General features: G+C 46.2%; 1 protein-coding gene across 2 annotated transcripts; it reads left to right on the top strand.

Moving 5' to 3' along the window:
- Positions 1-40,659: 40,659 nt before the first annotated feature.
- LOC146799577 (lysozyme g-like) lies at positions 40,660-91,783 on the top strand. 2 transcript variants are annotated; one of them, XM_085627156.1, is made up of 5 exons: positions 40,660-40,807; positions 41,211-41,282; positions 63,998-64,194; positions 70,783-70,921; positions 88,542-91,783. In XM_085627156.1, the coding sequence occupies exons 1-5, from the start codon at positions 40,726-40,728 to the stop codon at positions 88,670-88,672; spliced, it is 621 nt and encodes a 206-aa protein (XP_085483282.1). In that variant the 5' UTR covers positions 40,660-40,725; the 3' UTR covers positions 88,673-91,783. The 2 variants fall into 2 exon arrangements, with proteins under 2 accessions (XP_085483282.1, XP_085483283.1); XM_085627157.1 differs by having other exon boundaries at positions 40,732-40,914.
- Positions 91,784-144,179: the final 52,396 nt, after the last annotated feature.

Here is a 144,179-nt window from a genome sequence, read left to right as displayed (position 1 = left end):
CGAATACTTCTTACATAAAACAGCTTTCATGGAACTACCGGTGTTGACTTCCATATAATTTTAATTATTGTAACAACTGTTTATCTATTACGTGTGCCCAGGACTTGTTTTGTGATTTCAGTGTTTGGGCCTTTTGTCTCATAACTCATTCAGAGGTTAAGTGTTTTCCCCTGCCCTGGTTGCACCGTGAAGCACTAGTTCTTCATTCTCATTAAACACTATATCGGTCACCTGCCTGAGCGCCATTGTCCTGCTCCCTCTGAAACCCCTCGCAGAAACTTTATCACATTTAAAAAGTTGACTGCATGCATCTACTAAATTTTTTATTAGTAGTACATCCTTAATTGTAAATTACTGAAATGACCTCCTCATCTGACCCTTGTCACAGTCCTTACGTCATATGCGCCTTCCTGCAGCAATCACCAAGCAAACTAGAACATGTGGGCCACACCCCCTTGAAGCCACCTCCCACTTCCTGTCTTCTGCCAGAAAAGTCATTAATACTGACCTCACCTCCTGTATTCCCAAGCAAATGAAGCGGATAAAACAGAGAGGGAGGGATGGGAACCCATGACTAAGAGGGGGAGGTGGTAGACTCGGAGTAATAAAAATTACCGGTAAGTAACTTGACAGTATCCCCTCTTCCGACCTCCCAGTCACATCCTTACATCATGCGGTGATACCCAAGCATTGTTTATCGGCTTCATAAACGCACTCATTTCGCCTGATGCTTGAAAACCTTTACTTACACAACATGGGTCACAATTAACCACATTAATGACTCTCAAAAGCATCCAATGCTGACACTACAAAGTTAGGCAAAGCAGTTACCCTCACCAACAATGTCTAATGCAGCATGAATGTGTGAGGAGAAGCCCACATTGCGGCCCTGCAAATCTCTGACATGTTGCACCTTTAAATCCTGCCCATGGAGCAGCCACGTCTCTTGTGGACCGCCCTTGTAAAGAATCCAGCCTCATTTCATTGTTTGATGCATAGGCAGAAATAATAGCGCACTTCAACCATCTGCTTAATGTTGCAATAGAAGGTTTCAAACCTTGGCCTGCCAGACCACAAGTTACAAATAGAGCATCCACCTTCCTGGACACCATTGTTCTCTCAAAAAATATCTTTAACACACTCTTGACATCTAAGATATGCAGAAGATGTTGTTCTTATGACTGTGGCTCTGGACAAAAAACCAGCAACACCAACTCCTGACAGCAATGAAAAGCTGTTGGCACCTTTGGAATAAACCCAGGATGTGGTCTCAACACGACCTTATCAGATAAAAATGTCAAAAAAGGCTCTGAACATAGCAGTGCTCCCAATTCTCCTATATGCCCAACAGGCATGAGAGCAACTAGAAAGATTACCTTGACTGGAAAAAATGTCAGGGAAACCTGATCCGATGGCTCAAATTGCACCACCTGTATGGCCTGTAACACCAATGGTAAATCCCAAGAAGGCACCGAGGATTTAAACATTGTTTTCTTTATGAGCAAAAAGCGGCGACAAACCCTCACACTCTGGCTCTCGAAAGGCTATATTAGCTGCTCACTGTGCTCTCAACGTGAAAACTGCCAGATGCAATTCAAACCCTTGCTTGAGAAAAACCCAAATTTTGATCTTATCAATAGTCAAAGCCGACACCTTTCTCAGAACATCATTTCTGATAAAGACTGCCAATGCTTAGCATAGGATTTTAACGTTGCAGGCAGGCTGGACTTCTGAATCAATTAAGTCACTTCAGGAGAACAAACCCTTGCCTCCAGATTTAACCACTTAACAGCCAATCCCTCAATTAAAACCTGATCAGTCCTGCCCAGGACATCTGGGGGCATGACAATGGATAAGGATCCAGGGGAATTCTCAAATGTGGAAAAACCTTCATTTTTATAAACAAAGGAAAGCAGGGACAACAGCTCCAACTCGGGACCACCAATGCAACCTTTGCCATGTCCTGTTTTATTTTCAGAAGAACCCTCTGAAATAGAGCAATTGGGGGAGAAAAGCATACATCAGACCCTTCGAACAGCTGAAAGACATAGCATCCAGCTTCCAAACACTGGAAGAAGGAGTAATCGAGCCTCTGTAGGAATACGTTCTCCTCCGATGCAAACAGGTCTATCTGTAGAACCTCAAACCTGTCTATCAACCTTTGAAATACTTAGCTCATCAAAGACATGGATGACAATGTCAGAAATATCCTGCTCAGCTGATCTGCCTGTAAATTCTGTACCCCCGGCAAGTGAATTGACCTCAGAGATGATAGATTCAGCTCTGACACACAGGAAGTCTACTGAGGCAATAAATTCAGGGAGGGAACCCGCGAACTTCCCTGATGGTTCACATAACATACCACAACCTTGTTGTCCATCCGGACTTGCACTTCACGCTGAGAAACCTGTGGGAAAAAAATGCATCAATGCCAACTGTACCACCTTCAACTCCCTATAATTGGAGGACATCCAAGTTTCCTGCAGAAACCCAATCCCATGTGCCCAAAACAGCTCCGCAACCGTTTGCTGGCATCTGTTGACATCACAACACATGCCTGGAGGAAAAGGGGGACCCTAATCTCAGATTCTTCTCGGACAAACACCAAACCAGCTGTTGTGCATTTTCGTGCCCATTGGAAATATTTTCTCTAATTTTTCAGATGTTGGGCTCCAATTTGCCAGAACATAACTCACCAGAGTGTACTATGCAGCCTGGCCTAGAGAATAATCATGATTGTTGCAGCCATTAACTTCTGTACTTCTCACAGCAATCACCAAGCAAACTAAAACATGCAGGTCTCACCCCCACCCCCTTGAAGCCACCTCCCAGTTCCTGTCCTCTGCCATAAAAGGGATTAACACTGAGCACACCTACTGTGCTCTCAAGAAAAAATGAAGCAACAAAAAACAGGGAGGGAGAGATGGAACTACTTGACTGTGACAGGGCAATCGTAGTCTCAGAGTAATGAATATTACAAGTAATCAGACATTATGATGGATCACATTTAACAAAATGCAATGTAGATCTTTTGTGAGATGCCAGCAGTGTGCACCACCACACCCTGAACTGTTGTGTGTAGATTTAGATTCCGTATATAGGTTTCCTGATTTATGCCCTTAGATAGGTACAATTCATATTGCCCTCATTTAGGCATAGAAAATCCAGCCCTTATTTAGGCATTGTCCATGCTAAGCAAATACAGGCATGGTCTCCTACATCCGTCAATCCACGTCACAACGAGTTCTTGGAAAACCAGACTCTTAAGCCTTTAGGAATTTCCCTTGCTTGGATATTGATTTCTCCAAGAACTCATTATTATGCATGAACATCTATTCCTTAGGGGTTCATTCATGACGTTCCGATGCCCGACTTTTACGTCAATACAGGCATTCCTAAACACCTCCAAGGTATAAATATACCTGCACTTGCCCTGGAAAACCACGGTTCCTGGTACGGTCCAGATTGACTGCCTACTTGCGGTTCGCCACGGCAAGTTCGGAAGGAGATTGAGTTCCAGCCTGATGCACTGACCAGGCGCTGTCATCCTCCTTGCAGAGAATCAAGCTCCAGTGTTTCTGACTCCCCTTGCGGGGTGTTAGATATCGAGTCCTGGAAAGAGATTCCAACCTAGCACATTCTAAGGTATGGAGCAGACTAGAACTTGGCAACTCTTGGCAAAACTAAACCATAGCTAGCTATACTTTAGAAAACAGCACCTACTTCTTACCTCGTACTACACTTAGGTTAGGTACAGTGGGTTAGAACAATTTAGAAGCATCAGATGAGTATTCACATTTTAGCCTGTGTTATTTATGTATGTATTTTATGAATATATATCATAGCTACAAACCATGCTATTGCAGTATTATTTTATCCTACTGCTAACTCTGTACATATTATACTTCGCAGCCTGTCTTATGATTGTAGCAGTTCATATCGCTTGCATGAGAAATAAGACTGTTCAATAAACCCCCTTTTTATTGACACGCCCGTCTCTCTATTTCTGTGAAACTCTGTAGAAATGAAGCATGCACGATTGACTGAGTGAAACTGTTATCTATTGTTTTCACGGTTCTGAGATTGTTCCGATTCTAAGGGAAACAAAGTTGTCATGTTTATGCGGTTGTCAGAAACTAATCCCTTCTTGTATATTCGAGAAGTTTCTAGTGACCTCTGAGTTAGCTGGCACACACAAGTAATTCAGTTTAATGTACTCGATAGAGACATACTGACCTCAGTCCTATGTCAAATCTATAGTGTATATTATTCCAATGCGCAGAGCCTGTCAGGGATAAAGGAACTACACTACAGGGCGCCCAACGGTTTGGTAAGGCACTAATTTAATGCTAGATACTGAAGTAACTCAGTCGTGCTTTTTTCAGAGACCCCTACTCATAATACTCCATAAGACGTCTGTAGTGGGTAGGGATAATATCCGCCATAGCTGAGTAGGACGAAAATCCTATGTATTCGCTGTTTGGTTTGTTCAATGTTGAAGGATACAGTGTTCCAAAATATTGTGCACCTTATCTTTGTTATCTTGAAACTAGTTCTACATTTTTCATTAAATAAAATGTCTGATACAGAGCCTGCGGCTGACCAAGTCGTAGCAGGCTTTGATACTACAGGTTTTAATGAAACTGATGAGGGTGTTATAAACATCCATCCAAATTTAAGGAGAGCCATCACTCTAAAACTTATAAAACATGGCCTAACACCAAGAGGTGGTAGAGCAATTTTTGTGATAGAGGCACATGAATCTCACCAGACAGAGGTATTCTATTCATGGATAGTATTCCCAGAATCAAACCCAGTAACTAAAACGTTTCACTTCTACAAAGAAGATGAACCAACTGAGGAATATATTCCTTTCGAGGATATTGAAATTCCACGTACATATCAGGAGCATGATCTCTGGTTTAAAGGTGCCTTAAAACATTACAATCACATTACCAGGCTCGGTCCACTAGGTAGACCAGGAGCAACATGGCCGATTTTAGCCGGTTATACACCTCATCCTGACATTGAAGAAATGTCAGACGTAGAATTACTTGCTCAACTCAAGGAATTAATCAAAATCTACAAACAATTAGTTCAATATGTTATGCGGACTTTCACAGTCCCACCACCATTAACCATTCAAAATCCAGCCCCTCATCAGGGGAATACACTAAAAATCACTCCACAGACTTTACACGCAGTCATGGGTAAAATGGCCACAAAACATGAACAAATTCCATTCTGGATAGCTAAAAAAATTACTCAAATCGAAGCAGTATTTCCTAATACTAGCCCTTAGGAGAAACACAGAATTCTAGCAATCTGTTTACCAGTGGGGATCACACCACATCGGGAAGACTGCACCACTTGGGGCACAGTCTTTGCTGCAATCTACACAAAAACACATGGGGTTCCGTCTATGGCGGTAATACCTGATGTCCTGAAACAGATTCAAAACGAATACGTGGCAGAGCCTGCTCTGAATTTAGGTATGAAGTTACTTAAAAATTTCGACCAGGTTTCAACAATAATATTATCTAATTTTAAAGGAGAAGCAACATCAGTGACAATCCGCCAGACAATAAGGGAATTTGATGTAACAGAACAACCACAAGAACTAGCCAGAATAATTGAAAAATCCTATGAAGAATTAGGCAGAGACAGTTTGGGAGGGAAACCAGTTAAACCACAACTGTCTGAAAGTCCTGAAAAGGCCTTTACTAAAAACAATCCTACCTCTTCTAAAAAGAAGTGGGAAAATAACAAACAGCATTCAAAATAAAAAGATTCTCAATTCCAAGGTAGGTTTCCTCAAAAGGAGCCCTCTGAAAGGAGGTACAACCTCAGGAATAGGGATAATTTGAGAAAACCTGACAGATATCAAGATACTGATAGACGTTCCTCTCGTACCTTTCAGATATCATCACAGACATCCGAAAGAATAGGACGGTCAGGGAACAAAGAAAAACGAGTGAAGTCCAAAGACGATTAACACGTTCAGAAAAACAAACAAAAACCTAAATTCTCCAAAAAGAAAGTAGCAGGTCTGAAGATAAGACATGCAGAGGATTCTGAGAACACAACTCAAGAACGGAGAATGGGCTCAGACAATGTTGGACAGTGCAGCAGAAGTTACAGTAGCTCGCCAGAACCTGAAGGGGCTTCTGGAGACAGTGGGCTTGAATGAGGACATTCAAGTTGAAACTGCAGACACAAGGGTTAGTTCGCCGCATAGGTTATATGAAATAACACTCCGGATGGAGGGAGACATACCAAGAAAAGTGAAAGCACTCTTTTGGGAGAGACTTTCAAAGGGTTATGATATACTTCTAGCAGAACAAGACTGGCCACCAGAATTTGTCAGGGAGTACCCACATGGCAAAGACATCATTATGCCAGCCTTCTCCAACGATGTTCCAGTACACTTAAAATATACTTATGCCAGGAAATGGGCAGTGACGCAGGCCCCAGCATTATACAAGAATCATGTAGGATGGGATGAGGACTCACCTCACCACAAAATCCAGTTAAAAAATCAACCAGCTGCACAAAGGCAGTACCCAGTAGAGCAAGAAGCTAAAAAACAAGTCAGGGAGATCAAATTGAATACCAGGGGGTGATTGAAACATGCACCTCATCAATGAACAATCCTTTGTTTCATGTCTCCAAACCAGACAATACATATCGTCTAGTTTTGGATTACAGACATCTAAACTCTTGTTGTAAAACATTTGCAGTGCAAAATGCACACAGTACAGCATTAATGAATAACATTGTGCGTAAAAAGTACAAAACCACATTAGACTTTTCAAATGATTTCTTTTGTCAAAATATTGCACCTGAAAGTAGATATTTGACCGCTTTCTCAATAATGGGGACCCAGGGTCAATTTTGTCGAATCCCACAGGGGTTCAAAAACAGCCCGGGTTATTCTCAGCAAAGGTAGCAGAGTTACTACAAATTTATGATGTCGAGGCATTGTCATATGTCGATGATTTATATCTGACAGGCGATGACCTGGATAGGCACTTGAACAGGGTGAACACCATTATATTGGGCTTCGCCTCTGAGGGTTACAAATTCAACTTTAAAAAAAGTCCAGAATTGCCCATCTCAATGTCCTTTTCCTAGGATATGAACTATCAAGTGAAGGCAAAAGCCTGACAACCAACTTTTTAGAAAAGTGTGCGCTGCTCCAACCTCCAAAAACGCGGAAAAGCTTACAGTCGATTCTAGGATTACTGAATTTCAGAAGAACCTACATTCTAAACTACGCAGAGAGTGTTAAACCTCTCTACGAATTAATCAAACCTGATTTCAAAGCCACAACTTGGACACAAGAACACACCGAAATTCTGCGTTCACTTCAAACGGACATGTTAGCAACAAAACACTCGTAAACGTACGCAACTTAATCATCCGAATCATTCCGGGTCAATGCGGATTCACCTACTTAACTTTTTAACGAAGGTGAAAAAGTACCAATTGCATACAAATCACATTTGTATACACAATCAGAAATGAAATTCACTTCTACAGAAAAAATTCTGACAGCAGTTCAAACCGCTGTAGCAAAAGAAAGAGCCCTAGCACAGGGGAAACGCATTATGGTCGTGACTCCTGTACCAGCCTTAGAGGCAGTTACTAAAGCTAGTATTCGAATGCAAAAGCTTTACATCCAAGATGGAGACAATGGGTTAATTCTCTTGCTGCAACTGATGTTGAATATGTTTTCAATCCTTACTTGAAAACACAAGCATTCCTGCAATACTAACACGAATGTCGTCTGCCTACTGAAATTCTCCCTCTTGATCAGTACGAATTTATAATTTATACTGATGGATCTGCACAACCCGCTACGGAGAGTAAACAAACTTGCAGTGAAGTATGCGTGATCTTTAAAGGTCGTATGCGCGATGGCAAATTCAGACCAATGGTCACAAAAACGCAATCTCTAGGAGATTGAACAGTGAACTACAAGCATTCAAGATGGCACTTGAAAACACAGATCGCGAATTCCCCACACTCATAGTGTGTAACCCTGGGCATAGTTTGCGTAGTAGCGCTACGCGTAGCTACGCAAAGTGCACTTCACACTACGCGAGATACGCGTAGCACTGCGCGAACTGCGTAGTGCGCTGTTTGGGATGATTTCACAGTGCCAGATGCTTGCCCGCACTGTGCAATCATTGAAAACGGCATCTCCCACAGTGCGAGCTGTCGTTTTCTGCCGCTCAAGTAGATTTTTACTCGAGCGGCAGCTTTCTCAACGCGGACTGGTAGTTTCTCATCGTGAGCGGTCGCGAGCATACGCGACCACTCGCAATGAGAAACCTGACCTCCCCGCGTTAAGAATCTCGCCGGGAGGTTTATTTTCCACGCTCACGATCGCCAACTTGATGTTGCTGATCGCGAATGAGGAAAAAGTCTTGCCGGGATGCCATTTTGCTCGCTCGCGGTCGCCAACTTGACGTTGAGGACCGCGAGCGAACAAAAAATGCCAACTACGCTACGCTTTTTTGCACTGTGCTACGTATAATTTGCGTAGCGCGAAGTAGCACAAACTACGCAAACTACGAGAGCGTAGCGTAGTTGGCCGCCCAGGATTAATAGTGCGATTCTTTTTACTGTGTTCACTCTTACAATGAATATTTACAGAATTGGCTTCAAAATGGTTTCAAAGATGCAAAAGGTGGCACAATCAAGCATTAAATGCTTTGGGAACAAGTAGTTCAGTTGCAAAATGGACTACAAAACACTCACGTGATACACACACTGAGTCATCAACGTGATGGTGTTCACGTTGAAGGGAATTCATTGGCTGATGACGCCACGAAAGGGGCTGTGCAAACGGCTTCCGTAGCTGCAATCACTCGTTCAAAAATGAAAATAGACAGTGAAATAATGCTGGCTGGAAAAGCTTCAAGCAAAGGCAGTGGTGCAGCGTTACCTAAAACATTTCCACTCAATACTCATATATAATTGATGCGAATAATGTTCTGTTTGCTCGAATCCCTGGAGTGGGGGATAGGGCGATATCAAACATGGAACGAAGAGCAGCTTTGATTCACGAAGCGCATCTGGGAGAGGGTCTGACACATCAGGGGATCTCTAAAACAATTTTAGAACTAAAAGAGATGTACTGGTGGCCAGGAATTAATACACTGATTTATATCTTCATCAATAACTGCATAGACTGCAATAGAGATCGCAGTATACAGAACGCCACCAGATACTTGACTACAACATAGTCAGCCCAGTTCAGACACCATTATTAGACAGTATTAGACTATCTACGTGCAGGCGTCCTCTTGGACCAATGCAATCCCACAAACACTAAATCAAGGTTCCTTTGGATGTGGTCTCAGCGCTCGGCTGACGCTCGAACTGTTATAAAAGATTTGCGAGTCTTTATCGGCACATACGCAATTGGCACACTACATTCTGACCAGGGTCCTGCGTTTAGCTCTCGAGTTTACAAAGAATCCATAGCCAGTTTGGGGCGTAGCATTGCGGTATTCTTCTCCATTCCATCCTGGGGGAAATTCTGTTGTGGAAAGAAAAAAACGGGACATAAAGCAGTCTATAACAGCTAGGGTATTAGGTTCGGGTGATGGGTGGGTCAAACACCTTTATGGGGTCCAGCGCGCACTTAATAACTTGCCAAGAAGTTCTCCAGGGGGTGTCACTCCATATGAAGTTCTATTTGGAACTAGAATGTTGGTACCGGACCTTGATATGCAAGGCACAGTGATGGAAAATAAGAAATTTAATATCAAAGATCGTTTGGCTGTTTTACAGGACTTAAATGAACTAAGAACGAAACAAAGCAACGTGCTCCTGAAGCCAACCATCACTGGGGAAAAACTGTCCGTCCCAGCAAGGCCTGTCTGGATCCCAAAGCTTGGTGATCTAGACATAGAAAAGATTGCCGACAAGAAGGAATTTGGGCATTCTTACAGACAACCAGTACCTGTCCTAGCAATCCACAGATCAAGAACAGTACTACTGCCGCCCCTTGCTGGTAAAAAGGAGAAAAGATTTGTGTCCATCGACCTGATCAAACCACACTATGTGGCCGATACTAAGCAGTAGGCCAAGTGGACTCCACCAATGTAGCAGATGCACTCCTCTAGCTACAATTCAAGAGGTTCAAACCGAGAGACTCATCACCTTTGAAGATTCTACAGTGAGAAATAAAGGACTAAGCAACAAAGCTATGGAACTTGTCCCTCTTGAAACCCAAATAACAGTTCATCCTGATACACATGTCTACAACGAAGTAACAAGTGATCAACTGGTTCCAGCGAATTCAACAAATCCTGATGCAATTCCAACCATTGCCAGAACTGCCTCTGGCTATTTCATGAACTTTGATACGTTTTCTGAGGATCCCAGCGAACCTGAAACGACCCCAGCACAAAGAACTTTCAAAGAACAAGCAACAGACTTTTTTCATCTCCTGAAAAAGACTTATCTGGTTTCACCCAATATATCCAGGCTATCTACAAAACCCCAAGATCCGTAAAGGTTTACTCACCACCACATCGCACTATTTCGCAGAAAACGAGTCATCGGTGTCATCACCACTGATACTTTGGGAAGCATATAAACCGGTTTTAAGAGGACAAGCCATATCCGTGATGTCATGTCACAAGAAAGACCAAAAGAAAGTGGTAGAGACCCTAGAGCGGGAAGTGCACTATTTAGAATCACTGCATGCTCAAGACCCATCTGATAGTAACACACACAGGCTACGCACGAAGCAGCAGGAATACAAAGAATATCTATGGGTAGACGCCAAAACCTGACTTACTGCAGTTCGACACAAGGTCTATGAGACTGGGGACAAGGCAGGCAAGCTTCTCGCCTGGCTAGACGAATGAGCACGGGCAGACAGATCGGACCGACAAGAAATAGTGGAAGTATTAGCGACACACTTTGAGCACGCCTACACTCCTATGACTACGATAGGGCTGCAAGACAGACTGGCATTTTTAAAAGACATACACTTGCCAACACTCACAGAGGAGGAGGCCCAGGCACTAGACGCAGACTTGACAGCGGATGAATTAATGATAGCTATAAACAGGATACATCAGGGAAAGCTCTGGGTCCAAACGGTATCCCAATAGAACTGTATAAACGAGCGGCCACTTACTTGGCCCCCATCTATTAAAAATGTATGAGAAGAGCTTAGATCAGGGGGAACTCCCCATAGACCAGCGTACAGCCACCATAGTAGCCATCCATAAACCAGGCAAACCCCCTTTTGAAAGAGCCTCCTACCGACCCATCTCTTTGCTTAACGCTGAAGCCAAGATACTGGTCAAGACTTTGGCTCTCCAGTTGACTCCTCATCTTTCCAAGCGAATACACCCGGATCAATCAGGGTTTATGCTGTGAAAAAACACAGCCCTAAATCTTAGATGTTTACATAATATCTTAAGCTGAAAACATACCATACAGGAAGAAGCCGCAATATTACCCCTTGACACAAGGATGGCTTTCGACTCAGTCGAATGGCCGTTCCTATTTGAAGTCCTTCACCATTTGGGCTTTGGACCCAAATTCTGCTCCTGGGTCCGCTTATTATACACTAACCCACTCGCACATGTTGTAGCTAACGGGCATATCTCACAGGAATGCTCTTTCAAACGCGGAACGCGGCAGTGCTGCCCTTTATCGCCACTCCTTTTCGCATTGGTCCTCGAACTATTGGCAGCATGGATAAGAAATTACCCAATTATCCGTGGACTTTGCTGGGTGGAGGGGTGGGAAGACCGCATAGCCCTCTATGCGGACGACATTTTAGTATACATAGCATCCCCCAAACGTTCCCTCCATAGACTCCTAAACATATGCGAGGTATATGGAACAGTTTCCGGATACACTATTAACTGGGGCAAATCCGTGTTATATATCCTACATGGGCCTCCCCCTTCATTGCCAAGGGGATGTACAGTGAATGTGGTCACGGACAGCTTCAAATACTTAGGGATCTATATCACATCCGACCCAGACGACTTCATGATGAAAAACCTTCAGGAACCATTGCAGAGACTGAGACGTGACGCCAAACACTGAAAATCATTGCCGCTTACCCTCCTGGGAAAGGCAGTGCTTTTTAAGATGATGGTGCTCCCCACGTTTCTCTATGCCCTCTATAACACTCCTGTTAGGGTTCCCGCGTCCTACTTAAGAGCAATAGACTCAGAGGTCAACAGTCTTCTATGGGATGGGAAACCTGCCAGGATAGCAATGTCAAAACTGGTCAGAAGCTGGTATGATGGCAGTATCGCACTTCTAAATGTCCAGACATACTATTGGGCCGCTCAATTAGCAGTGATCAATCAATGGGTCCATTCGCCTCATACCGACACCGCGCACCGACTTGATAGGCATACCCTGGGTCCGGGAAAGTTCAATCGGGTGCTCTATAACAAAAAGCATAAAGTAAATTTACTGGGGCCAGCTGGGCACACTGTCTATGTTTGGCACGTAGTAACACGATCCCTGGGATGGGCAGACAAATTAACGCAACAAACGCCGACTGGGCACTCTGGGCAAGAGTAAGGGATTTCAAAAATGGGATGCAATAGGGATTTCCCGGTTCAGCGACCTCTGGAAAAGGGGGAAAAGTAGTCACCTTTGCTCACTTACAAGCAAAATACAAAATGGCCTCCACTGAGTTTTTTCGCTACCTACAGATCAAACACGCACTGGAGGCAGCCATTCTGTTAGACACGATCCTCCCTGAAGCCGCTTCATTAGAGGACAGACTCCTGACAGAGTGCATGGACAAAACAGCGATCTCCCTGACGCACCGAAAGATCGTCAACAATCAGCCAGACCCGTTGGAAAAGCTAAGGGCACAATAGCAGATGGATGTGGGCGATCTGTACGATGTAGATTGGCAAGAGGCGATAGAATCACCAAGGGTAGTTGCGGTTTCCTCTAGGCTAAGCCTCATACAGTTGAAAGTGCTGCACAGGACCTACTTTACTAAAGTGACATTAAACAGGATAGGTAAAACATCTAATCAGTACTGCCTGCGCAAGTGCGGTGACGTAGGCACCTTTTACCACATGCTGTGGGACTGCCCAGTAATCAAACAATACTGGACGGCAGAAATGAACACCATTACCGAGGTTAGCACTAGTCCTGTTCTTCCTGAACCAAGACGTTGTCTCCTGAACATCTGGGAGCCCACAGACCAGAATCACACTGCCCAAGCCTGGGCAATACTCTGTATGACAATAGAAAAATGAAATGTGGCCAAGCATTGGTGGGTGGCTGGGACTCCACTCCTCAAAGAGTGGTGCATGGATATGGATATGGTCATGGCGGCCGAAAAAAACACGTATGTTCACAGAGGGTGCCCTAAAAAATGGGAAAGAATGTGGGGTCGGTGGAAAAACTTCAGGGGAGGTATCTGCGCCCCTCCGATAGCAGGTCCGGTGTCAGACAATGAGGAGTGATGGAGGAGTGGGTTATTTAACACAAACTGTATAATGCGTGCCAGATGTATGCTATACTTAAATTGTTGTCAAGCACGATGGAAACAGTGCTTGTATGGAGGTAAAAACCAACCAATGTCAATGTTGCAAGTCTTATTCAATAAAAATGTTTTAAAAATATATATATATATATATTTAAGACTTCAATTGGCCAGAGCACAGAGTTTCTTTGGTATTGTGAATAAGAATCACTGGAAAACCTTCTTGCTGTTGCCCCATGGCCCATTTTAACATAGTATATAGCGATCTTTTTCAAATTTTTCACTTTTTCACTTTGTGATCTCTTATGAGTGCAACATGAACAAATAAAACTACAATTTTGCGATTAAAGTTGGTTTGTTTATGCTTTTTGAACCACATTGTTTTATTGCCAATTACAGAATCAAATAATTTTATATATGAATTAAATGAGTATACAGTGATCCACTGTTTATACATATAGCAATACATTTACCTTGAATCTGCTCACTACTACATCAGGAAAATTGGTTGCTACAGAATGTTTTGAACAGTTTGATTGGCTAGAATGTGTTAACCAGCATGAACTATTTTTGGTTTGTTACAGACTTTAAAAATCCTGCTTGGAACTCAACGGGTGGTTGTAGTAGACTGGGTCTACTCTCTGCATGTCTTACTGGACAATGGAGGAGTGCTCACCTCAATCTTAGGCCTAATATAATAAATGGGTGTTAGAAATGGAGGTCTCTAGTTGGCAGAGGTAGGTACCTTTGTCCGAATAGGGACCCTTGCTTCTAGTCAGGGTAAGGGGGATACACACTTTAGATAACCCCTGCTCACCCCCTCGGTAGCTTGGCACAATCAGACAGGCTTATCCCAAGGGCAATGTGTAAAGTATTTGTACCAACACACACAGTAACACAGTGAAAACCCCACAAAAGGACACCACACCAGTCTAGAAAAATAAAGTATTTCTATCTAAACTAAACAAGACCAAAATGACAAAAACCCAACATACAAAGTTAAAAATATGAGTTTCAAAAGGTTTCAAGAACTTGGTCCATAGAAAGCTATGGATGCATGATTTTTACATAAAGTACCTGAAGATGCGTCAAAATTCATAAGGCCAAACAGCCGCAGAGATGGGAAGCGTTGAAACAAAGTGATGCGTCTGTTCCTGAGACCTTGGGGAGGCGATGCGACAGTTCTGCTGCACGCAGGAGAAGTGATGCGTCGAATCCGGTCTGTAGGGGAAGTGATGCATCGATTCCGAGATGATTCTGGTCCGCGGGTGATGCGTCGGAAAGACTTGCTGCACAGGTGCGAAGCGTGGAAATCCGGGATGCATCAGTGATCGATACGGCAGCGTCGAGCGGTGCTGCGTCGGTTTCTTCAGTCGCAATCCCTCGATGCGTCGATTCTTGCAGTGGCGACAGTCTGTTTCGGCAGCGACGCAGCAATGCGTGGAAATTTCTCTCGAGGTGCGAGGTTGCATCGGATAAACAGCCGCAAGAACAGCGATGCGTCGATTTCTTGATTTCTTCTTTTCTTTCAGCTCCCAACAGCAGCAACAACCTCCAGAGGCCCAAAACTGAAACAGGCGCCTCCGGGCAGGTCAGAATTCACAGCAGCAGAGTTCAGGGGAGCTGGGGGTGAAGTCTTTGTGTCCCTGAGACTTCAGAACAGGAGGCAAGCTCTACTTCAAGCCTTTGGAGATCTTCTTCAAGCAGAGGACACAGGACACAGCACACAGAAAAGTCCTTGTCCTTTCCTTGGCAGAAACAGCAACTGCAGGCCAACCCCACACAGCATACAGCAAAGGGACAGTACTCCTCCTTACAGCTCTCCAGCTCTTCCCCTTGGCAAAAGATCCTCTTGAATTCCAGGAATGATCTAAAGTCTGGGGTTTTGGGTCTGATACCTATACCCCAAAATGTCTTTGTTCTCTTTGTGCAAGAGGCTCTGAGCCCAGTTCAAACCAGTTCTGCCTTCACTGGTGCAGCATGACCACAGGAGGTGGAGAGAGCATTGTGCAAGGGAGACAGGCTCCATTCGGGTGTAAGGTAAATCTCCTCCCACCACTCTATATGCAGCCAGGGTCTATTCAACTATTAAAAAAAAAAAAAATCTATTCAACTTAGGGCTGAGTCATCCAGGAAGGGCCAGGCACACCTCAATCCCCATAGAGGCTGTATACAGGGAATGCACATCCTCTGTCTCTGTCATACTGAGATCAAACAGTTAATCCACAAACAGACAGAGGCACACAGGATAGTTGAACAAGAAAATAGCCTCTTTCTAAAAGTGGTATTTTCAAACACAAAATTTAAAAAACATCTTTACTAAAAGATGTGTTATTAAATTCTGAGTTCAGGGATACCAAACTCCATTTTTCTATCATATCCCTATGGGAAGATAAGCGCGTACAATATTACAAAGCATTCCCCATTCTGTCCTCCAGGGCAAGATAGCCTTTCAATAGTGAAAAAACGAAATTGGCAGTATTTCACGATCAGGACATGTTACACACATCAGTACATGTCCTACCTTTCACATACACTGCACCCTGCCGAGGGGGGTATCTTGGTCCTACCATAGGAGTGTCCTATATGCACGAAAGGGAAGGTTAGGGCCTGGCAAGTGGGTACACTTGCCAAGTCGACATGGCAGTTAACAAACTGCACACAGGCACTGCAGTGGCAGGCCTGAGACATCTTTTCAGGGCTACTCATGTGGGTGGCACAATCAGTGCTGCAAGCCCACTAGTAGTATTTGATTTACCAGCCCTGGCACACTTAGTGCACTTTACTAGGGACCTACTAGTAAATCAAATATGCCAGTCAGGGAGAACCAATCACAATAACAATTTACACAGGGAGCACTTGCACTTTGACACTGATCAGCAGTGGCAAAGTGCCCAAAGAAACTAAGCCAGCAAAAACTAAATCAAGCACAGCATCAAAAACACAGGAGGTAGAGTCAAAAAGTCAGGGGTAACCACACTAAGGATGCCAGGTCTAACACGTGTCCCCTCCAGCTGAAAAGTGGGGGGAACTACCCACCCTCTTGGGATTTCTCATCTCATCACTAAGGCGGAAGAATCTGGACAGACCATCAGCATTGACGTGTTCCGTACCAGGGCGGTGTTCCGCCGTAAAGTTCATTCCCTGTAGGGATATGGACCATCTCAACAGTTTTGGATTCTCACCCCTCATCTGCATCAACTATCTAAGGGGCCTTTGTTCTGTCTGAACCCGTAAGTGAGTCCCAAACAAGTAGGGTCTTAGCTTCTTCAGTGCCCAGACCACAGCAAAATCTTCCTTTTCAATTGCACTCCACCTCTTTTCCCTGGGAAGTAGCCTCCTACTGATGAAAACTGTAGGCTGGTACAAGCTCTTGTCGTACAACTGTGAGAGTACTGCTCCCACACCATGCTCTGACACATCTGTCTGCAACAAAGTCTTTGGAGAAGTCAGGTGGCTTAAGCACGGGCGTCGAGTACATGGCAGATTTCAGGGCATCAAAAGCGGTCTGGCAGGCATCAGTCCAGATCACCTTCTTGGGCTGCTTCCTTGAAGTCAGCTCCGTTAAAGGGGCAACAATGGTGCCATACCACTTAACAAACCATCTGTATTACCTGGTGAGACCTAAAAAGCCTCTCACCTCTGTCTGGGTCTTGGGGGTTCCCAAGCCAGAATGGTGTCAATTTTTGGTTGTAGGCCCCTCCCCATCTGGTGCCCTAAGTACACCACAGACCCCTGCCCTATTTGGCGCTTACTGACCTTTATAGTGAGGCCTGCCTTTTGCAGTGCCTTCAACAATTCACAAAGGTGTTGCAAATGTTCCTCCCAACTGGAGCTGAACACAGCAATGTCATCCAGGTAAGCGGCGCTAAATTCCTCCAGCCCGTATAGTACCCGGTTGACCAGTCTCTGGAACGTGGCAGGGGCATTCTTCAAACCAAAGGGCATAACCCGGAACTGCTAATGCCCCTCTGGCGTTGAGAACGTCAAACTCTCTTTTGCCCCATCGGTTCAGGTAATCTGCCAGTTCCCAGATGTTAATTCAAATGTACTGAGGTACCGGGCAGCTCCCAACCGATCAATGAGCTCATCAGCTCTGGGGATGGGGTGCACGTAAGTCTTGGTGACCGCATTGAGCCCACAGTAGTCCACACAGAACCGGAGTTCTGGAGTGGCGCTGGGTGCAGAAGCCTGTGGCATGAAGACCATTGGGCTAGCCCAGGGGCTGCTTGAGGGCTCTAGCACCCCTAATGCCAACATTTGGGAAACATCTACCTTGATGCTAGCCATGACTTTATCAGCTACCCTGTAAAATGTTTGCTTTACAGGTAGACTGTCCCTAATGTCCACATCATGGACACACCAAGTGGTGATTCCTAGAGTCAGGGAGATTAGGGACGCGAACTGTCCCAGCACCTGCCGACAGTCCCTCTGCTGTTCTGGGGTCAGGGTAGGAGAGAGGTTAACCCCATCCACTGACCCATCATGTTCCTTGGCTGACAGGAGGTCAGGAAGAGGCGCACTCTCCTCCTCCATTCCATCATCTGTCACAAGGAGCATAGTACCTCATACTTCTCAAAGTGAGGTTTGAGGCGGTTCACGTGCAGGACCCTCAAAGGGTCCCTAGGAGTCTGCAAGTCAACCAAGTAAGTCACCTCACTCTTGCGCTCCACCACCCCATATGGACCAGTCTGATTAACTTGGAGCGCACAGGTCTCCACTGGTGTCATCGCCCACACTTTTTGGCCATGCTGAAATTCGACCAGAGTGGCTTTCTGGTCACATCATCTTTTCATTTCTTCCTGGCTGGCTTCCAGGTTTGCCTGAGCAAGTTTCCTGAAGCGTTGAGTCTGGTTTCTGAAGGCCAGCACACAGCTGAACCCATATTGGGGGGTCTTACCAGGAGTTTTCTCCCAGCCCTCCTTCATCAGACTCAGAGGTCCTCTCACAGGGTGCCCATACAGCAATTCAAAGGGACTAAACCCCAAGGATTTCTGCGGTAACTCCCTGTATGCAAACAACTAACATGGTAGAATGATGTCCCACATCCGTCTCATTGGTTCTGCAAGACCCTTTAGCATACCCTTAAGGGTTCGGTTGAATCTCTCAACGAACCCATTCCCTTGGTAAGGAGTGGTGAACTTGTATGTCACACCACACTCCTCCCACAGGGATGTCATGTACGTCGAAATTAAGTTTGTATCACGGTCAGAGACCACCTCTCTGGGGAACCCCACATGGGAAAAGATCCCCATCAATGCACGGCTCACCACGGGGGCTGCAATTGTCCTGAGATGGACAGCTTCCGGGTACTGGGTGGAATGGTCCACCAAGACCAAGATGAACTTGTTGCCTAAGGCTGTCTTGGGTTCCAGTGGCCCCAAAATATCAATGCCCAGCCACTCAAAAGGGGTGCTTACCACAGGAAAGGGTTGGAGGGAAGCCTTACACTTCCCTCCACTCTTGCCTCTTGCCTCTTGCCACTTTCCTGGCAAGTCTGAAAAGACCTACAGTATGTACCAACATGCCTTCTCATTTGGGGCCAGTAGAAGTAGGTGACAAGCCTCTGATAGGACTTGTTACACCCCAAATGTCCTGCTACAGGCACGTCATGAGCAGACCCAGTAGGAAGGTCCTGAAGCACTCGGGTACTACCAGCACTTGGGCTGCACCGGCCTCAGCGACTTTAGGCTCACCATACAACAATCCATTTTTCCAATAAATCAGATGTGATCCGGACTGATCACCTGCTGCCTGGTCTGCACCCTGTTGCCGCAAATCATGAAGAGTGGGGTATTCCATCTGCGCCTTGCAGAAATCCTCCCTGGAGGGACCCTCTTCCTTCTGCCAATGGGTCAACTCCGGTAAGTCTCCCAGTTTGGCTACCTGCTCCCCTGTGGGCTCCAGGGCATCCCCTTCAGGGTCTGCTCCTTCCTGGACCTCTGGAACTTCTGGGGTTGATTTCACACGCCCCCTGCCCTTCCTCTTCCTGGCAGGCATCTGGGCCACTATTTCAGTCTCCAGGTACTCTTGATGGCCCCTACTGGCTGCCATTGACTGAGTGGTCACACAGACCCATTCAGGCAGATCCAACATCTCCAAATGAGCCTGGCGTTCCACCTCCTTCATGGGGAACTCTCCAGGTCATTGCCAAGCAGACAGTCAACAGGCATGCATGGACTAACAATGACCTTCAAGGAACCTGAGACCCCCCCACTCAAAGGGAACCTGTGCCAACTTACACAGGTGCTCAGAGTTGTCTGCAGCAACTACAGGGTGAAGCACATTGGGATTAACCTGCTCTTCAGACACCCATCAACACCTGACAGATGTCACATTGGCTCCTGTGTCTCTCAGAGCCTCCTCCCATTGATGGTCACCCACCCACTGCCTGTATTTTTTAGTGTTCTCAGGCAGATAGGGCCCCTGGACCACCTCTCTGTCTCCTAATGAGACACGGGTCATAACTGCTGGCTCCCTATACTCACTAGGAGCCAACTCCTCCCCTAGCACTACACTCACTAACCCTGGTGATGGTGCACCAGTGGGTGCTGGTGGTGCCTTGGGGCACTTGGGATCACGGGCTATGTGGCCCTCTTGACCACATGAATAACACTGGCAGGGACCTTGGTTGTCCTGCCTGCCCTTATGGGGCCATGGCATCTTAGAACTTGGGGGCTGGGACTCCGTACCCTGGGAATTGTTTTGGGGCCCTTTAGAGAACTCCTTTTGGGTACCCTTGTCCCCCCCACTCTTCTGCAGCGGTCCCCGGCCACCCTTGGCTGGGTTATCCACAATCCCCTTGTGGATTCTGGTACTAGTCCCGCGGTCCACCTCCTGAGAAAGCTTCCTGGGGTCAGTCACCTTGCTATCCATTAGATGCTGGCACAGCTCTGGAACACAAAGACTATTCAAGAGCTCCCATGCAATTAAGTCATACAGCCCCTTGTAGTCAGTTACCTTGCTGCTCTTTATCCAACCATCCAGTGCTCTGCAATAAAGGTTCACACACTCCATCCATGTATTGGACTCAAGCTTCTTGAAGTTCATAAACTTCTCCCTGGGGATAGGTCAGATTACCTGCCTCCTCCAAAGGTGTCAGGGTATTCCTCCCATTGGCCTCAAAGTGTTTCCACAGGCCAACCCCCCAATTCTTCTCAGTGACCTCATTCATTCTCAGGCCTGCCTCATAAGATCCAAACCATGCATGAATATCTTCACCCTTCTGGTAATTTTGTACTAGGTCCTTGGGAATTTAAACCTTACCCCCTTACACTGGATGTATGCTGCCACCATTTGAACTGGGCTGCACTTGCTTAGCTTTAATGTCCAGTTCCCTCATACTCACCTCATGAGCCAAAAGCAAGTTCTTTTCCTCCAAAGCATGAGCGTTCTTGCTCTCCTCTGCCATATTTTCTCTCTTTATCGCAGTTTTTTGGTTCCCCATTTCCAATTGTTTCATCTTGAGCCTCAGGTCTTCTAACTCATGATCTCTAACCCTTTGGTTCTCCTCCAGGTACTCCGGAGAAACATTTCTAGAGGAATGATTGCTGCCAGCCCTAGAGGCTGCTCTTTCAACAGGCAGATCCTGTGATCTGAAACCATCCTCAGGTGTATCCTCATCCACCTCTCCATCACCTGTCTCCCCAGCCTCTCTGCCTCCCACCAAGCCCTTAAGGCCTTCTGTAGCTCTTCCTTCCTGGAGCTGCTCTTCATGGGACATCCAAAGTCTTTGCAAAATTACTTGAGCCGATCTACTCGGTAGGTATGCAACATTTCAATATCAAACTCCAATTCTGCAGCCTCACTTGCTGGTTTACCCTTCTTAGACATGGTGCGTGGTCTATTCAGCTTAGGGCTGAGTCATCCAGGAAGGGCCAGGCACACCTCAGCCCCCACAGAGGCTGTCTACAGGGAATGCACATCCTCTGTCTCTGTCATACTCAAATCAGACAGTCAATCCACAAACAGGCAGAAGCACACAGGATGGATGAACAAGAAAATAGCCACTTTCTAAAAGTGGTATTCTCAAACACACAATTCAAAAACCACATTTACTGAAAGATGTGTTATTAATTTCGGAGTTCAGGGATACCAAACGCCATTTTTCTATCATATCCCTATGGGAAGATAAGCATGTACAATGTTACAAAGCATTCCCCATTCTGTCCTCCAGGGCAAGATAGCCTTTCAATAGTGAAAAATGATATTGGCAGTATTTCGCTATCAGGACATGTTACACACATCAGTACATGTCCTACCTTTCACATACACTGCACCCTGCCAAGGGGGGTATCTTGGTCCTACCATAGGGGTGTCCTATATGAACGAAAAGGGAAGGCTAGGGCCTGGCAAGTGGGTGCACTTGCCAAGTCGACGTGGCAGTTAACAAACTGCACACAGGCACTGCAGTGGCAGGCCTGAGACATCTTTTCAGGGCTACTCAGGTGGGTGGCACAATCAGTGCTGCAGGCCCACTAGTAGTATTTGATTTACCAGCCCTGGCACACTTAGTGCACTTTACTAGGGATCTACTAGTAAATCAAATATGCAAATCAGGGAGAACCAATCACAATAACAATTTACACAGGGAGCACTTGCACTTTGACACTGATCAGCAGTGGCAAAGTGGACAAAGCATCTAAGCCAGCAAAAACGAAATCCAGCACAGCATCAAAAATACAGGAGGTAGAGGAAAAAAGTTGGGTAAAACCACGCCAAGGATGCCAGGACTAACAATGGGATTGTGCAATCCCTGTATAAAAATTAGTCTCTAATGTGTTTATATTAGGTGCCTTGTGGTGCACCCAATCGCCTATTATAAAGAAAAGATGTAGACACTCCACTGTAATAACTTCTTACAGTGGAGTTCTGACACCACAATGCTTGCTGTCAGAGCCAGATCCAGAAGCAAAAGGGAAAGGCTGGTCAGGTCAGAGAGCATAATTAATGCAGCTGATTAAAGAACAAACACAAACATTGCTTTTCTTTCTTCTGCTCAGTTTTTCTAGCTGTACAATGACAAGCAGAAATGGGATTTTTATGGTAACATGTTTATTTCTTTGCATTCCTTAGGTTATTATGTAAAAGTTAGAATATTTCTGCATATTTCTACACATTCCAAGTCACACTTTAAAAAAAAATGGCTTGCATTAAACTGAGTAATATCTTTTTGCAACAAATATCTAACAGTGTGATTCATTTTGAAATAGAGATTCTATTTTTATACTTTATGTTTACAAACATGCGCTCTCTTTCATGTGAAAAGAGGTATGCACCAATGATGTAAGTGGTTTGAGGGAAAGATGATGGTGTTACCATGTATTATAGGGGAAAAAATATCCCCGCCGTACATGATAAGGATATTTCAAGTCACCTTGGAATTCCATAATCTTAAAAAGGAACTCGGCCTTCTGCCTCATTCCTTTATATGCAAAAACAACAGTTGATGGACAGAATGTAGAACAATGTCATACATTCACCCCAGTACAGAGATCTGGGCCTAAATCCATCGTTTTTCTGCTCACCATGCCATTCCAGTTTGAACCCAGCCATATGTAAATCAGTCTTGACCCTGTGCCTCATAGAAACAGTCCAGCCCGAACTGCCAAGCCAGGTCCTCCCTTGACTGGAAACAAGCATGCTAGGACCGGTTTCGGGGTTTCACCCCTCTTCAGCCAGGATAGCATGATTCCAGTGGCATGGAGAGCACGGGACCCACGTCTGGGCATACCCGTCCCACTCGGGGTGACAAATGCAAAAACAACAGTTGATGGACAGAATGCAGAACAATGTCATACATTCACCCCAGTACAGAGACCTGGGCCTAAATCCATCGTTTTTTTGCTCACCATGCTATTCCAGTTTGAACCCAGCCATATGCAAATCAGTCTTGAACCTGTGTCTCATGGGAACAGTCCAGCCCGAACTGCCAAGCCAGGTCCTCCCTGGACTGGAAAACAGCATCCTAGGACCGATTTCAGGGTTTCACCCCTCTTCAGCCAGGATAGCTTGATTCCAGTGGCATGGAGAGCATGGGGCCCACGTCTGGGCACACCTGTCCCACTTGGGGTGACAAGTGCAAAAACAACAGTTGATGGACAGAATGCACAACAATGTCATACATTCACCCCAGTACAGAGATCTGGGCCTAAATCCATTGTTTTTCTGCTCACCATGCCATTCCAGTTTGAACCCAGCCATATGAAAATCAGTCTTGACCGTGTGCCTCATGGGACCAGTCCAGCCCGAACTGCCAAGCCAGGTCCTCCTTGGAATGGAAACAAGCAGCCTAGGACCGGTTTCGGGGTTTTACCCCTCTTCAGCCAGGATAGCTTGATTCCAGTGGCATGGAGAGCACGGTACCCACGTCTGGGCATACCCGTCCCACTCGGGGTGACAAATGCAAAAACAACAGTTGATGGACAGAATGCAGAACAATGTCATACATTCACCCCAGTACAGAGATCTGGGCTTAAACGCATTCCTTTATATGGTCATGGATCTCCTTGGTGACGTGCAATAAGCGTCTAAAGTATGGAAGAGGGTACTTTATCCCATATATAGCATTACACAGCACAGATGAGCATAATAGATTCTAACTCATACAGAAATGAAGTAACATAATCAAAATCAGTAAATAAGAGTGCAAAACAGTTCAAATACAGACTCAATCAAAGAACTTAGGAAAGTTCAGGTCAGAAAAGAGTACATATCGGGAGAGAAATCTGGTATTGATTTACTTCCTACAATAAGTAAGAAAATATCCCAAAAGAGCATACTTTTATAGGGTTCCTGAACAAAGGATTTCATACATTCAATACAGTTATACAGAGTTACCATAGAATAAATAAATCAGAATTAAATAGAGTAAAACAGCTGCAAGAAAATACATTTGAAAAGTTTCTCATAATTAGACAACAAGGAGCTTCTCGCCACTTGTACCAGAGCAAATATTGCAACATTTTTGTAATTCTGCTAAAACAGCTAGGTGAAATCTTGAACTTGTACAGTTCTGCTGAAACAATATTTTAATATTCTTGAGAGGTCGTTGTTGTGCCCGTGAAAACACATTCAAACATCATTTTACTAAAACATGAAAATACGAGTTTGTCCATGAAGTACAGAACATTGCCAGCAAATGTCACAAACAAAATGGAGTACGAGGCCTACTATTGGTATGTTACCAAGAGATCGATTTTGAGGTCGAGCCTAGCGCAGCGCGCATGCGTTGCACTATGGGAGGCTTCATGTAATCACTCTAAACTTTTCTGTGTGGGTCTGACTCCCCCCATGCATTTGGTTGGCTGTTGGCTGTGTCAATTTGAAATGGGAGGCTGCAAATGGGTAAAGGCGGGCGCATGTCCCGCCTATTTTTGCAAATGTTCACTCCCACAGCGTTTTGCTTGCGGGAGCGAGCATCGGCGCGCAGAGTGGCAGCTGCATTACTTACATTCCTTGCAGCACGCGCGCATCACTCGCAGGCTTGTTTTGTTTTTATCATGGCACCCGGCGCTTCCTGGAGCCACCACACGCGTAGCCCTCTGAGCCTCCGGGGACCTGCGTTTACAGGGGATCTTGCCTGAGTTTCACACAGCGCGCACCACTCGCGGGCTTGTTTACGTTATGAAGCACGGCTGATGCACTATCTCTGCCTCTTGATTAGAGTTGACTGGCCCTTCCTCTGTTGTTTATCTATTTTTTAATTTGCAGTCAGGATGTTCCCGATTGCTGCAAAGTAAAATGATTCTCCCTTCCAAGATGGTGACCGATTCGGCCAGCCGTCCCATTGTTGCCACGCCCCTGCACTGAACAGTATACTCATCCCCAAGTTGCGCTCCAAGCACTCCTCATTTGTGCATGTGAAGGCTGCACAATCTGTGCTCGTTGACTGTTACAATTGGGCATTCTGACACAGGAGAGGGATCAATGCTTGACCCTGGGGAGGCAGACATATTGTTTTTTTAGTCTATTTGTTTTTTTTTCTCTTTGTGAGGAGGGCAGAGAGAAACTCCGGTTCAACAAATGTACTGATGCAGATCACCCAGTTCAAACTAGTTTTAGGTATAGTGCCCCTCAAGCTTACTTTTTTTTTACGGGGGGGTCTGTAGAAATGCAGTGAACTGTAGCTCTGGTACATAGCAGAAAGGAAGGAGAAAATAAGCCAGCTGTTGCAGAAGGCTCTGAAGACCTTATTCCGCCTCTAATCCCCACCAACCCCACCAACTCTCTTTCTCCTCCCCTTTCCTCCTTGGAAAGCTCCCGCAGGCTTGCGCCAGTCAGTGCTGCTGTGACAAATGCTACAGACTGCGGTCACTCCATGAAAGGAGCTGCCTAATTTCATCAGACGGGAAAAGCGACCTGGTTTGGTTCGTACTGCTTCTGTGACACTGCCGGCGAAGCATTGGGTGATGTGAGTCATAAGAGCGCTGTGTGTTGTGCATCGGGGGGGCATCAGTCGGCAGTGATTCCCCTGCATGGGGCGGAAGGCTCCGCATCGGTCATGCTTTTAAGAAGCACATGGGATTAACTGCTGCTTTCAAAAATAGCTCCAGGCGATTTTTTCCACAATTTACCAATTGTTTCTAATCAGTATTGCGTTGAAAGGTACGCTTGATCAGTCAGCGCCCGAGTGCACAGATACATGGTAATATTAATAGACTGGCGAGAGCCTCTGACAGCTCGCAACGACAAAAGAAAGGGGCAGGAATATTTTAGAACTAGGAGAGGCAAGGGTGACTCATGAGACATGCACCGTGTTTTCAACTCAAACGTAAGTAGAGGTTAGACTCGGTCCGGTGTACCAGCATGTGGCTGACCAGTGGGCGTGACAATCTTACTATACCGCAAGGACAGTAAACTGCCAGCAAAACATAGCAGCGAAATCATCTCACTTCATAAAACTGACCTTCATCCTGTACTCTGTGTTCTGCTACCAGCACTAAGCATTCTGGGACTTATAGTTTCACTTTACTTCTTATAAGTAAGCCTACAGGCACCAACATGTGAAGTATTGCTGGTTGGAAACCGCGACAACTGTCATCCGGTTAGATGGCAGCTATAACAAAAGCCCTGATACCCCCAGTGGCCTATGAGAGATCACAGGCTCCCAACACCTAAAGAGTGAGAGAATGAGCAGCTTTTATACTGCACTCAGGTACGCAAAGGCGAGTCCCAGACAATAACAAAAGAGGAAAGTAGGAGCAGTTTAAAAGAATAAATTGTTTGGAGTTTTGAAACAGTGTGACAAAGAGTCAGAAGTATGGCTCAAAGGCAGATCTGCTAATGTTGTTGACAGAGCTTGCGAGTTGATCTGCCAAAGTCCAGTTCTCAAGATTGCTCCGGCCCATTTTAGTATCTGGCAATTATCTACTAGAACCCACTCTGGTCAGATGGAACTTTTTACTTGCCCAATAGCGTGGAGGGAAAAACACAGTTATCAAAATTACTGTCCGCAATTTGCCATAATCAAGGACTCGAGACTTAATCTCTTGGCTCTCTGGTTTTTATTATCAGCATAAAGATTTGCAGATACAAGGTCCTCAATACGAGGCACAACAAGTACATAGGCACTAACACAAAAGCTACTCTACGGAGAATCCGCATACGGCTAAAAATAACTAAAAGCACAATCTCTAAAAGCATGAGGTAGAAAACCACCAAGCAAATGTCGATACTAGGGACACTGAACCATACCATCTCTGTCCCTACTCTGCACTAGATGACATCCCTACTTAGCAATCCCTTGAGACCCTCATCGAGTAAAAGGTGTCAGAGTGAAACTTCATAAGAAGACTTCACTTAGAGAGCTTGATCTAAGTTGCCCCCTCTATCCCTTCGCCTAGCCTTCCTCTGCTCAGGGCTGCTCTGATCTGCCTCCACCCTCGGGGCGCTGTCCCTAATACAGAACCCCAAATCCCAGAACACGCCCTTTGCGCCTCCTCTTCTGCGGGGTCGTCTTTCAGTAAATTTCCACAGAGCGCTGTCCAGTTCCATCGTCCATCGCTTGGCCTTGAGTCCCAGACGCCATCCGCACTAGGAGTTACGATTGGCACATTCCAATACACTCCCATGTCTGGCTTTTACTACATAAGTCAATTTGTGAACAAAGAGCTTCTCTACTAACGAGCAACTGTCCTTGCACCTGGGGTGAGATCATGCAAAGCAGACATTCTTCACATCTTTTAAGTTGCAATTTACTACAGCCTAAAACCTCTACTGGAATAAATCCTTTTTGGCCTATTGCCCTTGGCTAACATAAGAAAATACCAGGCCTTTCGCCTCAACGATATATGCGAATTCTGGCCACTACTTTGGTTACACAAGCAGGTTTCAATCACAGTATTGACATTTACGTCTTTCTTTCATGTGGGGTCAAACTAAACAGTCCACAGACACGAAGTCTAAGTTACACATTTCTAACACCACATTACTTTTCATGTAGGCTAAACTCTATACATTTCTCTAATACCTTTACAATGTGCTTGTACATAGCTAGCACTTCTATTAAAATCGATATAGGTTATACAATTCGTAATACATTGCACACAAAATACCTGAGTACACATTTGATTATATGCGGGTGCCGACTAACAGTGAGTATAATGCACCCCTACAATTTTCAAACTTTTAAGCGCTACATCAGTTCCCCCCTTTGATGACATCCGTCATCACACCATTACATTTCCCTTCTTTAGAACTGATTTAGACCGCGCTAGTCATAACTTTGCCATGTCGAACTCCCTCCAGTTTCTTAAGACTCTCATATTGCTGCTCCTGGAGCTTCGCCATCCTTTTCTCGTTTGCCTTAAGAGCCCTTTCAACCTTGCCTCCTTGATACCACTTCCATGCCTTCACGCATCCCCACAAACAAATCACGCAAACCACAGCAATGATAATCGGCTTCAACACTGATCCCAGAAATCCTCTTCCCAAATTCGCAAACCAAGTTCCCACTCTTCCAAATCCTAATCCAATCTTCTCCCACACATTCTCCTCCGTCAAATCCATAATCTCCTTGTGAATAGTCGTGATGTTATCTATGTACTTCCCTATCTCCTTCGTGTTGTCTGGAATATATGTGCAGCATTCCTGAACCTTCAATAATTTGCAGACTCCGCCCTCTTTGGCTAATAACACGTCTAAAGCAAGGCGATTCTGCATAACCATATTCCGTATCGACAACATCTCTCCAGCCACCAACAACAAAGATCTCGCCGTATTCATAGACAACTCATCAACCACAGTCGCCAACCTCCTAATCTTCACATCATTCAACACCACACCCATACTAGGTATCATTGCTCCGTATATGTCCCCAATCACTGCACCGGCGTTCGTAGCCCTACGTTTCCTAGACTGTCGCTTCGTCTCTAACAACTCCAAGTCCTCGGTGTGATAGATCTTCGGGAATATAATGGCCAAATAGCATATGCCATACCAATTTGCAGGTAGCCTGACATAAGCATTCTTCCCACATACATAATATACTGTCGGAATTACCTCTATTGGACCTACCATAAAATTCTTAGCAGAAGCTTCCACTGTGAAGGTCTGAGAACAAGTGCTATGTCCCACTGCGACCTTATCCGTATCGGATTGAGGCCGTCCAATACACAAATTCCCTCTCTGTACCTCATCTAACGCTATTGGTCCATAACTTCCCTTGGATCTGTGAGCCCTCTCCTCGTCCGTCCAATCTACTGAACTATCTCCGGTGTGTCGTGTCTGGGTCAACTGTCTGTATCTGTCCTCTACCTGGTCTATGAATTTCTTCTCTATCTCAGATAACGCACATGTCAGGTTATTCCTGTGAGCATGCGCCGTATCCAACTTCATAGTCGGTCTAAAATACTTCAGGAGTCTATCCTCCTTCTTGCTAGAATCATATTTGTTCAAATGCTTGATTGCTGGAACTTCAGGAAGTACCGTGTCAAAATTTGAAAAGAAATACTCGAACTGTCTCCTGTCATAAAATAAACTGAGTAATAAACTACAAGAAATCCCATATGTCAATGGGAGATGATGATACTTGATACCCTCATCCACTGAAGCAGGCAACTGCATACACACATAGCAATCCTTCACATCCATCGCATCAACATACTCATACAGCAACCTTGCATACGCATTAAGCTTGAAATCACCCTTGGACAAATCCATGTGGAGTCTGCGATCATCCCTCATCTTCGATGTTTCCTGTTCCCTGATACTGACACCACTCTGCCCTGGGGTAATAGGTGTGGGTGCTCCCTGAACCTTCCCCTCTTGCCTGTGAGCCACCATGTATGAACTTATCACTACCGCAAATATGGTGATTATCACAACTCCTACCAATGTGCCTATTATCAATTTAGCCCTACGATGTGGGTTTGCAGGATCTGCCATCTTCGGAATGTACTCAGTGTCCAATACAGTCTCTGAAAGGGTATGTCGCCTTCTCATTAATGTCTCTTTCGTGAACTTAGGCAAACCTCCCTAACTTTTCTTCGTTCTATAACGGAAAAATCCCTAATTTTGTTCTTCTTCCGCTCGGATCTAGGTTATCTTCTTCTCTGCTTGCAACCTTCTCAAATCAATCTAACATAAGCGCTGGTCCCAACAGTTCCAAGACTCCCTGCAAGATTTCGAGCTTAAGAATGATCAGTTCTTGTGGGTCTGGCACAGTCGTGAACGTCGGGAACTCCAAATTGTCCAAGATCATACCTCGAATGACACTCAGGAATGGCGGACTCGGAATATGAATCGTCAAAATTCCTTCGATCTCCAATCCCGGAACCTTCAGCAACACTTCCACCCTCTGGAGCGGGACACTGTTGACCAATGTCATCGACCTCAACCTTCCCATGCTCGGTAACCCTGGCATCAGTCACTTGATATGCCCACTCGGGTGAAGCGTACTTCCGACTTGGCACTCGAGTTCTCTTGGACCTTCTCACACCACCTTGAGGATTCTCCTCGTCACCTGATTCTTCTTCTGGCTCTTCCGAAACTGGTGCAAGGTCTGTGTCTGGAGCCAACCTCAGGTTTACCCTGTTCTGTCTTGCGGGCCAAACCCTTTCTGCTTCGGTAACACCTCCGGTCTTCCCTTCGATACCCTGTGCACTGACCTCCTCTTCTTCGGCAGAACTTGATTCTGTACTACCCACTGCACCTCTTGCTCTTTCGCCGGTTTCTGGGTCAGTACTCCTTTCACGTTCTTCCCCAACTCGATTCAGTGCACCATCAGCCGCTTCAGCAACCCTTACAGCTTGACTGGCCCTCTCAGGAGGCTCGGTCGGCTCACTGGAATCTTGGTTCTCGAGAGGGGCTGTATCTTCCAAGGGTGCTGGAACTCTACGGGTATGGGAAGCATGCACCCAGTTCGGTAAACCTCCACACTTGACAGCTGTGTTCGTGACAAGGATCACTTGGAAAGGGCCGCGCCACCTAGCATCCAAACAACTCTTCCTCACGTGCTTTCGGACTAGGACCCAATCGCCTGGGTCCAAGTCGTGGCACCGGTCACTCGCAGCTGGAACCGTTGCTGTCTGCACCTGCTGAGACACAGAACGGACCACGTCAGCAAGGCCTTTACAATAGTCCAGGATCATATCATCAGTGATATTTATCAGAGCAGTAGCAGGTATTGCAGGCAAACGCATCGCTCTTCCCATGAGGATTTCATGGGGTGACAACCCAGTCCTTCTATCAGGCACACTTCGGAGGCTCATAAGGACCAAAGGCAATGCGTCAGGCCATTTCAGAGACGTAGACGAACACACTTTCGCCATCCGAGCCTTCAGAGTTCCATTCACCTGCTCCACTATCCCTGAAGCTTCTGGTCTATAGCTACAGTGTAACTTCTGGTTTATATTCAAAGCAGCACAAAGCAACTTCATAACTTCGCTGTGGAAATGAGTCCCTCTGTCCGATTCAAAGGACGTCGGGAACCCGTACCTTGGAATGAGTTCTCTCAATAACAGTTTCGCTACTGTGAGTGTGTCACATCTGCGTGTAGGGTACGCCTCCACCCACCTGGAAAAGACACATACTATCACTAATATGTACCTCAACCCATTACACTTCGGCATTTCGACAAAATCCAACTGCATCCTATTGAAAGGTCCCCCTGACCTCCCTATGTGGCTCAACGTCACAGCGGTTCTTTTCCCCACATTCATCTGTTGACAAGTGACACACCTCTGGCACACAGTTTCAGCCACTGCACGAAACTTCGGGTTGTACCAAGTCTGACGAAACACTCTCATCATGGCATCCCTCCCCAGATGTACAGCACCATGTATCAACCTCGCCATGGGATTCAACAAACTTTCCGGCAACACCGCTCGTCCATCATTCGAAACCCATATATCCACATCTCCCTTCTCACATCCAGCTCGTATCCAGCTGTCACGTTCCTGATCCGAGACCCCTTCCTGAAGCTGTTTCAGTTCCTCCCATGAGTCTGCCATAGCTAACATCTGACCATACACCACTTCCTCCCCAGTTTCTTCCATGTAGGTCTCAGTAAAGTTGCATCCCTGTTCTGCACAAAATCGGGCTACTTCATCAGCATAGTTATTTCCCAACGAAACAAAATCGTTTCCCTTTGTGTGTGCAGCACATTTAACAACAGCAATTTCATCAGGACCTTGCAATGCTTTTAACAGTTTCCGTACATGTTCACCATTTCTTATAGGAGAACCTGAAGACGTCATAAACCCTCTCTGGGACCATAGCTGTCCGAAGTCATGAACCACACCAAACCCATACTGGCTGTCCGTGTAAATAGTTACACGGATCTTGTCGGCTGCCAAACAGGCACGAGTCAAGGCAATGAGCTCAGCCATCTGCGCGGAGTGTACTCCTTCTAAACAAGCGGCTTCAACCACACCCGTAATGGTGCATACAGCAAACGCTGCTCTCAATCGACCGACACTGTCTCTTAAACATGAACCGTCCACAAAGAAAATCTCATCTGACGCTGGGAGCGGTTCATCGACAATGTCAGGTCTCGGTTTGGTGCATAGTTCCGTAACGTCGAGACAATCATGGTCCTCACAATCTTCATTATCATCTATAATTGGAACAGGTAACAATGTAGCAGGATTTAAAACAGCACACCTCTTCAATGTCACATTATCGGCTGCAAGGATAACTTGCTCATAACGAGTCAGCCTATTATTCGTGAGGTGCTGTGTTTTAGTCCTAGTCATCAACAATTCAACAGAGTGTGGCACATGTACAGTAAGAGGATGCCCCATCACAATGCTCTCACATCTCTCGATGCTGACACCTGTTGCCGCAACGGATCTGAGACATCCGGGCAACGCAGAAGCTACTGGATCTAAAGTAGCTGAGAAATAAGCAACTGGTCTACGGACACCTCCATGATTCTGGGTTAACACTGCTAATGCGCAACCTTCCCTTTCGCAGCAGAACAATGCAAATGCCTTGTTGTAATCCGGCATTCCCAACGCAGGAGCGCTACATAAGGCTTCTCTCAGCCTCAGAAATGATTTCAAACAGTCGTCGTCCCATGGTACCGGATCACTTACATCCTTTCGCGTCAGCCGCTGTAAAGGCTTAGCTTCGAAGGAAAAGTTCGGGATCCACTGGCGGCAATAGCCCACCATTCCCAAAAACATTCTAACTTCCCTCTGTGTCGAGGGAACTGGCATCCTCAGAATCGCATCAATGCGATCTGGAGACACTTTCCTTTTACCCTTCTCAATTCTGTGCCCCAAATACTGTACTTCAGGTAAACAGTATTGCAGCTTGTTTGGAGACACCTTGTGACCGTTCTCTCCCAGGAAATTCAACAACGCAATGGTATCGACCCTGCAAGCGTCTTTTGTCTCTGACGCAACAAGCAGGTCGTCAATGTATTGCACCAAAACAGAGTTTTTCGGCAACACAAGACTTTCAAGATTCTTTTTTAGGAGCTGATTAAAAATCGACGGGCTCTCCGTATACCCCTGTGGGATACGACACCACGTTAATATACGATTCTCTAGCCTAAATGCAAAAAGAAATCTACTCTCTTCATGTAGGGGAATCGAAAAGAATGCCTGACACAAATCAATCACTGTGAACCATCCAGCTTCGCATGGGATCTGGAACAGTATCACAGATGGATTTGGTACCACTGGACAACATGGAACAACTATGTCGTTTATTTTCCGCAGGTCTTGCACTATCCTGAACTTCCCACTTGGTTTCTGCAATCCCATAATGGGTGAATTACATGGACTACCCATGATCTCCACCAGTATTCCCTGCCTAATCATAGACTCAATCACAGGTTTAATCCCTGCAACTGTTTCAGGCGATAGTTTATACTGAGGTGTTCTCGGGAATTCTGCATTCGGTTTAACCTGTATTTTCACTGGTTCCACTCCCCTGACTAAACCGATCTCCTCTCCGCTTAAATCCCACACGTCAGACGACACTGACTCCCTCAAATCCTGTGGAAGCTCCTCCATTGTCAAAGCTGGGTACATTTCCACGCACACCCGCTGATTTGCAACCTTAAAGGTCGCGTCATCATCCCTTGTCTGTACCTCTACTCCCTTCGGGGTACAGTAGATTGTACAATTGAGCTTACACAGCAAATCTCTTCCCAGCAAACAAACAGGACTAGAATCGCACACCACGAACTGATGTCGATCCCTAAAGTTTCCTATCCTGACTGGAATTGGTTCTGTCAAGGGGCTCACTAACCTCTTGTTCGCCACTCCAACCACTTGTATGCTTTCTCCAGAAAGGGCTACCCCCGGGACCACTGCTGACCTTATGGTTGACCTGGTAGCCCCCGTATCTACCAAAAAGGTAGTCGGGCGTCCATCGAGTTCTGCTTCCACAAAGGGTCCTCTCTGATCTACCTCTAGAATAGCCCTAAGTAGGCAATCATCATCCTGACCTAAACTTAGCTGCGCCAGCAAATCTGCATCCCTCTCCTCTCCCACTTCGAACATGGGCATCTGCAAATAAGTCCGAGCTCCCTGCTGTATGTTCTGCATCCGGGGTGGCTGGGGAACCTGCACCTGCGAGACGCCGGTCCCCCCTTGCATCATTCTCGGTACAGTCACCGTCTGTACCTGCTCCGCCCCAGGGACCTGACCCATTCCTCCCTCCATCTGCGGCTGATTATAGGGGTTCAAGGGGCACTCGCGCCTCCAGTGTCCCACCTGGTGACACTGGTGACAAGCAGTCGTCTTCTTCAAGATCGCTACATCTATGCCTGTCCTAGGGTCAACGGGCCTCGGCCTTCCCTGACCCTGCGCGTTCTGATTCCCTGTCTGATAATTTCCCTGTCTCCACACCACCGGACCCCCATTCGGCGGTCCCTGAGCAGCTTGCATCTGAATGAGCAATAAGTTATCCTTCATCTTCTTGTGCTTGGACTCAATCTCATCCGTGCAGTACCTGGCGTACCGCAAGATCTCATCTACAGGCTTATTCTGCCAACAGATCAAATGCTGCTGTATCATAAGACTGACCTCGGGCTTCAAACCCAGCACAAACTTAGACACAAACTGTCCCATGTCCTTCGTTTCCAGCTCATCTAAACCACTGTACTGCTTAAAAGCCTTCAAAAGTCTCTCATAAAATTCATGTACTGTCTCCTTTGGCTCCTGCACTGTCCTGTCTATCTTCACCCAATCGATGTCTTGGGGTGAAACCTTCGATTTCAACCAGGTAATTACCTTATCGTACAGCCTCATTACCACGGGCGACGGACCATTTGTAACCAGGTTCCTATCAGGCTCATAGTCCGGCCAATCAACAGCAATTTTACATGCGTTCCACAGATCCCCTGGAACCACAATATCGAATAAGGTGTTCAGGTCTATCCACAACACCTTCGAAATCTTAACAAAACGCTCAACTTGCTTGTACCACTCTGCAGGCTTCTCCCTGAGCCTGGGAAAATCATTCGTAAATGATGCCAAATCCCCCCTGCTCCATGGTACATGCACATATCCTCCATTCGCCACCTCTCTCAAGGGAAGGATCTTTACCTCCTGCAAATCTCCTTCAGAGCTCCCTCCTTTCGCTCCCCTAGAATTCTTTTTCCTAGCCCATTTCTCTTGCCATTTGTCAAGCATCAGCCATATTCTCATAGCTACAATCAGTTCCTTAGTATGTGACCTCAGACCAACCACTCTTTTCTCTTCCAATTCCCGCTCGGTACAATGCATCCTATGGCTCCCTTGTAATGCTCTAGTCTTGGATAGATCCACCCCATATTCTCTAGCCAAACCCGCCAGTTTCTCATGTGCCGCTCGTGCTTTACGAGTCACATCTTTTGCTACAAAAAGCAATTCATCTGGAGTATATGTCACTACTCTCTCAAGAGGTAGATTCCCATATATTATTTCATCCGCCTCTGCTTTAAGTCTTACTACATCTATCATTCCTGCCTTCAAGGCCCCTTTCAACACCTGACAACTTGCTCCACGTCCCTCATCATACTCGCATTCCGGCTCCTGCTCTCTCCTTTCTTCTGGTAGTTCTATGGGAGCAGAATGGCTCGTAAAGGCAACTGGGGTTGTCCCAGCTCGGCCCATATTCCAGCTCATTTGCTTCTTTGGCGGTACCCATGACCCTGAATCTGATCTTGACTCCATCAGAGTCCTCGGCCTCACCGGTCTCTCGTCCTCTTCGCCCCTAGATGTATCTGACACCGCTGCTAATGGTGTACTCCATTGTACAGGGCTTGGAGGTCGGGCCGTTGCCCCTTCCAACTCACTTTCCCCGCTTTCTCTCCTCGTTCTTTCTGCCACTCGTTCTGACCTCTCTCTTTCCTCTGATTCCGGACTGTATATCGACACAATCGGTCCAATGGTGACCGGTACCCTCAAGGCATCCGGTAACCTCATCTCTCTTCCAATCCTTCCACTGGTCTCCGACTGACCCTGTGAACTCGCTGTTTCAAACGAAACCAACCCTTCCACTCGGGTCTCAGGCTGGATTGTTACCCTCCTAGAGTCTCCCCTCTCACCCCACCTATCATCCTCTTCATCTGGATTATAAGGGGGTGGTCTTTCGTCTAGCAATCTTTGCAATACCCCATCATCGGAATCACTATCTTCCTCTTGTGACTTCTCCTGTGCTTTCACATGGCGTATCCCCGTCTCCTCCATTAGCGCGGGATACAGTTTCGCTTCCTCAATTGTCTGCACTCTCCATCTTTTCTCCGCTGCGTCCCACTTGGCATCCTGAAATGCCCTAATCGACTTCCTCATTCTCTCCTGACTTCTTCCCTTTTCCTTATCATGCGCTGCTCTAATCCACGCATGTAATGCTTCAAACTGTGCTGGTCTTGGCAAGGGTTTTAAGGACCCCATCACCGTCTTCAGTTGGTACAGCACCGCTAGTCTAAATGAGCCATACCTCGGGAAAGCTAGTTCCCCTTCGCCTTGTGTCATCTTGTGCCAATTCTCGATCCAAACTATAGTATGTAACCCCACATTCTGTGCCATGTAATGTGCCGGGGTATCCTCGGGAGGGGCTTCTTCTCCCCCACGGACAACCACATGCTTATCGCCTCTACACAACTCTCGCAAAGCCCTAAGGCACTTCATAATGAGCAAATTCGATCTCGCGCTCTATTTACTTCTTGTTCTCGAATCCTCCAATAACAGCGCGACTCACACCAACCGGCCTATCACAGCGCGACACTCTCTGACGTCACCTTCCTTCGTTCGCAGCAGTTCCCTTCTCCAAAACTCGTTTCACGCTTACTCACGTCCCATTCATACAGTGAAATAACCAATTAAGTTACTTCTCTGGCTGTCCGTCCACAGCCTCTGACTGTTCGTCCACAGTCTCTCGACCTTGTTGACCTCGATTGGCGCCCGTCTGCCCCCGTCCGGCCAGACAGATCGCCTCTGATAGGTTACTAACACTCCGATCTACACACCACAACCCACGACCAGCGTTAAGTTGCCATACACACACGCATTCGCTCCCCCTATCTCGGTCCAGGTGATCGATGGTACCTCACGATCTCCTTTGGGTGGTCAACAAAATCTATCTCAGGTGTCTTCTACACCACAATTCCCGGGCTGCGCGCGCTCACAGCCTGATCTCACAATCACACGACATACACAACAACTCCGCAAGACATCACACAACAAATCAACACCGCAATCTACAACATCTCATTATGTTCATACTCACTCCTGGAACTGCTGCTTTCTGCCGCACCGCTACTCGCCGTCGATGCTCATCTGCTGCCGTCTGCTGCTCGCCATCTGATGATTCAGCATCACTTATCGTCTCTTGGGCCTCAAGGGTCACTTATCCTTATCTAATCTTCCCTCGCTATCAGAAAGAAACCATCCTCGTTTGCTACCAACTGCTCCGGCCCATTTTAGTATCTGGCAATTATCTACTAGAACCCACTCTGGTCAGATGGAACTTTTTACTTGCCCAATAGCGTGGAGGGAAAAACACAGTTATCAAAATTACTGTCCGCAATTTGCCATAATCAAGGACTCGAGACTTAATCTCTTGGCTCTCTGGTTTTTATTATCAGCATAAAGATTTGCAGATACAAGGTCCTCAATACGAGGCACAACAAGTACATAGGCACTAACACAAAAGCTACTCTACGGAGAATCCGCATACGGCTAAAAATAACTAAAAGCACAATCTCTAAAAGCATGAGGTAGAAAACCACCAAGCAAATGTCGATACTAGGGACACTGAACCATACCATCTCTGTCCCTACTCTGCACTAGATGACATCCCTACTTAGCAATCCCTTGAGACCCTCATCGAGTAAAAGGTGTCAGAGTGAAACTTCATAAGAAGACTTCACTTAGAGAGCTTGATCTAAGTTGCCCCCTCTATCCCTTCGCCTAGCCTTCCTCTGCTCAGGGCTGCTCTGATCTGCCTCCACCCTCGGGGCGCTGTCCCTAATACAGAACCCCAAATCCCAGAACACGCCCTTTGCGCCTCCTCTTCTGCGGGGTCGTCTTTCAGTAAATTTCCACAGAGCGCTGTCCAGTTCCATCGTCCATCGCTTGGCCTTGAGTCCCAGACGCCATCCGCACTAGGAGTTACGATTGGCACATTCCAATACACTCCCATGTCTGGCTTTTACTACATAAGTCAATTTGTGAACAAAGAGCTTCTCTACTAACGAGCAACTGTCCTTGCACCTGGGGTGAGATCATGCAAAGCAGACATTCTTCACATCTTTTAAGTTGCAATTTACTACAGCCTAAAACCTCTACTGGAATAAATCCTTTTTGGCCTATTGCCCTTGGCTAACATAAGAAAATACCAGGCCTTTCGCCTCAACGATATATGCGAATTCTGGCCACTACTTTGGTTACACAAGCAGGTTTCAATCACAGTATTGACATTTACGTCTTTCTTTCATGTGGGGTCAAACTAAACAGTCCACAGACACGAAGTCTAAGTTACACATTTCTAACACCACATTACTTTTCATGTAGGCTAAACTCTATACATTTCTCTAATACCTTTACAATGTGCTTGTACATAGCTAGCACTTCTATTAAAATCGATATAGGTTATACAATTCGTAATACATTGCACACAAAATACCTGAGTACACATTTGATTATATGCGGGTGCCGACTAACAGTGAGTATAATGCACCCCTACAATTTTCAAACTTTTAAGCGCTACATCAAGATTGCAAGACAGTCTGAAGAAACTGTTGACTAAAGTCTAGCAAACTCTGATCATATGGTAATTTTAATAATTTAACATTGTTTTTATGAAGCTTTTGTTTCCACACACCTCTTGCTTCAAAGCACTGCAAAGAATAAATGTTACTGTTACCCAATTTAATGGTACCCAGTTTACTTACCTTGGAAGGATGAAAGGCTGAGTTGGCCTTCCTGGAAATCAAATATCACAGCAGACGTTAACAGGATTAATGACTGACTTGGCAATCAATAAAGACACTTCTTTGCTGTGAACCTATGTAGGTTTTCAGAGGCTCTGTCCAGTTGTTACAGTCCTGCTATACCACATTTTTAATGAAAACACTACTTTCTGTTCAGCCTGGGCAGCTGGTGTTTTGAAACATTTTTAAAAGACAATCAACATTCTCCACTTTCGTTGGGTCATGTAGGTTCTATCTTGTATTCAAATAGCAAGCAAGAAGGATTTATATTTATTTTGATTTAAGATTTTAATCATGTATGCTTAGCTGACTGCAGTATTCTCGCACCTCCTGGTACCCGTAGTCACTGGCAAAGCAGAGTGGGAAGGGATGGATACACAATCAGCTCAGACCCCCCTTTCTTCGAGCTCAGCAGCAGTCCTTCCCTCTTCCCCAATATTCACGGGAGCTCCGTCCCCTCTCCTGGTCGTGCCAGGTCCTCTCCAGCCACCACTCTCACCAGGCGCGCAACGCCCATTAGGCTCAAAGGGCTTCAGCCCGCTTCCCCCCCCGCCCCCCGTCGTGTGTGGCAGCCCAGTCTGATACAGCTTTCCGGGCACCCACACAGCCGCACCTGAGTACTTGTTTGCCATTTTCTTTCCACCAGGGTTTCAAGAAGGTTTTTTTTGTTACATCCTAGTTTTGGAAATGTGTGCAGAAAAAATGCACTATTTCACCACATTTTTGCGACTTTTTAAATACTTTGCAACATAACATTTGTATAGCCCTTCAATCCCTAGTGGGTCAGCAGCCAGGAAAATGTGCTGCTAGGCTAAACACTTAAGGTCTCAAAGGCGAGACCTATTGGCTATGCTAATGCTTGTTCTTTAGTGCAATCCATTTATTTAAAAAAAATTAAAGGTAACAGAACACATTGTGATAAGAAAGACGACTGTTTAGCACAGTGTTGCAGAAGGTGATTTCCCTGTATCAAGGGGCACTGGCCTTTGTCCCTCCTTCGGAATTTCCCTGCATTTGCTGGGTTTTCTGATGTTATGCAACCTCCGTTTAAAGTAAAAACTACTGAGAAGTCTGTGTGACTCAGATGCCCACACGGGCAAACAAATATGTGAATACAGCCTTTCAATGCACGTGAATAGATGGTGCTCCCGCCCCTGGTCGCCTCTCTGCTTCTAATATCTGAAAGAGAAACCGTAGCTGAGGCTGTCTGTGCTCCGGCTGATAGCGCGATGCAGGCCACGGCACGACCGCTTCCGGGATGGGAGGGGCTGAAACCTTACTTCAGTCACAGGGAAATCGAAACCGAAAGCGAAGTATACCGCTCCTATAAAGCGGACCTAGAGACCACATGATCACGGACGAGCGTTCTAACCACAGAGGATCGACGCCTTCAACTAGAGCTGTTTGGCATACAGAAGAAGCTACCATGGGTGCGAGATCGCGTCCTGTTTTGCCCTATAACCTTGGCATGAATGCTTAGCAGCCTTGGAGGCTTGACTTTATATTATGACTTTTCACTTCTTAGGGGAGCTCCGAGGCATGTTTCCTGTGCGTTATGTACTAGATATCTGTGTGTTTTGTACCTGTTGTGTATGTGTAGCAGCTCTCCTTGAAGTGGCAGGCGTTCTTTAGTGTGTTATGGTGAGGGATGGATGCCCAGACTGCTACAGTTGTATAGTTTTATGTTTAGCAGGAGCTTCAAGTCATTTGGCACCCACCCATTCACACCCGTCAATCATTATGACAACACAAGTCAGACTTAAGATGTCATGTTTTCCAGTTTGTTCTGTATCTCACATGAAATACTCTTTTAACTCATGGTGTAACCCTTAGGTGACATCATGAGAGTGGAGACCTCTGGAGCTTCTGAGGAGACTGCGCGGCAGGACAGACTGACTGAGAAAGGTAAGCTGAACAGCCTTGCACACACACGCAGCGTTTGTTCGGCCTCGGAATGCAATTTCTCATTTAATAATAACTTCCCATTAACTGACTGGAAATGGTCTTTAGAAACAGACAACCCCCAGAATGGGTTTCCCCACAGTCATATTCAAAATATAGCCAAATATTTAAAAATAGCGAACCCTGCCCATGTCTGCCTATTTGTCATATTTTTGGTCCACCTATTTCGGGCAAAATGCTGTCCCATTTCCTACATATTAACTCTTCTCCAGAAACTCAGTGTGAACTTAATTAATTGCAGCCATTCCCAAAGTGTTTTTCTCCTTAGTATTAATTTCTGAGGTGCATACTCAGTTTTGTATTCGAAATATCCTATTGATCAATGATCTCATTATAGCAGACGAAAAGGCTTGTGTACCGACCGAACTTGGTCCCATCTCAGTGTAGCTGGTCAACTCTATGAATGCAGAAATCCTAAAAGTTGTGGAGGCCCTTGTGTTTCCTTGGTAACTGTAGGCACCCCATAAAATCCACAGGGTAAGGGTATCAGGCCCAGACAGCCTCGTGACAATCAAGAGCTGTTGGTGGGCTTCTACTTCCTTAGCTGTAAAAGGATCAAAATAAGCACTTCTAGTTTTAGGGCCTTATTATGTGTTTGGTTCCTACAGCAGCACCGGCACCGCTGTGCTGACAGGAGGACCCCGCCAAGCCCGTGGTACGACTGCTCGTCGGATTCTGAGCTGAATCTAGGGCGGGCGGTGCTGCGGTCGTTTTACAGCGGCGGCTGTGTTAGGCTCATAGGAGAGCCTTAACAGCAGACCACAGCCGTGACAGTGCCTGCAGCATGTTTGTTGGAAGTGGAGGTCCCTGTCGCTTACCGCCGCCACCAAATGCTGGCGTGCATCCCTGACCCCTCGCTTCAACGTTAGGCTAAGTAAGGACACCGTCTGAGATAGCCCTGCTTACCCCCTTAGTAGCTTGGCACTAGCAGCCAGGCTTATCTCCAAGGAACGAGTGTTCAGTATCTGCAACCACGCTCACAGTAGCTCCATGATGTCACCACAAATGGACTCCACATGAGTATTGATAAAATGAGTATAATCTTTATCTAAGAATTTTTACGATATGACCACACAATACAAAATCAACATATACGAATGGGTAGTATTCTTTCCGGGGGGTTGGTAGGTTCTAATCCCAACCACCGCTCTTAACCCATAGTTTAGCTCACTTCTAACCGTTTCCCAAAAGGTTAGGCAGGTCGTATTGGTAGAATATAGTATCACCAAGAAGAGAGACAAGGGAGAACTTGAGTCTTCTCTGACTCCCCTAACATACGTTTAAACTCACTACACAGAGAAGAACTACACACAAGACTTATTAATAACAGGTTATTATGATAGTAAGAGAGACACAATGCTATCCCTTCCTATCAAGAACCCAGAGTATTTGTCAGAAGGAAAAAAACATTATTCTTTTAATACTGCCCTCACACACCTTGCAGTGTCATGCTTCATCATTGGGCCGCATCAGACGCCCCCGTGCAGACCAACACAGAGGGCGGAGCGCAATGTTTTAAGAAATGAAGAATGTAGTGGTGAGGTTACAGAAAGATGGAAGGTGTTAACAAAGAACACAAATAGTGAAAACAAAAACAAAGCAAGGAAAATATTCCCTAAAGAAGGGACCCCAAAAGTGCAGACATATACACTAAAACTGCCTAGGAGGGGACTATCTTTAATTTTATTCCTGTCACCCCCTGGCAGGATTAAAAGTAATCTATCGGGATTGATTAGGGAAGGTAAAGACCCCTAAATCCCTGCTGCTTTTACCAACATGTTTCTGCCAACATCAAACGCTCACATGAGTCGTACTGGCATTCATCAGGGTGTTGGTCCCTTGGTTTTTTGGTCTACCCCCTATTTGGGGATTCATTACCTTCTAACGACAAACAGCCGTTTACCGTTTCCGTCCTGTACTCTGAACAATTACGTATTGGTAGAATCACACACGTTGCAAGAGGAAACAATACTGCAATGCGTAACAATATTCTTCTATACTGTGCAACAGAGAAACAATGCCATACGTACCGCCAAAGTCATGTACTTTGCAATTGAAGAAATAATGCAATGCGTATCACTACCAGCATGCCTTGTACTAGGAAGAAACAAAGCAATGCGTTACGCTACAATCCTGTACGGTGCAATGAAGAAATAATACACTGCTCCACGTTATACTCGGATAGTGTGCACTGAAGAAATAATGCAATGCGCCTTGTTACAATCAGGTAATATGCAAGGGAGCAATAATGCAGTGCGTAGTGCACCAAGCATAAAGTTCGTCATGCACAAATGAAGTCAGGCATGATACGACAGTTCGATAGTTCGTTAGCAGCAATAATGCGAAGTGTAATACAATAGTTTTACGTGCTCCGTTAACAGTGCCCCTTTATGGATCAAATGATGGCACAAAAAGTGCTGCTTCCCACTCTGGCCCCAGTTCTGCCTCGCCTTGTGTCAGCACGGGCCGGGATCCGAGCCGAAGCACCGGCTCACGCAGCTGACAGAAGTGGGAGGCCAAGAGAGTGTCCCTCCGGGCCCGCACCCCACCCCAGGTATTGATCTACGTTACCTGGGGGGGCGCGATCCCACTCTCCTCCCCGACATCAGCGACTTGGGCCTTGATACAGAACTCCGTCACAGGCTGCGGCGGGCTCGGGCCGGCGGCTCAGCTCTCCCGTGGCTGCCGGTCCGGGCTGTTGCACTTGACTCCGAGGGCCCAATGACTTGGCCCTCACTCCTGCGGTCTCAGTCCTCCCCAAGATCCGCTCTCAGCACTGTGGAGACTACTTTAATTCGGTGCACACCCTAACCAGGCACTCCTCACCAGCACCTCTGGTTGCATTTCGACATGCACAACGCGTGGCCGAGACTCGCCTCTTTTCTGGTGCGCATGATGATCCGGCGCTCTTTACCAACGCTCCGCTTGCACCTCAACACGCATCTTGCGTGTTCGAGCCTCTCCTCTTCTCCCAGTGCACACAATGTCCAGGCGCTCGGCACCAATGCCCTGGCTGCACCACGACAATCACTCTTGCGCGTCCGTGTCTCACCTCTTCTCCCTGTGCACACGATGTCCAGGTGCTCTTCCCTAACGCCCTGGTTGCACCACGACACACACTCTTGCACATCAGCGACTCACTCCTTCTTTTGGTGCCTACAAGGCCCAGGCGCTCTTCACCAGCACCCGGGCTGCACCACGACACGCACCCAGCCTGACCGAGACTCACTTCTTCCATTGGTGCACACGATGTCCAGGCGCTCCTCACCACTGCCCTGGCTGCACCACGACACGCACACTGCGCGTCCGAGTCTCGCTTCTTCCTTTGGTGCACACGAGGTCCATGTGCTCTTCACCAACACCCGGGCTGCACCACGACACGCACCCTTGCGCGTCTGATTCTTGCCTCATCTCCCTGTGCACACCATGACCAGACGCTCCTCATCAACGCCTTGGCCTGCACCATGACACGCACTCTGCGCGTCTGAGACTTAGCTTACTCCTGCTTGCCCACAATCACAAGGCACAACTTCTGAGGGTCTCAAGACGCAAAAAGCACACACACACCGCGTTGCTTGGGACTTCTCCGGAAACTTTTATGATCCTGTATTTGCAAACAGGGAGCCAACTCACCTCGGGCCCTTGGGGTTACAAGACACAGCACAAAGCACAGTCTTCTTCAAGCAGGGGGACCCAGCGCCTCCAAACACTGTCCCAACAGCCTCTTCCTTAGTTAGAACAGCAAACTGCAGACCAGCCCCAGATCACAAAGCAAGGCTTGGTCTATCCACCACAGTCTCTTCAGTTGTTCCTTCTTTAGCAGAGGTTCCTCTTCACCACAGAATAGGTCAAGCCTTTTCAGTCTCAATCCATATCTGTTTCATTCCAACGTTCAGGGGTTTCAGCTCTCATAGTTATACCCCTTAAAGTCTTTGAAGTTGTTATGTGCTCAGGGGTCCCTGACCTCTTCCTAAATCAGTTCTGGGTGTATCCTTCGTAGTGTCACCTCTCTCCCTTTGGTACTGGGGGTCTGGATCCTTAATCACTCAGCAGGAGATGGGTCAATTGGTTTATATCACCACCCCAGGCCTTTTCACCTCCGGGGCATCTCCTCCCCCTACTCTCCAGATGCAGGGCAGCCTGGTACCATCTCAACTCCTCCCTGGGTCAAGACCTTTCCTAGCTCCTCTCACCTTTCAGTTCCAGACAGACAATCCACATTTCAAAAACACACAGAAATGCTCAGAACACAAACTCAGTCACTTTCTAGAAGAGTGGTTTATAAACACACAGTCACAGAAAAATGCATTCTGACACTGTGAGTTCATACATACTAAACTTCACTTCTCCATTATAAACTGACAGGAAACTAGGCTAACAAACACAACACCCAGCCTCTCCCATTCTATCCTATGGACAGAATGGCATTTCAGCAGTGATAAACGAAGTGGAGAGTTTTTCACTGCCAGAACATAACACACACCTCAGTTTATGTTCAGCCTTTTACCCACACTGCACCCTGCCCAGGGGTTACCTGGGACCTACCACAGGGGTGCCCATGTGTGTGTAAAAGGGAAAGTCAGGCCTGACAAGTGGTTGCACTTGTCAGGACAACATGCTAACTTAGAATTCTGCGCACAGGCCTGAGTTCCCTTCTCTGTGCGCTCTTGCATTACTAGCCCTTGCACACACAGTGCACATCACAAGGGACTTTTACTAGTAAGGCAAACATACCAATCATGGACAACCAATCACGATTACATTTTACATAGGGAACGCCTGTACTTTGACACTGATCAGCAGTGGCAAAGTACCCAAAGCATTTAAATTGGCATCTCTAGGTCGGGAAAACGGCCTAGGGGGACAGCAAAAAGTTTAGGGAACTTTAACCAAAAAGGCCAAGTCCTACAACGTTCCTGCACAGTGAGGAATGCACCATGTTGTGCATGCCACACCGTACATGAACTGGGGTGCAATTCTAGGGTGGCACAACATGTGTCCTCCAGGAAGGACCACCAGGAAGGACCACTAGGCCCAGAAGAGAATGGGGGCCCAGTTAGGGCCCCCTTACTGCATCTCCACTGCCCTTTCCATGGCGGGCTCACCGCCATGAAATGGGCGGTGGAAATGCAACTCAGAATATGCTTGAGGGTGCTGCAGCGGCACCACCGGCATATTCCTCCATCTTTCCGCTGCGCCACCACCATGCAATCCTGGATCTAGGCAAATGCAACAGTCCTGTGGCGGTCCAACCACCTCACTCGAAATATGGCAGGCGGACTCACAGTGGTGGCGGTGGTTGGACCACAACCGTGAGTACAGCGGTACTGGGACCACCGTACTCATTATCAATTCCCTTTATATTGGTTGTGTATCCTAGTGCCAGGGTTGGTGTTGTGCATTGGCTGTGCTCTTGGCCACACATTTGTGTTCATGTGTCACGTCTTACACAGTGCAGGCCAGCCTGCTAGGAATGGTCTGATCCAGGGAAGACAGAGACAAGTGTGAACCTTCCTGTTCCATTGAAGAGGATGTGCGTCCAAATCCAGATACATAACATCTGCCAAGAAAGGCTACTGCAGAAAAGGGATACTGGCGAGCGTGAGAGAGAGAGAGAGCATCCTAGGGTGGTTTGTACGATAATCTTTATTATAGCGTTCTTAATATTCACATTGATCCTTGAAAGTGCTGAAGTCCCTAGCTAGATACAAGGTTGTGAAGCCCGGTGGCTCAAAGGATCTATAAGAGGAAGGCCACCTGACATTGAAAGCTTTCTTGGCTCCAAGAATGATCGGGGCAGAAGGTTTAGGAGACTGTTGTTGGTGGTAGATTCTTCTAAGTCTGAAACGCAGTACCAAGATCAGTCAATTAAAATACATTTGTCCAGTGCACAGCTGCTTCATCAGAAGCGTCCTGGTGGTTGTGGCCCAAGAAGACTGACATCAAGCAACGTCTATCACTGAAAGCTAATCAATGTCAAAGAGAAAGGTTTTTTAACTCTCTTTTGAAGATAGAGACCGAAGGAGCACAATGGAGGTTGACAGGGGTAGCGTTCCACAACTTGGTAGTTAGGAACATGAACGAACTGCCTCCCCGCGTGACCGTAGAAAATTTTGGGACCTGCATCAGCTGTAGATTATTGCACCTGAGTAATCTATCTTGTTTATAGGGTCAAGGGCCGTTTCTCAGATAGATTGGACCATCCCCTGCAAATTCTCTAAACACCAGCGTGATGGCTATGAATTTAATGCACTTAGTGACTGGCAGCCAATGTGACTGTTTCAGATTGGGGGGTAATAGATTGCCGGAGAGGAACTCTCCGGATAAGACATGCTGCTTCATTTTGAATAATCTAAAATCCTTGAATTAGAAAGGCAGGAATTCAACTCAAGACTATTGGCGTAATTCAGGCAAGAGGTAACCAGTGTGTGAACCAGCATTTTTCGTGTGTCCTCAGGTATAAGGAGCAGCACATTCTGTAGCGATTTTAGTTTGGAGAAACATAGTGACAAAATCTGCTTCTTTTGGGCAGAGAAGGAAAGGGCTGCGTCAAAGATTTGACCAAGATTTCTGGCAGAAGCAGTGGGAACCCGGTGGTGGGAGGTGGAAGAGAAGAACCACAAGAAACGAAGAATAGAACTGCTATGCAATTGGAGTTCAATTGAAGGAAGTTCCCATCAATCCATCTGGCCACTCCCTTAAGGCACTCCTTTTGTTGAGAGCAACCTCCGAATGCTCTTGAAACGATAATAGGAGCTGGGGTCACCAGCATATGATACCGCCTGCACACCATAGAATTCAATCAGGCCAGCCAAAGAAACCATATTCAGATTGAACAGAGTCAGGCTCAAAGCTGAGCCTTGTGGAACTCCATATAAAAGGGGTTTAGGGGCAGATGAAAAAGGGTGAAGATGCACCTGTTGAGATCTGTCTTCCAAAAAGTATTTTATCCACAAGAGAGCCTTGCCTTGAATCCCATCTTCTTTTAGTCTATCAAAAAGGGTGGCATGCCAGACTGTATCGAATGCTGCAAACAGATCCAGCAAAACCACCATTGCTGAACGTCCACCGTCTAAGTTCTCTCTAATAAATTCTGAGACCTCCAGTAACTCAGCTCTGAAGCTAGGAATAAAGTCCTGCCATGGACACCTGAGATGTGGGCTGAAGCAGATAAACTATGCGTACTTCAGCCAAAAACGAATGTAGGTAAAAATGGGTTTTAATATGGATGTGACCTTTAGCAGATGATGGGTCAGCATGGATCTCCTTTCTAATACCTCAGGACAGGAAATGCTTATTTCACGAGGCACACAGTTTACAGGTGAAGAGAAATGCTGAGTCTAAATCATAAACTGGAAAAAAAAATATGATGGCTCTTAAAGGCATCACAGTGATCATCAAATTGCCTTCTGTATTCCATTTCCTCAGCTCATTCTCCAGTCATAGCTGCTGACATCTCCAGTAATCCAATCCTAATCCTGTAATTAATGCAATTTAAAAACATAGGTTTGGAAAAACTATTAATGGCTGGGAGCCCAGCTTGTGCTTGAATTAACAGGTTTGACCTTCACAAATAACTGAGCGTTAACACTGCACGCTGTTATAGTTTCCCTTGGCTCCCAGGAGCTACCTGGGTGGAGGGAGGAAGCCGACTTATGTAGATCGCCTTCTGCTCTTTTACAAGTGTTTATGAGAGAGCACATTGGCATGTCCACGACTTAAAGTGACCATGATTTACAGTAGTCTTAATGACATTCCTACCACTACTTTATGAGTAGTAGTGTAACTGCATTCTCCATATACTAAGCTTATGATAGTGGAAGTGCCAGGGTGTGGATATTGTCGTGTCCATCTGTGAATGAGCGATGAACCAAAATCTGTGTTTCATATATTCCAGGCCATAGTTAGATTAAGAGCAGTACATCGTTTTGCTCGAGGGTGTAATATGGTTGCATAGCAAACCATACTTGAGAAATGTTAATGTTTTGAGGCATTGCATGATAACTATATTGCCTTTTGCAATTAAATTGAATATTTTTGAACATGTATGGTTTTGATCCTAGTCACTAACCACAAAGCCCCAATCAGTATTTTTAACTTCTTTGTAGCAATATTCGTCTTATTTCATCCATGCTCTCTGCCACATCCTTTTTTCCCCTGCCCCAGAAGAGCTAGGAACGTCCTTCAGTTCTACTAACCAGGTTTGGTGCAGTAGGGCATTTGCCCCATTTTTTTTTTTGGGGGGGGGGGAGATTTTATGTAGCCCGAAGGAGATTAAGTGATTTGCCCAGAATCACAGAATGTTGAGCGTCTCTGCCGAGACTCGAACCTGGTTCCCCAGTTCTGAGGTCGACCGCCCTAGCCATTAGGCCACATTCTCTCCCCAATACTTACTGGTGAAGACTTCACTTGTGTACAAAAGCCCATCGACACCACTGACCTAACGTCAGTGGGTATGGTAAAAACACCATGAACAGTGGACTCTGGGCACAGTGTATGGCATTCAACCATCCGCTATGCTACTTCCTTGGCAAATGGGGCAAAATGTATTAGCAATTAAAATAGCTAACCACCTCGACCACGAATAGAGAGTCGCTACTAGCAACTCTGTGTTATAGAGAATATACAACAGTAACCTTGTATTATGGTCCAATAGTGCCATAAATAAAACGTCTGTGTGGTTTGCGAATGTCACCAGAACCACAGGATTCATTTGTAGAAACATAAAATAAGTGTTCGACTTGACAGCCTTAGTGTGGTCTTCCCCCAAACCTTTTTGACTGCTGGCCTTCAATTTTGCTGCACTTTTACATCTGTTGGCCTTAGGACTCAGTGCACATTACGTCTGCTAACCAGTGCTAAAGTGCTTTTGCTCCCTTCCCTAAACATGATTTGATTGGCATACACCTAATTGGCATATTTAATTTACTCTTAATTCCCTAGTAGAGGCCTTCTAGTGGGCCTGCAGCACTGATTGTGCCACCCATTTTCAAACATATCTCAGGCCTGCCATTGCGGAGCCAGTATGTGCAGTTTTAAATTGCCATGTCAACCTGAAAAGATAAACCTATTGTCAGGCCCAAACCTTCCTTTTTAATACATATAAGTCACCTCTAGGGTAGGACCTGGACAGCCCAAAGGGCAGCATGTAATGTATTTAGAAAGCAGGACATGTACCTTTAAGTTTTACATGTCCTGGTAGTGAAAAGCTCGTAAATTCATTTTTCACTACTGCAAGGCCTCTATCTCCCATAGGAAAACATTGAGATTAACTTATTACACTTTAAAAGTGTAATTTCCAAATGGGAAGATATAACTGGTTCATGTTTAGTGTCTCTGGAATCCTAATTTATGGTGAAGTCGGGTTTTAAATTACAATTCTGAAAATACCACTTGTAGACAGTTGTAATTTTATTGCTGTAGCCACTTGGTGTCTGCAGTCTGTCTCTGGTCACGTGACTGGGTGTAGTTGGAAGTTGACCTTTGTGTACCACCTAAACAGCTACACACAATGAGAGCTTAGGTGTGACTGAGCAGGCTATCCTGACAGGATGGGAGAGAGGAGCTGGACCCAGGCTCACTTACACCTTAATAGGCTGTGTTCTGTCTCCACACAAAGGACTGCTTAGTTAGTCCTTGTAGTTAGACCGTAGCCAGAGCTGACCGGAAAGGACATCTGTGCACTTCAAAGATTTGTCTTTGAAATCTCCCTCACTTCAAAGGCATCACTGGACCTCAGACACTACCACTTCAGTACACATCTAGACCTGTGGATACTCTGCCAGGAAGAAGGACTGTTGTGCTGCTGAAGGAGTGACACTTTGCAGGACTGGGCTAGTTGGCTGGCCTCCTGTTCTGAAGCCTCACAGACATAACAGGCTTCCAACAACCTTGCATCTGCACCTGGACCTGCCAAGTGGTGCTGCCAAGTGGTGCCACTTGACAGTGTGCCTAAAGTGTGCACCAGTGGAACCGGTGCATCTTCTTTGCTGAGCGGCGCATCCCTGAGCCAAACCAACGCATTTCCTCGACTGAGCAGTGTATCCTTGAGCTGAACTGATGCATCGCCGCTGTTGCATGGATTGGGCCTGGCCCAGAAGGTTTGCCCTCACAGTCTTTAAAACTGACGCTTTGCAGACGGCGTGGTGCATCTCCGATCCAGGTCCTCGCATCTCTTGTCAACAGTAGTGTGACGACGCTGACCTGTGCATGGCAGCTTTGCAGCTCTCGAACCGATGCGTCGCCAGCTGTGTGCCACATCCTGGACAGCCAGACTTCTCATCACAAGCCCTGTCGACTAGATCCCAGACGATGACGCAACATGACCTTGCACCACAGCCTTGCTGCAACTTGGAACCAACTCGCTTCAACTGTGCAACGCTTCTTCGCCTCAGGATTTAAGGTCCTTTGTTCAAAAGGCCTAAGTGGGTACCTGTAGCCTTCCTGCGCTCTATCACGGTCAGCCTGAACATGTGACTTTGTCTCAGTCCGGTATGACGAGACATCCCTTGTTGTCTCTTTGTGCTTTTTGGTGCTATTTTACCCTAAAATTTTTAAATTCAATATTTTAGGTTTCCCTCATTGGATTTTTGTTGTTTTGGGCCTTGTTTTATTTATTAAAATGGAGTAAATTTTTAGGTCGAGCCTGGGCAGCGCGTGTGCTGGTCTGCAAGGCATGCTGTATTCGAGTATGGACTTGAAGCTGCGCCCACATTTTTCATTGGCTGGTGTCATTGACCTTTAGAAATGCTGGCTTCTGATTCGTTAATAGGCTTGTTAGTCCCTCCTTAGTACCGCCTTGTCTTAATTTGTAACCTCCCATGAGGACTGGCCCTTTTACCTCTGTTGTTACACAGCATGTCTTATTTTAATCTGTAAGTACTATTTTCTTTAATGAGTTTCTCCTATTGCAGGCACCACATGCTTTCCTGCAACATTCAGCGCGCTGTGCATGGTTTCACATTCTAAGCAGCCTGGGACAATGGCGGCTGCATGTTTGAAATGCAAGAGGTCTCGCATTTACAAAAGTTTGAGCTATTGGCATTGTAAATGACAATGCCTTTAATTTATGTGTTAATTATCAAAATAGATAAAAGGTATTGTCATTTACAATGCCAATAGCTTAAACGCACACAAATACGAGACCTATTGCATTGCCAATGCTTGTTTTAAACCTGGTTTGGGGTCTTTTTTTGCGGTGTGTGCACTGTTTGACTCTTTGAAGTGTTGCACACATACTTTACACATTGCCTCTAAGTTTAGCCAGACTGCTCTGTGCCAAGATACCAGAGGGTGAGCACAGGTTAATCTGGGGTTTTGCCTGCCTCTGACTAGGATTGTGGTTGCTGCTTGACCAGGGCTCTTACTCCAGCCAACCAGTAACCCAGTTTCTAACATTGGTGATCAGCGGTGAGGATAGGACTTGGGTTTGTGCAGTGCCAAACAGTAATTTGGTATACACTACTATCCCTTTTACAATATATCATTTATATATTTTAGATTACATTCTTAGTGCGGTACATAATAATAGTAAATAGAATGTTGTTTGGTTCTCGGTTGCCTTGTAAAAAGAATAGAAACATTAAATTATCTTATTTAGTAGTTAGCGTTGTAGTGTAGAGATATCGGTGCCTATTTACAATCTCCATTTTGTAGTACTTTAGTACTACTAGAATTGTACTACTAAAATGCCACAAAATTCTATTCACAAAACTATGAGTGTAAATCTCAACCTCTTCTATCTTATCTATGGCGCAATCTACGTCTACCACTTAGAAAATGTGAGAGGGACAAGGGAAGTGGCTGGAAAAAGGGACATACTTGCTAAATGGGAGGAGTTTACTGAGGAATAAGAAAGGGGTTAGAGAGAGGTTTAGAGAGGGACATGCACCCACCCACAAAGGAGAAAGGAGTTGGTCTAAGGACTAGGGCGGTCAACCTCAGAGCTGGGGCAAATCACTTAATCTCCCCGTGCTTAACAAAAATGAATGTATCCTCATGTAACACAACTGGTGCTCATGTAAAGCGCTCTGATACCTGATACCTTCTGGTCAAGTTCGCGCTATATAAAACGCTGTAAAAAGAGACCCAAAACCCTAGCAAGTTACTCCAGCTCAGAGCTGGAGTAAGTCCAGAACCACATATGGTCAACCAAGGGTATTCCAACACCCTCCCTTAGAAAATGAAGGAAGTAGGAACTTAAAATTAAACCCCATAGGAAATAATGTCAAATTAAATTAATTAAACTAGTCAAATATATAAATAAATATAATGTATTATTATAAAAAAAATAGATATTTATTATTTCTTGACACTAAGGGGCCGATTCTGATCCTGTATTTTTTTTTTCCGTAAATTTTTCCATACAAATCGTACAAGTCCCGTCCGACCCGTGAAGTACGATTCGTACGGGAAAAATACAACTCTTCCCGATCCGATTTGTACGGATCGGCCCGATCCTTACAAATTGGATCGGGAAAAGTTGTACCAGACGGACCCGGACACTTTTCCGTACAAATTGTAAAAATGCAGTCCAACCGTACTAGTATGATCCGGACCGGCTTTCCGATTTACGATTTGTACGGAAAACGTCCCGTGCACGGGGATTGCCATTACCCACTACGAAGCAAACTTTGTATGACTCGTATCCCGGGAAAAGTTGTTCCTGGGGTGCGAGTCGTACAGGGGTACGAGTCGTACAGGCATACACCCCTGTGCATTGTGTATGTACGGTGCGTATCCCAACATCGCGTACCCCAACATCTCATACCCCAACATCACATACCCCAACATCGCGTACCCCGTACCCCAACATCGCGTACCCCAACATCGCATACCCCAACATCGCGTACCCCAACATCGCATACCCCAACATCACGTATGTTGGGTACGCGATGTTGGGGTATGCGATGTTGGGGTATACGATATTGGGGTATGCGATGTTGGGGTACGCACAGTACATACGTAATGTTGGGGTACGCACCGTACATACACAACGCACGGGGTGTATGCCTGTACGACTCGTACCCCTGGGGACTCTGCTTTTACAGCTGTTTTTGGCTCCCATAAGAAAAGAGCCGTACGGAGTGCCGTAGGGACGAATCGTACTTGCTGGGCTGGAAACCGCTGCTTAAATACATACAGACGTCGCATGCAAGCTGTTCCGGATCAGAATCGTTGGTTTATTTTAGCTGTATGGTCTTTTGTACAATTTGTATGGAAAGAGGCTCTCTGTACGAATCGTACTTCCTAGGTTGTAAGAAAAGTTTACCGGGTACGAGTTGTACGGGAAAAACGCTCCATACAACGATTTGTACAGCCTTTTTCCTGGATTGGAATCGGCCCCCATATTGTAACTTTTTTGAATTTATAAATGAATGTAATGTTTATTATCAAAATATTAAAAAAAAATTTTGAATCAATTGTATACATCACGTTTAATAATTATTAATGCTAATTTAAAAAATGTATTTTGTTCCTTTAGGTGGGAATGTATTCTTTAATTTAAGCTTCAGAAAAATAATTTAAGTTTAATATATTTAAATGAATTAAAGGTTTAATTAAAATTAAGTTAAAGATGGTGTAGCATTCTTGTTCTATATACAAAATAAATATATAAAATTAATTAATATTAATATTTAACTTAAAAATATGTTTTGTGTTCAATACTTTAAAAAATAACTTTTCCGCTCCTTTTTCTTAGGGAAACTCCACAGTCATCGTGGAGATCTCACTGTGGTAAAGTATAGGGAAAATTAAAAACATTTATTAAAATTTATGATAAATGAGTAAAATTATTTTGTGTTAAATAATAATGTAAATTAATGTTCTATATTCATTTACATGTAGAGCAAAATAAAAAAGGTACAGCGCTAGTAACTTAGGGGCTCATTAGGATGGCGGGTGGACCTGAGTCCGCCCACCATCCCTGCGGTGTTGGGACCGGCTGCCAGATATGCTGTGGTCCCGCCCTGCGAATTAGGATGCGACCGCCACCATTGCGGTCGCATTCTGCAATTTAACATTGCGACGGTGCCTGCCACTTGGTGTAATAAAATGTAGGGGATACCATAGGTACCCCCAAGTGCACCCCACCTCCCCCAGACACAACAGGGGCTTGTAACGGGCCCCTGGATGCAATCCCCGCCAGCCCTTCCATGGCGGTGTTGCTGCCATGGAAAGGCCTTTCACACTCGCCATACTAATATGGCGGACGGTGCCTGCTAGGAAACACCAGCATATTCGTGCCCCTGCTCCGCCCGGCAGGCAATCGTGACGATTGCCACCAGCGGAAAAACAGCGGACGGACTTTCTATCTGCCGCGATACCCACTGTCATCATAATATGGTGGGGGGTAAATCTGATGACAATGGCGGAACGATTGCCTCCACCGTTCCGCCATTGTAATGAGCCCCTTGAAGTTGAATTAAATCTTTAATTAATTTAAATGTATGAAATTAAATAAAAATATTTTTCTGAAGTTTAAATAAAAAATAACTTCCAACCTGACGTAAAAAAAATTAAAAATATGCAGTAATGGGTATTAAAGTGATGTATGGGATTAATTAAAAGTAGTTTATAGTTAATAAAAATTAATTTGTCATCAATATATAAATTAGAAAAGGTTATTCAAATATGTTATAATTAAATAATAAATGTGTGCTATTTTTAGATATTTTCTTCACATTAAATTATAATGAACTTATATTTTAGCCACTGGTAAGTGCTCAGGCCGCAGTCCCATTTTATTGTTAATTTGCATACCATGCCACCTCAGTGTAGACCCAGCCATATGCAAATCAGTTTTGACCCTGCTCCAATGGGAACAGTCCAGCCCAAGCATGAGACCAGGTCCTCCCTGAACCGGAACACAAGCAACACAATACCGGTTTCACCCTTATTAGGGCTCATCAGTTGGGTATAGCTTGGCTCCAGTTGCGCATGGGCATACTTGTCCCACTTAGGGTATCACTAAGTATGTCTGGTTGCATCCGCTTCCTTTGATGCACCTGCTGGCAAAAGCTTCTATTTTCTTGCTGCCAAATGATTTTCTCTTGCAGCAAGTGCCCCTGCCCCATCGTTGATTACCCGCCGTAACTCCTGCTGGCATTCCCACTACCTGACACTGTTTGATGAGGCCAGATAGGGGACCTGTGCCTCTCTTGCTCTCCTGGTCTTCACCTTAAAAAAGCACGGTGGGGGCAGTGGGTTTGAAGGAAGTGTATTGTTAGTACCCTTGTACTTTGGGAGCTGTTAACCGTCCTAACAGGGCCTGAAAGCATTGGCCCGAGGGCTACAAGGGCAGGAGAGTTTCGGCTGTGGTCCCTGCCAGTCTCGGGGGCCACTTGCAGGCTACCCTACCTTTAAAGGTGGGACAATTAATATTAGCTACAAGGAACCCCGGGGCGTCTCGGCTCCATAAGGGCTTCCCATGAGGGAATGGGAAATTCCACTTTGGTTTTCTCAGTCACTACTGATTCTTCCGGATCGCTGACACTGATGGTGACTCTCTCCACCAGCATAGAAATGGTGATGTCACACAAGCATTACTTACTAGCAGATTGGACTACAGCAACGCCCTGTATGTAGGCATGGCAGACTACCTCTTCTCACGCTTACAGGTGCTACAAAACGCGCCTGCTAGGCTTGTATGCAATAAAGGTAGATTTAGCTCTGCATCTGCATGCATGAAAGAACTCCATTGGCTACCCATGCGCCAAAGAGCAAGGTTCAAACTGTTGAGTCATGCGCATAAAGCACTGCACAACGTTGGACCTAAAATCCTTCAGAATAAAATTGAATTCTACATCCCCACAATATGCCTGAGATCAAGACACCAAGCATTAGCTAGACCCAAGCGCATAAAGAAAGTCAGAGCCGGCGGCCGATCATTCTCATACCTGGAAGTTAAACACTGGAATGAACTACCGCTGAAACTGCGCCTCTCCAAAAACTATGCATCATTCAGGAAACAGCTAAAAACGCACCTTTTCCGGATGTCATAAGTACAAGTAGTTGAAGACCCCCAACACAACCTACCACATGTTCCGCTAATTAGTGCCGTGATATCCGTCAGGATGAATGTTATGCTCTACAAATACAAATACAAATGTCTTTTTTGAGATATCGCAGCCCATCAAGGACGGACTTGTTTTTGCTAAGGATTCTTGAATGCATTTCAGCTTCTGGTGATGCTGCATTCGCCTCTTTAGCAGGCAATGTACTATGAAGGCCTCAGTTTCCTCTTGTCCAGCCCTGGAAGTCTCCTGACCGAGGAGCTTTCTGGCAGCATCCATGCCCCCAAAAGCAGACCACCTCCTTGCCTGCATTGCCCACTCACCCAGGCTTTCCACCACCTCTAGGCTGTATGTAAGATGACCAGTCCAGCAGAGGTCTAGGGAACCCCATTCATTCAGGGCCCACTGCAGGTGCACCCCTCTACTGGTCCTAAGAGGGAATAGGTATTTTCACTAGCCCTGGAGATAAGAGTCCAGGAATACACAACCTCAACAATTCTAGCCCTTCTTCTTCCCGTCCCTATTCTTCTCAGTAGTTCTGCCCTGTTACAAATAAGTTAAAACGTTTTAAAACATAGGAGTTGCCAACCAAAACCAATGATCCCACTTCACCCTTCCATCTGTAACCAGCACTTCCAGGGATCAAACCACAGGCTGTCCAACGCCTTGCACAGTGTTCTGGCAAGAACTCCAAATGGCAGGCAAAAATAAAGGCACACTTTTCTTTTGAGCTACGCGCTGCCGACTCAGGCCTGGTTTCATCTCTCTCTCAAACGTCAAAGAAACCCTCATATGGTGGCTGGAGCCAGAGGTAGGCGTGTCCTCCCTTTGTCCCATGTCTCATCATGCAAGCTTCTCTAAAGTGAGGTGCTGCTAACACCCATGGAGATTCTGTCACTACCCTCTTCTTCTACCAGAAGCTCAAAGAGCTTTGGTCTGTCAGCTAGGGGAGCGGAGCAATTAACCCTCCCAGCACGGCAAACCAGAGACTCAAATCTATTTAAGACTGTCTCAGAGAAATGGGCATAACCTATAATTAAGGAAAAGAACTCTTGTAGAGTAGACACAGACTCTGGATATGAGTTTTTGACCCAGCATTTGCCATACAAGAAGAAGTCCATGAACCTTGCATATTGCGCTGATCAAATGTTATATTTGAGGCTCACTTTATCCAAAGTGCTAAACAATATAGAATTGCAATACAGCTGCAATAAAAGTAAACATTCTTTTAGGATTTGCAATTGAATTGTAAGGCTTTAGCAGGCCACAGCAATATAGTCTGGATCTCATCTACTCAGGCATCTACCTTTTCCTGCCTATATCAGGCTGTGCGAGACATGAAGTCATTCTCACAGCCTACTCGTGTGTGTGCAACCCGCTCAGGGACATTTCCCCAGCTGTACACAACCCCTGATATTATTTCGAAAGGTTGCAGCTCAAATCTATTTTTAACAGGCGCATTATGGTGAGCTACCTACTATTTGGGAGTCTTACAATATTTGTCCAAAAGCTAGGACGTTGGTAGGGTTTCACTGGTTAAAATCCAATTTCCTATATAGACTATCAGGCCTGGGTGCTTTAAAACATTTAATTGATAATTGATTTTAAACAATCAACAAATGCCACTTCATTTAGTAATGCTGTTTTAGTTTCCTCATTAGCTTCACATCTCTGTGTGAAAAGGTTGCAGCAAAGTGAGTGAGGTCTTTGGGAATCTGGGCTGAGTTCCATCAAGCTAAGTAGTAACCTCAGCCATATGCATCTGCCCTAAATTCGCCTGTGTTGTCTCCTTCCACGACTCTTTTAAATCTATCCTCTCATCTCGTAGCGTAGAAGTTACCTTGGCTATAAGTAATGGTGGATACCCAAACAGATAGCTCATCGGATGATGGGCGATAAACCTGAGAAGTGTATGAGCGAGTAGGGCCGAGATTAGGCGAGTGGTGGGATGGAGGAAGGGTATGGTATTTATTTATAGTCTGATTGCTTGAAATGGAAATAGGAAGATGTACCTACACTGACCTTTGCCCTCTGCCCCTCCCACTGCAAACAATGTAATGTACATCAACCTGCACCGACTGACCTATGGAATGAAGGCCCGGCTGAGTTACTTATATAATGTTCTCTTGTTAGATAAATGAACTCAACAACGTAGATTGTGTTGTGTAGTTCAAAGAAAGTCCTCAAATAAATTGGTTTGTTGTGATTGTGTGTACACCAGACAGTGTACCAATAAGTGACCTCTATTCTTTTGCCTAGAGGTAGGTCCTTAAAGACCTTGATGTAGTGGATGTGGAACAGTTATTTAACTATTATCAGATTATTATTCCAACTACCTGCCCATTGTGCAACTATTACCTCCTGCACAAGATAGAGCAGCTCTATATGAAACATAAACAAATTCATTAGACATGTGTTGTTACCCTCCTATTGCCACATTCCAAGTAATTATTCTCTAAAATTGTGTTGGGGTAGACCATTGCTTATATTACTGTTCTGCCAACCAGATAATTAAAAATAGAAGGAGGAGTGGTTGCTGTGTTCGCCTTACAGCCAACATGTTTCTTGCATCTGTGCCAACATAGTCCTATGCATTTGTCAGGGCTTCAAAAGTGTGCGTGGGACATTCATTCGATGAAATAAACCATCTATTTTTACGGGCAATACTCAATGGTTGAAGAAATGATGACTGAATGTCATAACTCTGTAGTCAGTGGACATGTCTATAACCAATATCATCGCCTAGGTGGCACGCTCTAATGTGATGTGCTTTCATAAGAAATGGGTTATGCCATCAGGTGTGTTAGTTTGGCATTTGTGGTTGCACTATAAGCTAAGTTAGTTCACTGATGGTTGGCTCACTGATGCTGGGACCAGATCCAGTTGTTAGACCAAAAAAACACCAGTATGTAAGTAGGCATTAACACTTTTAAAATGGGACCCCTACAAGGTTACCAACAGCGATCACCACTCACTGTCTTGTCTTTCTTCATACATCTCATGCAGGTGAATAGTGTTTATCAAAGAAGTCATCCTCTCTGAAGCTTTAGCATCAATACTTCAAGGGCATTCCCGTGGGATGCTGATGCTGACACAGTCTGATACCACCAGCAAATCTCCCTAGTTACAGAACTGAAGGTAGAGGGGCATAGATATCAATGATCATTGTGAGGGTGACTAAAGGGTAAAGTACTATTATCTCTCACATGAAAGCAGCCTGCTTCCATGGTGATGCCCATCTAACTTTCATTCTGCCATGTTTGCCCTTCTTCACCATGAGTTAATGTTTTTCTTGTTTTTATTTTCTGGGATGCCCTTCTACTGCCCTTGCTTCACTCTACTGTTTTAGTGGTAGGCCCTGGTTTCTCCACTTTCACTTGATTTTAATTTTTTTTAATTTGTTTTTGGTGTGAGAGGGGTGTTTCCTTAAGGCCCGCTGCCATGATGTATATTCAGACACTGTGCTGATGGGGAAAAGGTCGGTAATGAGTTGTCGGAAGCCTATCAGCTGCGTATCCATAATTCGCGTGACAGCGGCTCCCTTTCTGGTATGGACATGAAGCAACCATGAAGCAACCATGAGGAACGAGTACTAAAGGGGCACTTGATGCTCGTTTTGGGGCCATTGGTAAGGATGGCCCCATGGTACCAGAGGTAAAAGCCCGCGTTGACACAATTGGAGCCCGGTAACCACTGTGTGCCCTGTAGCCTCCAGTATTTCATATGCACTGAAATTATTATTAATTTTTTTAATTCTTTTTATTAACAAAGTTAAAGAGACCATACAGTACAAAAGAGTGCCAAAAGACCACAAATGGAGAGACCACAGTAATCAGAAGAGAAATAGATATGAGGGAGAAGAAAGACAATATCACATTACTCATACAACCCGCATCTATGTGCCCACCCCTAGTTCTCTGTATTTTCGCCTTGGTGCCCACACTCTTTCCCATTTCTTGGCACATCCCCTGCTTTTATAGACAGTTTCTTCAGCACGTTGGCACCAGTCCAGGTCGCGTTTCCAATCTTCCAGCAGCGGAGGTGCCGACGCCCCCCACCCCCTAGCAATGTTACACTTCGCAATCCTGGCAGCCAGGGCCAACCATATCCCCACATATCTGGACCAGTCAGTTTCGCCCTTTATCATCAGCAGAAGCCACTTCGGCTCCAGCAGAACCGTCTCCCCCACCACCTCCGACATAACATCAGTAACGTTCGTTCAGAAGTGAACTATCTTAGGGCATTCCCATAGGATATGCAGGAAAGTACCTTCTTGCTGACACCCCCTAACACACTGTGCCGACGGGATCTTGCCCCATGTGTATAGGTGTGTGCGAGGGTAATAGGTGCGGTGTAGAATCTTCAGCTGTATTAATCTAAACCTGGAGCGTATTGCCATCTCCCTAGGGCTCTGCAGTGCCGCCTGCCAGTACTCGTCGTCCATTCTGCCAAGGTCTCTGGCCCAGGCATCTCGGGTAGTCAGGGGGTCTGGTATGTTGTTGATTAATTTACGATATATCATGGATGTCGGTTTCTCAGTGATGGGGTCGAGTAGCATCCTATCTTCTAGCCGGGAGTACTCTGGGATAGATGTACTACTGTGTACGTGTGAGCGCAGAGCGTGTAAGAGTCTGAAATGGTGGTAACCCTGTGAATGATGGAAGTTGAATTCTCTCTGGAGATCTGCAAACGTGAGGGGGGAGTCCCCTTTCCATACATCCCCTAAATACTCGATTCCTATCAGTTTCCACCCCCTGAAATTCACTGAAATTATTGAGGTCTTATCCAGCTGATTTCTTAATCTACAAAAGTGAACAAAAAAGTTTCAAAACAAAGAAAATGGCAAGTGGGTCTCACACGCCCCGCTGAGTTATGTCTATGTGGGTGAAGATGTTAGCAGACATCAAACCTGTTGAATAATCTCTCATGTCAAGGTGATAGTGCCCCCAACCCGAATCAGAGCAAACACACGTATTTGCATTTTTCAATGAACTAATACTTAGTATGTGTTATTCTCCTGCAAAAAAAATCAGTAAGAATTATAATTACTAATAACGAGGGGAACTGAGGCTCACGGTCCCTTCATCGCCTCTTCGTTTAAAGACCATTCCCTGGAGAGAGCACCTTACGCTTTTATTGCCTTGTAGTTCTCAGCTCGAAGCAATTTGTAATAAACACTTTCCCGACAACAAAAAAAAAGAATTATAATTACTAATAACAGAATTAGTAAAAGGGTAATGCAAGCAATTCATAATTCATCACACATTACTTACCTATTTGTCTAAGTCCTCCTGACAGTGTTATAATTAGCTGATTTAAAATTCTTTTATAATATTTAGGGCGATTCATCTAAAGCCCTTGCATTCCTTCATGCTCTCAGGCTTTGCCCCTCCCCATCACCTCTATATTTTATACCTTTATCATGCACGGGAGTCTATGGAGTGAGCTGGGGCTCACTCGCACTGAGCTCCTGTGTCTTACACAGTACAGTGAACAATGCCTCGGGCCAGGTTTAGGAAGCGCATAGAAGCTGCAGCTGTTATCTCTCTCCAGTTCCTCTGATACAGAACCCTGCAAGGTCACTTGTGGTTGCAGAACAAGTCCTCTACTAGCATGAATTGTAAAATACTGCAGAGGGAGGGAAGATTCCTTTTCTGGCAACAGAAAAATATGTGACAATTGGGCACATATCATTTTTAAGTCGGTATGATGCTGAGAGGCCTGCGTTAGTTGTGAATAGACCCGTCTTCTAGGAGCTAACCCACATTCATGAGAGTAATGCATTCAATGCACCCAGAAATGACCATGTTGACATACAGCAAGGCCTGTGTTGTATGTTAAATTAGCTAAACACACAATAAAAGTCATGCCAGGCTGGCCACAGAATAGTTCCCTCTGTGATTCTTTAATCTAGGCAGCCCATGCGTTTCTGTTGCCAAACTTCCCGCTGCAGTGTAAGTTAAATCAGTCCATGTTTATTATAGTCCATTATAGTTCAGGAATCTGACAGTAACTTTTCTGTCCTTATATTTTATGATCCTTACAGTACCTCCTCTATGCCTTTTGCTTTAGGAATCTGCAGCACTTTTCTGTCACTTTTTGGTCACGAGCCTGAAGCTAGTTTCTTTTTCGCCTTTGGGACTTGAGTCTGAAAGTACTTTTTTGTCTCCTTTAGTTTGTAAACCAGACATCACTTTTGCTGTTGCTTTTAGTTCATGAATTTAGCACCCCTTTTTCAATCCATTTCAGTAGACGAACCTGAACGTTGATTCTTTCATGCAATGTTTCTTGTTCCACTTTCACTGCAGTTCCCAAGTTCTGTAATATTTGTATAAATTCAGGTCATATAAGGAAAGTCTTTCCCACAAGCTGGACTCAAAAGCAAGATTTAGCTTCTCATTTTTCCAGTTTCGGTTGATTTTGCCAAACATAATCATGGAGTCCTGAATTCTGCCCCCAGGTATAGTGTTTCTGTTCCAACTGGAAACAGGTTGTGTAGCACAGGGTTATGTTCAGGGTCTGTGAACCATTGTAGGAAGTGGGAGGAATAACAGGTCAGCTGGATCTAAAACTAACTTAATGAGCTTTTTTTCATGCATGATTGTGAGTGATCAAGGACAAAATGTTGATTTTTGATTCCAGGAGTTGCAGCATCTCGTAAGATGGCTCAGACGGACTCCTCCAGGATGCAAAAATACAAGAGCATTATCGAGAGCATCGCAAGGGAGAAGAACGTGCAAGCATGCATTATCGCTGGAATTATATCGCGTGAGTCCCGTGCTGGAGCCACCCTGAAGCAAGGGTGGGGTGACCATGGCAATGGCTTTGGACTCATGCAGGTCTGTATGAATAAATTCCTGTTATCTTGTTCTACTGTCTTATGTGAGATTGTGGTATTGCCTGCACTGGTTATCATCCGGGGCTCAGGGCTGGATGCACATGTTCTGTCCTAACTCAAATCCTTCCGATCAAGATGCACAGATCTAGAATATCACTGAAAATGTTGTTGACAAAATGCTGGAAGGCTGCAGTGGAATTGCGGAAGCTGAAAGGCAGTACGAGTTATTCAAAAGGCCCATACTGGGTTTTGAATTCCATTCATTCTTTTCGCGTATCCCTACTAAGTTGTATGTACCTCCAAGTTCCAACTTATACAATACTTTGACAGATTTGACTTGATCCAGAAATACGGATGTGAGGGATGGCTGATATCGATTTCTTCTGATAATCACATTCATTCTCGACAGTTTATGCATGGCTGGTATTCTCCATTCGACTTTGACACAAAAAGGATTGGGGCCCCAGCTGAAAAGGTGGTCTGTCGAATGGAGCTTTTAGCAAAGTTTTACTGGTTATTGTTGTACAATTTCGGACTCTTTCACCTTACAGTTGATAGATCTTCCCATGTGGAATAGGTTCTCCAGGTAATAGATCAATGTGTCTGTTGTACTCTCAATGAGGTGTAAGAGTGTTGGCTCCTTTCTTGATAAACACATCTATAACTTCATGATACTTTGAAGGAACAACCTGCACATCCTTCTGCACTTTTGGGGTGGCTTCAGAAGAATTTGGCTGTACCTCAAAGCATGGAAAGGCAGAGATTTATGTGGGAATTTTCATAAGGCAGAAACTGGGATTGGTGCCATTTCTTACATGTCATATCCTATTTCTGTGCAGGGCTTTGATTTCTTTTCAGTTTTTCAGGCTGATGGCCTGACTTAGAGCTTAGCGGACGAGTTAATCCACCACAACGTGGTGGATATCCCATCTGCCTTATTACAAGGGCCATAGGATATACTGCACATGTATTAAGGCACATGTTTGTGACGGAGTAACCCTTACTCCAAACTCTAAATTAGGCCCGAGTCTTGTCAGTGACTGTATTTGAAAGCACTGTGTATCGCAGTAAGATGAGTTAAAGGTTGCGTATTCCGGTCTATATGGGAGTGATGTTTCCTAAGATATGTAGTGCCGAGAACAATACAAAGGGATAGGATCGAGCATTGATTAAATTGAAGGGAATCAGTTATGGAAGGATTTCAAAACTTACAGCTTCGGAAGTGAGAGCAGTCGCATCATTTCCTTGTCTCGCTTCCTTCACGTTTTTCACCTTGATAGGAATCTAGCATCCAGTTTGAAATTGATTACCCATAAAGCAATCAGATGCTCCAGAATCTACTACGGCAAGAAGTATCACAAGTCCTCAAGAATTAACTTGCATGAAATCTATGTGATTAATCAGTAAAGCACACTTCAGTAATTGTGAGCCCTTCACATGCCAGCTGAGTTGTTTGCCTGTAACTGAGGATAGCCTCTCACCAAATGTCCGGTCTTTCTATAGTAGAAACACAATCATGTCACCCTTCTGTTTTTCCTTTCTTTGGTTGACAGGGTCATTCACGATTCCCCAATCTGCATGGGTTCTGCTGCCTGAAGGGTAACATCAGTGCCATCTGGGACTTTATTAAGTCAGGATCTTCAATTTTAAGTACATCCCTTGGTTCTCCGAATTTGTTTCTGGGCATCCATTTGCAGCTTTAGGTTGATTAAAGCCACCAATGTGGTTGGTTGATTTAACAGTAACCACAAGGAATCTTTGAGATCCTTCCTGAGACCATGATGAAAGGCTGCAGCAGTGGACTCACCTGTCCAACTCACCTCAGACGCCAGGTGTTGGAAATGAGTGGCATAATTCAGAAAATCCTGATTTCACAGTTTGAGCATTAATAGGCCAGCTTGAGCTGATTGTGTAATACATGTTTGATATTAATATAGCAGAGAATTGAGCCATCCAGTGGGTCCAGCTGGACAACAGCGGGCTTTGATTTAAGATAAATGACGTAGCCCACATCAAGGTGTCTTTCATAAGATAAGAGAGTACATAACTTTGGAAGTGACATTATTGAAAATTTGGGTTTTCGCTAAGAAGTGCAACTGACCCTGGGCTATAAAGTTTTTTAAATTCTGCCAATCCCCTCTGAATGTCTATGGTGGGGATGAACCCATAGTGGGGCAATGATCACAATTCGGTCAATTCCTGGACTGCTAACCACATTATCAGCACTGTTTGTAACACTCGTCATGTGTTTATCATCACGTAATTCCCGGAAGTACATGTTAATTGGTTCAAACGGCTCGTGAGAAGAGCTTACTCTTGCCAGAAGTACTCCACTACCCCACTCTACACCACTCCACTCTATGCCACCACAGTCTACTCCACTCTATGCCCTTCTACTCTATGCACTTCCACTGTACATCATTCTACACCTCTGTATGACACTTAACGCTAGGCCACTCTACTCCAAAGTACACTACTTCACTATACAACTCTAGTCCACTCAGCGGCACTCCACTCTATGACACTGCACTCTACGCCCCACAACTTTACACCTCTCCGCTCTACAACACTACTCAACAACTCTCTGCTGTACAACACACCACAACTATTCACTGCACTCTACACCACTCCACTCTGACACTCCACAACACACTCCTATATTGCAGCAACTTTTATATATGCTGAACAGTAGCCATGCTGGTGTACAACATGGCTAAGACACATTAGCACAGCCAATAGCTCTTGCATAGGTGAGACCTATTATCTTTGTCAGTGCTTATTCTCTGTGGCTCTTGTAACAGTTCAGTGATCAAAAGCAAAATAACAATATGGATTAAGCAGCTTGAACTGATTGATTCATTTAAATTTATTTTAGCCCACATTTACGAGGAAGGGTGTCGTGATAAATTCTGTCTCCTTCTATTTGGTGATAAAAAAGATTTTTTGATGAAGATCACCCTGTTCACATCAGTGCCTGAAATGAAGTGCCAGAGATGCAGGTACTCACCACCCCGGCGTACCTGTTTATTATTTAGAAGTGCCGGTACCCTCCCAATAGAAGTATTGCACTTCTGCCGAAAAGTGGATTGGCTTTCGTTATCTTAATAGTCCAGAAGGTCCCTTAATATCCGACTACTTCATGGTCATGAGGTTGGACTCAGACAAGCTAAAATGAAGATGAGGCTTAACAACAAAACTGAAAGAGAAATCAAAGCCCTGCACAGAAATAGGATATGACATGTAAGAAATGGCACCAATCCCAGTTTCTGACTTATGGAAATTCCCACAGAAATCTTGGCAACATCTGCCTTTCCATGCAAAATACGTGCTGTATGAATAGCTTCCAAATGCTTGACACTGAACCAAACTATACATTGAGCTGTTATCCTCGAAGCTGAAAATAGAACCACACAAACAGAACAGAGAGAGTGCCTTGTGCTTGGAAGGAGAACAGGAAAATGTGGAAATATAGAAAAAAAGAGAAAAGTTCAAAAGGGTGAGCAAATACATCAATTGAGAGAGGCGAAGGCAAAGAAATGGAAGACTAGATCTGTGATATAGTGACATCAAGGGAGGAAATAGCTACCCTGTCTGTTGCTGCTTGCACCCCTCTGGGCTTGTTTGTACACATGGAATATAACCAGTATGACAATAGCAGATAGATTACATAACCATGATATATTGCTAAATGTATGTCGCTTGCCGCATACTTTTAGCAACATGTCCTTTCTTTTTCTACTTATTTAACAATTTTCCGTAGGGTTGCTAATTAGCACAGATATCTCCAGATCCATCTCTAAGCTGTAGAGAGAGTTTTTTTATTGGTTATTGGGAATGTGGATATTGTGAATATCCTCTGAGCAATATTTTGTAAATATAGCTGGCTATATTATTTTTGCTGGAGGCAATTTTTTTAATGAATTGACTGAGTGATGGAAGTCTCTAGAAAGGGCTTCCGATGTACGCATGTGATAGTATTTAAAGAGCATATGAACCGAGGTAGGCTTGACTTGCTGCAAGATATTAAAACTCTCTACAACCACCACCCCTTTATGGTTGACAAACTCACCACCTCAGATAGCTCTCTTCATCCCCACACCCAGGACACTATCAGACTGGGGACAACGAGGTGGAAAAATGAAAAAAACAAGACACAGATCTTGTCTATAAATGCATTCTGGATGTGGAACTCCTTCCCCAGATCTATCAAGGTCACCCAATTCTTCTTTAAATTATGAAAGAGCTAATCAGACTTCTCTTTGATGACCACTACATTTTAACACAGTGAGTAGTCCACCTGTGCTCTCAGAACCCTGCACTTTCTGATTGCATCTCTGCTTAGATAGCTCATCTGCCTTTTACCTAGGTTTGTCCTGTACAAATACATACATACATACATGCATGCATGCATAGATGGGGAGCAACTAGTACTGAACACGGGTGGTAGAACTCGGAACTGTTTCAGGTTGGTTTAGTGGCATAGAGTTGAGAGGTGTTGTTTAGTGTGGTGCAAAAAAGAAGTGTTTTCTCAAGTGTTCGATCCATTTCTGGATTGCATGAGGATGTAGCATTTTTGACGTTGTCAGGTGTGTTGTTCCAGGACCTGGGTGGGTGGATGGAAGCGGCCTTTCTTCTGAATTTCTCTCTTTCGCTGATTGATATGTTTTGCTTCCTGTCTTATCAATTTCATGAGACAAGAGATCTTGTTCACGTTTTTTATAAATGTGATTAGTCATCTGGCAGATATTGATAGTCGCTATGAAACGATGAGACCAGTTCTAAGCCTAGTGTGGAGAAGTGGTTGGCAGACAGACATGGTTATTCTCTGTAGATGTAGTAGATCACAGATCTGAACCTTAAGAATGGTATTTTGATCTGTTTCTGTACTTTGCAGCCGACAGAGCATTTTGTGAGACTGTAAACGTTGTAGTTTATTGGCAACCGTCTTGATACGAACACTGATGTTTGTTGCCACAACCCAACATTGACGACTGCTAGTTTCTGAACTTCAGCCCATGACTGCTGAATCCCCTCCTACAGAGTTCCACTGAAGCCTTCTCAGCATGCTTGCTGCAGTAAAGGTGAGCATTAGTGCAAATCCTGACCCAGAGAGATTTTGAGGCCCTTCCTTTCCGTGCATATAGGGGCTAGTGAGTTTTAGGCAGAGAGCAGCAGGTACCCAGCAAGACCACTTTGCTCTAACAAAGGTGGTTGACAAAGAATTTTAAAAGAAGGAAAACGTAAGCTGGGAAGAGCTTAAACATGAAAAAGTTGAGATTCTTCGAAGTTTACGGACGTTCGGGGAGGTCAACAGTGCATGGATGCAAAAAGGAAAGTACAGCCACTTAAGATTGGTTTTACAGATGATTAGATTTCTGTCCTTTATTTAGTTCTCACCAAATCCTAGAAGCAGATAAAGCTAACCTCATCTGACAAAGTGCACACTGAATTCAACGTGGTCCTCATTTACCAAAGAAACATCAGGATCATAGCTGCAGTGTAGTGTAGCAGAGGATATACCATGTGAAATAGATGAGCCAAAAGTTGGCAGCCATAGCCAGTGCAGCTTCCAGGATGTGTCTGTAGGCCTCAAGCTGTTTACCGCTCACTATCACTAGTAGCAAAATTGGCCTTTTGAATACGGTTAGTCTCGATCTCAGTATCACCGACACCTCATGTGCGCAGCCTCGGTCCAGGAGAGCCAAAGCCATGCCTGGTTTCAAAGATTGCCATATGTTATACATTGCAAAAGGATCATTCTAAATGAGAATCATGTACACAGTCAGTCAGTGTTTATCCTACACATCCAACATGAATATCAACTCCTGGAGCTGGACTAGCTATTGGGCACAATGCCCCAGCCTGTGCCTCAGCTCATACTTAAGTCGGTGTGCCAGGCTGAGTTGCTGCAGCTTATCATGAAAATGTGCACTCTCACCAGTGCAAGCGTCAACTCTGACAGTATGCACCTCTACTAGGGACAGTGAATGCGTGGCTTTAAACTGGGTTCCATGTTCCACCACAAGATGAGTCTGCCTCATTTTCGAAAGGGGACGGGTATACCCTTGGAAGTGGATGGAGCGTTTGACTGCATCTGCCTGCACTGGGAAGCTTGAGGGATCCCTGGTACCTCGCTTTCAAGGGGTACCCCATTACATAAGTGGTGCACAATCAGTGTGCATGCAATTACTTGTTTGCAGATGCACCTGCACCTGTAATATGACATGGATGTGAGACAAAGGCTTTCCACCATTGCAAACAGCAGGCACAAATGTATCTTGTGCTCTGGGTACCCCATTGACTATACCCCAAGCCCTACATTAGACACCTCCTGTCTAAGTCAATGTTCATCAAGGCTCCCTCAGCAAGTTCTTTTCTCCATAAGGGTTGTGTGCAAAAACAAGTAGAGATAAAAGAGACATCAGTCACACAAGCTAACTAACTTAGTTGGCCACACTACACTGAGAGTCATCACCACTTGATAATTCTGTGGGTTATCGGAACGACCCGAGTACGCTCAAAAGCAATCTTTAAAGAGTAAATACGATGAATGCTCTCACTTTAATCTGGTTGTCTTTCTTTGCATTAGGTAGATAAGCGATACCACATCCCCAGAGGGAGTTGGGACAGCAAAGAACATATTTCACAAGCAACTGAAATCCTTGTTGATATGATTACCACCATGAAGAAGAAGTTCGAAAAGTGGACAAGTGACCAACAATTAAAAGGTGTGTTCTTAAATACTTGTATTTTACATATATCACATGGAACTGTTTTGCAGCTGACAAAAATTGCCTTTTCTGTGCTACAGAAGGTAATTGTGTTCTAACGCCATTCTTTACTCTATCACAGGAACAGCTATCGATTGTATTTAGAACATTGGAGTGTAGGGAGCCCCACTGAAGAGAATAGGCAGATTGCCAATAATGGCTCTTGTAGATCTCCAGATCCAACATTTCAAAGTTTGTTTTCCTGTAGCTCGCTGTTTAATTTAGAATATTCTTTCATCCGTGGGTGCAGTGTTCTAAAAGCATTTTTGTGGTCCTGGCTATATAGGTCGGTAAATGTCCTATTCCATGTTTTAGTCCCTCTCCTGCAGCTCAGACCTTTAATTCTGGTAAAAGGTCTTTAGTGACTGGTGTAGACCAGGGCAGCCGGCTATAGTCAAGTGTCCTTCAAAAGTAATTGCCCTGTGAAGGGAGAAATACCCAGGCACACGTGCTTAATGCAAAATCTTTATTTGGGGGTTAGTTCTCTGGTTAGTGATTTGCAGCCTATAAAAACTGACAAGAGTGAGTGACTGCATCTTCCAGTAACTCCCTGAGTTAGCTGCCCTCCCTGGCTTATACTTTCTTTCATGTCAACAGCAATCTGATCTACATAAGTTGATAAGGCAGCTCAGCGAGTTGAGCATTTGATTTTCTTTTTTGTTTATGAAAGACAATGTAGTACAACATCATCATACAAAATAGATCCAGCAAATCTGTATAAAGTGTTACAAAAATATTTGACTCAATTCATCAGAAACATATCTTAATCAAGAATATAAAATCGAAAAACAATTGACTGATTTGTCTCCGAATCTGGTTTGCAGCTCACTTAGACCATTGTGAGCTAGTAGACTCGTCGGATGTGGCCTCTCGGGGCCTTGAGATAGCAGGAACATCTCCAAGCCACATAAATATGCAGACATAAACTACCAAGTCCTCACACTAGGAGGAGCAGCATCAAGCCAGCATCTAACGGTATAGAGCCAGGCAGTGATCAAAGCGAAAAACACCACCCCTGCGTAATCTGGTTGAACATCCTATTGATGCAACGTTTTTGGAATGTAATATAAATCCTGTAATAATTTTAATTGGCGAGTTTTCAAACTAGAAGAAGAAACATTGGAGTGCCCCTGCACAATACAAAACACTACTCTGCCATCTCCTCTATCATCCGCCAGGCAACACCGCCGCATTCGGTGAACACTTGTCCGACCTGACAAGCTAATTCTAGGCGACCTCAACCTACACTGGAATGAAGAAAACAACCGGCTAATCCAAACCCTGAATAATCTTCTTCACAACAACAACCTTACCCAACACTGCTCTGAGGAAACCCACAACAGAGGGGCTATCCTAGATGCCAGCATTGCCCAACGCGACACACTCACGACCGATCACATCCTGCCCGTGAACTGGTCCGACCACCACACCATAATATTCCACAGCAATCTACCGATCCTTCACCAACCCCCCACTCAAGACCCCCCTAACTGGAAGAGAAATCTAAATTAGATGCCCCTATCTGACCTGTGGGAAAGGTTAAGCCCCCTCCTCCCCACCTCCACAGACGATCTCTCCACAACAGAGCTCACCTCTCACTACAACACAGCTATGACTTTCATCCTGAACCAACATGCCCCCTTGAAACTAAAAAGAGTCAGAAACACTCCATCCATATCCTGGTTCAACACAGACATAACATCCGAAAGAAGACTTCTAAGAGCCACGGAAAGACGCTGGTGGAACAACCCCTGCACAAACCTCTGCGATCAACTCAAATCAGTACGCCTGAACTACAACAATCACATCAAAAAAGAAAAGAAAAAAAAATTCTGCAACGCAAAAAACAGGCCCAGAGAGCTCTTCAAACTCATCGGAAAACAAACTTCCAAGCCCACGGCATCCTCAGTTCAGGCTTCTAAGGAATTATGCGATCAATTCGCCATCTTCTTCAATGACAAAATCACCAAGATCAAGCTTTCACTGGATGACTACCGCAGCACCCTCTACAAGAGCCTGGCACCAGGAACAGAAGACACGACCCCCAAACTCCCCCCGAAACCCTGGAAATCCTTCAACCCCATCTCAGAAGCGGAGATAGTCAATCTATTCTCCACATCCAAGCCCTCATCCCATGTCCTGGATCCCATTCCTGCCCAACTGGCCAAAAAGCTTAAACTCTCCCTTGCCCCACTCTGGAGCAAGATCATAAACAGCTCCCTGAGAACCAGAGTCATTCCTGACTGCCTCAAAGTCGGACAAGTCTCGCCACTTCTGAAAAAGCCAGATTTGGACACCAACGATCTGAACAACTTCAGACCCATCTCAAATCTCCCTCTCCTTTCCAAAATCCTGGAAAGATGCATCTCCGACAACTGACTCAACATATGGACACCGAAAACCTTGTAGACCCCCACCAATCAGGTTTCAGAAAAGGATGCAGCCCAGAGACAGCGGTACTAAACGTCATAGACGATATCCTCAAGTCACTCGACACAGATCAATGCTGCCTACTCATTCTCCTGGACTTATCGGCAGCCTTCGACACGGTTGACCTTAACCGACTCATTAAGGTTCTACAAGAAAGGGTAGGTGTTGATGAGGTGGTCTTACAGTGGTTCTCCTCCTTCCTCCAAAACCGCTCCCGAAGAATCAAAATCAAAAACATCTCGTCCGACCATCACCCCATCAGCAGGGGTGTCCCCCAAGGATCAGTGCTGTCCCCGCAACTTTTCAACATCTACATGGAACCCCTCATCTCCATAATCAAAAAAGCCAACATCCCCTTCCACCTATATGCAGACAACACCAAGATGTATCTTGAAACCTCCTCCATCAATGACATTAAAAAACTTAATGACACTCTACTAGAAGTCCAACACTGGCTATCAATAAACCATCTTAAACTCAACCAAGACAAAACAGAAATCCTCCTCATTTCTAACAAAGAAGAGAACCCCCAAATCGCAGAATGGCTCAAAGCATTGGAGGTTCTCAACGGAAGTCCCACACTGGCGGACTCTGTAAAATCGCTGGAAATCACCCTAGACCCTAAACTGGACTTGGCCAAACACATCAAGAAGACCGCAAAGAGCGCCTTCCTCAACCTGAAGCTACTCAACAAAATAAAACCCGTCATCCTCCCAAAGACCTCAACCAAGCTACCCAATCACTAGTGTTATCTAGACGACTACAGGAATGCAATCCTCACAGGTACAGCAAAATCCCACTTAGCCCCCCCCTTAAAACAACTCTCAACGCAGCAGCCAGAATGGTCACCGGAGTTAAGTGATACGAACACATCTTGCTGCACTCAGAGAACTCCAATGGATCCCAGCCGAAATGCGTGCCAGCTTCAGAACTGCCTGCCTCACTCACAAAGCCCTGCACACAGGGATACCCGAATACCTGGCCTCTAAACTCAAGAAGGCCGTTCAGACAAGGAACCTCAGGAGCTCCAACATGTTACTCCTCATCCCTCTGAAAACTCGCAAGCAATAAACCGCAGCCCGATCCTTTGACGGCAATGTGCCCAAAATCTGAAACTCCATTCCAGTCCACATCAAGACCATGTCCTCCTTCTTAAAATTCAAAAGACAGCTCAAACACCTCTACCTAAATCGCTCTCCCTCGAACAGATAGCGTGTCGCCAATTCACACAAACCTGCACATTGCAACACAATCGTCTTTTAATCACCTCCCCTGGAACTGACAGCTGCCACCAAAGCCCATAAAGCCTGTACACTGCAACACACCGAAACTGTGACATTAAGACTTCCACCTCCTCCTCCTCCCCCTCCTTCCCTGCCCATACCCCCCCTCCCTGATGGAGGAGCAACCCTAGTCAACGTTCTCTCAACCAGGACATTAGAAGACTTCCTTGCGGCAATTGATGTTCTTCTCGCGGATTCCTCAGATGCGACTTGAAGCATCTCTGAGCCAACCTGCATACTGCTGCTATATTATGTGTACGATTGGTGGCGTCTCTGAGCCAACCTGTATTGCTGCTATACTGTGTGCCTGTCTCACTTCGTTTGCTGTAAAGCGCTCCAATACCTTTGGGTGGGGCAAGCGCTATATAAAACTCTTCAATAAATAAATAAATATATCATATCTACTGTCACAACCTTCTTTAGATTGGCCAACAATCCATCTGCTAAGCGTTACAAGTTATCTGTATGTCCTAATATAGGGTTGATAGAGTCGCCTGATCATATCCCTCCTTGATGGGGCTCCTAATACTACAGTAGGAGGAAATGTGGCAAAGCTGATATCATTTGATGACTCACAAACACTCTTTGCAGTTGTAAGTAATTAAAAAAGCCCATGTGTGGAATGGTATACTCGGAAACACATCTATCAAAAGACAAAACACTCCATCTTCCAAAAGTTGACCAGCCTTAGCAAGAGCAGAATTTTGCCATTGACAAACAAAAGCATGATGAAATTAATCGGGGAAAGATAGGTTGCACCACATTGAGGAATACTTAGCAATTCATGGACTAGTACATCTTTGCGACTATGTTTACAAATGCAGTGGCGCCTGGCACTGATCGGGGTGGCGGGCCTGGGGAGGTGGAGAGAAAAATAAAAACTACACTCACCTTTTCTCTGCGTCGCTCCTCCGTCGTCTTTATGCATCTCTTCCAGCTGGAACTAAGCAGGAAGCACACAGGCTCCACTAAGCCAGTCACAGCACTGCAGTGCAGCGTTGTGATTGGTCTGAGCGCTGTGGTTCGGCACTCAGACAGGCAGTGGGAGCCTAGGAATGTTCTCCACCCAGGCTGTCATACAGTCTGGGTGGAGAACATGCAAAGTGTGCAGGAATGTTTGACCGGCCGATGACGGGCGGACAAAAGTCATGCGCATTTGCAAAGTGCTCACCACTCATCCCCCTGAACTGTGAGAAGAGCATCCCCACCCAGCAAAGCTGCAGCTGCAGGAAAGAAAAAAATAATCATACCATTGAGTTATTATCATTTTATTTTTCCTTTTTTTGCACTGCTGAAAAGCAGTGGGGCAACGCTCCTCCACCTTAGTGGATGAGCCGCCACTGTACAAACCTCTCCATAGACCACAAGGATGTTAAGCTTTACGTTCGAAGAATGCTAGACGATCTGAGCGGTTCTTATAGAGATCAGGCATCGGCCAAGGCTTGCTGGATAAACGTAGTACTTGAGAAACCCTAAAGCCAAATGCTTCAAAATAATTCTATGTCAGGCTTGGAAATGCCCAGCCTCCTTAATGCAGAGGAGTCTGTAAGTACGTTGAGGTCAAATAAGGCTTCTTATAACGTTTTTAAATTACTCCTTGATAAGTCAACTCGATGGAAATTAGCTGCGGTGACCAGCAAGGGAAGTGGGATAAAAAGTTGTAGAAATCTGGGCAATAGAACCATGTGGGAAGCCAATCCCACTTATGAAGAAGTGCAGTGGAGGTTACAAGAAGAGGCTTAATAGTCAGTCTCTCCATCCCTTCTGTTTTCACTGAAGTATTGATGCCAAGATAAAACACAGATGATACAAAGTGGACATCTTTTCCTGGCATGGAAGAATTTGATCAAATTTCGGGATTTCCTTAATTAAATAGGAACCCCGAAACGCTATCAAAACTTCTGAGACTCTGCTTCAGTAGGGCCAACAGCCGTATGAGTATCTGACGTAGAAAAAAACAATGTCATATGTATTGGCGGCTAGTATACAGACTGCCCCATTCAAAATCACAGATGGAATATAAACAACGCCATTCAGATGGTACAAGGATGGTTCAAGACGTAATGTAAATAGTTCGGGAGAAAGTGGGCATCCCTGCCTCGGTCCCCAGGCTATGACTGATCCCATATATCAGAAAGTGATCCCATGTAGACATCTCTGCAGATAATGTCTCATAAAGGGTGTGCACCCTATGGAGAAATGTGGGTCCAAATCTCATCTTTTGAAGTGTTAACTTATAGTATCTTCCTCTCCATCCATTCCCCTCCCAAATCTCAACCCAGTTCCCAGTCTTTAGTGATTTCTGGATCCTGTGAAATCTCCATTTCCAAGAAAAATGTTCCTGTTCCGAAAAGGACTGAGATAATTGCAATACGCATGGGTTGTGATCGGAAACATTGATTGGGTGCAGTGTTCTAAAACATTTTTGTGGTCCTGCCCCAGGCTGTATAGGTTGTTAAATGCCCTATTCCTGGTTATAGTCCCTCTCCTGCAGCTCAGATCTGTAGTACTGGTAAAAGGTCTTACATGACTGCAGCAGGCCATACTCATGTGTCCTTGGTGGGAGAAAGATCCAGACACGCGTGTGGATTCTGAATCTTTGTTTGGAGCTGAGTTGAGTTCATACTCAAGGAAGGATTCCTCGAGTATAAATGGACTGTGGAGAATGGTATTCGATCTTGATCTACTAAAACCATGTCGATCCTAGAATACTGTTTGCGGGATGCTGAGTATTGCGTGAATCTAGCTGCTGCAGTCCTGCCAAGTATCACGCATCGGGCGTTAGACTAACGCATTTCAGTGTGGTGCGCCGCATCACCGCACTGAAATGCATTGTTCGCATTTGATGCTACTCTCTCTGCCGTCACACAAAGTGATAAACTAGTACATGTCCAGCACGCGTGCCAGGTACCCACTAGTCCATAAAATTCATCATATTTAAGATCACAGCCTCTGACCGACGCATTCCGATTACCATTACCTTTATTCGATGCAGCAAAAGCTGGAGCTAAAGGTGCGTTAATAACCTGGCAACCGATGATTGCCTTAAAGGCAGCAGTTTGTGGGACTTCCATAAACGACTCAATTTTGGAGTAGGGCTGTTCAAGCCAGGAAGGAGAAAGACCAACTCTGGTACCTACCTCTTCTAAAATGTTGGCATGTTTGCCTGTGGCCGGGCCGCTGTCCCCAGAGTGGATACCGCTCCTATCGTCCTTAGCTTCCTGCTATCTAAAGGCCCTTAATTGTCGAGTCCGGAAACTCCTGACACAATAATCCCAAATTTTAGAGCTGTGCTACAGTGGCAGCTGTTGTGCCAGGTCCCTGCCCTCATTTAAGGGCAGTATGAGGTGGCAGCAGGTGCTCTTCCCTCACCTGCTCTTCCCTCGCCCCCTGCCCCATGGCACCCATAGGACTGCAGTGCAACCAGCCCTCAGCACATTTCCTGCCACAAGCAGTTCACAGAAAGTGGGGAAAGCACGCAGTATCGAACGCGTTATTCCCGGGTCTGCATGTTAGTCCCCATTCTGGGATAAATAACTTGTGACCCCTGGATTTGGGGATAACGGGAATGGGAGATCCTGGCCTTCTGTTAGTTCCGCAGCTAAGTCTGTGGAACTCGTAATGGGGGCTTAAGACGTAAAAGTGGGGTTTGGTTGAGTTTAATTGAAAATGCCAAAATCTGTAGGACATAAGCCATAAAGTGGCATGACATTCCTGGTGGTCGCAATTAGTTAATACAATAATTGGGCGACCATTTATTTTTTATTGCACGTGCCCCATAAGTTCCATTGCGTTGGAAAGGAAGCCAAGGCCGCCTGGCTTAACTCTCCTGGGACTCGGCCTTGAAATCTTCTAGCCTGCTTGATTCTAAAAATAGAGCTTAACTCAAAACACACGACGGGCTCGCGCGCTGCAGTCCTCACGATTTCTGGATGTCTTTAATCCCGCCAGGAGATCTGTGCTTGTGTGTTTGGACAGAAACCAAGACAAGCAGTCCAGACCCCTCCAGGTGCCGAGCAGACACAGGCGGGCCAGTCAGCTGCAGCCTTCCAGCCGCTACACGACTGCTGCAGAGCTGGGCTGCCCAGAATCGACAGCAGTCCACAACCGCCTCGACTGCTTGCCTCCTGCTTAATACTTTCTAATATATACATTGGTAATGGATGTGAAGGTTTACAGAGCCTTCCAAAAAGGACCTATTTTAGTTTTATAGGAAGGTATCCACTAGCGAGAGTCACATTTGTGTTAGAACATGCAGTTAAATCTTCGAGTTGTGCTGGCCAATCAGAATGTTTAGCACTCGGGCACTATTTGCCAATAAAGGCCTTCCTTCAGCAAAAATTCTGATGCAATAGAGCTTCACTAGCCAACCAGAATGTGACTCACCATTTTCTGTGCAACGTAGCTTTTTTTCTTCAAAGGTTACTTTATTTTGATATAGATAGTTTGCAGTTCGTTTCGGTAAACCTTGTAATAAACAGTACCAATATAATTTGGTACACAATTCTCAGCTCAATATATAAAATGCAAAGGTCACATCCAAAGCAAATTACCATTGATTAAAATGAATATGTATGAGACATCATCACCCTCTTCGCGTAATTGCTGGATTGTAATCAAATAATTACCCATTGTATGTATTTTTTTTGTCAGTGTGTAGATTAATTACAAATTTAAATAAGACCTTCTAACATTTATGAACTGTCTGACACTGGCTGGGCATCTGGGCTGAAATAGTGGGATGGGGAACCCAAGAGAAGAGGGGACACCCCGTTAGAACATGCTGCACAGCCTCTTACCTCTACAGAGTTGGTAGAGCCGTATGTCACTAGGTGTGCCGTGCCATGTACTGGTGGGATCTGTGCCTACAGCACCCTCATTCTCGACAGCATGCATGGTCTCCTTATGTGCAGTGACAACCTTTGTTTGAAGAAGGAATGTATGTGCAGAACCTACAGCACACCTGAAGAAGGTCTGTTAAGCCAGAAGGATAGGGAGATCCTTCCACAGACCGGGAACATTTGCCGGTGCATGCACCTACCACTGCCGTAAAGAGGCTTTTATGACAGTCTGACCATTAAATAAGGCCCTTATGCCCATAAACTCCAAGATTCATTGAGGGGATAAGGTCTATTGATATTTTTCTTGATGTCATTTTCTTATCTCTTATGTGCTTCAGTTGCAGAATTTTATATTCTAGCTTTTCTGTAGTGCTTTTCCCCCCTGGACAAAACCCAATAACCCATTCTGGTGGTTCGAGTAAGTAGATACTTCACAGCCTTGCATGGCTGTAGAGGGTGTTGGTTGAAGTGGCACCGATGACTGGTGTGTTTTGCTGGTGTGCGGGAGTTCCTGAGGATGTGCTCCAGACCTGGTGCAGTGGCATGAAGCAGCAAGTTACACCTGCAGCAGAAGACTAAGGGAGTGTGAGGGATACGTTTGCAGTCTGCATTTGCAGACCTGTAAGACTCATTGTCTGCGAGTCAATTGACAACTTTTTGGGAAGCCCAACCACTCGAATAACTATTAAGCAACTATTAAATACTAGATGAAGTCTACCCAGGTGCAACAGAAGCCCAACCCATGGAAATCCTGTAAAGCCACTAAGAAATACTACATGTTATTCACACAGGAGTGACAGAAGTCCAGTCCATTGCAGCATGGTTAAGCAACCTTAGCATGCTATCTGGGGTTTTCAGTGGATTGAAAGGGGAGCAACCATTGTATAACCAGCGGTAGTATAAGTGCGGAACTGTTCAGTTAGGCCTGGTAGGGAACAATTGTGAAAGAAAAGTGTGCCATGAGGTCCACCCAGTAGAGGTGCTCATTCGACCCTCTGAGGTGGGTGGAGATAAGGTAACCAAAGAGAAAGAGCGCGCCCTCCGTAAATATTCACTTTGCTGGTGTCAAGAGCAGCAAGGAACCTCATCCTGCCAATTCAAGAAGGCTGTCATCGCAAATCCCCCCTTGCGATTTCAAGTCTAGCTCTAACTTACCTGCCTTATAGTGCCTGGAATTACATAGGCCAGTAGCCCATTTCCACCCATGACCTCAATTCATAATTACGCACAAAAGGGTTATTCCTTACAACAGGGAATACCATGGCTGAATATGCCTTTTAGAATGCCAACAGTGAGTAACCATTGTGCCTATAGTTGAATCTTGGGACCCCACTAACTGCAGTTCTCAGAACCTGCTGCTTTCCTCCCGGGATAATGATTCCTGATTCATACCCTGATTCATTTGTAGACCTGAATATTTGTACCTTTCTACGGTATGAAATTTGTTAGTGCCTTTGGGCCAACCATTTCCAGATCCTATCCATCGAAAGCATGTCATTCTTTTTCTCACAGTTTATTATTAGATTATTCTTGTGTGAATGGTATTTGATGTCAAAATCTCCCTTGATTTCAACACCATCTTTGGCACCCATATCTGAGCCATTATCTCCATTGAAACCCATGATGTCTAGATAGAAACAGCCATCTAGTTGTTTATTCAGCAACGTATAAGATAAAAGTAAAAGTTCTGGAAAGGGAGCAGCCTGTCTTGTTTCTACCAAGTCGGCTATTACTTTAAAAACCCTTCATCCCTAGGATGTCAGTCTAAGGCATCACTGGTCTCCATTCGTCCCTTTTATAAATTCACTGTAACCGGGACATCTCATCGTTCTTTCCCACGCAGATTTGGTATTCTTTGCTGACCAAGAACTGCACAGCATTGAAGGACCCAAATGGGATCAGGATTTCTGAACCTTCTGTGACACCTCAATGAACACCGATCCAAGAGATGCCACACCTTACAGATACACGGAGGCACTTCTACAAAGCACCTGACGGAGTCTCAATTCCAGAGTCACAATGTTATAGTTACTCCCTAAATTATTGCCAGGCTTGACCATCAAACGTCTGTCCCACTAACAATATTTGTTTAGGTCTCGCCTACGCAGGGCATGCAAGACTTATTGTTTACAATTCACTGGGCTTATTACCCACCCACAGCATACCATTAGTTATTTTCGTTGTCACTCTCTTTTGCCATCTTTCAGTTGCTTAGATCATGCAGGCTTCGCTTCCTTTCTTGTGTTACCTCCTCCTTGGAGCAGTCACCAAGTACATGTGTTCTTCTTCTTCTTTATCTTGCTCGTTCTTTTGCAATTGTTGGAAAATGAGGCAGTATCTGTGAGGCCTGCACAAATAACATGACTACATTTGACCTTCACTGGGAAACAAACACCCCATTGCAGCGCCTGACTCTCAGAAGGTAGCGTTGCAGAGCAGTCTAAGGTTTACTCAAGGGAGGTGGTGTGGGCTAGTAATCACTATTTACCAGTACGCAGAAATAACACAGAATAATTGATTGTCCAGTCTGTACTTTGCTTTATAAAAGGAAGAGTACATTTATTAAACACACACACTACTCAATACTGTGCAACAATTTACAAATATACATAAGCTGTTGGACTTACTTTGTGACATTGCATAACATTTCCACCCCTCCCATGGGGGGTGGGGTCTAGACCCACCACTCCCATGTATGCACATCATCTTGCCCCCTAATGCAGTAGGTTGACTATAAACTGGAGTGAGGGCCTTGTCCACTGGAACCATCCAAGTGGTGACCCACCCCCCCTATTATCTCAACAAGCATTTAAAGTGGGCACACCTGCCCTGGTGACACATAACCCTGACTGAGCATCTCATACTGACCATACAGTATACATCTCTACATCTTAGTGGCTAACAGTCTGGGTTGTTCTTCATCTAACACAGCAGCTAGAATACATGTTTAGGCATCACTTGAAATTACAATACTTATCAATAGCTGATAACAGTTATAATGCATTGCAATTAAAGCCCCTAAAAGGCATCACAGTTGTAATCACAGGATTAAGCATATACAGCCAGACACCCTAGCAGGATTTTCCAGAACATAACCCCACTTTTCTTATGACTTCACATTACACATGTGACTTTCAGTCCCTCAATAGAAACAACATCAGGAAAATGCACCTCTCGTGCAATTGCACCTGTTCACCTCCAGGGAATGTCCATCTCCAGACATCCCCAGTTCAGCCCTTCACACCTTGGTGCAGTCCTAAACACACCTGCAGCTGAAGAACAAAAGTTCCAGCCACAGGATGCTTTTGGAGTGTGGCTGAGCCCTTGAGGGGTTGTTTCTTTCAAGTCCCCCAGAGACTTCGGGAGGGACTTTCCTCACGTCGTGCTAGGGGAGTCTGCGTACTCCTGCAGCTCCCCCTGCACCTTTACACACCAACAACGGTGGCCCCATCCCAGGCCCTGCAAAGCATTATGGGGCGACCTTCCCCCATCTCATGCATTTTAGATTAGCGGCTCTCCTGCTGCTCCGGGGAGAGCTGCACTGCCTGCGATGGCGGGCTTGTGCCACATAAGCTCCTCGTTTGGGGGCCTGGTCCCACCCGGACCCCTTCGGTGCAGGTATGTGGATTGCAGCTCGGGGAGCCCACCCCCGGCCACTCCTGCCGCTTCTCCTTGCGCAGACGTTGGGGAGCTGATCGGGGAGCCCACACTCGGCGGCTCCCGCCGGCTCCCCGACTGGCCAGCACCCTTGTATGCTGCCATGGGAGCCGGCACTTCCATTCTGGTCTGCCTGCTCTTTTTACACAACTTATGGTGTATTTTGGTGCGTGTCTGGAATTGGTAGGCACTAGGGAAGTGAAACTACCCCATGTGGTCCCCATCTTCATAGGAGAATACTGGAGTGTTCCTATAGTGAAAACAGTAAAGCACACTGACTTTCCCTCACATGTGTCTTCCCATACTATAAAGCCTATTCCATGTCACCACCCAATTCTTCTTAATTCCTGCCATACCATTCTATCTGTACCTGCTCCTGGGCTGCACACGACATGAATCTCCCCCGCGCAGCCCCTACATGTGTGCACACTCATGTACACACGTGTCTACATGTAACCAGTCGGTGCCCCTTACTCCGGCTGCAGTGCAGCGGCCTTCTCTCACAAGAGGGACACCGATAAAATCCACATGCAGTCTCTTTCATCATGAGTTCACTGTGGGTGAGTCCCAGCTTATGAGGCTCTCCCACAGTAAAAGCTAAAAAATTAGGTGTTCAAAAAGCAAAAATCCGGGCGGCTCAGATTAGCAGTACCACCTTCTAACAGCAATACACTATTTTTTTTTTTTTTTTTATTAATCAGCGTTTTGGTGTTATTCTTGGACATGCAATATGCTTTCCAATTTTAACACCGGTATACAGCTTACTACTTATGTTTCATTCAATATTTCACCCTATCTGTCATCTCAATTGATGCTTTAGTTACTTACACCCACAACTGTACTACTGAACGTCACTCTACTCTATTCTACTCCACTGCACGCCACTCCACTCTACGCCACTCTACTCCATGCCACTCTACTTCACGCCATTTCACTCCACCCCACACTATGCCACTTTCCTCTAAAACTCTTCTCTACACCAGTCTACTCTGTGCCACTCAACTTTATGCCATTCTACTATATACCACTCTATGGCACTTTACTGTACACCACTCCACTCTACTCCACTGTACTCCATGCCACTCAACTCCACTTTATACTATGCCACCCCACTCTGTGCCACTCTATGCCATGCTACTCTACTTTATTCCAGTATGCACCACCCTACTCCACTCTGCGCCACTCTACTCTAAATCACTCCACTTTACCCCATCCTACTCTGTTCTGCCTCACTCTGTGCGACACTACTCCTTGCCACTCCATTCTATGCCACTCTACTCTATGCAACTCTGTCATTCTACTCTATGCCACTCCACTGTTTGCCAATATGTCCTGTATGCCACTCCGCTCCAGTTTATGCCACTCTTTCTTACGCCACTCCACGGTATGCTACACCACTCAATGCCACTCTTCGCCATCCCACTCTAAGCCACTCTAATGCATGCCACTCTACTGTGTGCCACTCCATTCCAGTCTACATCACTCTATGTCACTCCAATCTCTGCCTTGCCATTCTATGACCCTTACTTATGCCACTCCATTCCACTCTACGTCACGTAACTCTATGTCACAGTTATCTGTGCCACTCTACTGTATGGCACTCTAAGACACTTTACTCTAAACCACTCTATGTCACTCTACTGTTCATCACTCCACTCTACGGCACTCCACTCTGCTCCGTGAGTGTTGATTTTCTCGAAATGTATTGACTTCAAGGTCAGTGGTATTGTTGGCATTTCTGAAGCAAATCTCATGAAAGATTCCAACACGTTACACTGATGGAGTAGCCAGGTGTGTTGTTTCTATCCAGCAGCAAACAAGTAGGTGCCCTTCGATAAAAAATGTCACGGGATTTCTTTCGGGCTGTTTTGGCAAAGATCCTACCCTCCTCACAGCAGCCACTACTCTCATTATCTCCCATCCCACCGGGGTTTTTCTCTCTGTCCCACATGCCCTGCCCTCTCCAGTTTTGCCCGGGAGACTGGGAAGATGATGCTTTGTATGTTTACTGTGAGGCACCCAGGGCAGGATCCTCGGTGGGATCATACATGGCGGAGGGGTGCGGGGGGTTGAGGTGTTGCGCCAAACCCTAATCTAATGCCCGCTAAAGACTACATTTTGTTGCAATAGCTTAAAAATAAACAGATTGGATGTTGGGTTATTCCAAGTACCTTGAAGGTGCCCTCTACAAAAGGTATTATTAGCACAGCTTTAAAGAGGCCTGACAGATGTTTAAAGAAGGCTAGTCAGAATCCATTGAACTAGAGTTGAACATGCTAGCCAGGCTCCCATGAGCTAGAGTTGAACATGCTAGCCAGGTTCCCATGAGCTAGAGTTGAACATGCTAGCCAGGTTCCCATGAGCTAGAGTTGAACATGCTAGCCAGGCTCCCATGAGCTAGAGTTGAACATGCTAGCCAGGCACCCATGAGCTAGAGTTGAACATGCTAGCCAGGCTCCTAGCTCTAGTTGTAGTTTTTCATGCACATTAAATCAGAAGTGCTCCAAAGCAGGCTGAGCCATAAATAACCTTGAACTTCCACTGACACCCTGCTTCTCACTCTCTGAGATGGACAGCAGCATCCCTATCTCTTGCATCCATCTGTGTGCCACAGGGGCGGCCTCGCGAGTCGGTGCACCTGGGAGTATGGAAGTGCAGTGACCCCTAAGGGACTTCCTTTGATTTGGAGAATTGTTTGAAAACTACATTGTGTTCAGCTGCAGGTGTGCGCTGCGCTCTGTTACTCCTGAGCTATGTTTAACTTCTGGGTGTCATTTGTGGAATTCTCTCTCTGAGAAATGGCCTTGAAGTAAGGCCTGCCGTTCCTCGTCAGAGATACTACAGGGAGATACACTGTAAGTAAACAGGATGCATAAGTTCATATTGGAGCATTTCATGACAACTGTTGAGTTACAGCCTGCTTGGGGCCAGTTAGCTGCTAATGCTTCTCAACTTCATGATCGTACACGTGAGTGGTTTATTTTTTCTGATCTCAGGTGTCTTCTGAGAGAACTAAGAAAGGACATGGCAAGAAACAATCAATATGTTCTTTCACTGTTTAAAGTAGAGCTGAGGAACACCTCAATGTAATGCAAAAAATGCTGTTTGCTTTTATGAATTCCACAAAGTAGCCCAAGGAGTGTGTGTCAATATTCCATGAACACATACCAGAGTCCTCTTAGGACAGGGTCGATTCATCTAAGGCAATGCTTCCATGATGTACTTTTTGCTATGTCCTGCATGGTTCATTTATTCCCACCAGTTTCCTCACATGTTTCAATTCTGTGGTGACTTTGACTTCGGGCTCCCCAACCCCTTTTAAAAAACTGACTAAAACATCAGAATTTCTATGAAGAATTATGAAGCCACACAAGGCCACGTTGTGTGGCCCTGAGTGGCTTAATGAAGCTCGAGTAGTGCAAAGCAGCGCAAATTGCTGTGTTGCATTACTCTGCGCCAGGAAGGCGTTTCCATGGATGTTGCGTTGGTGTTCCAATGCAACATCCATGGATTTTGATGCATTCCCAGCATTACCAAATGTGGAATGTGCCAAAAACCTACGCCTCCCCTGGTGAGACGTAACAAGGTGAAATATGTTTGTTTCTCTTGGTTTTTTCCTTTTTATAAGTGTACTGCATTTTGCAGCACACATGGAGAAAGCCTCAGTACATTGTTTTTGTGCAGGAAGGTGTACCTTTCGGCACAAAAACAATTCAATTTACAACGAAGGCACCTTTGCACTGTCATGCAAGGGTGCTTCTGTTGGTGCTAGGGCAGCCAAAAGGGCCCCAGCTCAGGGGAAAAGGCCGGAATGCGCAGTATTGCCTTAAATATGTTGCATTCCTGCCCTTTGCCTGTCACGCAGTGCAGCACGGTGACTTGCTGCGCTGCACTGTTTGCCTTGGCCATAAATATGGCCCTAAGTTTTCGTAGTCTGAACGTGCTTAATACAACTTGGAGGCAGCCAAGTGTCTCAAACAATAAAATACTAACAAAGCCTGGCTAAAAATAAATAGTTGATGCGAATACGCAGTAGGCAGAAAGAAAGTCCCTGTGTTAGCCACGAGTTCTAGAATTCTACAGCGGTCTTGTAGGTTATTTTTATGTTTTTAAAACTATCTGGTGGATACATTTCACATTTTATGGCAAGAGTAGTAAAACCAAAAACAATGCTGTTGGACTTCATAGAGTAGACTGAGCTTATGCTAAGGTTACATGAACACGTATCCATAACCGCACCTTGAATGGGTGAGACTCATTTCAGTCTAGTGCAGAGCATCACTTGGCTCGTCTGATCTGGCAGAGGTCACCCTTGGAGTCTCCATCTATAATCTATCTAGTAGGCTTTCCAGGGATGCGTTTCTGCAAAAGTGATGGTTTGGCAAGTGAATTGTGGCAGTGTCTGCATCTGCTCTGGGCAATAACTGGCTGCTGAGGCCTCTCCAAAGGCCCATGTCTATCAATATTGCTTGGTCCAAAATCTATACACTCCTAGAATTCCTCACAATTCACTTAAGAAAATGAGGGGCATTTGAGCCTTTCTCACTACCACTGCCATTTCTGTTGTCTTACTGGTTGCACTGTGTGTCTAGGTTTGCCTATTCATGTCACTCCTTATGGGATGTTTCTGCTCCTTGCCATGGTGGGGGGGGGGGATGTTTGTACCACCTTGCCTCAGTTGCCAGTGAACTCCGGCTTGATTGACCCTTCAGCTCAGATGCTTTTTAATTGATCTATGTAGCCAGGCTGGAAGATTGTGTTATAGGGCCTAATGTAAACAAAGACAGACCTGTCCTATCTTTATATGTTCTACGCCATGACTGCGGAATCTCTGCAGTCGTAAACTTACTATTAACTCGTAGTTTGTGAGTACCAAAAAAAACTTAAAACTTACACAAAAGTTTAAATTTACCTTTATGAATCAGACCCACAGTGTTAACAGTAAATTTTGTAGCTCAAATATAATGTACAAGTCATACATTCATTTGACGATTGTCAATATATAACATAAGTGTATAAAAGTGTAATAATGTCAAGTCAGTGTAATAAATACACTGACATGGAGTCAGCAGTTAAATCATGAAGAGTCTGAATAGTGTTAACTGTGCACCCAATGTAGTAAGAGCCCAATAATGATGCACTATGCATTGAGTGGTGTGAAGCATCGCCTTCAAAGAATATCACACAACCATATCATAATAATATTGTAAAAGAGTAGTATATGCACAATAACCATATAGTAAGCGACGGGTAAACTGTATTCTGCTAGTTATTTTGGCAAAGAGAGCCCATCTTGTGTACACAGCAGCCCCTGAGTCTGTGTTCACACTAGTCATGGACTGACGCCTCTCTCCCTCTGTCTTTCAGGTGGAATTGCAGCCTACAATTGTGGCCCAAGCAGAGTATCTAGCTATGAGGCTGTGGACAGCCGTACTACAGGCCGTGACTACTCCAACGATGTGGTGGCCAGAGCTCAGTGGTATCAGCAGAACTGGTAAAGCCAGAAAACGCGAAGTTAGAGCAACACCTCACCCAATGCCTCTTCTTCCGGCAACGATAGGCGGCAGATTCCTGGGCAAAGAGGTGCAGCGTGCTTGTCTTCTGGAAAATGTCAATGTTCTTATAGAACTGGGGAAAGCCTTTGCTTTCTGGATTGTTGCAAAATGTTGACACTGACCTGGTGCTATTGCAGTGCCATTGGTACTGATGATGCTAAGCCCCTCGACAGTTGCCTGGTGCTATTGCAAGGCCCTTGGTGCTGATGAGGCTAAGCCTGTTGACCCACTACTTTCCCTGGCTGCGAATCAGAAAGATGCCATCAAGTCGCGATAAAACGAGGCATGGAATATGTCACTGTAATAAAATATGCTTATCCGCAGCGGTGTGGTTGGCATTATTTCATTTGCTGCATGCCATTTAATTTATTCCAGGTCTTTCAATCATGTGGTCTTTTCCCTGCCCCCACACTGCTGTTTTCTTCGTTCTGCTGGCTCCAGTTTCTAAAAGATGGGCTATCCTGTAGGATACAATGTTTTCCTCACCATTATCTGTCTTGTAGCTTTACATGGTCTTTGCTATTGCAGTTATTGTAATTTCTGCTTTGTTGGACTGATTATGAATGCAAATGAATCGGATTAAACTGGAAACTGGAAAATGAATATTTCAGCATGATGTGACTGTCGCATTTACCACGCATTAACTGTCCCCAGGTTAGAGAACACTGACAAGCTTGCAGATACAGCTGTCGTCATCCCTGTTTTTGGAACCTCAGTCACCCCTAGTGAGGTCTGTGAGTGAGATCTTGTGCTTACGTACTGCTTTTATCCTGCAACCAGAACTGTGATACAGATTAAAGTTGCGAGGTCAATGTGGTGCAAGAAATAAGGCCATAAACTGTGCCATGTTTGGTTTGTCATCAGGGCAACTGTAAAATTAATAGTCAACTACTGCACATTGTTGGAAACTGACTGTTGGGCCACAACTGGTGAGCAGCCAGCGGTCATGACTAGCTGAATTATTTCCACCGGTTTAAATGGAGGTTCTGCATAGAGAAAACTTTTTCATTTTTATTAAGGACAAGGCACTGCACAGTGTGACATCTGAATGCTTATCCAAATTGGTACCTTGTTATCACCCGACCAGATATCATTGGTCAACTTCCCATAACTCTGTTGCTGTTCCCATCAAAATTTAAATGGTATATGAGTAGATTTCTGATCAGGAATTACCAGTCCCATCAGTAATTATGTGATCTGTGGGAACCCTGCAGATCTAGCGGATTTCACTTGAAATTTCAGCTGCTCAAATTGTTACGTGGCCCGTAGGGATATAGTTGTCTTCACTACGTTAGCATGAGCAGGTTGCAGCCTGCCTGCTGCTTTGCTCGCGTTACTACGTCTTTATTTTTTTGCAATATTTTCTATGGCTGCTTTCGCATGAGAACTCCTTATAATAAATGGGGTAACCCAGTATTGTATCAAAGGACCTGGGTATCGATCAGTAAGGAAACATTTGGCCCCTGACAATCCTAATAACATTTGAATTAATAACAGTAAGAAAAGTTAGCAAGATTGTAGTATGCGAATCAATCATATAAACTAAAGATATGTAATGTAAAGGCACATTCCACAGAGATGACTCATAGATAAAGGCACCCAAAGTCCAATAAATTGCCAAAATTATTTTTTTTCATGCTGAGTCATATTCATCTAATGAAAAACATACGAAAAGGCATAGGGTTCAGCATGTAATACTAAAGAAGTTACTTCCAAGGAAGGAGAAGGAAGTGAAAGTTGGTGCTCAAGTGTGGGGTAGAGAAAGAAGATGAAGATCATCAAGAAACATTTGGAAAGAACAGTTCAAAACACTAAGATAAGAGGTATCTGGTTACGATTTCCAAAAAGGCCAGTATCCCTACTGTGATGGGCCTGCCCCTAAACTCAATAACAATACAAGTTTTAGTAACTATTTCTTTTATTTGAGGCACAGTGAAAATTCATCTGTGGTTGGGGTAGAAAGGGAGTAGATGTTGAGTGCAGGCCCAATGGGGAAATGTCGTCGACGTTTCGACCCTAACGCAAAAAGGGTGAGTAGACTCCTCTGCTGCGGGTCTTCCTCAGGACAAGGGAAGGGGGAACCTATATTTGACGGTTTCGAGTACACTGCCCTCAAGTGGTGGGTAGTCCGAACATGGTCGTGGTGCGATGAAGTCAATTCCAGACTGTTCTCTGAGTCACAATGTACTAACAGTACTTCAAAAAGGAGGAAAATCACCCCGAGGAACCGCTGAATAGTAGTGGCGTGAGACCTCCTATTGTTGTGCTGCCAATGGTCCCATAACAGTATACAATTCTTAAATCAAATCAAGTCAGAGACTCTCCGCATCCGTCGGTGTCTCGAAAGGACGATCGCATGAAATAAATTAATGTTGGCAATTTAATTGACTTTGGGTGCCTTTATCTATGAGTCAACTCTGTGGAATGTGCCACAGATACATTACATATCTTTTGTTTATATGATTGAATCGCATACAACAATCTTGCTAATTTTTCTTACTGTTATCAATTCAAGTGTAATTAGGATTGTCAGGGACCAATTGTTTTTCTTCACATGAGCACTCATCGCTGTGTTCACTCTCTGCATGTTCCTGGGATTTTGACTGAACATTATGTGCAAGGTCGAACAACAATGCCCCTTGTTATTTCGTTCTGGCCAGACCTTAGCCCTTAGACAAAACATACCAATGCAGCTGTTGTTTTTGACAAGGTACTTTGGTTTTTAGTGGGATACACAAATAGGTAACACACACTTAGAGAGGGATCTTTCCAGGGAGAAGAGCGAGACAGCACCTATGCTGTAGATCTACCATCTATAGGCTAAGGCATGGTGTGTGCTGACAAAGCCCAGAGATCTTCTGATATATAATAATACTGCTCTGTAGCAAGGGGAGGGAGGTTAGGCTCTATTGTCTTTCTATGATGACATCTCCCTTCATGATTCATGGACTAGCTGCTATGCTGACTATATCTGTTCTATGGATTCTCCTTCTTGTTGTGGCACGTATACTGCATGTTAGAGCATGTTAGTTAAAATAAATATTTTACACTGTTTGGTGTCTCTGTCAGATCTTATTGTGGACAAGTACAAGAGTGCGAGCGAAAGGGTGTGTCTTGTTACCTCGATTCCTGAGAGATCTGGGAGTGTTGTGTTCTGGGGTGTCTAATCATTTGTTTCTCTGTAAGTGAGTAGGAGAGCAAGTGAGACACTATAGCTAGTCGGTCCTGGGCTTGTGGGTACTAAGGTGGTAGGAAGAACCAGTCTCTATACACCAAGGTCCTATAGTCCTGCGCATAGTTCTGTGTTTGTGCAGAATCCCTGCAACAGAAGCTGAAGTCTCTGGCGCTGCACAGCTAGCCACTGCTGTACAACGTGGTAAACACAATTGACAAAGCCAAACCACTCTACAATATGGCATTGCTAAGATTTTTTTAAGTGCTATGATGCAACCAGCATTTACCACGTCATAGCGCTTTTATTTTTGTTTACTTCCAACCAAAGCTCCGTTGATGTACATGGCTAAAATCTTACATGGGTGAGACCTATTGGCTTTGCTGATACTTTTTTTATTTTTATGTTTATATTTAGATCACATTACACTCCTCAGAAAGTGCTAAAGGGCTGCTTGTTTTCCATTCTTTCTATCTACAACACTCTACTCCACTCTAAGCAGCACTATCTGCTCCACTCCACTCTGTCCTATGCCACCCCACCACATTCTATGCCACTCCACTCTTAAACACTCTACTCTACTCCACAACACACCACTTCACGATACTCCACTCCACATCACTCGACTCCACCATATGACATTCTACAACACTATGCCACTCCACTGTACGCCACTCACCTCTACAACACTCTACTCCCTCTATGACACTCCACAACATTCTACACTACTCCATGACAGTCTGCTTCACTCTACGCCTTTCAACTCCACTCTACGCCACCCCACTACCCTCTACACTGTCACTCCATAATACTCCACTCTACTCAACACAACTCCACTTTACAACACTCCACGCCACTCTTTTAACCATGCTAAACAGCAGTCATACTGGTATACAGCATGGCTAAAACACATTGGCAGTCAGTAGCTCTTGGGTAGGCCAAACCTGTTAGCTTTTGCCAATGCTTGTTTCCTGTTTGTTAGTTTTAATAATTAAGTAGTAAGTGTTGATCATATTGTGGGGGAGTCTTTGCAGTGGCTGAGAAAGAGAACTCTTGTTTATAAGTTCACTGAAATTTATGATTATATGATACGAAGGGCAGCTTTCCAAACTATAATAAATAGTGATCTACTGCTTGGTGGGTGGCCTTGTCAGTGGCTGATGTACTTCATGTCAATAAGGCTATTTACGGTATGTGATATGTGTATGATACATACATCAGCGTTGCAATTTAAACAAAGGGCTCAGTTACTTGACAGCACATTTTCTGCAGCGTGCCATGTATTAAATTGATGTCTGCTGTTTTTAAAACTGAAGATACACTAGCAGTAATTAAGGAGCGTTCCTCCCAGCTGGGGAAAGGACCAGAGTGTGCAGGTATCAGCTTAGAGCCCCCTCTGAAAGACTGGCTCATACTCTATATCACAAGCTATATATTGGGAGTAAACCATGTTGGAGGCTGATAGGAATGTTCCTGTCATAGGTTAAGTAGCTCTCTAACCTACCAGTGCCACTACATTTGCTTTTTTATGGGTGTGCTCTGGTGCCCCCTGCCGGCAGAGCACTGGGTGGCTTTCTAGTATAGGCTTGTTCTAGCATTTTTCCCTGGGCTATGATATATTTTTAAGAAGATATTAGGCGGCCTACTTAGAAGCCCCTTGCACCACCGGAGCGTCACTTTTTTTGACACTCTGGTGGCGCAGTGTGATGGCTCATATCTACAAGGCCACACAAAGCCACCCTGCAATGCTTTTCTTGGCCTTGTAAATATGGCCCCCTTTCACAAATTACTCTGTGTGAAAGGGGAGTTCCATTGGTGTTGCTGTGGGTGTTCCCACACAACACCCATGAATTCTGATGCATTCCCAGATTTACAAGGTTTCGTAAACCTGGAAATGCGTCAGAATCTAACGCCTCCCCGGGGAGCCTTTAAAGTGGCGCAACGAAGAGACCCCCTTTATTTCTCCTTGTTTTTTGCACTTTCTATTTGTGCAGCATTCTATAGCACACATATGAGGAAAACAGCATCAATTATTGTGTTTGTGGATGTAGTGTCCCTTCCTGCACAAAAGCAATCATCCCTGCAACGCAGGCACCCTTGCTCCATGGTGCAAGGGTGCCTGCGTTCGCACTAGGCAGTCAGTTGTGGAAAGCACAGGGATGCATCGTATTGCTGTAACGATAATGCATCCCTGGACTTTCCTAATGATGCTGCTTAGCGCAGCAAGATGGCTTGCAGCGCAGCTCTGCGTCATTTTCTTGTAAATATGCCCTCAAGTATCCCATAGATTTCTCTACTTGAAATCTTGTAGATTTCACTGCATCACTTCTACAAGGCTTTCCTGCATGGGAACGCCCACCCTGCATACATTATACCTGAAGCAGTTATAATGTGAAGCAGGGCTTTACAATGTGGTGCATCTCCCTAGATGTGTCACGTTGTAAATGGGCTGCATTTATACGCCACCGCGGAGTCACAAAAAGTGATGCAACAGCGGTGCAAAAATTAAGCAAGGGGCTTGTATAGCTGCCCCTCGGTGGGAAAAGCAGGACTTGCAGAAGCTTGGGTACTGTAGTGATCGCAACCTGATGGGTAAATAAATATTCACCAGAACTCTGAGGTGTCCGAGAGTTATCTCACCCCTGGGAAAAGGCAGAATATGAGAATTTTGGTGCTTTGAACATTGGCGGCACTTGGTATCCCTCATTCCTCAGTTATGAGCATGAAATCGGGGTAACAGCCAGAGCTGTAGACTTTGGAACCTGGGCACCAGGTTCGAGTCTCTGTGTCGGTTTAACATCCTGTAATTCTGGACAAATCACTTAAATTCTGCGTGCATAAAATATTGTATCTGGTGCTCAGGTAAAGCGCTCCAATACCTTCAGGCGAGTTTGCACTATATAAAACTGCAAAAAAGCCACAATGTTAAGTAAAATATTTTTCATATTTGCCCATGAATCGATCAATAATAGTTTAAGTTGCTCATTTATTAACCGATGTAGTGACGAAGCCACCCGGCCTGCACTACACTATGTATCATTCTGCATGCACCCGGAGGGCGGACTCGCCCGATGGTATAAATAAAAGGGCGCATGACAGCTCGGGGTCTTTGCCCGTAACTTATACCAGTGTGCACGTCACAGTTGTTGCTTCGCTGCTTAGGGCCTACCGTCTGGGGCACTGCTGTCCTGTGTCATCCCAGACATCACACTGGTGACGAGGCAGGTCCCACCCACGCCTCTGCTGCACCGGACGCTGCCTGTGGTCTGGCTGCATCACCGCACCCCGGCCTGCCTGCCAAGAGGAGAAGCGCGTGCCCTCCTGCCGCGCATGACGGGAGTGGCGCTCCCAGGCCTGTCGGCGCCCAAGTGACCCTGCCTGCCCTGAGGCTGCTTCCAGAAGGGAGGGAAGGACCCTCCGCCCAGCGCTGCAGGGCACGTCGACCGCGTGGTGTCCTGGCCGGAGGAGTGCCCAGGAGGTCAGTGAGGCCCCTCCTGTGAGCAAGAAGCCCTGTGTCACCGCCGCGTGACTCCTAAGTGAGAGGCCCAGCTCCAACGCGAGTCTGCTCCCACTCCCTGCCATGCCAATCCAGGGGAGTGGAAACACTGCAATAAGCACTGGCAAGCAAAAAAACAAAAACAAAAGACACACTGAACAACCAAGTGAAGCCCAGTGCAGGGTCTTACGGTCACGCATTGGAAAAAACCAAGGGAGTTTGAAGCACACCATTGAGACAGGCTGTAAACAGTGCCTTGCCACACACATACCATACTGCAACACGACACTGGGAGCAGCACACAGCACGACCAGCACTGGGGAAAAAAGAACAAACAAACCCAAGCAAAACCCACCAAAGCTCACGTGACAGTACATACCACGTGCCTAGACAGGAGTGATGAGTGCTCCGGCCCAAGCGGGTGCCGCTGCTGCCCCGCCACCTCAGCAATAGCCCCCACAACAGTATGTCCACGCCACAGTATCGCCCCTGCCCCCGTTTAGTGAATTAGCAGACCCCGTCACGGCCGCATCACGGTGGAAATCCTGGATTGGCCGTCACTAATTCACTGGAATGAGGGAAACAGACGGTGAAACGATCACTGCTAATGCGCTATGGAGGAGGGGAGCTATATGACCTGTTCGAAACACTTCCGAACACTGGGGCCAACGATGATTACAACGCGGCGGTGGCAGTCCTGAGCAGACATTTTGACCCTTAAATTAACCCCGATTTTGAGAGGTTCAAGCTCTGACAGGCAAAGCAAGAGGAGTCGGAGTCAATAGACATTTTTTATGCTAAACTAAGGAAGTTAGCCAGCTCATGCACGTTCCCTGACCCACAGGAAGAGATAAGGGCGCAGATCTTACAAGGGTGCAGATCAGTACTACTGCGTTGCCTGATGCTCAGGCAACCGAGAATGTCGCTCGATGAGATACTGGTACCAACAAGATCCCACGAGCTATCGAACGCTCATGCAGATGAGATGGAGGCATCCCTTAACCGACACCCGACCCCCTCAGGGTCATCCAGGCCCCCAATAGTCAAAAAGGAGAGGGTTGACATCATCCAAAAGAGACCAATGGCACCCTGGGGGAACGTGAGGTCATCAGGAAAGGAAACATGCAGAAACTGCGGCCTGGAACATCTGCCAACCAGCTCTTGCTTTGCGAAAGTCAAGACGTGCTCCCAATGATGGAAGCTAAACCACTTCACTAAAGTGTGCCGTAGAGGAAGATCAAGGGCCAATGCCTTAGGGCAGGAAGGTGTGTCGGCGGCCGTCAGACAATTATCGCTGGATGACCTGTTGGAACAGAAAGACACCACCCCACCAGGGAATGGTCTGGACATAGACGACAATGTATTCGTAGTGTCGTTAGTGAGCCAGGATGGCCCACGTCGCAGACCCCCGCCTATGTGCTCCATCACGGTGGCTGGATCTTCAGTCAAGGCCCTCATCAACATAGGAGCCTCAGTAAATGTCATGGACAGTGAACAGTATGAACGCCTGTCACCGCAACCACCGTTGTCACCCTCCAGGGCGAAAATGTATACATACGGAGGAACCAAACCACTTTCCCTGAGAGGAGTCATCAAAGTAGAAGTTGTCAGTGAGGGACATCACATTTCCCAAGGTTCCATGTTACGGAAGGGAAAAGGGGCACACTCATCAGCTGTCACACAGCAGAAGACTTGGAGTTGGTGTTCTTGCCAACCAAGTGCACGATCTACACGCTCGTGACATTCTCCAAGAGTTCCCCATGCTGTTTGAAGGACTTGGCTGCCTAAAAGGAAAACAGTTCAAACTGCACATTGACTCAACAGTCAAACCTACAACGCTAAGGCATCGGAGGGTACCTTTCCACCTATGCCCACAGGTCGAGGAGGAGTTACGAAAACATGAACAACTTGGAGTAATTGAGAAAGTGACAGGCCCCACGCCGTGGGTGTCGCCTCTGTTCGTTGCCCCCAAGCCAAAACAACCGGGAGCGATGAAGCTGTGTGTCGACGTGCGCCTTCCTAATCATGCCGTGATGCGTGAAAGACACCTCACGCCCACAAATGACGATATTGTGGCGAACTTCAACGGAGCCAAGTGGTTTTCAAAACTTGCAGTGGTACCAGAGACTGAGCTTCGGGGTGTCGTCAGCTGCTGAGGTGTTCCAGAATGCCATCCGGGAAACACTCTCAGGGCTGGAGGGAGTCATCGAACTGAGTGACAAAATCCTCGAGTTGTCCAAGACTTTCGAGGATCACCACATACACCTGAGGAACGCACTTCAACGGCTCACGGATAGTGGGTTGACCCTCCACCGAGCCAAATGCTCATTCGACCAAGAATCAGAGGAGTTCATCGGCTACATCTTCTCCCGCGATGGGTAGCAAGTTGATCCAAAGAAAGCGATCGCTATCCACTCCGCCCCGATGCCGACGTCACCAACAGAGGTCCGCAGCTTCCTGGGAATGGCTACTTACTGTGGTCGCTTCATCCCGAACCTGGCGTCTTTGTCCGAACCCCTGAGAGGTCTCACAAAGACTGGAGTACCCTGGGAATGGACTGCCAAGGCAGAAGAGTCATTCCAAGCCATCAAAGGAGCCCTCATGGATAAGACGGTAATGGCATATTTCCAACCGAGCCGCTACACAGAGGTAGTAGTCGATGCCAGCCCAGTGGGGTTGGGGGCCGTCCCCCTCCAGGAGACAGCCGCAAGAGAGTGGGTCCCGGTAGCCTATGCAGGCCGAGCCCTGACTGACACAGAGACACGGTATGTCCAGATAGAAAGAGAGGCCCTCGCCATCAAATGGGCATGTCGCCACTACCATCTGTATCTCTACGGGCTTGAGTTTTGTGTGGTGATGGACCACAAGCCGCTGATCCCTCTCTTTGCAGGCACAACCCGGTTAGCCCCTCCCAGGATTGAAAGGTGGGCAGTACAACTGCAACAATACCGGTTCGAAGTAATATTCCGCCCTGGAGTAAACAACCCCGCAGACTTCCTGTCACGGTACCCAGTCCATACCAGGTTAGCAGGCCCTGTCGCTGACGAGGAGAACAGGGAAGAGTTTGATCGGATGATATTCCAAGAGGCATGCCGCAAAGCGCTCACGCTGGAGGAGGTAGGGGATGCGACCGCTGGAGACAAGGGCCTGAGCAAGGTGAAAGAAACGCTGGCTGACCGGAACTGGCAACACTTCCTGGATGGAGCTCGAGCCTTGACAGACGAAGAGAGGATGTCATTCCAACACTTTTGGAGAGCTCGCTGCGAGCTAAGTGAAGGGCCACATGGAGTAGTGCTACGAGGCACCACCATCGTAATTCCTCAGAGCCTGCAGCAGAGGGTGGTTGACCTCACGCACGTGGGTCACCAGGGGATAGCCAAGACGAAAGCCTGTCTCTGCAACAAAGTATGGTTTCCGGGAATGGATTCAGTGGTTGACGATACCATACGTGCCTGCCATTCCTGCACCATCACCAGCGGCGACCCTGTGTCCCACCCATTTATCACAGAAGAACCCTGTTTGCATTCGTGGACGCAGGTCAGCATTGACTTTGGGTCGTTCCCCGATGGGCGCAGCACTCTCGTCCTCATAGACTCCCATTCCAAATTCCTCATTGTGGAGATAATGTCATCCACCGCCTTTCCACACTCTAGACAGGGTTTTCGCAATGATGGGCCTCCCAGAAGAGCTAAAATCAGACAATGGGCCACCCTTCCAGCGAAGAGACTTCCAAGAGTACCTGGTGTCCCAGGCCATTCAGCATCATAAGATCATGCCACAATGGCCAAAAGCAAATGGGGAAGTGGAACGTTTTATGCGGACCTTGAACCGGGCATTAAGAATTGGTGTGGAGAGAGGTGAAGAAGCGGAGGAATGTCTGCAGCGATTCTTGAATGCTTACCACCAGGCACCCCACTACACGACAAGATGTGCTCCCTCGCACCTGATGTTCTGATGAGCACCGCGAGATAGCATCCCAGCGGGTCCTGCATGGAGTCCAAGGGAGCTGGACCTGGAGGCCACGCAAGCCAGGAGAACGGCCACCAACATGAAAGCTAGTCAGGCGCAGAAGGCACAGGTGACCGACATCCACGTGGGGGATCGTGTAATTGTTAAGGACCAACATCCATGCTGGAAATATCGCACGCCGTATGAACCTGATGTGTGGGAAGTCACGGAGGTGCATGGAACCATGGTGTCTGCTCGGCGTGGGCATTGCACGATTGAACAAAACATCTCATGGCTCAGAAGGGTGAACACAGTCCCACGAGAAGAGAATGATGGTGGTCACTGGGACGCAGTGGAGGAAGAAGTCATGTCACCACCCCACACGCCCGGAAAGAACGCTGACCCCTCTCAGGCGAACCAAGGGACAAGGTCAACCGTGTCCGAGGAGCAAGAAGATACCACCCAGAGACATTTGTTATCCCACGACAGAACTGCCAGGGCAGGAGCCATTGACAACTCCCGGAGCCAGACGTATGGTCTTCGGCCGAATCCTAACCCCAGCCAGAGACTTCCAGACTTTGTATGCTGATGGCCGAGCAAGGTTGTTGAACGCCCTTTGTCTCCGTATCTAAAGGAAAGGAGGGATGTAGTGACGTAGCCACCCGGCCCGCACTACACTATGTAACATTCTGCATGCACCCGGAGGGCGGGCTCGCCCGATGGTATAAACAAAAGGGCTCATGACCGATCCGGGTCTTGGCCCGTAACGTATACTAGTGTGCGCGTCACAGTTCTTGCTTCACCCGCTAAGGGCCTACCGTCTGTGTGCACTGCTGTCCTGTGCCACCACGGACATCACAACCATTAGTGCGTTCCAGATAAACACTGCAATGCAAATAGCAATGCCTTTATCCTTCAATGCACAGAAAATGTACATATTTCAGCTCAACTGACAAAAAATATCCGCAGAACCATGAGTTTCCTGTTACAATATTCAAGTGCACATGTAAGGGCCCAGTGTAAACACAACATGGAAGGGCCCAGCGTAAACACAGCATGGACGGGTGGTGGTTTTCGCGGGGCAGGCCACGTTTGCGTGGAGTGGGTGGTCTTCCCCGCGATGCCAGCCTGCCTTGCCAAGGAGGTCAGAGGGGATCTGGCAGTGTACACAGAGGGGGTTGTCAGCTAGCAGTGGGGGGCTCCAGGGCACGTAACCGAAGACCGAGCGAGACCAAAGTATCCCCGGAGGTGGTGGGACTTATTGCCCAACAAATAAACAGCGAGAAATGTTTTGAAAGGTAAAGTACTGGTTTCTCTAAAGCTCCGGGGCAATATAATTAGAGCTTCCCTGTGGATGGCTCCGGGTTCCAGTGGTTACAATTTAAGCTCGGGAAGGCATTGAGGTGGCGAAGAGAAATTGCATATCAGGGGGCAACAGGGAGTAAATTATATCTTGTGACGGCCGATCCAAATCTGTCGAGGGGGCGAGGAGCCACGAAAAACACACGGGGCCACAATGCAAAGCGAAATAGCCTGGGAAGTGAGCCGATGCGTCCCGCACAACAGCAGCGTCTCCGGCTTTGAGACAGAATACATCCTTAGTGTGACTGGCGCGTGTGGAAAGAGATGCATGCAGGGAAACGGAAGCAGCTGAGCGCGCCAGGGCCCTTGAACAAAAATCATACATGAAAATGGTTCCTGTTTTTTCTCGCTTTTTCCACGCACCATTGATTTCCCAATTACGGTCCAGAAACTTCAATGGAGTTTATTTTGAGTTGAGTGAAAAGGAATTTGTTCAGATTTCTTGAAAAAGCGCTAAATTCAAATAATGATGGAATCAAGCACGGCGTTAAAATTATCGCCGCTTTAGCGGCAGAAAACTGCCGCTAACGCAGCGATTATGAGCTTGATAATATGCCGCAGAGAATTCCCATAGAAGCCCATGTTGACACCAGAACATGGGCTTCTATGGGAATTCTCTGCGGCATATTATCAAGCCCATTATCGCCTCTTTAGCTGCAGTTTTCTGCCGCTAAAGAGGCGATAATTTTAACACCGTTTCTTGATAATATGCCCCGATTTTTCATAGACAACCCAACTCTGAGTCGGACCTGGATGTGCAGTTACCCTCTTAAGAGCAGAGGGGCATATTATCAAGCACAGTGTTAAAATTATCGCCGCTTTAGCTGCAGAAAACTGCCGCTAAAGCGGCAATAATGGGCTTGATAATATGCCCTCGAGAATTCCCATAGAAGCCCATGTTCTGGTGTCAACATGGGCTTCTATTGGAATTCTCTGCGGCATATTATCAAACCCATTATCGCCGCTTTAGCAACAGTTTTCTGCCGCTAATGCGGCGATAATTTTAACGCCATTTCTTGATAATATGGCCCTTAATCCTTATAAAATGGAGCCTTCCAATGACAGTTCACTTGGGTTAGACATTTGAAGCTGCAGTCCTGATGCAGAAGCGAGTGTGACCCTTGTGTCATTAATGAGGTGCTGTTGTTGTGTGCCATCAGAGCAAACAATACTATGTGCATTGATAAAGTACATACATTTAACACGGAATTTCTCTGAGTTAGTGTATACACTGCAGATTGTGCATCTCAGAAACTTTGAGCCATGGTTGCTTCTCTGTTTCCGATCTGCACAGTCGGCATCCTATTAACCATCTGGGAGGAATTCCGAGGGAAGTGTATGCCCTGCTGAATCGCACATGTTCATGATATGTCCCCTGATTTGATGCACAGTGCCAATTATGCATGGCACTAGGCAGAGGCAAATGGTGAGTTTCGTCTTTGCCTATATAGGCAGGCATAGCAGCATCATGATGTTGAACCCATGAAGAAAGGAGGGCGTAGGGTGTTTGAGGACCACTTAGTCTGTCCCCACACAAGGGCAGTTGTCTTATTTTATTTATATTGACCTTTTAATGCACAGCGCCCTCGCTTGAGGGAGCAGCAAACCCTGATCAGATAACACGTCCCTTGCACGAGGTACTGCTCATTAAAAAAGGATCAAGTCCAATTGACTCTGGTGTGAATAAGCCAGATATGATGGGAACTGGGGTCGGAAATACATACTAGAATGCTCAAAGAACAGTTGGTACCCACATTACACATTTATACCTTTTGTTGCACATATTTACAACTTGAGGAACAGGGAAAAAATGATTTGCCAAGAATCATACAAAAGAATTCATATGATGCCGGCCATAGTGTACAGCTCTTCCGTGTGTCTACAGAAGTGGTCATGGTTCATGTCCAAGTCCCCTGAAGCAATTGAAGATATCCTGAGTTAGAGGAGACCCATGCGAAGAATACAGAGGGGACCTCCTGATAACATCCTCAAACCTGCACTCAATAATGAACGAATAGAAAGTGCTAGGGTTGATTGATTGATTGCAAGTAGGTCCCGTTGGGTGCATCACATATCGCTCCAATACCAATCCGACCCCATGGTATTTGGAATTTATCAGATGTTATCCCCCTTGCTAAATTTCAGCGGGCTTGACCTGCTGAAAAAAGACCCTAGCTGGTAACTATCAAAAAAACATCTCACCACTTCCAATTATGATCCCTGCACATGGTAATTTAATGTCACATGTAATCAGACCTATTCGTATGACACAGTGCACCTACATGTGAACACATGAATATTCTGTCAGAAAACCTGGCTATGCCTGGTTTCATGGGAGTTATTGCCTCTCATATAATTGGTGTTTCTTCGTTTTCAGGTTTTGGTGGTTGAAAAATTAATTTGCAACAAATATATTTCCACTTGTATTTAATGAAGGTACAGTCAGAGTTGCTTGTGTGATTTGTGTGCTATGTAGCCAAATCCAATAAAACATTATACCCAACCTGAAAGCACGAGAATTGTAGCATTAGGAGGCGATCTGGTGGCATCCAGAGACACTCAAAAGAAGACTTCCTTCCATTTTTAAAAGTAAATAGTATTGTTCTCTATATTCACATGAACAGATCAGGGAAGAAATGAAAACTAGAGTCTTTCGTTATTATGGCAGAAAAAAGCCCTAACTAGAGAGAAGCGGGCTGGTTAAACAATGGAATCCAAATGTGTGTCCTACAAAGGAACGTCAACGAGGTTACGCATCAAGGTTCCTTGCGGTTTGGTTGCATGTACAGATAGGGAGTCACTTGTCTAGCAGAGACCAGGTCAGTGCACCTGGACATTTGTGGATTCTCATGCAATAATACATTCCAGTTTGATAACCAGGTTACATCCTTTGCACAATTGAAGTTCCATGGTCAATGAGAATATGTAATGTTAGCTTAAGCCACTAGGTGCTATAAGCTATGGAGCTCAGCTACACCATCCTTGGTGAAAACAGAACTATCCAGATGAATACATCTGATCAGACATCCCTTTACTAGTGAGACAGAGCTTCTCAATAAGTACATGCAGACCCAAACTATTGGTTAATGGCAGCCAGTATTTATATAGAACATGGGGGCCTGGGCTTGTTGGAAGCCAGGGCTAATGAATTTGGGAGGGCCAGATACAATTTAGATTATAAAGGTCTTTTAGAATAGATGGAAAAGACAAGTACCAACTGTTCAAAACATTCTGGATTTCCTGGAAGGCGGACACGAAATCCTAACTGACTTTTCAGTTTTTAGTTCCTGGCAGAACACAATAGAGAAGGCCATAGATTACCATACATACATGATGGGCTCTCACTGCCCTTTCCAAGCAGCAGGACTGTCAATCTTTAGCGTTCAAGGAGGGCTGTGAGCTGGCTTTACATTTAGATTGCAGCCAGAAACCAGCTTTTAGAGTTAGTGACACCCAGCCTCAGGGGCTGCTCCCGGGTAAGAAAAGATGGACTGACCTAATACTGTGGTGGAGACTCCCAACTTACAGGTGTTGTCCAACCACTGAACATGCTGCACTAATCCTCCCAAGGCTTTACAATAGGTAGCATTCCATCAGTTGCTTTCACTCACATTTCAATTGACTTTGCAGTTAAGTATTTGCACAACTAGTGCTTTAAAGTGATTGACACGTTTCATTTCGTTACCACTTCCCAGAGACATGTGTAACTTACCTGGCAGTCAAGTACAAGCTTCAGCTTCTGCTGAGCATTATGTCCTAACAGAGGACAAATGTCATACTGGTCTTTCTGCACAACACAACACAGAAGCATATTATAAGAGGCACAGTCACTAGATACATGCAGGGGGCATTAAAACTCAAGTTGTGAGGAACTGAGTGGACATTGGAACAGTGGTGATATATCTCCCCACCAAACATAAAAGTAAAAAGACCCGCACCTCTAAATTATCAATGGTGCTGCCACCAACCTTGTCTCCCCATACAATAGCGATGGATTCAAACTGACCTCAGCGGTAAGTGTTGGTATACTCTGGGTGTCCAACTTGTCAGAAGCATCATGTGCTCTGTGGGTGCAATGTAAAAATAACATGGTGCATGCTGGATGAGGGGTTGACAAGCTACTGGTAGCTGTGGTATAATTCAGCCCAGGAGGGAGTGGAAGCCCTGACAAAGCCATCGACTGATTTCTGCAGCGTCAGAAGAACAGTGATTATGAAGGAGGCTCAGGATCGAGAGGATAGCTGCAATGCCCAAGGCAACCTGTGCTCCTTATACAGCACACTCTATGGTATCAGTCCATGTATGCGGGTCGCATGAGATGTTGTCCTACGCTCTCTGGTATTGATCCATGTATGTGAGGTATGCATGTGGGGTATGCAAATTCTATGAGATATTGCAGTAGACTCTGGTGTCGATGCATGTATACGTATTGTATGAGATGTTGCTCTACATTCTCTGGTATCGATCCATGTATGCGAACTGTATGAGATGTTGCACTACACTCTCTGGTATCGATCCATGTATGCGTATCATCGGAGATGTTGCACTACACTCTCTGGTATCAATCAACCTATGCGAAGTGTAAGAGATGTCGCACTACACTATTTGGTATTGATCCATGCACGTATATTGTATGAGATTTTGCACTACCCTTTCTGGTACCAATCCATGTATGTGTATTGTATGAGATGTTGCACTACACTCTCTGGTTTTTGATCCATGTATGTGTATTGTATGGGATGTTGCACTACACTCTCTGGTATCGATCCATCTATGCAAATTGTATAAGATGTTGACTACATTAATTGGTATTGATCCAGGTACGTATAGTGTACGAGATGTTGCACTACACTCTGGTACCAATCCATGTATGCAAATTGTATGAGATGTTGCTCAATCTTTGGTATCGATCATTGTATGTGGATTGTATGAGATGTCACTCTACACTCTTTGGTATTGATCCATGCACATATATTGTATGAGATTCTGCACTACACTTTCTGGTACCAATCCATGCATGCGTATTGTATGAGATGTTACACTGCACTCTCTGGTATCGATCGATGTATGCAAATTGTATGAGATGTTGACTACACTCTTTGGTATTGATCCTTGCACATATATTGTATGATATGTTGCGCTACACTTTTTGGTATTGATTCATGTACGTGTATTGTGTTAGTTGCTGCATTACACTCTTTGGTATCGATCCATGTACACGTATTGTAGGAGATGTTGCACCACACTCTCTGGTATCGATTGATGAATGCAAATTGTATGAGATGTTGCAATACACTCTCTGGTATCAATCAATCAATCAATCAGGAGAATTATAAGCGCACTACTCACCCGTGAGGGTCTCAAGGCGCTGGGGAAATGGGGTCAGCAGTTCCGTTTCAGTCGAAGAGCCAGGTCTTCAGAGTCTTCCTGAAGGTATTCAGGTATGAACCCCTATATGTGTATTGTATGAGATGCTGCTCTACACTCTCTGGTATCGATCAATGTATGTGTATTGTATGAGATGTTGCACTACACTGTCTGGTATGGATCGATATATTTGTATTGTATGGTATCAAGTGTTGGTATACTCTGGGTGTGCGACTCGGCAGAAGCACCATTTGCTCTGTGGGTGCAATGTAAAAATAACATAGTGCATGCTGGATGAGGGGTTGACAAACTACTCATAGCTGTAGTATAATTCAGCACAGGAGGGAGTCGAAGCCCTGACAAAGCTACCGACTGATTTCTGCCGCGTCAGAAGAATAGTGATTATGAAGGAGGGTCAGGATCGAGAAGATAGCTGCAATGCCCAAGATACCAGTGCTCCTTATTCACCACACTCTATGGTATCGATCCATGTATGCGGGTTGTATGAGATGTTGTACTAATCTCTCTGGTATCGATCCATGTATGCTGGATATGTGAATTTTATGAGATGTTGCAGTACACTCTGGTGTCGATCTATGTATGCATATTGTATGAGATGTTGCGATACACTCTCAGTTATCGATTCATGTATTCGTATTGTATGAGATGTTGAACTATACTCTTTGGTATCAATACATGGATGTGAATTGTATGAGATGTTGCAATACACTCTCTGGTATCGATCCATGTATGCATATTGTATATTATGTTGCACTACACACTGGTGCAGTGTGTACGTATGTTTTTTTATGAGATTAACATTACACTCTGGTATAGATCCATGTATGCGTGTTGTATGAGATGTTGCACTGTACTTTCTATATTGATCCACATATGCATATTGTAAGAGATGTTGCCATGCACTGTCTGATATCAATCCATATGTATGTGTATGAGATGTTACAATACGCTTAATTGTAATTGTAATTGTAAGGAGAATTTATAAAGCACTGGAATCACCCCGAAGGGGTATCTCCGCGCTGCAGACAAGACAAAGTACAAGTCAGGCACAAATCAGTCCCGGAATAATTCAGTCTTCAGGAGTTTCCTGAATCAAGAAAGACTGGGGCATTTGTGCAGGTCCTCCGGCAGAGTGTTCCAATATTTAGGCGCAAGGTATGCAAAAGTCCTTCCTCCTGCTCGTGGTTTCCTGTACCTGAAACCACAAGTAGCCCTTTCCCTTTAATCCATGTATGCAAATTGTATGGGATGTTGCTCTTCACTCCGGTTTCGATCCATGTATGCATATTGTATCAGATGCTGCTATACATTTTCTGGTATGGATCCATTTATGCATATTGTATGAGATGTTGCACTACACTCTCCGGTATGGATTAATGTATGCATATTTTATGACATGATGCACTACACTCTCTGGTATCGATCCATATATGTGTATTGTATGAGATGTTGCACTACAATCTCTGGTATTGATGCATGTATGTGTATTGTATGAGATTTTGCACCGCATTCTCTGGTATCCATCTATGCGTGTGTACTGTATGAGATGTTGCACTACACTCTCTGGTATCGATCCATGTATGAAAATTGTATGAGATGTTGATTACACTCCTTGGTATTGATCCAGGTACGTATAGTGTATGAGATGTTGCTCTACACTCTGGTATCGATCATTGTATGTGGATTGTATTAGATGTCACACTACACTCTGGTATTGATCCATACATGTATATTGTATGAGAATGTGCACTACACTTTCTGGTACTAATCCATGTATGTGTATGTATGAGATGTTGCACTACACTCTAGTTTGGATCCATGTATGTGTATTGCATGAGATGTACTACACTCTCTGGTATTGATCTATGTCTCTAAATTGTATGGGATGTTGAGTACAATCTTTGGTATTGATCCTTGTACATATATTGTATGAAATGTTGCACTACACTTTTTGGTATTGATTCATGTACGTGTATTGTGTTAGATGCTGCATTACACTCTTTGGTATCGATCCATGTACACGTATTGTAGGAGATGTTGCACCACACTCTCTGGTATCGATTGATGAATGCAAATTGTATGAGATGTTGCAATACACTCCCTGGTATAAATCAATCAATCAATCAAGCAGTAGAATTATAAGCGCACTACTCACCCGTGAGGGTCTCAAGGTGCTGGGGAAATGGGGTCAGCAGTTCTGTTTCAGTCGAAGAGCCAAGTCTTCATAGTCTTCCTGAAGGTGTTCAGGTATGGACCAATATATGCGTATTGTATGAGATGTTGCACTACACTCTCTGTTAGCGATCAATGTACGTGTATTGTATTAGATGTTGCACTACACTGTCTGGTATGGATCCATATATTTGTATTGTATGGGTTGTTGCACTACACTCATTGGTATAGAGTGTTGGTATGCGCTGGGTGTGCGACTTGGCAGAAGCATCATTTGCTCTGTGGGTGCAATGTAAAAATAACATGGTGCATGCTGGATGAGGGGTTGACAAACTACTGGTAGCTGTAGTTTAATTCAGCCCAGGAGGGAGTTGAAGCCCTGACAAAGCCACCGACTGATTTCTGCCGCGTCAGAAGAATAGTGATTATGAAGGAGGGTCAGGATCGAGAAGATAGCTGCAATGCCCAAGATACCAGTGCTCCTTATTCACCACACTCTATGGTATCGATCCATGTATGCGGGTTGTATGAGATGTTGTACTAATCTCTCTGGTATAGATCCTTGTATGCGGTATATGTGAATTCTATGACATGTTGCACTAGACTCTCTGGTATCGATCCATGTATACAGGGTGTGCAAATTGTATGAGATGTTGCAGTACACTCTGGTGTCGATCCATGTATGCGTATTGTATGAGATGTTGCGAAACACTCTCCGGTATCGATCCATGTATGCGTATTGTATGAGATGTTGAACTACACTCTTTGGTATCGATACATGGATGTGAATTGTATGAGATGTTGCAATACACTCTCTGGTATCGATCCATGTATGCATATTGTATATTATGTTGCACTACACACTGGTATCAATCCACGTATGTGTTTGTATGAGATGTTTCATTACACTCTGGTATAGATCCATGTATGTGTATTGTATGAGATGTTGCACTATACTATCTGTATCGATCCACATATGCATATTGTAAGAGATATTGCCATGCACTGTCTGGTATCAATCCATGTTTGCATATTGTATGAGATGTTACAATACACTCTCTGGTATTATTTGTAATTGTAATTGTAAGGGAAATTTATAAAGCCCTGGAATCACCCCGAAGGGGTATCTCCGCGCTGCAGACAAGACAAATTACAGGTCAGGCACAAATCAGTCCTGGAATAATCCCGTCTTCAGGAGTTTGCTGAATCAAGAAAGACTGGGGCATTTGCGCAGGTCACCGGGCAGAGTGTTCCAATATTTAGGAGCAAGGTATACGAAAGTCCTTCCTCCTGCTCATGGTTTCCTGCACCGGGGAACCACAAGTAGCCCTTTCCCTTTAATCTATGTATGCATATTGTATGGGATGTTGCTCTGCTCTCTGGGTTCGATCCATGTATGCATATTGTATGAGATGCTGCTATACATTTTCTGGTATGGATCCGTTTATGCATATTGTATGAGATGTTGCACTACACTCTCCGGTATGGATTAATGTATGCATATTTTATGACATGATGCACTACACTCTCTGGTATCGATCCATATATGTGTATTGTATGAGATGTTGCACTACAATCTCTGGTATTGATGCATGTATGTGTATTGTATGAGATTTTGCACCGCATTCTCTGGTATCCATCTATGCGTGTGTACTGTATGAGATGTTGCACTACACTCTCTGGTATCGATCCATGTATGAAAATTGTATGAGATGTTGATTACACTCTTTGGTATTGATCCAGGTACGTATAGTGTATGAGATGTTGCTCTACACTCTGGTATCGATCATTGTATGTGGATTGTATTAGATGTCACACTACACTCTGGTATTGATCCATACATGTATATTGTATGAGAATGTGCACTACACTTTCTGGTACTAATCCATGTATGTGTATGTATGAGATGTTGCACTACACTCTAGTTTGGATCCATGTATGTGTATTGCATGAGATGTACTACACTCTCTGGTATTGATCTATGTATCTAAATTGTATGGGATGTTGAGTACAATCTTTGGTATTGATCCTTGTACATATATTGTATGAAATGTTGCACTACACTTTTTGGTATTGATTCATGTACGTGTATTGTGTTAGATGCTGCATTACACTCTTTGGTATCGATCCATGTACACGTATTGTAGGAGATGTTGCACCACACTCTCTGGTATCGATTGATGAATGCAAATTGTATGAGATGTTGCAATACACTCCCTGGTATAAATCAATCAATCAATCAATCAGTAGAATTATAAGCGCACTACTCACCCGTGAGGGTCTCAAGGTGCTGGGGAAATGGGGTCAGCAGTTCTGTTTCAGTCGAAGAGCCAAGTCTTCATAGTCTTCCTGAAGGTGTTCAGGTATGGACCAATATATGCGTATTGTATGAGATGTTGCACTACACTCTCTGTTAGCGATCAATGTACGTGTATTGTATTAGATGTTGCACTACACTGTCTGGTATGGATCCATATATTTGTATTGTATGGGTTGTTGCACTACACTCTCTGGTATAGAGTGTTGGTATGCGCTGGGTGTGCGACTTGGCAGAAGCATCATTTGCTCTGTGGGTGCAATGTAAAAATAACATGGTGTATGCTGGATGAGGGGTTGACAAACTACTGGTAGCTGTAGTTTAATTCAGCCCAGGAGGGAGTTGAAGCCCTGACAAAGCCACCGACTGATTTCTGCCGCGTCAGAAGAATAGTGATTATGAAGGAGGGTCAGGATCGAGAAGATAGCTGCAATGCCCAAGATACCAGTGCTCCTTATTCACCACACTCTATGGTATCGATCCATGTATGCGGGTTGTATGAGATGTTGTACTAATCTCTCTGGTATAGATCCTTGTATGCGGTATATGTGAATTCTATGTCATGTTGCACTAGACTCTCTGGTATCGATCCATGTATGCAGGGTGTGCAAATTGTATGAGATGTTGCAGTACACTCTGGCGTCGATCCATGTATGCGTATTGTATGAGATGTTGCGAAACACTCTCCGGTATCGATCCATGTATGCGTATTGTATGAGATGTTGAACTACACTCTTTGGTATCGATACATGGATGTGAATTGTATGAGATGTTGCAATACACTCTCTGGTATCGATCCATGTATGCATATTGTATATTATGTTGCACTACACACTGGTATCAATCCACGTATGTGTTTGTATGAGATGTTTCATTAAACTCTGGTATAGATCCATGTATGTGTATTGTATGAGATGTTGCACTATACTATCTGTATCGATCCACATATGCATATTGTAAGAGATATTGCCATGCACTGTCTGGTATCAATCCATGTTTGCATATTGTATGAGATGTTACAATACACTCTCTGGTATTATTTGTAATTGTAATTGTAAGGGAAATGTATAAAGCCCTGGAATCACCCCGAAGGGGTATCTCCGCGCTGCAGACAAGACAAAGTACAGGTCAGGCACAAATCATTTTCTGGTATGGATCCATTTATGCATATTGTATGAGATGTTGCACTACACTCTCCGGTATGGATTAATGTATGCATATTTTATGACATGTTGCACTACACTCCCTTGTATCGATCCATATATGTGTATTGTATGAGATGTTGCACTACAATCTCTGGTTTTGATGCATGCATGTGTATTGTATGAGATTTTGCACGGCATTCTCTAGCATCCATCTATGCGTGTGTACTGTATGAGATGTTGCACTACACTCTCTGGTATCGAACCATGTATGCGTATTGTATGGGATGTTGCTCTGCACTCTGGTTTCGATCCTTGTATGCATATTGTATGAGGTGCTGCTATACATTTTCTGGTATGGATCCATTTATGCATATTGTATGAGGTGTTGCACTACACTCTCCGGTATGGATTAATGTATGCATATTTTATGACATGTTGCACTACACTCTCTGGTTTCAATCCATATATACGTATTGTGTGAGATGTTGCACTACAATCTCTGGTATTGATGCATGTATGTGTATTGTATGAGATTTTGCACGGCATTCTCTGGTGTGTACTGTATGAAATGTGGCACTACACTCTCTGGTATGGATACATGTATGTGTACTGTATGAGATGTTGCACCACACTCTAGTATTGATCCATCTATTTGTTCTGTATGAGATGTGCACTACACTCTCTGGTATGGATACATGTATGTGTACTGTATGAGATGTTGCCCCGGGGACCACCACCTCACCGGGGCTACATTAAATAAATATATGGGGGTCCACAAGGACCCCCTTGGACCTCGGGGACCACCACCTCCCCAGTGCAACATAATCAAAATGTTAGGGGTGCCTGGTGGACCCCCATTGATCCCTGGGACCACCACCTCCCCAGGACAACATGAAATAAATATAAATGGGAGGGGGCCGTATGGACCCTCCAGACCCTGGGGACCACCATCTGCTGGGCTACATTAAATAAATATAAGGGGGGCCATGCGTCCCTCCCAGCACTGGGGACCACCAACTCACCGGGGCAACATTATTAAAAAACATTTGGGGGACCTAGCGGACCCCTCGGGTCCCAGGGTCAACAATATATAAATATATGGGGGGCCGCATGGGGCCCTAGGGGGCACAACCTCCCCGGGGCTACATTAAATAAATATAAGGGGGTGCCATATGGATCCCCCCGGCACCCCATAGACCACCATCTCCCCGAGGCCAAATATTATTTTAAATGGGAAAGGGGCTACACGACCCCCCTCTCCCAGCCACTTTCAGTCCCTGGGACCCCATCCCCCAGGGCCCAACCTATAAAATGTTTTATTTTAATAGGGGAGAGTGGCCGTGCAGCCCTCCTCCCTGGGCCTCTTTCAGCCCGCTGACCCCATCTCCTAAGGCCCAACCTATACATTTATTTTTATTTTAGAAAAGGGAGGGGGCAGCACATCCTTCCCAGGCCAATTGTGGCCCTAGGTACCCCATCTCCCAGGACCCAGCCATGTTGTATGGGCACCCTGGACCCTATCCAGTGCACCTAGGGTGCAAAGGGGCCGCTGGGGTGCCTTATGCCCCCGCAGTCACAGCCGGCTTCCAACTCCTGCGGGAGCGGGCATTGCTCCTGCAAGCAAGGAGCTGCTTAAAATAGCAGCTACCTGCTTGCAGGAGCAATGTTTTCGTCTGTTTCCCTGCACTCATATTTGCATGCTGGGAAACAGATGAAAAACTCAGTTTTCTGCAAGAAGAAGCTGTTTATCAGGTCCCACTTGTAGAAAGCGGAACTATGCTTGCTTTTTTTAGAGCTCGGCGAAGCAAACAACACCTCCAGGGCCATTAGTGGCTGCATGAGGGCTGGCGCGTGGCCCCCCTCCATCATAAAATCTTGCCCTGGATCCACTATATGCATTTATTTCTGCCCCAAGGAGATGGAGGTCCTGAGGGTGGTGGCGCACAATCCCCCGCATCAATATTACTTATTTGGGCCCCACTGCATAATTTTACATTAATTACCTTGGGAGGTGGTAGTCCCTGGGGCTTTTATTAAACCTAGGAGGGGGGGCCCTATGAGCTTCCCTCCTTTATTTTATTGACTCCTCATGCCCCTGGGATTTGGCCCTCCCAGGGGCTTCCTTAAAAAGAAACACATGAGTCTGCGTGTTTTTCTGCAATTTTTCCTCAGATTTGCAGATCCACCCACGGATTTGCAGCAAAATTGCAAAAAGAATCATCTTTTTAATGCCCGGCGGGGTCACTGTAGGACCCCCTCCACCATATCTGAAGGGTCAGGGTATTACTACCCTGCCCCCTTTTCTTTAGTTTATTCGTTTTTTGTGGGACTTGGCTTCAAGTCGAGTCCCAAGACGGCTGCCAGCACTTCCTGGTTGAAGAGCTGGCAGCCAATGAAATTTCGGCACGAGGACTGTGGATCCGCGAGTCTACTGCAAGGATCAACGTCCCTAGATATCTCTATGTTTTTAACCTTGAATATCTCTAAAACTACTGAACGGATTTACAACAACTCACAAAAAGCACGCTTTCTAAATCAACATCTATCTCCGTGTAATTCCGCTCTGCGGTTCGTCCTTTAGTCGTGTTCAAAATCCCTGTGGGAAAATGCATAGGGAAAACGCATATTGGGACCCCCCTTTTTTTCTCAGTCCCCACTTGACAGATTACCCCGAAACTTTCAACACAGTAGCTGAATCTACTAAACTAAATGTTTGTTTTAAAAAGTGACGATTCGTCAAGCCGCGCCTGAGTTATTGGTAAACCAAAAAATGCTCTTTCTATGGAAACTAGGTCCTAACTATAACTAGGTAATATATCTATATATATATAAATATTGATATACATACATTCACTGAAAAAAAGGTTACAGAGATGTTATAGTTAGGAAATAGAGTTAAAAAAAAACATTAGGAATTCACTAAAAGGCTAAAGGTTACAGGGACGTTATAGTTAGGTTCAGATTTTAAAAACACAAAACCATAGAAATTCAGCACTTATAGTTAGTTATCTTAAGTAACTATAACTCGTGCCTTAAGGTAGCTATAACTCATGCCCCCGCCAAACCTCCAAAAAGGCTATCAACCCATGGGCCCCCTCCCTGGGCCACTTTTGGCCCGGTGTTCACATCCTCTGAGGTGGGTGCAGGGGTTTTTTTGGGAGGGGAATGGGAGTTAATTAGGGGGAGGGGGCATGCAGCTATGACCTCTGCATGGAAAATCGTAGTTTTACTCATAAAAACATGATCTGTTTTTCTAAACCTGTGTAGAGTATTTTTGTGGTGTTTTCATTGTGTTACTGTGTGTGTGTGTGTGTGTTGCACAAATACTTTACACATTGCCTCTTTAGATAAGCCTGACTACTCCATTCCATTTTACCAGAGGGTGAGCAGAGGTTATCTTTTAGTGTGTGTGTAGCTTACACTGACTATGGTGGTTGTTCCTGCTTGTACAGGGTGCATACTCAGACAACCAGAAACCCCATTTCTAATATTGGTCTAATATGATCTCAATAATTTATTTCTAGAGACTCTTCCTTCTTCCATCTCTCTTTTTACTTATCCCAAACCTCATCTTACTACTATGATCACCCAAAAAACACTTTCTAGACTCTTCTCTCTTCCATCCCTCCAATATCTTATTCACTGAACAGACTGGCATGTTCACCGCTCAAATTAACTCATGTTTCCCTGTACTAATCCACCACTAATCCATTTTGAGCTCTGGAGTAGCGTACTACTTACTGAAAAGCTCTTTGACACCGTGTCAGTGGTAGTAAGCACTATATAAATACAATTACAATACAATGCAATGCATGAATGGTGCATCTTCATCTTGGCATTTCGATAGCATTATAAATCTAAAATAAGCATTGGCATAGCCAATAGGTCTCGCCTTTGGGACCTTATAAGTGTTTAGCCATGCAACAGTTGCATAACTAAATACTTATAAGGTCCCAAAAGCGAGACCTATTGGGAAAGTGAAAGCGATCGCGATCAAACATCAAAGCGGCCGTGCGGCCGTGAAAGTGAAAGTAATCGCTGTCAGTGCCCGCGCACATGCACTGTTGCTCTAGGCTGGTCTGGTAGCACTTTTTGGAGCCTTCACAAAATGTCTCGCCAGACCAGCGCATGCGCTGGGTCAGGCGAGACCTAAAAAGGGCAGGATCTGGCTGGTAGGGCCAGGTGCGTTACGTTGCTGCCCTCCATCTTGTCTAGCTCTGACAGCCTCAGGTAATTGAATTCTTATCACTTTCAAGTAATAAACAAAACATGGTTTTCCGAATGGAGTTGGGAAAGCTGCAAACATTTAACAGTGCCTGCAGAAAGAATTTAGATAGGATAACGTTTTCCCTTTGGTAGAATTCCTTCTGCGTGTGTCTCTCACTGTAGTGGTTAGCGCAACAGAGACAGTTGTAGCCCAGGGCCACAGTGGTGTTCATTTACAGCACCACAACAAAGGAGGTGCCAATTATTCTCGAGGGCTTTAAAATTAGAGAGTGTTTTGGTTCCTGGTGTGTGCCCGCCCGTTTACACCCACCACGCTCGAGAGTGATTGCAAGGGGTGGATCTCGAGAGAATACATGTTAGAAGGGTGCGTTTGGACCACACCGACAGAGCCGGGCTGCAGAGGGCAGGAGATGGTGTGACCGGCGGTGTCAGGGTGCTGCAATGTGCTTCACTTGGGCTATTCTCAATGCAGCCTTAAGTTCTGTGATGGACTGGCTGTAAACGATACAGTGCTTAATTTGTAAAAAAAAAAAAAAACAGTAAAATAGAAGTGCAATGGCCCCAGGTGTTTTAAATGTGTTTTATGAACCTCCCACCAGAGCTGCTGAACGCCAAGGCTGCCTGGTCGTGAATCATGATGACGCCTCTTAGCTCTTTCTTCCTCCATCCTACACTTCCTGTCTCTTCATTCCACCCTTGGTTCGTTTTCGTTCCAGGTTTCTTCAGTGTCATTCTTTTCCTTTCTTTCTCTTTCTTTTTCTTTCTCTCTTTTCTACCTTTCAATCTCTTTTTTATGTCGAAATCGGATGTTTAGAATTAATTACCTCTCCCCAAAGATGAGTCCTGGTGTCCCCCATCTGCACAGAGGAAGCACGGGCCACAGTGTAAGCCAGATGAGCAGGGGACATAGAGGGCCTCTAGGGATCCTCAACCCACCCAGCCCCGCCAGCTGCTCTGTGACCGCGGCACATGTTTTTTGATCAATAATTAGCATGTTAGTAATAGCACCCTGGACTCAGTGTCAGATCATGAAATATTTGAATATTATATGAGTTGCTGTCCCTGTTAGTAAACGTGGCAGATTTTGTTCATATTCTAGGACAATTGCTCTGTTAAAACACTTGTTTGACCTACGATTTTTTAAATTCCTTGTGGGGAGACCCCCTCTGCCCCCCCCCCTATCCGTGCAACTCGCATAGGTAGCTATGGTTGATATTTTGGAGTGAGGGACAGATGCTGACACAGCTGGGAGGTCCAGCCCCGACTGGGGGCCTTGTACTCTACCAGCTTACAGCTCTACTCAGTCCCTGCTCTACAGGCTCCGGGCCTTGGTCCTTGCCCCATTCTTCGTGAGCCCCCCCCCCGCTGCTCTTTAAAGTGAATCTAGGAGTGAGAGGCAGAAGGCTAGGCCGGGGGTGTAATCACTATCCTGGCTCTGTGGAAGCTTGTTTTGGATACACAACCCTAAATTATTAGACTCATTTTACAGGTTTGTGGTCTTAGATTAAGGATCAGATATTAAAAGAGATGAGGTTGAAATCACAAAGGGCAATGCATGCTAAAAAAGGGAAGAGTGCCTAAAAGTGCTTTGGAATAATGTGGTATTTACTGCTCCCGGTAAATATTGTTTACCCTGAAATGAGTTTCTACTGGGAGAGGTAAATACAACCTATTACGAGTGTGTCATGGTAGAATGAGGCATAGCAGAAAGAATTGTTGTTCATTTCACTGATTACTTGTTTTCAGCCATTTTATTCCTGATGTATTTCACCTAGTTTTTCAAGGAAAAACTGTAAGTAGATAAAATTGTGTGTGTGTGATCCAGATGTGTTCCTGCTGTACTTCGAGTGCCTGGGAGTTTTTTCACCATGTTGCTGTATTGGCCAACTTTTTCTTGGAAGGGATATTTTGCGTGTACCAGGGGTTGTGGTTCCCTCTGTGCACCTATAGTTATTTTGATTTTCTCAGGACGACGCCTCATCTTCATTTTGTTGTATGGAGCGCCATAAAACCGTTTCTGCTTCCCGTCTTGACCCTACTGCTTCGCCAGGGTGCACAGTTTTCAGTTGGACCAGAAGTATTGGTATTCTTTTTTTGGGGTGACCCTGAACAGCACTGGGGAGCATGCCACTCCCCCTGTGGGCACCAGATCATCCTGCTGATCTTCTTAAAAACATCCCTGTGCACCCACAGACAGAATTAAGGCCAGAGGTAGACCACAGAGTATATGTATACATAGGTGATGGTCGCAACGTTTATTTATTAGGAGTCGTTGCTCCCTGAGGTAGGAAACCAGAGAGTGACTTCACTCCTGGGTCTGCATAGGCAGGTAAAGCATGTGGAGCATGCCACAAGCGTATGTATATTTGTGGCACTATGAATAAACTGAAGGCAGAAGGGAAGCTGCTTCCCTTCAGACCAAGGGGCAGGCCAAGGGGACTCATTTAAGGGCCAATCCATATGACTGTATGGTATCACACTAGCATATGTCACATTATCATAGGTGGCAAGAGCTCTAATGATCAATGGTCAACATCAGGGGAGAAGTCCCACAGCTGCCTCGGTAGACATCTGGGCGGGTTGGTAAACTAAATTAGCCACTGGCACAGTACCTCGATACATCATAGTTATATTGTAGCGGGTAGGGAGTTAAACAGGACAAGTGGTAGGTCAACCTTCGTTCTCTAGGTTAGGTAATGCGAGTGACATCACTCTGACCCTGCAGGAGTGGCAGGAGGACATCTCTTGGGGTGAACACAATATCTGTTGGTTTGAGCACTCCTTTCCCCCCAGAGATTGATGAGGAGGTGGGAGGGATATACAAGCCACCAGCAGGGGTTGGGAGTCCTCCAGCTGCAGCCCCAATGCTTAGTGGTGTTTTAGGGTTATAAGACCCTTCTCCACTTCAATAGACCCCATTCCACATTCTACTCTTCACCCTTCCAGCTGGGAGTTCACTAAGCAGTGTTGCCCAGTTTACATTTAAACTCCCTGTTGGCCTAGATCTTATCAGCAGGTCAGCTCAGTAGCAGAGCAATAGTGATCAGTACAGGGGCAATGGGAGCGAAGCAGTCAGTCCCCGAGATAAGAAAGACTGTTGCATAAAGTGTGGCTTCTAGAAGGGCCAGGTTCATTTTAGGAATACTGTAGAGAATGGTATGCCCATAGTCAAATCTGGAGAGGACCAAGGCTTGGATTTCTCCTTTGAAGTCTTGTATTTGTTGCTGCATCTAGGAAATATGAAGTGTTATGTACTTTGCCATCTGTTTGCTGTTTTGCAGCATCAAGGCCATTACAGACCATTGGGGTTCAGGTTCAACAGTGAAGTTAAGGGTGAAATGTTTCCCAAAAGTCCATTTTTATCGCAAAGCGAATGTGCAGTTTCGTGGTACTCGTGGCTGCCCTGGCAGCAGCCTTCCATTAAGAGAAAAGATCAGAGTACTTTATAGAGACGTCAGATCCGTTCTCTAAGGTTGTTCCCACCCCTGTCTTTGATCTCCCATTCAATTATGGAGCTTTTACAGGTAAGAGGAGCTGCAGCGCTGCTTTAGAAACCCCCTTGCTCACTGCTCCCCCCACAAGACACACCATCCTTCAAGTTTCATGTGTAGACTCAAAAGCCATTATGCAATTAGTAGCCGCTGTTTTATATTTCAGTTCATGGCTCACAAAAGCATGGAGGCCTGCAATGACGTCAGGATGGGGTGGCACCTAGAAACTATGCAGACATCATGGCATGCAGAAAGGTTTGATCTCTAATTAAACTTTATATTTTGCTTCAGGCAGCAATAAAGGTAAGAAACTGCACTCCTCTTAAAAAGAAAAAAAAACATTAAAGTCAAAGTGGATGTTGTGTTGCAAGGGGGATGTTTCTGTCAGAGCTTTACAGATAAATGTCATGAGATGAAAGTCATGTGTCGACCATGGAGTTAGGCTGGGGAAATAGTACAGTTTCGTTTATTGACTGAGTTTTTTATACACTTGTGGTAATTGGTGCATTTGGTTTCAGGTTGGGTGATACTTGCCTACAAAAATTTCTTTAGCTTCTTCCACTTCCCAAATGGGATCCAGTCGAACAGGCTAGAGAAAGAGTCCCAGACCACTCTACATTCGAGAAATAGAAACACAAGTTCGAAGGAAAGCTCTCATAAAAAGTCAGGCAAAGACACACATTGGACAATGCATGAGAGGGACACGTAATAATTGTGCAAGTGCCATTGATGACACGCTGGTAAATAAACTCTCGAGGATACATTGCCAAAAGGCATGCCCATTTACGAAATACCAAAAGTCGATTTGGCGGGAAAAATTGACGTCGTAATGGTCAAAATGGAATTTCAGTAAGCAAGGGATTGCAAAAGACAACATACACTATACAGGTGAGCATACACACACACACAAATATACACACTCATTTGTTCTGCACCAATACCAACAGCAAAACGGTTGTCTTCCAGAACAGCTGCACTAGAAATAAGTCTTGGCAAAGACAGTCAGTCTTGCTTTGCCATCGTTTTTTCTTACTGCTATTGACTTCCACAATGCATGATAATAAAGAAGTTAACAACTAACTTTCTACCTTTGTCGAGAGCATTAACATCCTGGGTCTGATTCAAACTGGATTTCGCTCTCTCCATGGCACCGAGAGGGCCCTTCTTGCAGTCATGGATTACAGGTGACAGCAGCATGTTGATGGACGAGGGAGGCAATGCAGCACTAGTATTGTTGGATCTGAGTGATTCTTTTGATGCTGTCTCCCATTTTATAGTGCAGGACTGGTTATATCTGGCAGTCGTTGGTGATTTGCCACTCACATGATTATCTTTTTCCTGGAATACAGCTCCATTTTGCGCTCTCTTGGCTTTTGGTATGCAGCGATCCGTGCACGCCCCACACTTTCTAATATCTACGTCTCCGTCGGACTCATTTCGTCCATAGTTTTGGCTCCTCCCTTATGTTATTCGTGGACATATGCATAGACGCATCTTTAACATGGTGGTAACATTAGAACAAAAAAAATGCGGGTGCCTTGCATTATACAGCGTGGAGGACATCTTAGAAGTTTTAAAATACACCTTCAAGGTGGCTGCATCTTTGCATTACAGCATACTGCGTCATATAACATGTTGGACATCTTGGAAGCATGAACATGGAATTCCAATACGACAGACATATTATGTCACTTCTCCTTGCCTCACAAAATGTGAAGGCCATCTTGGAAGTATTAGGAATTACACTTCGGAAATAACTGCAGCTTTGTATCATAGCATATTGCATTATGCAATGTGGTGGACATCTTTTAAAGTATAAACATGCACTCCCAAGATGATGAACATATTGCATCACACCTTATTGCCTCAAAAAAAAGTGGCAATCATGGGAGTATTAAAATATTACTCTTCCACAATGACTGCCTCTTTGCATCATGCAAATTTGCAGGAAGCTTGTATAAAGAACAGACTCCCAAGATGGCTGGCCATCACTAGTGACTTTGCGAATAGTGGCACTATCTTAAAAGCAACAAGCATTGGCAAAGTCAATAGCAAGTACTGCCAGGAAAGCATCAGATGAAGGGTGGCTCGGGAACAGGAGAAATCATGGGAAGGGGAGAATGAGGTGGGAGGAGAGAGAGAGAGAGAAAGAGAGAGAGAGAGAGAGAGAGAGAGAGAGAGAGAGAGAGAGAGATCAGTGTCGGAAGAGAGTGAGAGAGATCAGTGTCGGAAGTAAAGCAAAAATATAGGTGGGACGAGAGAGACTGTGTGGTGGATTAAGGGAAAGCGTACGAGTTCATGTTGCATTGGTGGGTCGGGGGAAGAAAGAGAGAGGGAGATGGAGAAAGGAAGAAAGGAGTGCTAAATCACAAATGCCAATTGAAAAGAATAAAAATGGTTCCGTGACCTCAGCAGTGTAAAGATGCTCTCAGCCAGTTAGTAAACGACATTGAAACCAAAATACTCCAGAGGTCGGAGAAACATAAGTAAAGAGAGCAAAGTCATTGAATCCGGAGTAGAAAAGTTGGATCGAAAAAGAAGCCCTCCAATTATGAGTACAGATAAAGCTCACTTCATGAAGCATAGTTTGCAATACAATACAATAGTTGTATCGATTAAAATGCTCTTTGTAACAACCAGCTACATCTGATGAAACAATGCTCGTCACTGCACAGAAGATAGTCTCCACGCATAGCTTCTATACCTCTGAGGCCCAAATCCAGTCCTTAAAACTCGGCTAGGAAAGCAGACATTAGAAGTGAACAGGTTTGGAGTGTCGGTTGTTGTTAGACGGCGACCTCAGAGGAGCCCGGGAGGGAGTCCTGACTACCCTGAGACCCACCCTCGTAGTACCGTAGCCGGGCACTGGCGGGAGACTCCCCAGGAGGAGGAATCTCGCAACTAGGATCGTACTGGTAGTACCACACAACACAGAGTGACCACACGGGGTTTTCTCAGAAGTAAGCTTTATCAAGTAGGTTATCACGGCAAATATGTACAAGGTGAGCACGGGCTCGAGAGTCTCGGAAAGGTAGGGAGTAGCGGGACAGTCTTTGCAAGGTTCAGAGCAGGGAGGTGTCCGGCGCACAGCTCACAATCCTCGAGCTGGGGAAATGCGCGGTCGTAGTCGGGGTCCGGCGGGGCCGTGAGAGTCTGGGGGAGCCGCGAGTCACTCAGCAGGCTCCGGCCCAGGTTCGGAGGTCTTACGATCTTCAAGGAGCCGCGAGTCACTCAGCAGGCTCAGGCACAGGTTCGGAGGTCTTACGATCTTCAAGGAGCCGCGAGTCACTCAGCAGGCTCAGGCACAGGTTCGGAGGTCTTACGATCTTCAAGGAGCCGCGAGTCACTCAGCAGGCTCAGGCACAGGTTCGGAGGTCTTACGATCTTCAAGGAGCCGCGAGTCACTCAGCAGGCTTCGGTCGGTTCAGTTCCTGGAGCCGCGACCACGTCATCAGGCTCTCGTTGTTCCAGCGTCGAATCTGCCGGACAGACCCAGAGCACCCCTTGTTATAGGTCGACCCCTCTTTGATGTCCGGAGTCTGTGCAGGCAGGGGTCTTGTCACCTGGGGGTCGCTTGCTGGGATTTCCCGCTATAGTCTTTTGATCCTTTTCAGGGCCGGGTCGGGAGGAGTCCCAGACACCCAGCAGGTATGGAGCCAGCCCTCGGGGAGGCCGGAGGGCCGATCGAAACCCATCGTTCCAGGGGGGTTCAGAGGTGCGATGGAAACTGCTCCTCCCTCTCTCATCCCCTGGAAGCGTGACGTCCTCCAGCCGGAGTGGCGCCTCTAGGCCCGGGTCGCGCCGGGGCCGGGCGGCCATTTTGGGTGCATGAAGTGGGCACGCGGGCCCGGGGTGGCCGAAAGGAGAGAGGCCATGGACGAGGACGTCCGGGTCGGTGCGTGTGTCTTGGTGGGGAGGTTCGGCTGGGCCGTGTGCTTGGGCTGCAGGTACCAGGGTTCGGTGGTGCGGGGGCACGGAGGTCCATTCTACGAGGCCGGGTCCAACACGCGTCCCCCCCAGCTGAAAGCCGGAGAGAACTGCCCATCATCTTGGGGGGTTCTCTTCGCTGAAGCGGAAGAACCTAGAGAGGCCGTCAGCGTTGGCGTGGTCCGTACCTGGGCGGTGTTCGACGGTGAAATCCATCCCTTGGAGGGAGATTGACCACCGCAGTAGCTTGGGGTTTTCTCCTCGCATCTGCATGAGCCATCGCAAGGGCCGATGGTCAGTTTGGACTCTGAAATGAGTGCCGAACAGGTAGGGTCGTAGTTTTTTGAGTGCCCAGACCACGGCAAAGGCTTCGCGCTCTATGGTGCTCCACCTCTGTTCTCGGGGCAGCAGCCGCCGACTGAGGAAGGCGACGGGCTGGTCTAGGCCTTGGTCATTCACTTGGGACAGGACGGCCCCAATGCCATGCTCGGAGGCATCGGTCTGGACTACGAACTCCTTGGCGTAGTCGGGAGCCTGGAGGACGGGGGCAGTGCACATGGCCTTTTTTAGAGCATCGAAAGCTTCCTGGCAGGCGGCCGTCCACTGCACCTTCTTTGGCTGTTTTTTAGACGTGAGTTCAGTGAGGGGGCCGACAAGGCTGCCATACCCCCGAATGAATCTTCGGTAGTAGCCCGTGAGTCCCAGAAAGGCTCGGACCTCCGTTTGGGTGATGGGTGGTTCCCAGGCCAGGATGGCGTCGATCTTCGGTTGTAGAGGGGCGACCTGGCCACTCCCGACCTGGTGCCCCAGGTAGACTACGGATCCTTCCCCTATCTGGCACTTGCTGGCTTTTACTGTGAGGCCTGCCCGGCGCAGGGCGGTTAGCACTCTCCGGAGGTGCTGGAGGTGCTCACTCCACTCTGAACTGAAGACAGCGATGTCGTCCAGATATGCCGCGCTGAACTGTTCTAGCCCGGCCAGGACCCTATTTACCAGTCGCTGGAAAGTGGCCGGGGCATTTTTCATCCCGAAGGGCATCACGCGGAAGCGGTAGTGCCCATCGGGGGTGGAGAAAGCGGACCGCTCCTTGGCCCCTTCGGTGAGCGCAATCTGCCAGTATCCGCAGGTGAGGTCGAAAGTGCTGAGGAACCGGGCTGCCCCTAGTCGGTCAATGAGTTCGTCGGCTCGGGGAATGGGGTGAGCATCGGCTCGGGTAATGTCATTGAGCCCCCGGTAATCCACGCAGAATCGGAGCTCGGGGGCGACACCGGGGGCCGCTGCCTTCGGGACCAGGACCACGGGGCTGGCCCAGGGACTGTCAGAGGGCTCGATCACCCCCAGGGCCAACATCTTCGAGACTTCGTCTTGAATGCAGGACCGGACCCGGTCAGGAACCCGGTAGGCCCGGTGTCTCACCGGCGGGCTGTCCCCGGTGTCCACGTCATGAACGCACCAGTTGGTGACCCGGGGGGTCAGAGAGAAGAGATCGGCAAATTGTCTTAGGAGCTGGCGGCAGTCCGCTTGTTGCTGGTCAGTGAGGGCTGGGGAGAGGTTCACCCCCTCCATGGAGCCATCCTGCTCCTTGACACACAGGAGGTCCGGGAGGGGATCCGACTCATCTTCGGCCCCGTCATCGGTGGCCAGCAGGAGGCTCAGTTCTGTCCGCACAAAGTGAGGCTTGAGGCGGTTCACGTGCAGGACCCGGAGGGGGTCCCGCGGCGACTGGACGTCCACCAGGTATGTGACTTGACTCTTCCGCTCAACCACTTTGTAAGGCCCAGTCCATCGGTCCTGGAGGGCGCCAGGTTTCACGGGGGCCGTAATGGTGCGTAGGGGAATAGCCTCCGGATAGCGGGTGGCGTGGTCTACTAGGACCAATATGAAACGGTGACCTTGGGAGGTGGAGGGGTCCAGCGGTCCCACGATGTCGATCCCGACTCTTTCGAAGGGGGTACTGACGACCGGGAAGGGCTGGAGGGGAGCCTTGCGCTTCCCCCCACTCTTCCCACTGGCCTGGCACGTGGGGCAGGACTTGCAGTGGGCCTCTACTGCTGCTCTCATCTTGGGCCAATAAAAATGGGTTACGAGACGGCTGTAGGTCTTGTCCTGACCCAGGTGGCCGGCGAGGGGAACGTCGTGGGCTAAGCCCAGGAGGAGATCTCGGAAGCGGAGGGGTACCACCAGCACCCGTCCAGATCCCAGCTCCACCGTCTTCTGCTCACTATACAGGATGTTATTCTCCCAATAGATTCGGTGGGTCCCGGTCTGGTCACCTGCGGCTTGGCCCTCGGCCTGGCGCCGCAGCCCGACCAGGGAAGGACAAGTGGCTTGCTCCCGGCAAAATTCTTCCCGGGTGGGCCCATCCTTGTGGCGCCACTGGGCTAACTCAGGTAGATCCCCCAACCCGGGGACCGGGGCGGGGTCGGATAGGGCGGGTTCGTCGCGGGCGACGGGCCCTTCGGCTGGGGGGACGGGAGGACCCTCGGCGGGGACTGTACTGGTTTCTTCGTCCGGGGTGCTCTCGGCTTCTCTCCGGGGAGGGGGTCGGGCTGACATAGATCGGGTGGTGGCGCACACCCACTCGGGGAGTCCCATCATGCCTAGGTGGGCCTTGCGCTCTACGTGCTTCCAGGGAGAACTCTCCAGGTCGTTCCCTAGGAGGCAGTCGACCGGCTGGGAGGTTCTTACGGCCACCCTGAGTTTACCTATCACCCCTCCCCATTCAAATGGCACCAGGGCTACCTGACACATACTTTCCCTATTCTCGGCTGATATCACGGGGCAAAAGACGTTGGGGAGGATCTGCTCCTCGGGGACTAGGTGCCGGAGGACACCGGTGATACTGGCCCCGGTGTCCCGCAGGGCCTCTACCTGGTGGCCATTGATCTTGACGAGCTGCCCATATTTCTGTGTGTTGGAGGGTAGGAGGCTACCAGGGATCATCTCCCTATCTCCCAGGGATACTAGGGCCATTGCTGCGGGTTCCCACTCCTCGGCTTCCTCAACCTCCTCCCCCAGGGCTACGTTGGCTATCTGTCTTGCGGGGGGGATGGTGGTCATGGGGCACTCGGGGTCACTGGCGTAGTGCCCGGGTTTCTGGCAACGGAAACAGGTGACGGTCACCCGGTGTCCCCGTCTCCCAGGGGGCCCGGTCACGGGAGGGGGGGGCGCCGGGAACGGTGGAGGTTGTGTCTTCGGGGGGCTAGGCTGGGACTCTCTCGGCCCTCCCTGGTTCCCTCCCCCCCTCTGGCGGGGTGGTCCCTGACTGTTTCGGGGGTACTCTCCTACCATGCCCCGGGAGACCCGGGTGTTGGTCCAGCGGTCGGCCTCTACAGCCAGCTTCCGGGGATCTGTGAGCTTGCTATCCAGCAGATGCTGACGTAGCTCTATGAAGCAGTTCGCAGCCAGATGTTCCCACAACATGGGATCAGTGAGTTCGGCAAGGGTGGTGACTTGGCTGCCCTTGATCCACCCATCGAAGGCCCGACTGAAAAAGTTTACATACTCCACCCAGGTGGTGCCCGGGATCTTCCTGCAGTCCCGGAACCGTTGGTGGTACATTTCTGGGGTGAGGCCATATCTTGTGAGGAGAGCCTCTTTCATGTGGCTGTAGGAGGTCTGCAGGGTGAGGGGTAGGTCGAGCAGGGTGTCCCTTCCTTCGCTCAAAAACCGCCCCCACAACCCCGCCCCCCAGTCCTTCTGCGGTATCCGATGGGAGGTCATGGCGACCTCGTAGGCCCGAAACCATTGCTGAATGTCATCGTTTTTATAATATTCCTTGACCACATCCTTGGGGATGTGGACTTTCTGTTCCGCTGGGGAGGCCGTCGCTGGGTTTCCCGGGGGCCTCCCTTCCTCGTTTCGGGCCTTGAGCTCGAGTTCTTTTAAGCTGCGTTCGTGCTCCAGTTGGAGCTTCCTTCCTTCGTGCTCCCGTTGGAGCTTCTTTTCTTCCAGTTCGCCTTGTACGCGCATTTGCTCTACCGCTAGTTTTCTCTCCGCTAACTTCAATTCGCCCTCGATTTTGAGTTTAGCTAACTCGAGTTCATGATTGCGGCTTCTCTCTCTGTCCGCGAGTTCTTCCGGGGATAGGCCCCCGTCTGGTACGATGCCTCGCACCCGATTGCTGCTGCTTTCACCTGAGGGGGGTTCGGCTTCGTCGGGGTGTTCCCCCGTGCCTTCCGTGCGGGAGGCTTCGGTTTCCACCCAAGTTTTCAGTGCTTTCTGCAAATCTTCCTTAGTGTTGAGACCAGTGGTAGCGATTTTAAGCTCTTTGCAAAATTGCTTTAGCTCTTTGTGTGTATATTCTTCTAGATGCTCCACCTGGAACACTCTGTTGGCGTTGGTTTCTGCGGGGCTCATGGCGCTTCCTTCTGCCATCTTTGTCGGTCGTGCGTCCGTTGTTCACTGTACGATCTCTAGGTGATGGGCCCGAATCCCGTCGCTTGCCACCAATGTTAGACGGCGACTTCAGAGGAGCCCGGGAGGGAGTCCTGACAACCCTGAGACCCACCCTCGTAGTACCGTAGCCGGGCACTGGCGGGAGACTCCCCAGGAGGAGGAATCTCGCAACTAGGATCGTACTGGTAGTACCACACAACACAGAGTGACCACACGGGGTTTTCTCAGAAGTAAGCTTTATCAAGTAGGTTATCACGGCAAATATGTACAAGGTGAGCACGGGCTCGAGAGTCTCGGAAAGGTAGGGGGTAGCGGGACAGTCTTTGCAAGGTTCAGAGCAGGGAGGTGTCCGGCGCACAGCTCACAATCCTCGAGCTGGGGAAATGCGCGGTCGTAGTCGGGGTCCGGCGGGGCCGTGAGAGTCTGGGGGAGCCGCGAGTCACTCAGCAGGCTCCGGCCCAGGTTCGGAGGTCTTACGATCTTCAAGGAGCCGCGAGTCACTCAGCAGGCTCAGGCACAGGTTCGGAGGTCTTACGATCTTCAAGGAGCCGCGAGTCACTCAGCAGGCTCAGGCACAGGTTCGGAGGTCTTACGATCTTCAAGGAGCCGCGAGTCACTCAGCAGGCTCAGGCACAGGTTCGGAGGTCTTACGATCTTCAAGGAGCCGCGAGTCACTCAGCAGGCTTCGGTCGGTTCAGTTCCAGGAGCCGCGACCACGTCATCAGGCTCTCGTTGTTCCAGCGTCGAATCTGCCGGACAGACCCAGAGCACCCCTTGTTATAGGTCGACCCCTCTTTGATGTCCGGAGTCTGTGCAGGCAGGGGTCTTGTCACCTGGGGGTCGCTTGCTGGGATTTCCTGCTATAGTCTTTTGATCCTTTTCAGGGCCGGGTCGGGAGGAGTCCCAGACACCCAGCAGGTATGGAGCCAGCCCTCGGGGAGGCCGGAGGGCCGATCGAAACCCATCGTTCCAGGGGGGTTCAGAGGTGCGATGGAAACTGCTCCTCCCTCTCTCATCCCCTGGAAGCGTGACGTCCTCCAGCCGGAGTGGCGCCTCTAGGCCCGGGTCGCGCCGGGGCCGGGCGGCCATTTTGGGTGCATGAAGTGGGCACGCGGGCCCGGGGTGGCCGAAAGGAGAGAGGCCATGGACGAGGACGTCCGGGTCGGTGCGTGTGTCTTGGTGGGGAGGTTCGGCTGGGCCGTGTGCTTGGGCTGCAGGTACCAGGGTTCGGTGGTGCGGGGGCACGGAGGTCCATTCTACGAGGCCGGGTCCAACAGTTGTGTTCTTGATGCTTCGGATGCAGCCTGGCATACTACTCATACAATTACAATTTATTTTACAAAGTCCACACTGCAAACAATAGGAAAGCAACTGAAATAAAAGTCCCTGAAAATGGTTATCTAGATTTTTTTTAACTATCATTTTCTCTTTTTAGAGCATTTAAGTAAAGGTGTTACACATGGATTCATGGTCACTCCAGAGCACTGGCTGTGGGTGAATAAGGTGAGTGATCGTGCCATGACATTCATCTCATGCACTTCCATTGAATGTTGTCAACTCAGCTTGGCATTCTCTGCTCTGTCGGGATGCTCAGTTCAGGCGTTGCATTTCAACACAATGGGTTACTCGAAATTGGAGAGGTTGGTGGATTTGCAAAGAACCATGGCTGGGTCTTAGCTCTCGTATCTAGGGCAATATGTAGGTACCTAAATACCGGTCGGTAACGGCCGAAAATCGGTAAATACCCCGTTACCGACCGGTATTTAGGCAATTGAGATGTAGGTGGCTGGATTTCAGGATTCGGTAATTTACCGAATTGGAATTTTAAGAAATCGGTCAAATACCGATTCGGTAAATTACCGAATCCTGAAATCCTATGTAGGGGGCACTCAAGTGAGTGCATTTTTGGTTTCTGGATTCGTTATTTACCACCAACTACAAGTTGATGGTAAATAATGAATACCTTTTAAAAAGAAATTTTGTGCTTTTTGAAAAGTGCCATGTGGCAGACATACATGCCCTTAGGGCATGTATGTGCGCCACATGTGCACACATGCACGATTCAGGGGTGCAACAGGGTGTCAATGTGACACCCTGCCACCCATGGACAATCTAGAGGGCCACATTAGTTCTCTTTCCTGTTACTGAAATTTGCATGAAATTAAAAATCTATAATTAAGTATTGCTGAAGGAAAGCGGGGCCCTGGCAAGGACGGGTTCCATTTCTGACCTTCTGATTGCTTAGTCGCTGTCATAACATTTCTTAATGTAGATATTATTTTCCAGATTTCAGCATGAGGTATAACAAGCTGGCACATCCTAACAGTGCCTACATTAGAGCAGAAAGGGCATCTGTTATTTGTCCTCAGCTATTAAGTAGCATATAAGTCGCTTATGGCTAGCATTCCACACACCTTATGTTATTTTAGAGCTTTTTTGCAGTGTTATTAAAACCCAGGGGATAGCTTGATGTTGTCCCAAGGTAAAGAGAACCAGGGTTTGGGACAATGGGTGTCATTTTTTGATTGAAAAGTGAGGTTTTAGAATTATTTTTTTTATGGAGTTTTATAGAACGCGAACTTGACCCTTTATCGGGTACCAGAGCGCTTTAAATAGCACCAGTTGCCTTACATGAGGAGACATTCATTTTTTGTTAGGCACCGGGAGATTAAGTGATTTGCCCAGAATCACAGGATGTTCAGCGTCATTGCCGAGACTCGAACCCAGTTTCCCTAATTCGAGGTCGACTGCCCTAGCAATTAGGCCATAGATGGCTTCCAAACAAAGTGGTTGTTTTGCAAATAGAGGTGAATGGACAGGGAGTTCCTTAGAGTAGTAACTTGTCCCCATGGACCAGTATAATGGTATGCCCCCTGAGACTTCGTCTTATCTTCACATTTCTTCCGTAAAACCAATGCAGGGCATGCGGTGCCAATGTGAACTGGTCCTGTTGCTTCAGTTTGAGTGGGAAACAGCGTTTACAATGCTGTCTCCATACCATTACAACACAGTTGTTACTACGACCACGTTGTTACCACGCATACCAACATCACAAGTCGCAACAACTTGTTGTAGGGGGCGCACTGGTATTGGATTTAAAATCCAACACCTTCCCTGGTGTTGCGCAAACCGGAGTAGGAATAGTAAATAATACTATTCCTAAGTCCAGCGTGCCCCCTACAGCAAGTGGTTGTAATGACTTGCGATGTAATGGTATGCGTTCTAACAACGCGGTTGTTGTAATGACCGCGCTGTAATGACATGCGATGTATTCACATGCGTTGGAAACAGCCATATTCTTCAAATGAGCATAGGTCCAGTTAAACCCCTGTTTGAATCAGAAAGGATGCCTGTCCAATTGCGTTTTCGAGTGGTAAAAAAATTCTCTACTTTTCTCCAGGTCTGGCCTGAATACTAGGGTTATATGTAAATTAGGCCTGGGCGAAAATTTCGTCCAGTTCGCGGAAATTGGGATAATTTGACATTTTCGCGTTCCGCGGAGAGCGCGAAAATGTCAAAATTTCCGCATTCCGCAGCTTGGCGATAATTTGTTTCTTGCTCGGGCTGTAAAATAATACATTCTCGCGCATGTGCGATCGCCTTACCTGAATCCCTGCGTTCGCCGACAAGTTTTCTTGATCCGGTCGTGTTCTCCATGAGATGCTGTATTGTTTTTAGCCATTTGCGCTGTCTCGCGACAGTTCGCGCCCGCAGTGACGTCATGCGTCGCGCGATCACATCTTTCTTCTCGCGATCATGCACCGCAAGACAACTGAAAACAAGATGGCCGCGCCCGCGAGCAACCACCTGGGTAAGTTGGCGAGCCGCAACCATGCAGAAAATCTCGCGAACATGCGGGAAAAAAACTTCCGCATCTTCGCAATATTTCCGCGTGTTTGCGATAATTTTTAACATTTTCGCGATAATTTGCGAAAGTGGATTTCGCAAATTCCGCCCACCCCTGCAAGAGCATATTATATGCAACCTCCCAGCAGAATTCCTGCTGGATAGCGCTATGCCAAGGCTTCAGTGAGGGTGCTTTTCAAAATATCGGTGATAACATCAAGTCTGTCATGATATTGCTTGCTTAATCCCGCCCTGCCTGACTCAATTCGGGGTTCATTCTCTCGGCCCTCTTTGAGCACCCGAATTACGACTCGGCTCATCTCTCTGTGACCTGTGCTCCTCCATCCACGTTACAGCCTGTACGGATGCTGGGTGGGCCCAGTTTTTGCTGTAGGGCGTCCATACCTCTTTTGTTGATGTCAAGCGTATGCCCCACCATTCATTGTGGTTGAAAAAGTTTGTAAGCGGAATGGTTTCCGGCTGTGATCTCACACACATCAGAACAACCACCAGCTGGTTTACACAAGGGGGGTCTCAAAAGCATTTGATAGAAGTTCTGGCCACAGCTTGCAAGGAAGAGTTAGGTTTTCGCAGAGGCATTGTTTAGGGAACAAATTGTATGTATGTCTGCAGCAAACAAACAAATCCGAGATATTCAGCAATTTTTGAGAAATATACAAATTATTTGTAGTGCTGTTAGATTTTCTTTTTCAAATACTGGAGTATGGAGTAAGAAAGCGAAGGAATTAGGAATATAAAGTAATAAAATGTGTGATGTTAAGGATTACATAACTAGAGTGTTTATATTTATACCTGTGACTCAAAGATGTAAAAGCAAAGAGACCAATTCCATACATCACTGTTCAGCATTTAGTTGTGTTTTTTTATGACTGAGCAGTTTCTGGAAGTTGAGGAAGGTGTTCCCACATGAAGGCTCTCGTTGGTAATTCTGAATGTCAGTTGTAGTGGAGTGGCCTCTGGGCTGTTAGGGTGTACGCATCACTGATAAGAAATTGGGACACATACCAAGGAGGAGAGCAGCTGCGCGCCCTCTCTTTTTCTGATGACTCCTGGCTGCTCCTAAGCCCTGTCTCTGTCTCCAGAAGTCTTGCCAGAGGCTACGAGCATCATAACATCTGAAGAGGTTTCTCAGTCACTCGACTACCTTGGGTGATTTGCCACGCCCAGATTGACCGAGCACCGGGATGTGTAGCCCAGGTATTGATTTATGTTCCTCACAAGCGCTTAGAGACCATTGGTGATTTTGGTGCAATACAAAACATAACACCCGGTGCTGTTCGTGCTTACAATCTTAAAAGCAACGCATACAGGTAGAAAAAGCCCTGAGCGCTAAGCACCAGTGATCCACCTGGACTCCTTATCCTACAGAAGTACAAAGATACAGAAAGGTTGAAGACTGTGCGGCGTATTAAGATGCCACAGTAAAAAGGCCACATTACGTCAGCCAGTTGGTCCTTTTCTGCCATCAAAGTGTCTTTGTATTAGGCTTTTTCTTCCTTTTCTAAAATGGAAGATCCTCAACAACTCCTGTTCTTGGAGACCAACAATTGCACCAAGAACATTTATCTATATGAAACCAATAAAGGAGCTCTACCTTCAGTGAAGTAAGAAGCCGGCAAGAGTGCTAATTGTTACCAGCTGTAGTATGCTGAAGGATGACGAGTCCAAGTAGTTTTCCATGTAGGTTTATTCCATGTAAGATGATACAACGTAGAGCCCCACCAGGAGCAGCCTACCTGCTGCTCAGCCCATACACCAACTGACCAGGCACTCCAACATTCCACATTACATTCCACATCCCAACATTCTTACAGCTATCACTCTGGCTGAGCAGCAGGATACCACACCAGCATAGAGAAAATAATGCAAACAGTGTCTCATGGATTCAAGCTAGCCTGAATGATGAGGTCCTAGGATGCTTGTTTACGGTGCTCCGTCCATCATCTCCTTGTGTTTATTTTGTTCACCCTAAGTTGGCAGGGTATGCCCAGATGTGGGTCCCTTGCTCACTTTGCCACTGGATTCAAGCTAGCCTGGCTGATGAGGGCTGTAACCCGAAACTGGTCCTAGGATGCTTGTTTCCGGTCCAAGGAAGACATGGCTTGGCAGTTCGGGCTGGACTGTTCCCATGAGCCACAGGGTCAAGATTGATTTGCATATACCTGTTTCTGAACTGGGGTGGCGAAGTGAGCTAAAGAACGATGATGGATTCAACCCAGATCTGTCCCTTGGGGTGAGTGTCTGAAAAGTTTCAGCGCTCCGTCCATCATCTCCTTGTGTTTGCTTTTTTAACCCTAAGTTGGCAGGGTATGCCCAGACGTGGGTCCCTTGCTCACTTTGCCACTGGATTCAAGCTAGCCTGGCTGATGAGGGCTGTTAGCCCAAATCCGGTCCCAGGAAGCTTGTTTCCGGTCCAGGGAAGGCATGGCTTGGCAGTTCGGGCTGGACTGTTCAACATGAGGCACAGGGTCAAGACTGATTTACATATAGCTGTGTCTGAACTAGGGTGGCGAAGTGAGCTAAAGAACAATGATGGATTCAACCCAAATCTGTGACTGGGGATGAAAGTCTGAAAAGTTTCAGCGCTCCGTCCAGCATCTCCTTGTGTTAACAGTGGGTCAATGTCATTCGTCATCACTTGAAGATGTAGTCCTGCGTAACCATCACCAAAAAGCCACCATCCTGTTTCCTCCAGAGGCATAAAACCAGAAATGGTGGTGATAAAAAGCTGAAGTGGGAGAAAGTCTTCCTGGATAAAATAGCACAGAGGTGCAGGCCTGATGACATTCCTTTTGATGCTGGTGACCCTGTTCTAGTCCCCTTTTCATGCTCTGCATCGTTTGACACTGGATACACCTGTGATGCTCATTTACCCTCATGTATTTCCACGGAGATCCTCTCATGTGTGCTTCATATATTTCGCTTCTGTCCTCTTTCGATGGTGTCCATATCCTTCACCTTCGCCCTTTTTTGTTGGCTGCATTGTACTTCAGTCCACTGTTGCTCTGTGGCTGCCCCTCGTCAGCTTATCTGCTCTTCATGTTTATCCCCCGCATCTTGCTTCCTCTGTTCCTTTGCCTGATGCTTAGTTGGATCACTTGGCACAGGACGGCAGAGTTTTTGTAGTTCAGACAGAACTGAATTTAAAGACGTTGCTAGATGAGAAATCACTAAAATGGCAATATATATCAGACGTGTAGGACTGATGGATAAGACAGTTCCCACTGATGTATTCAATGCTAACATTGAACTTACCATGAATGTGGAAGGTGTCACCCACTTGACAGCTCTGTGCTTTTGTACATTTGGTAGAACAGATATCAGTTGATTCTGAAAAAAAAGGCTGCTGATGCCCTTTTTAGACTTGGACTGGTGCAGCACAGTTGCAAAATACCTCAATGACTGTTAGGCAATGCCAGTGGAAAGAAGAAATGCCAAACTCTACAGCTGGGGTTTCTGTTTTCAAGTTGTGGAGGAGGGAGAAGCATAACAGAAGGTTAACTGCCTGCTTTAGTGGAGGATAGTAACACCTAGGTTGATGCAGTTGTAGATAGTTGCTTCCAACCAATGCATATGTTGAAGCCCATTCTCCCTCTGCTACCACCTTTGCACAGAGTTATTGTAACTTATTTTGTACTAGTCTCCTCTGCTTCTAAATCCTGGTACCAAAATGCTGTGGTCTGCTGGGGTCTGCTGTGGTCTGCTTGATATCATGCCTGAGCAGAAGAGACAATATTGCCCATTCTTGACAGGCCCTTCCCTGTCTTCCTATTAGAGATTGCATTGTCTTCAAAAGCACACAGTCTGGTCCTCAGGACAAAGATCAACTCCTTCTTAACACGCTTTGGGTGAAGTTGAAGTCCAACGGTGGAAGGGCCTTTTATTATCTTGGGCCATCCTTCTGCAACTCATTATCCAGAAACATCAGGAAAACCTCCAAAACTGGAATGATTTCCCAGACACATTCAAAAGAGCAAAAAGATAATCTGAGTTCAGAAAGAAGCGAAAGACTTGGGAGCATATTCTCAAGGACCTATCGCCGAGTTATCAGCACTGTAGCGCAGCCAAAGTCACGATAAATTCATCGCACCATTCACAAGCAGGTGCAAACAGTCGATATCACCAGTTTTCCTGCGATACCCCGGCAACTATCGCTAATGAGAAGCAGAGTAGGCATTCCTGAGCAAAAAGCAGTGACAATACCACACCTCAACATTCTCAATGACCAGCCAGATCGGTGATAAGAACACAAAACATGTGATAATGCGCGTTAGCAGCAGGAAACTAACACCTGCTCTGACCTGGTGCAAAGTCGGAAGACAACCGGCACCAGAAAAGGGAGCCCGGACCACAGCCACACCTGAAGACCAACAGATGCCATGGAACCACTGATCGTGCAGCTCAGAGCCCCAAAAGGGCCACAACACACACCGCCACCACCACCAAGACCGCCATCCCTCCCAGACCCCACCGGACCATCACAGAGGCAGTGCAGACAAAGACAGCAGACCTTCAGAAAATGCACCAGCCTCACAGACCCAACACCAGAGAATGTCAGTGCCCACCACAGGTTCAAAAGGGCAACAATTCCACGCATCCTGACCACCATTGCCCACAGGCAGACGGCACCAACACAGCGGACAACCAAGATCCCACCTCAGACAAAGCTGCTGGCCGTGCTGCACGTGTTGGCCTCTGGTACCTTCCAACCAACAACTGCCAGAGTCGGAGGAGTCTCACAGCCAGCCCAATCCAAGTTCCCCACAACTGTCTCGGATGCCATCATCAGCTTGGTAGCACACTACCTATACTATACCCACACTGCGCAGGAACAGCTGGAGACCAAGCAAGGCGTCTATGCCACAGATGGCTTCCTGCACCTGTTAGGGGGGAATTGACTGCACACATTTCCTACTTGTGGACCCTGGCAACAATGCACACAATAACCGCAGCCTAAAGCACACATATTCCATCAATGTGCAGGGAACAGTGGACCACCGGGGAATCCCCAAATCCTCGACACCAACCACCCAGGCAGTGTGCATGATTCCTACATCTTCCAGCAGTCCATCATCAACCAGCGCTTCCAGTCTGGCACCTACGGGAATGCACTTCTCGTTGGCAAGTATCAAATGAACACACCACACACCTCATCTGCACAATCATGCAAATCACAACACTCACAAACAGCATTCCAAACAACATGCCCACCCACCAGACATGACAGCACAACTTACTGTGGCAACCTGGGCCAGCCATACACATAAGCCATCAATGGCATGGCACCTCAGCCACACAATAGCAGATTGTAGGAAGAGGTGGGGACCAGGCATGTGCGAAGGAGGCAAGTGACCCATGAATGAGAATGTACACAATGCCAAGTGTGGCGTGGATGTGATGGCCAGACTGCATTATGCAGACTACACACATATCCATGTCGACATACACCGCTGGTGTCTGGTCTGGAGTGTAGTGGATAGTGGACGCAACCATGTCAGCCTAGCCAGTGGGGAAGATCCCGGAAATGTAGCTTGTTACGTCCCACACATGTAAGCGTGAGCGGAGTGGGCTGGCCTGGTGTACGCCAGGCCAGCGGAGGGGGTGTGAATGAAAAGCATGTAGCTCTGGGCGTGGTTCTCTTCTGGAATGCCCAACATCTCTGCCAGGGCGGTGCCCCTCACCCTGCCACGAGGCCGATGCCGTGAGCGGTGTTGCTTGTGATCCTGTGCGCCTGCTGCACCCCGGGCCACAGGACCCCGAACCAGTCCTGCCCGGCCCTGCGCACCCAGGCCTCAATGCACACCTGCCGACACCGGCATGGGTCGAAGAGGGCCCACCACGTGCCAGTGCAAGCTCCAAGCCCGAGTGCCGCGACCCTGGCAGCCTCCTCAGACCATCACGGCCTCCGCGACACAGTCCCGCAGTACTCCTTTCTTGTTGACATACTCCACCGGCATACACAGCGGACTAGTAGGTCACACATTTGGAACTGAGTCTTGATCATACAATGTCCGAGTACACACATTAATGCAGAGTTTAAATCACTATACTCCCTTCGATGTGGTCACACCAAGTCTGTGCATAGCATCCCAACCACACGTGTCTGTGGGCCCATGATGATTACGCCTTCGGCCTACACTGCAGTCCAGCAGGCCTCACACCAATCCAATCCAGTCCGTACCAGGCATTACACGGCATCGTCGCCGACTGAACACCTGCTCAGCTCAGGTGTTCCTACCTCCGTCAACCACAAGTCACCCCCCCATGCCATTTCAACGGCATGTGTTAGAGTTCCATGAGGAGCTCGCTGAACAGTGGTTGACCAGTGCTGACCGCTGCCTCAGGCCTACACTGTGGTCGAGTAGGTCACACATTGTGAACTCAGTCTTGATTTATTTATGGCAGACTTTATCTCATTGGACTGGCCTCATCGCAGACTGCATCCTCTTTCAGCTCTGGTGCCACTAAGTCTGTTCCCCAACATCCATGGACACTTTCTGGTTGAACTTTGGTGGTGACTGAGTCTATGGACTGGGGGGTGTCGTCATCATCTTGTCGGTGATAATGACTTAGTGGCAAAAATGAGGCAGTAGCATTCCACTCCTCCATTTGCCGCTTCCAGACGGCTTCTACCCTCTGCATCATGCCCTGGAAGACAACTACCACTGTCACCCACAACCCTCCGCCACATTCACCTCTGACATCGATGAGGACCCGCTCAGCTCACGTGGCCCTATCTCTCTGCACCGCAAGTCACCGTCCCATGGCGGTATGCCTGTGCCGGCCGCAGTGCATCCGGGGCCACTAACTCTGTGCAGCTCAAGTCAGGTGGGATATTGGATGGCCTCTGGGACGATAGCCTTGGGTCATCGACGCCATGTGTCTGTGGCCCTGCGCTGTTTGCTGCCTCCGGCCTCAACTGCGGTCCAACAGGGATCACATGTCAAATCGAGTCCTGACCAGCCTGGACGTCGCATCACCGCAGGAAGCACACGCCACCCCCACCAGGACCACCTCCAAACGCCAACTGCCAGATTCGAAAATGACTTACTGCCAGACTATCAGGGTTGCTTACACCTGTCATGGATGCCATCATCTGCCTGATACCCTGACTCAGCGCACCACGGCTCATGGACACTTCTGTTTGCTCATTGGGTGAAAGCTGAACTTGCTCCGGCTACCACCATGATGCTCCGCAGTTGTCTCTGTAATGCTGGTGTTTTCTGTTTTCGTTTTGATGGTGTTCACTGTTGTAGTTGTTGCCAGCACCAACCACTTATTGCGAGCAGGCTTACACTCACCCCACACACATTCAGCACAGGCGTCACTGTACATGTGACCCTACCAATAAAGGGGCCGGGTGCACGTGCCTGTAACCAGTCCCACAATTTATCTGCATGTCTCCGTGTGGTCATAATGTATGCATGAGGGCCTCGGGCCCTACAACATTACATTGTGCTGTGTACAGTGGCCGCAACCATGTCCCCGCTGGCAGTGGGTAGGACCTTGGACATGTAGCTTTGTCGTCACCCACTCTATACGCAAGGGGAGTGGACTGGGCCGTCGTACAGAGGTCCGGCGTGGGTGTGTGAATGAAAATTCCGGGGCTCTGGGCGTGGTTCATTACAGAACATGTGCAAGTGCATGTGTCTCTGTCGCAGTGTGGATCTCCTTTGTGGGGTGTAGGTGGTCCCTGATGGGACTGAGACACCCACATATGTGATCTTGTTCGGCTTCCATGAGCTCTGACCCCACCCGCACCTGTTCGGCCACCTCATTTTGGCATTCTGACACCTGGCATTGGAATGCGATGTGTGCCTCAGTGGAGTGTTGGGAGCCAGCCGTGGTGGCGGGTGCTTCCTGCTGTGTGGTCTGTGCTGGGTCTGGGGTCCCCTCTATGCAGCTTGAATGCCCTGCTCCTGGGGGTGGGTTGCCTAAGATGTCCATGAGCTGTTGTAGGGCATTGGTGTCGGAGGTGTGGTGGTCCTCTCCAGCATCACTGATGAGTTGTCTAGTCTGCTCTGCTGGAGGTGTTGTTTGTCCCTCTGCAATGTGAAGGGGAGATGCATGTTGACATTGTGTTGACATGTATGTTGGCGCATTGTTCTTGTTTACATGCAGACTGTAAGACAATGTACATTGTGACTGTTTGAGAGGTGCTGCAATTTGAGGCGGGACAGTGGACATGTGGACTACATGACGGATGTGAGTTTGTACACATACATTTCCATCTCACAGTTTCCTGCTATGTTAGATATGATTGGCCTGTTTCTGCGCATGGACGAACCCAGTTATGTTCTCTGTTCTGCAGTGTCGGTGTTGCACTTTGTACCACATTGTCATTGGATGTGCTGTGATTGCTATGTGTGTGTGCGGCAGTGTGCCACAGGGATGAGGGACATGATCCAGGGTCATTGTGGGTGTGCAGTGTGCTACACGTCGTTGTGCATGTGTGCCATTGTGCCCATCACCCCCTGTCCCCAGTCCCTGGTCGTTTCTCACCCTGTTGATGTTGTGTCAGGTCCTATCGAGCTGTGTCCGTACTCCCAACTCCTTGCACCGTCTCCACCCTGATGACTGTGGCCTCCATTTGCTCCTGCACCTCCTGTGGCGCACAACTCCCATCTCCAGTCATCGTTGCTGCCTTCCTGTTGGCAGCAGGTTTGTGCTTGGTTTGGCTTTTCACTTCATGCCAGGGCCTCTTGTCCTTCTCCATAGACCTCCTTGACACTCCGACTGCATTCACGTTTGTCATATTGATGTTCAGTTGATGGTAGTGTTCTGTCAACTCCGTGGCGCTGATGTGGTTTTCTTGCAAACTGCACCCCGTCTTCCTCTCCCTCTTCTTCTTGGCCCCGACACCGTTGTTCCTTCCTGGTGGTCTGTTGGGTTTGTGGGGTTCGCGTTGCCCTCTGCACTCGGTCCGGGGGCATCCATGGTGCTAAGCAGTTTCTTTTGGTTTTGGTGTGTTTTTTTGTTGCTTTTATGGTGCATTTTCCCGCTTGGCGTGTGGGAATTGCAGGCCTGTCACTGGTTTTCGCAGATTTTTGTATTTTTGCGTTCGTGTTTCGCATTTTTGCGGCATCGCGTTGACTTTATCGCGAACATTTGACGTGTTCTCTTGAGCCTATCACATGGTACCGCCGGCTTGTGAATACCACGTTAACACTGAGTTATTTTTCTGCGATAGACTGAGATGTGAAGGGTTGCGTTAAGCTACTTTTGCGGTAGTTATCAAACGTTCTTGAGAATATCCCCCTTGGTTGTTCCCCGATGTTTTGTGTTGACTATAGACAGCCACAGTCAGGGACATGTTTGAAGACTTCTATCTAGCGTCATGATGATCCCCCAGTGGGTTGAAAGTAGTCCTTTAAAAAGACAAACATAAAAGAGTTGAAATTGATATCCTACTGTCTATTTTTTATTATAATTTTAGACAGAAATGTATCTTAATGTTTTAGTAATATTTTTTTTAAAAAATGGGTTATGGGTTGTTTTGATGATATGAGTAGCGTTTTACATTTAAACATCATGTATTATATTAATTATTGATATTTAAATATAATTCATATCTGAATATGAATAATTACATATTTTTTTATTTGTAATGTTTTGTTACAGATGTCTTAATAATTCAATATTTTTCGTGTGGTCATATAATTTTTTTATAATTTTGAAGAATTTAAAATTGCGAATTGAATTTTGGGCCAGATGTACGACCAACTTTAGCATGCGCAAATGGGTTATCGACCCGTTTGCGCATGCTAAAATTGGTATGGCCATGTACTAACACAATTTTGTGAGTCGCAAATGAGTTGCGACTCACAATAAAGTGTTTAGAGACTCGCTATTTGGAAGAGGCGTTCCCTTCCAAATAGCGACTCTCTAACCCATGTACTAATGTTTTGCGACTGCAATTGCGGTCGCAAAGCACTCGCAATTACCACCTACTTCAAGTAGGTGGTAATGCATTCGTAAATGGGAATGGGTCCCCAGGGGGCCCCTTCCCCTTTGCAAAAGCATGCGAAAATATTCTATAAGGGCAAGCAGTGGTCCACTGCCTGCCCTTAACAAATGAAACTAAAACGTTTCATTTTAATTTTTTTTAATGGAGCCCGTTTTCCTCTAAGGAAAACAGGCTGCATTTAAAAAAAATAAAATAAAACGCTTTTAAAGCAGTCCCAGACATAGTGGTCTGCTGAGCCCAGCAGGCCACCATCCCTGGGAGGGCCAGCCATTCCCAATGGGGTCACAAAATGCGAGTGCCTCATTAATATTAATGAGCCTCGCATTTTACGATCCCATTGGGAATTACAATCAGTGTCTCTGACACTGTTGTACATAGTAAATTGCGACTTGCAATTTGCGACTCGCAATCGAGCGCAAATTGTGAGTCGCAATTTACTAGGGTTGTACATCTGGCCCTATATGTGTTGGGTTACAGAGTTTGTTGGGGATTAGTTGGTTATTGTTTTAATTTAGATTTATTTTAATTACTATGAACTTAAGTACCCTAAATATATCTTAATTCAAATGATGTGATTTAATGAAATAAAACTGTTTTAAGAAGTAACATAGTTTGTGTCCAATAAATATCTTTCTTTTTGAAAATACATTAACAAATAAGTAAAATTGGCTGTGCATGGTATTGTGGGATTCATTAGGTAGTGTTTTAGTACTATAAATAGTTATAATAGTTATATCTTACATTATATTTTATATGTAGTATTGTTTGTAAATTTGTCTCTGCTTCCCGTCTGCTCCAACTCTATTCCCTATTTACCCTTCATATCTTCTTTGACCGCTCAGGTAGTGGGGTCCTCCCTGTCAGTTCACCATTTTCACATTTTTCACAACAGACATTTGGCCTTATTTACGAGGAAATGACGCAGTGCGGCACCGCAAGCCTTTTTGCTGTGGCGAGCTGCTTCGTTTTAAAAATACAGGGATGCACCATATTTACAGCAATATGGCGCATTCCTGTGCTCTCCCCTGTGCCGGTGCTAAAATAGCAGCCTTGCACCAATACAGGCCCCCTTGCACAATGGTGTAAGGGTGCCTGCGTTGCATGGAAGATTGTTGTTGTGCAGGAAGGGACACCTTCCTGCACAAAAATAATCTGGTGGTGTGTCCCTCTTTCACTGTGTGCTGCAGAATGCAGAACAAAGAGAAAGAGTAGAAATAAAAGTATTTCTCCTTATTGCACCACTCTTACGCCTCGCGTGTGATTCTGACACATTCCCAGTTCTACAAATCGTTATAAATCTGGGAATGCGGCAAAATGCATACATTTTGCTTGGGAACACCCACAGCAACACCCATGGAATGCCCCTTTCACGCAAAGTAATGTGTGAAAAGGGGCCATATTTACAAGGCCATGCAGGATGGCTTTGCGTGGCCTTGTAAATATGGGCCAGCACACAGCTCTGCCAGTGTGTCAAAAAAGTGCCATAAAGACGGCGCAAGAGGCTTGTAAATAAGCCTTATTGTATCATTATTCTCCTTCCCCTCTATTTCCCATATCTCTTCCTTTTCCCATTCTCACAACCTGTGACTTTCTCTTACTGCTCATCCCACTGTCTCCTGCCTTTTCCCCGGTACTGGTGCAAGTAGTGTTAGAGGAATAAGGCAGTGCCTAGAGTCAGTTAGCTTCATATAATGTGTGAAGCAGGTGTAATACATCTATCCAAGATGGTGGCAGCAGTATTACAATTTCCTTCAGGCTATATTTCCTGAATTAATTAACTTGCTGCAGGCAGTCACCAAAAGCATACCTCGTGGTTACAAAGTCAACCCAGTGATCCTGCAATGTTAAAAGCACTTAACTGATAGGACCAAATATTAACCCCCTACAAAACCTGTCAAGTAAGTAATCTGTGCAATCTTTTTACAGTCAGAAAAGATGTTAGAAAAGGTGTTTGTACAGCAAGTACCATTGCCGCGTACAGAATGAAAAGTCTTCGATCATATCTTCCGCACATGAGCAAGATGATAAAATAGTAGCTACGGATGTTGTCAATTCTGACAAAGAAGTCATGTGCTCAGGTGAAGACTCATCATTAAGTGCAAACCCATCTGCCCAATCTGCCCGTCAGTAGACAGTGACCTTTAGCAAAAGGTGTCCTGTGCACAAGTCGCTTCTTGGCCATTCATCAGCAGTTTGACCCATAGCAAATGATCAGATTATTTAAGTCTTTCACTTACCACATATTGTCGACCAATCCTCACCAATACATGTGATACCACATCTTATGGCGCCATGTTGTGGCCTCCTAATGGTAGAGTTCCCTCCCTCCCCATAGGATAGTAACTCAAACCGAGAAGATCTCTAATGATAAATCTTTTCGCTCTGGTATTCGATTAACCTGTTCAAATCTGTGGTGGTGCTTCTTAAGTCCTACCTGGACAGTCTGCAAAGACCAACTTCGCCTTCTCACCTAAGGTCCTAGGACTATCGCTCAATCAAGATTTTATCATTAAATCAGGATATCTCTAGCAATGGATCATCTCAAGACATTGATCATCACAGCTGATGATCAG

This window comes from Triturus cristatus, chromosome 9 (genome assembly GCF_964204655.1).
Source record: "Triturus cristatus chromosome 9, aTriCri1.1, whole genome shotgun sequence".
Classification (NCBI taxonomy): Eukaryota; Metazoa; Chordata; class Amphibia; order Caudata; family Salamandridae; genus Triturus; species Triturus cristatus.
The sequence above is the reverse complement of the archived record's forward strand: the minus strand, read 5'-3'. Positions and strand labels throughout refer to the sequence as shown.

Coding starts and splice junctions, on each gene's coding strand:
- LOC146799577 (XM_085627156.1), top strand. CDS start 40,726: ATGATCACGGACGAGCGTTCTAACCACAGAGGATCGACGCCTTCAACT. Junction 64,195..70,782: donor ATGGCTTTGGACTCATGCAG/GTCTGTATGAAT, acceptor TCTTTGCATTAG/GTAGATAAGCGATACCACAT. Junction 70,922..88,541: donor AAGTGACCAACAATTAAAAG/GTGTGTTCTTAA, acceptor TCTGTCTTTCAG/GTGGAATTGCAGCCTACAAT.